General features: G+C 41.1%; 5 protein-coding genes across 9 annotated transcripts in view; 4 read left to right on the top strand and 1 right to left on the bottom strand.

The window, feature by feature from the left end:
• Positions 1-2,618, top strand: part of drg2 (developmentally regulated GTP binding protein 2) — a 5,585-nt gene extending 2,967 nt beyond the window's left edge. For all 3 annotated transcript variants that reach the window (XM_061700202.1, XM_061700201.1, XM_061700203.1), the window contains 7 exons: positions 258-348; positions 424-521; positions 610-686; positions 757-845; positions 920-978; positions 1,061-1,114; positions 2,269-2,618. In XM_061700202.1, the coding sequence (XP_061556186.1) occupies positions 258-348; positions 424-521; positions 610-686; positions 757-845; positions 920-978; positions 1,061-1,114; positions 2,269-2,355 (555 nt within the window). In that variant the 3' untranslated portion in view covers positions 2,356-2,618. The remainder of the gene's footprint in view (positions 1-257; positions 349-423; positions 522-609; positions 687-756; positions 846-919; positions 979-1,060; positions 1,115-2,268) is intronic.
• An 11,737-nt stretch (positions 2,619-14,355) lies between these two features.
• Positions 14,356-56,655, top strand: myo15aa (myosin XVAa). The gene is made up of 64 exons (XM_061700934.1): positions 14,356-16,212; positions 19,942-20,024; positions 20,201-20,264; positions 20,371-20,480; positions 20,580-20,654; positions 21,377-21,467; positions 21,858-21,961; positions 22,043-22,106; positions 22,188-22,301; positions 22,425-22,586; positions 23,583-23,696; positions 25,392-25,450; positions 25,688-25,811; positions 25,973-26,068; positions 26,170-26,301; positions 26,380-26,505; positions 28,032-28,109; positions 28,277-28,434; positions 28,507-28,552; positions 28,621-28,745; positions 29,679-29,796; positions 29,913-30,088; positions 30,511-30,595; positions 30,738-30,791; positions 30,867-30,948; positions 31,045-31,181; positions 31,928-32,023; positions 32,147-32,382; positions 32,472-32,662; positions 32,807-32,879; positions 33,139-33,330; positions 33,425-33,540; positions 33,988-34,082; positions 36,241-36,358; positions 38,094-38,158; positions 39,135-39,260; positions 39,358-39,409; positions 39,719-39,863; positions 39,950-40,025; positions 40,137-40,245; positions 40,618-40,733; positions 40,815-40,874; positions 41,033-41,108; positions 41,317-41,432; positions 41,592-41,710; positions 42,491-42,632; positions 43,135-43,246; positions 43,425-43,499; positions 44,617-44,819; positions 44,953-45,077; positions 45,155-45,218; positions 45,330-45,402; positions 45,479-45,552; positions 45,634-45,716; positions 45,802-45,932; positions 45,989-46,083; positions 46,168-46,245; positions 46,348-46,444; positions 46,760-46,920; positions 47,107-47,240; positions 51,228-51,361; positions 51,428-51,561; positions 54,526-54,666; positions 54,787-56,655. Exons 1-64 carry the CDS (start codon positions 14,356-14,358, stop codon positions 54,886-54,888), a joined length of 8,769 nt encoding a protein of 2,922 aa, XP_061556918.1. The 3' UTR covers positions 54,889-56,655.
• A 542-nt stretch (positions 56,656-57,197) lies between these two features.
• On the top strand, positions 57,198-93,799 carry llgl1 (LLGL scribble cell polarity complex component 1). Of its 3 annotated transcripts, none has more exons than XM_061701642.1 (24): positions 57,198-57,624; positions 63,223-63,320; positions 75,891-75,972; positions 76,057-76,217; positions 76,547-76,693; positions 79,320-79,482; positions 79,703-79,835; positions 80,510-80,564; positions 80,909-81,063; positions 81,184-81,404; positions 82,385-82,452; positions 82,908-83,085; positions 84,749-84,853; positions 85,574-85,866; positions 85,950-86,100; positions 86,193-86,331; positions 86,564-86,877; positions 87,635-87,826; positions 87,912-87,984; positions 88,081-88,195; positions 88,990-89,054; positions 89,815-89,950; positions 90,041-90,123; positions 92,631-93,799. In XM_061701642.1, exons 1-23 carry the CDS (start codon positions 57,544-57,546, stop codon positions 90,117-90,119), a joined length of 3,204 nt encoding a protein of 1,067 aa, XP_061557626.1. In that variant the 5' UTR covers positions 57,198-57,543; the 3' UTR covers positions 90,120-90,123; positions 92,631-93,799. The 3 variants fall into 3 exon arrangements, with proteins under 3 accessions (XP_061557626.1, XP_061557623.1, XP_061557625.1); XM_061701639.1 differs by having other exon boundaries at positions 57,199-57,624; positions 79,700-79,835; XM_061701641.1 differs by lacking the exon at positions 92,631-93,799 and adding an exon at positions 90,583-90,705 and having other exon boundaries at positions 57,199-57,624; positions 79,700-79,835.
• A 215-nt stretch (positions 93,800-94,014) lies between these two features.
• Positions 94,015-109,531, bottom strand: flii (FLII actin remodeling protein). Its single transcript, XM_061701638.1, has 31 exons — positions 109,438-109,531; positions 107,451-107,561; positions 106,560-106,631; positions 105,620-105,700; positions 105,141-105,388; positions 104,818-104,921; positions 104,473-104,648; positions 104,229-104,386; positions 104,047-104,131; positions 103,744-103,891; positions 103,409-103,539; positions 103,214-103,321; positions 103,018-103,122; positions 102,734-102,913; positions 102,204-102,286; positions 102,051-102,125; positions 101,819-101,902; positions 101,495-101,666; positions 101,299-101,406; positions 100,915-101,106; positions 99,436-99,534; positions 98,762-98,851; positions 98,551-98,690; positions 98,081-98,288; positions 97,836-97,990; positions 96,600-96,660; positions 96,397-96,525; positions 96,110-96,216; positions 95,209-95,314; positions 95,076-95,141; positions 94,015-95,004 (listed from the first exon to the last, which is right to left on the bottom strand). The coding sequence occupies exons 1-31, from the start codon at positions 109,498-109,500 to the stop codon at positions 94,870-94,872; spliced, it is 3,780 nt and encodes a 1,259-aa protein (XP_061557622.1). The 5' UTR covers positions 109,501-109,531; the 3' UTR covers positions 94,015-94,869.
• A 477-nt stretch (positions 109,532-110,008) lies between these two features.
• Positions 110,009-115,083, top strand: desi1a (desumoylating isopeptidase 1a). The gene is made up of 6 exons (XM_061700320.1): positions 110,009-110,169; positions 110,444-110,465; positions 110,696-110,765; positions 111,574-111,683; positions 112,037-112,159; positions 112,800-115,083. The coding sequence occupies exons 1-6, from the start codon at positions 110,079-110,081 to the stop codon at positions 112,888-112,890; spliced, it is 507 nt and encodes a 168-aa protein (XP_061556304.1). The 5' UTR covers positions 110,009-110,078; the 3' UTR covers positions 112,891-115,083.
• The last annotated feature ends 13,138 nt before the right edge of the window (positions 115,084-128,221 follow it).

Consider the following 128,221-nt stretch of genomic DNA (forward strand, 5'->3'; position numbering starts at 1 on the left):
TTCCACAAATTGAGTCACTATGGTAACAATGGAGCAGTCCACCCCCCACAATCCTTATGGCACCACCTGCATTTCGGTCATCCTCCGTTAACCATAAAGTAGCCGTCTAATTAATAGTTGGACCAACCGCCTGTTTTGGTCAAGCTCGGGATTGTATGACTTTGAGAGCATTTGGCTTTAGAGGTTCCACTCTTCTGCCTCCAAAAGGATAAATGTAATGTGTTACATATTATTTTTCCTCTCCTATGTCGCAACAGCAAAAGAAAGGCGGTGGCCTCTCCTACAACTCCACAGTACCTCTGACCCACTGCTCGGAGAAGCTCGTTCAGCTCATCCTTCATGAATATAGTATCCTTTTACAGGCAGGAAAGAAGGAAAGAAAGACTGTTTGATGCTCTTGTTTTCATTGACTGGCCGTCTCAGAAATCTTTAACGCAGAAGTCCTCTTCAGGGAGGACAGCACGCCAGACGAGTTCATTGATGTCATTGTTGGGAACAGAGTTTACATGCCTTGTCTATATGTAAGTTGTCTTTGGAAGGGTTGTTTTGAGTTGCTGTTTAATTTGTATGTTTTTCATGTACGCATATTGGTCTGTGCGAATCAACTAGGTGTACAATAAGGTGGATCAAATCTCTATCGAGGAGGTGGACCGCCTGGCTCGTAGACCTCACAGTGTTGTCATCAGGTCGGCCATTTAATTGCGTGCTATTGTGTGTGTTGATTCAGTGGGGAACTGACTGCTCTTCTTTTACTAGTTGTGGCATGAACCTCAACCTGGATTATCTTCTAGAGACGCTATGGGAATACTTGTCTTTGATTTGCATTTTTACCAAGAAAAGAGGAGGTATTTTATATACACATTGCACATGGCTTCGACTGGAAATGCGTTCTGCATTCATGTTTTTCTCACCCCATCAGAGCGCCCAGATTTCAGTGACGCCATCATCATGAGAAGAGGAGCAAGTGTAGAACATGTGGTCAGTAGATAGCCACATGTCATATGTACTAGTACAGTGTTTGGTTGACTTGAGGACAACATGTACGTATATTTGTTTGCAGTGCCATCGCATTCACAGAACCTTAGCAAGCCAGTTCAAGTATGCTCTGGTTTGGGTAAGTTTTTACACAGCTCCACAGTGTTTTTGACTGCAGGGGCGGGGTTTTGACCATATTCCCTTGATCCACTATGGGCAAAGTTAACAATCAATTATCGATTCTTGGTTGGTATTATTTTTTTTTAAGAGATAATCGCTCTCTGAATTCTCTTGAGTCTTGTTTTGATCCCACTGTGGTATCAACCTGATACAACAAATTAGTTGAGAGTAAATCAACAGCACCTCTGCACTCCCTTTTGCCTCCGTTGCATCTAGACAAGATTGAGTCCACACAAAAGCCGAAACTCTTAATCATTAATCTCTTAACAATCAATGTTTTCTAATAAAAGCTCCTTCTACAATATTTTACAGTAATACGATAATTAAACGGCTCCTTCTGGTGTGCGTGCCTTGGCCGTCATGGGGCAGCTATATATACGCATGGATGCAAACGAAGAAGACGGTCACAATTGTTCAATAAGCTGCAGTAATATTAGTTGTTTTTAGCAGAAGATCAAGAATATATGCTTGAGTATTTTTATATTGTCTCTCTACATGTGTTTGTATTCAAGTATCCGTTGTAAAAGGGTTATTACACTGTGACATCGATGCTAGTTTTGTCAACCCGTCTATGGTGCTTTGCATCGTGTGTTAGCTTTAAGATAGCGGACTTTTTTCAAGGGAAAGTTATGTGGATGTTTTAAGTACAAAACTTGTGATTGTCTTCGTTGTATGTTTAGCTTGACAGTAAATTTGAACTAGGAGTAGCAATAAACAGCTTGAAGCAAGCACTTGGCCTCTTTCTTTCGGAGGGAAGAATTGTTCACTCGCTACCAAACTGCTGTTTGATGTTATGAAGTTCGCTGCAACCATCTATGGCTCGTATCTCAAATTTTTGCTTGCAAGTCAAAGCAAAAAAAAAAAAAGGCCCTGTGACAGCTCATAGCTTGAAAAACTGCAAGTCGGATCACTCGTGAGTCGCGGTACCTCTATTAGTGTTGTGAAAGCCTGAATTCCAGCAAGCATATTTTAGATTATTATTTTTTTTTTTTGTAATTATTCTGAAGGGCACACTCATGTTAGATAATTGTATCACTTTAAATACTAATTAGATTTACTCCAAGAGTTGTATCAAACACGTGCACCATAATAAATGTTTGTACCTTTTTGTAGGGCACCAGCACAAAGTACAGTCCTCAGAGGGTGGGTCTGACGCATATCATGGAGCACGAGGATGTCATCCAGATCGTCAAGAAGTAAAGAGATCTTCAGTCATTTGGGACATTCTGTAAGAGCTGTCAGTGGCATTAAATTGGGTGGAAAAGTTGTACCTATACTCGCGTGCAACAGAAGTGCACCCACAAATCTCTTTGTATTACTTTTAACAAAAAAAACCCTACAAATGACAAAACGGATCAGAGTTTGGCAAAAGCTGATTCATTCATTTCTTTTTAATTAAATCGACGAATAGTTGATTGACAAAGCGAGTCATGATGAAAAAAAGAATAAAGTCCACATAACTTTAAAACCAAAAAGTCCTTGTTTGTTTGTGCTTTAAACATCTCACAAGGTCAGTGTTGACCAGCAGTTGCCTCCCTACATACTTGCTATCTCCTCTCTATGCAGCAGGTAAGGGTCTCTCACCTTTGAACCTTTCCCTCATGCCTCTCCCATCAGACTCTGTCCCAACCACCCAGCTGCTTGTCTTTTTTTCGTTTTTCTTAAACTCACAGCCAATGTACACACTTCTCAAACACACGCATGCCCAAGCACAATGACAACATTAAAAATTGAGGAGCATCTCTTGGATGAAGAGGAAGAGAAGAGGGGATACGCTTTGCCAAAGAGAGAGGGGCTTGTGGATTCTCCTCTGTCTTCTTTTAAGATATTAACTGAAGATGTCCTCATTATGTGTAGCTGTAGCCAGCCATGGACTGAGAGCTTTGAAATAACCCGAGTAGGAAGAGAGGAATGATGGAAGGATGACTGCCAAGGGGAAGAGAAGAAACTGGTACAGTGGACTGAGCGTGCATTGTGTGAGTGGAGCAGACACTTGATGCTAGTTGGTCACTGTGTGCGTGTGGTGTGTCCATGTACGCAGGCTCGAATTGTGCTCTTTCAGAAGCTTTCCCGTCACATGAACTTGTCTCGTCGTTTTAAAGTGGAAGGTGAATTTCAGGAAATACTTTATGGGTGCAAATGTTTAGCCTTTTAGAGCCTGTTCTGGTCAGTTAAAAACGAAGATAATGAAGGCATACACATTGCTCTTTTTGGGTAGTACCGGCTTGAGAAAACTATGGCTTGGGGGCCACACGAGGCCCATTCCATTCGTCAATCTGGCCCACTTAGCGGTCATATAATAGACTATTGCCAAAAGTATATAATTTTAAACGATATCCCATTATAAATCCATATTGTTTAATATGATGTTGGTCTACCCTTTGCAGCTCTAACGTCTTCAACTCTTGTGGGAAGGCTTTCAACAAGGTTTAAGAGAGAGTTTATGGGAATTTTTGCCCAACACAGTAGCATATTTATGAGGTCGTGCAGGCCAGTCAAGTTCATCCAAACCAAATTCTCTCATCCATGTCTTTATGGATCTTGCTTTGTGCACTGTGCACAGAAATGTTGGAAGAGGAAGGGGTAATCCTCAAATTGTTTGACTGTTCATAATCTCTTGGTATGCTGAATCAATGAGAGATCCTTTCACTGGAGCTCAGGGGTTAAATTCTCTGGGCAATTTCAACTTTGTGGGAACACTTTGGAGTTGCCCCCTTCCAGTTCCAACATCACTGTGCATCAGTGGACAAATCAAGTTTCAGAAAGACATGGATGAGAGTACTTATATACATTAATTGGTTGATTTATTTGGTACACCTATACGATGCCATACAAAAGCTGTAAATTATTATTTGATAACATTTTTACTGACAGGGTTTTATCTAACAGAGTATGCTTGTTGTTAATGTAGTTTGCCATGGTGTACCAAATTATATACAGCTCTCAGTATGATGCAGTGCAGTTCTACATCACTGAAAACTCCATCCATCCATTTTCTATTGTGCTTGTCTCCATTAGGGTAATGTGTGAGCTGAAGCCTGTTACAGCTGACTTTGGGAAAGAGTCTGAGTATACTGTGGACTTGTTGCCGGTCAATCACAGGGCACAAATAGGCAAACGACCATTCACGCTCACATTTAAACACTGCTGTACACCAGAGAAACCCACGCAAGAACGGGGAGAACATGCAAACTCCACAGCCTCAGCCAAGATTCAAGCCCAGAACCCCTCGACTGTGAGGCAGATGTGCTAAACAGTCGTTCACTGCGCTGCCCACTGCAAACTACAACCACCTAAATGAACATTGTTGAATTAATACCCCTATGACAGTGTCAATCAAGACAATTAGCATATCTCTGAAGGCAGATTTGTATTATTTTTATTTTATTTACTTATTTTTTAATACAACTCTTCTTATACTGAATCTTATTAGAGCGTGCAAATGTCCCTCCTGGTGTGGTGACAGAGTGTATATTATTAATGAAAGAGGTTGTTTGCAATACTGAATGTTCCAGACATGACATACGAGTAGATCTCACACAATGACAGAACATCCTGGTTTGTGTACTATGCAAGAAGAGCGCATTTTCATCACATCACTATTGACACACTGAAAATGTGGATGTTGTCTTTGCGCTTCAGCAGACATACAGCGACCTTCTAAACAAACACATTCATAGTCTGTGTTGTTTTTAGGCTGTTTCCTTACCTTTAGCTATACTATATACTATAGTAGGCTTAGTGGAGACAGAAAGGGTTTGTGTGTCGTGTGCATATGACATACATTTTAAACCAGGTGTTTACATACACTATATTAAAAGAAAAGTTTTTTCCACACTGTCTAACCTGAAATCACACTGATCTTTTCCTGTTTTAGGTCAATTAGGATTACCAAAATGATTTCTATTTGCTAAATGCCAGACTAATGAGGATTAAAAAAAAAAAAAAAAAAATGTTGTATTTGTTTTTTTTCAAAGTCAGAAGTCTACATTTGGTTTACATTAGAATTTGGTACCATTGTCTTTAAGCTGTATGACGTGGGGCCCAATGTTTTCGATAGCCTTCTACAAGATTCTCACAATAGTTGGCAGGAATCTTGGCCTATTACTCCTGACAGAACTGGTGTAACTGAGCCAAGTTTGTAGGCTGCCTTGCTCACACTTGACTTTTCAGGTCTGCCCATACATTTTCAATAGGATTGAAATCAGGGCTTTGCGGTGGCCACTCCAAAACACTGACTTTGTCATCCTTAACCTACACCTCCAATCTTATCACATTGATTCGACTCTAGGTTGGCTGACTCCCAACTTTAAGCTCTTTGAAGTCATTAGCCTAGTTTACATACCTATTGTGCCTTTTTCCCGCTGCACTGCGTCTGAATGTTTAGATGGTGTATGAAATAAAAACGGGAACACATATGCAGTACATTTTTGTATGGTATTAATTTAAGAACTGTTTTTGTGATGATGTGACTTAGATAATGCTCACATCACATTTTATGACCAAATTATGCTGAAATAAAGGGAAAATCCAAAGGGTTCACATACTCTTTCTTGCAGCTGTATGTGAATCATCCATCTACTGCTTTCTGTGTGTATATTGTCTTCCTTTGTTTGTTTGGCACAGCCCTTGACATCCCACCCTTATTGTGACGTGTGTGTGTGTGTGTGTGTGTGCGTGCGTGTGTGTGTGTGCGCGCGTGTGTGTGTGTGAGAGACATCTTTTTGCTTCAAACGTATGTGTGGTGCACTGATAAGCACCCACACACAAGCTCCTTACGACCTGTCAGGGGGGTTTCACTTCAGGCTTTGACATTGGTGACCTGTGTGGAATGATGATAGCATCCTGTGTGTGTGTGGTGTCCAACCTACAAACACACAATAGGTCTGTCTGGTTGTTTACCAAGGCTACACAAATGGATAAGTGATGCATGTTTACTAAGAAATGTAATATGGCACCACTCATGTATTGACTGGACAATAGAAGTAGTATGGCATTGGATACATTTTGCAAATATAAGGCATTTGTTCTATGAATGCTCATGTAATCCATTCAACTTTGTTCTGTGTGTGTGTGTGTGTTTAGTGAGCTATAAAACGTGAGCAAATGTACCAGAGAAGATCTCTGAGGTCTACACAGACAGCCAGTGTGTGGAACAGCAAATGTTTCAACGGATATTGGTGCACAATGACCAGTGACTGTGGCTCAATGTAAGCAGGAAGGTAAGTCAAGTGTACATATGTTTCGTCATTGTTCTTGATTTATCTGCATTCTTAAATCATAGCATAAAAGGATGAGAGATGGATGATTGGGTGGCTGGAAAGTCACACATTCGGTTTTATTCATCGGTCACATTTGTGATACATGGACACACACACAAAAGATGATAATATTTTGATGTTAATATGTGACATAATGTTAAACCTAAAATTAGGTGCAGTGTATATCCTTATATTTTTAGTTTCTGTTATTCGGGCTAGAAATGACAGAAGGAAGTGACAAAAGAGCCATTGACAAATATTTGTCATATTAATTATTTATAAATGTGGAAAACCATTCATATCCCGACAATTTTGAAGAAAAAGTCTTTTGCATCACTCCAAAGGACCCTGGAACCATCTCCAGAGCATTATAATCAACTGTAAATGTTTTACATTGTATTGTATTGAAAATGGATATTAATCATTTTTTACATGGACGTTTTTGTCCAAATGCAATGAAAATAATTATTGATATCTCTGTTATGCCACTTTCCCGTGTCATTTCCTGTCAAAATACAGCCAAGTAAAAATTCAGTTTCACTTAAAATTTGCACCTAACTGTAGATTCCAGGTTAGAAGCAAATTGGAAATCAATGAGCAAGTCCATGCCAAGTTCAACTTATTAACAAGTTTACCCAGTCTAATGAGTCTAATGATGATGATGATGATGATGGATACGTACATCTACATACATTATTGGTTAATAATGGTCACATTTATCTATTAGGTTTAAGAGCTAAGATAGACTAATTTATCTACTATCCATCCATATGTTTTCTATTATTTGGGTATTTGTTAGGGTGATTGGCAAATTACTTATTGACACTGCATTATGTTTGAAGTGGAAATTTTTTTAAAACCTTGGCTTGCACTCGAATTGCATTTGCATTATTTGAATATTTTTTTGTGTGTGAAATCTTACCAAGTTATTTTTTAACCTAACGAGTCTAGGGCAGCTCATGCTTTGAGTGCTTTGTTATCTGATCCACAGTTGGAAGTTCAAAAACAGCAGGTTGGGTTGAGTACCCCATTAAACACTTGGTGGAATCACCGTATCTTATTATGCGTCATCACTGAGGCATTTTTCTTCTTTAAAAACATATCGTTGAACTCATTTCGCAAGCAACACATGATGGTAAGTCTTTAGAATTGGGCGGCACGGTGACACATTGGTTAAGCAGGTCTGCATCCCGGTTTTGAAGTCCGGACTTGTGGCATTTACTCGTTCTCCACGTTCTTGAATGGGGTTTCTCCGGGTGTCACGCCTTCCTTCAACATTCCAAAAACATGCATGCATGGCTCATTAATGACTGTAAATTGTCCATAGGTGTGTATTTGTCGATATGTGTAGTACAGGGTGAACCCCGCCTCACGGCCAAAGTCAGATGAGAAAGCTGTATAGAAAATGGATGGAAGACATAATTATTATTATACATTTTTTGTGTGTGTGCTAAGATGCTTAGAGTTCTGCATAGCAAGAAGTGGCCAGACAAATGGGTGATTTGCATCTCTCTCTCTCTCTCTCTCTCTCTCTCTCTCTCTCTCTCTCTCTCTCTCTCTCTCTCTCTCTCTCTCTCTCTCTCTCTCTCTCTCTCTCTCTCTCTCTCTCTCTCTCTCTCTCTCTCTCTCTCTCTCTCTCTCTCTCTCTCTCTCTCTCTCTCTCTCTCTCTCTCTCTCTCTCTGTCTGTCTCTCTGTCTGTCTGTCTGTCTGTCTGTCTGTCTGTCTGTCTGTCTGTCTGTCTGTCTGTCTGTCTGTCTGTCTGTCTGTCTGTCTGTCTGTCTGTCTGTCTGTCTGTCTGTCTGTCTGTCTGTCTGTCTGTGTCTCTGTCTCTGTCTCTGTCTCTGTCTCTGTCTCTGTCTCTCTGTGTGTGTGTGTGACCCTGAGCAGGATAAGTGGCTGAATCACAAATGAATTTTATCTCTGTGTTTAAAACATTACCATAGGAAGAAAAAAAAAAATTAAACACACATCAGAAAGTAAGAGGGTGTACACTGGTTGGTACTCCAACAATTTCTGATGTTTTCATATTGAAAGGTGGAGGCCTGAATGCCTGTTACAGAAGTAAGGTCTTGTTAACAGCAGCAGGTGTCCGTCATTGTCCATCAGCATTATAGACTGGCAGCGAAGGTTAACACTTGAGTGGACCTTAAAGGCTCAGAAGAAACCCGAGTCCAATCTTCTCATGCTCTGACTCACCTTCTTTGTCTGTGAAGTTCCTCTCTCTTCTTTTGTCAATTAATCCTTCACTTTGTCACTCCATCTTTTAGTTTTGTCACTCCATCTTTCACTCTTGCCCCAAACTGATGAGTTTGGCTCTCAAACTAAACTTTGCATTTATTTATATTTGTAAATGTACTGAAATTGTGTTATGGCGCTTTGTTAATAGTTGGATAGATGACTCAGACTGTGTTTTTTAATTTTAAATTTTATTTTCTTTAGCAATTATTTGTGAAGGTTTAATTCTGTGCGTGCATGCCTGTGTGTTTATGTGGGCGTATATTACTCAGTTTTGGACAGACTATCATCAATTGGTTTTGTGGCTGAAAACCCAAAAGAAATTCAACTAAACTTTGGTTCAAACAAGAGTGAAAAACTTTGCAATGTGGATATGTCGGGATCATACAACCAGTGTTTTTGTGTATGTTAACAAAAAAATCTGGTCTAGTATGAAGGATTATTCAGACCTCTACAGAAAAAATAACAATAAAAAAACTAATAAAATGTAAGTGTCCACCATGAGTGTGTGTTTGGACTCACAAGACATATTGTGGTTGTTAAAATGTTATGAATGTTTCTTTTAACCTGTATCATGCGATTTTGAACAAAAAGTAAATCAACTAAATTAGTAGTATTACGGCACGGTGGACGACTGGTTAGAGCGTCAGCCTCACAGTTCTGAGGACCGGGGTTCAATCTCTGGCCCCGCCTGTGTGGAGTTTGCATGTTCTCCCCGTGCCTGTGTTGGTTTTCTCCGGGCACTCCGGTTTCCTCCCACATCCCAAAAACATGCATGAATTGGAGACTCTAAAATTGACCGTAGGTGTGAATGTGAATGGTTGTTTGTTTGTATGTGCCCTGCGATTGGCTGGCAACCAGTTCAGGGTCTACCCCGCCTCCTGCCCGATGATGGCTGGGATGGGCTCCAGCACGCCCGCGACCCTAGTGAGGAGAAGCGGCTCAGAAAGTGGATGGATGGATGGATATTCAGATGGATGGTATTACTAGATAAACTTACTTATATACAGTATTTACAAATCCTAATTACAAAGAAGTTGGGATGTTTTTGTCAAATGTAAATAAAAACAGAATACATTGATAGATGACCGTAATTGTGGCAAACCACTGCTTTCACTTATGCACACTTCAAATTAAACGCAAGGTAAGGATTTTTTTCATCCGTTTGATTAAAAATCTCAGGTGATTCAATTTGTTAAACATAACTGGCATTCTACTCACAGTATTCCATCAACTTGCTATTGTCAGATCAACAGAGCCAACACAAGCACACTGCCTGACACCACTGACTGTACCAACAAGATCTCTTTGTAAAGCTCTTTACCTTACCTGGGTGACTAGTGACCTTTGCTGCGTGCTTGTGTGCGTGCCTGCACTCTTTCATGGTCACTGCTCCTTGGGATATGTGATCCAGATTTTAAGATCCTATATTACTCTAGGTCGTCCCCTGACTGTTAGATCTCAGAAAACCTGTTAACTTGGTAGATAACATGAAGTATTTGAACCATGTGTCTAATTATTGTATTATTATCCAATAATCCTATCTAGTTGATATTTCGTATCCTTTAAGGGGCACTCAGCACACAGAAACTTTTAAATTTGAACCCTAAACCAGGAAATTCAACTCAAAGTTATAAATCCCGGACAACACTAGTTCAGCAACAGTAACTTACAACGTTGGTCCAAAGTATTACGTACACTGAGACTGTTTTCCCCTATTTTGCTCATTTACACATTCAGATAAGAAGCCCCCCCCAAAAAAAGTCCTGTGCGATACTTCGTATTTGTATTTTGCTTTACATTTCCCAGTCCCTGCTAAGTATGGTGATTCCCACACTATTGCTTCTACTACTACTGCTATCCTGGATTTTTACTTATATCAGCAGTAATTAGCCCTTTCTTTTTGTTCATTATCTACAGTGGGTACAGAAAGTATTCAGACCCCCTTAAATGTTTCACTCTTTGTTATATTGCAGCCATTTGCTAAAATCATTTAAGTTCATGTTCCCCCACATTAATGTACACACAGCATCCCAGATTGACAGGGGAAAAAAAACTGAATTTTTGAAATTTTTGCAGATTTATTAAAAAAAAAAAATAACTATCACACAGCCATACGTATTCAGACCCTTTGCGCAGTATTTAGTAGAAGCACCCTTTTGAGCTAATACAGCCATGAGTCTTTTTGGGAATGATGCAACAAGTTTTTCACACCTGGATTTGGGGATCATCTGCCATTCCTCCTTGCAGACCCTCTCCAGATCTGTCAGGTTGGATGGTGAACGTTGGTGGGCAGCCATTTTCAGGTCTTTCCAGAGATGATGAGTTGGGTTCATGTCAGGGCTCTGGCTGGGCCATTCAAAAACAGTCATGGAGTTGTTCTGAAGCCATTCCTTCGGTATTTTAGCTGTGTGCTTAGGGTCAGTCTTTTTTTTTAAGGTGAACCTTCGGCCCAGTCTGAGGTTCTGAGCACTCTGGAGAAGGTTTTCGTCCAGGATATCCCTGTACTTGGCTGCATTCATCTTTTCTTCGATTGCAACCAGTCTCTCTGTCCCTGCAGCTGAAAAACACACCCACAGCATGATGCTGCCACCACCATGCTTCACTCTTGGGACTGTATTGTACAGGTGATGAGCATTGCCTGGTTTTCTCCACACATGCCACTTAGAATTAAGGCCAACAATTTCTATCTTGGTCTCATCAGACCAGAGAATCTTATTCCTCACCATCTTGGAGTCCTTCGGGTGTTTTCTTTTTTACATTTTTTTAATTTTTTTATATAAAGCAAACTCCACACGGGCTTTCATGTGTCTTGCACTGAGGAGAGGCTTCCGTCGAGCTACTCTGCCATAAAGCCCCGACTGGTGGAGGGCTGCAGTGATGGTTGACTTTCTAGAACTTTCTCTCATCTTCCGACTGCATCTCTGGAGCTCAGCCACAGTGATCTTTGGGTTCTTCTTTACCTCTCTCACCAAGGCACTTCTCCCCCAATTGCTCAGTTTGGCCGAATGGCCAGCTCTAGGAAGGGTTCTGATCGTCCCAAACGTCTTCCATTTCAGGATTATGGAGGCCACTGTGGCCGTAGGAACCTTAAGTGCAGAAGAATTTTTTTTGTAACCTTGGCCAGATCTGTGCCTTGCCACAATTCTGTCTCTGAGCTCTTCAGGCAGTTCCTTTGACCTCATGATTCTCATTTGCTCTGACATGCACTGTGAGCTGTAAGGTCTTATATAGACAGGTGTGTGGCTTTCCTAATCAAGTCCAATCAGTATAATCAAACACAGCTGGTCTCCAATGAAGGTGTAGAACCATTTTAAGGAGGATCAGAAGAAATGGACAACACCCGAGTTAAATATATGAGTGTCACAGCAAAGGGTCTGAATACTTATGGCTGTGTGATATTTCAGTTTTTCTTTTTTAATAAATCAGCAGAAATTTCAACAATTATTTTTTCCCCCCTGTCAATATGGGGTGCTTTATGTAGATTAATGAGGAAAAAATGAACTTAAATTATTTTAAGAAATGGCTGCAATATGACAAAGAGTGAAATATTTAAGGGGGTCTGAAAACATTCCGTGCCCACTGTATATCTACCCTCCATCTGCTCTGTGCTATCTGGCTGTTAACCCCTGACACTTGCACACATGTATAGTATGTTGGTCAGCGAGGGTGCCAGGGTGGGAGGTGATGCTTTGTGTTATATTTAGAGTGGCCTGCGATGAATGTTTTATCCTTGCTCTGTAGGTAGAACACAGTGGCAGTCATCAAACATTCATATATGCCTCTGAGATGACCTCCTTGAATATCAGCTCATCATCAATGAATTAACATCCTGCCGTTTTCAATAAAACCTTGTAGTAAGGACCAACTATCACACGTAACCACGACGTTTTGGGGTAGGAGTCAGGCATGACTAGAAAAGGTTTTTATTTTTTATTACTATTATTATTATTTGTTTTCGCGGCACGGTGGCCGACTGGTTAGAGCGTCAGCCTCACAGTTCTGAGGACCCAGGTTCAATCCCCGGTCCCGCCTGTGTGGAGTTTGCATGTTCTCCCCGTGCCTGCATGGGTTTTCTCCGGGCACTCCGGTTTCCTCCCACATCCCAAAAACATGCATTAATTGGAGACTCTAAATTGCCCGTAGGTGTGAATGAGAGTGTGAATGGTTGTTTGTTTGTTTGTTTGTATGTGCCCTGCGATTGGCTGGCAACCAGTTCAGGGTGTACCCTGCCTCCTGCCCGATGACAGCTGGGATAGGCTCCAGCACGCCCGCAACCCTAGTGAGGAAAAGCGGCTCAGAAAATGGATGGATGGATTATTTGTTTTTTGTGATACGGCTCAAGCATGACTAGAAAACACTTTTATATTTGTAACTATGTCGAACCTTAATGGACGTGACTCTTGAGTATGTTGGCATTAGAGGAAATGTCAAAAATTGCTATATAGGATAATGAAGTAGGCTCAGAACTAATGGGGGATCGGTTGTCCAGATAGTGGTCTCACTTTCGTTTGGTCGAGTAGAAAATTGTTATGAATTAAAGGATTAAGTTAGATGGAGTGCATAATCAGCTAGCCTTAAACAAGCGGAAACCCCCATGCAAAGTGTGCAACATTGATGAGGGTCAACGTTTATGTAAAGAAAAGACACTAAGCAACAAGGAGTTTCTTCTCAATGTCCACCACTGGGACTACAGGTGTTTGTGTTTTGACTCTTTGTGGCTGTGCCTCTCAGACACAGTTTAGCAACAGCTCAGTCAGCCTGCATTATTCATCCACAAGCACAATGCAGATAGGGTTACCCTGAGACAGTATAGCAGGGACATTAAGGTGCCCTTTGCAGCAGGGGATACACGCCACACTCTCACAGAGATACTGTCAGAATGAGCATATGATGACATCAAATTAGGATGAAGTCGCAGTAACCAGAAGACCACAGGAGGTCACAAAGCTCTGACAGTGGGTGTGCAAACGCACACAAATGCTCACTCTCGGATAAAAAGGAACGCACCCTTGAGTGCCGAGATACACACCGGCACTTGACATCACTTCTCTTCGCTGACGGAACGTCCCGACAAAGATCGTGTGGCAGCCAAGATGAGGATTCACTGCAGGACTCATAGGACACAATGACAATGGGAGCCACACAAAGGACGACACCGACTCAGTCGCTGGGCCTTTTACTCTCTGTGTGACCCTGCGAATTTACTTACATGACTTACAAAGACAAACAAGGACCAGGAACCCATGTTTTCTTCTGGATGCTACATTTTTGAGGATTCAGGGAACCAAAGGCAAGAAATTTGTATGACAGGGAGAAGGACAATGGCTTCATAATTCATAATTGTACAGTTACATTTAAAGAGCAAACATTTTCATTATTTAAACATAACTGACTTCCAGATTAATCTTTCTTATTCTTTTAACAAACACAGAACATAATTAGTTTTGCTAAGGCTTGACAACATGTTTGAGTGAGTGTTGATGGTTAAGCAAAGTACATTTTTGGATCCAATACTGAAGGACCAAGTTTTTTTTGTTTTTGTTCAAAGCATTGACTGACTTTGAGAAGAGTTTACAGTGTGCAGGGATTCTGGAGTGAAACCTGAAGTAATCGAGAAAAACAAGAGATGAAGAGAGGAGGCTCTCATGACACCAATCAATTTAATCAAAGTGTAGCTACTTGTCTGTACTAGCCGACGTCATGCCATGCAAGAAAGCTGACGCAAAATCGGTTGCCAGGAAAGGCAAGTTGGAGGAGACAGGGAAGGGACTTAAGAACACTAAAAAGGTAGAAAAGGATGACAAGAAAAGAGCAAAGAAAGTGGAGGCAGCCAAGGGAAAGGGTAAAGACTGTGGGAAGAAAGGAAAGGGAAATAAACCTGTCAGTGAGTCAGAGGAAGAATCTGAGGAAGAAGAAGAGAAGTTGAGTGAGAAATCAGATAGTGATGAGAGTGAAGAAGTAGTGGTTGCTAAGGTGAAAGCTCCCCTTGATTTAAATAAAGGTAAAGCGGTTGTTAAAAATACATATAAAGTAACAGTTCTAAAGGCTTCTCAGCCTCCCCCGGGTGATTCACCTTCGTTGGATGATGAGGATGAGGAGCTAGACAAGGAGGAGCCACAAGTGACAAAAAGGATGGATGCAATCAACCTGAAAAATATGAGTGATGGCCAAATCAAGGGAGCATCTAAAGTCCTGATGGGCTTTGCTGCGGAGGGACAGAAAAACATAGTTGCAGGAAAGTTGCAGAAGACAGCTGACGCCAAGTGTCACCTCAAAGGGGCGTCTAAAGTTATCAGCGGCCTCACAGGAAAGGCCTCTCCATTTAGTCTCCACACCAAACAAAAGCAGCCAGAGAAACCCAAACCAAAGAGGAGTCTGAGAAGCACATCCACTCTTTTCATACCTCTCTCCAAGAAAAGGGAGAATCCAATTGCTTCTGGTAAACCTCTTGTAAGCACCACTAAAGTTTTGAATGGCCTTGGGCCTAAATCCACCTCTGAGGAGCAAAAGCCAGGTCCCTCGGGTTTCAAACTTTTAAAAGGACTTGGGCCTAAAGACACCTCTGTTGAGCAAAAGCCTAGTCTGTCGGGTTCCAACCTAGGCAATAAAAAAGAGAACAGTCCAGGCAATTCCACTCCTCCTCCTCCCCCCAAAAAGGCAGTAGACCTGTCCAGTTTAGGGGGGACGGAGAGTATAGCTACAGAGGCAAAGGGATTGGGAGCAAAGTTCAAAGGCATGTTTGGCAAAAAGAAAGTAGGATTAAGGTTCAAGACAAAAGGATGGATGCTAGCGAGGATAGCTGCTGCAACCAACTGGTTGATAGAAGGGTTGCCAAGTACCAAGGGTAGAGGTCAACTAGGGGCATGGGCACACCGTCAAGGACGAAAACGACTGTCATTTACAAACAGAGACAAATTGGGTAGACGTCCTAAATATTACAACCACGCCTCTGATTATGACGAGGAGGAGTATGAATCTGAGGACGATTACCACAATGGGCAGCCAGAGGACTTTGAATACTATGATGACGATAATGAGTGGGAAAATGAGTATGGTTACTATGATGATGATGGCAACTTTTATCCTGATGATGAGTATTATGACGATGGTGATGTGGATTACAACACTTACCCATATGACGAATATGAAGATAATGACAATGAAGAGGTGGAGTATTACTATGGTGATGATGGAAAGCTCTATGCTATTGTGCAAGAGCCATTTGGTTACTCCGACAATGCCATGGAAACTATTTACAACCCATATGAGTCTGAGATGTACGGAAATTCTTACTTTGATCATAATATGGGTGAAGACTTAGTGATCTCAGAGCAGTATGGTATGGCGAGTAATAGGTATGCTGCTCTCCCAGGCTTACCTGTGTATCAAGATTCAATGCAGGGATCTTTAGATGTTGCTGGAGTTCATATCCCTTACCAGCAGCCATACTATGTTGATGGTGGCCTGGCTCCAACAGAAACAGAACATCTATACAGACAGGAACAAATCCCTTTTGCTAATTCTAGTCCTGAGCAGTTCAGGGTCCCTAGGCCTCAGGTTAGATTATTTGGAAAGGAAAGACTGGATGTAGAAACCCTGCCACCACCTCCACCCCCTTCTACTCACATATTTACATCTCTATCACCTGGTTTTGAACTGAGGACTCAAAATGAGCAGTCCCATCCCACTTATATACCAGCACAGACCCACTTCCCAACTGCCAGTAACCACCAACGAGCCCCCATCATACCATATTCACCAACACCTGAGATAATTCAACATGAGCATATACGACTAACTCATCCTACTCACACTCCCCTGGCCACTTCCCCTCATCACTGGTCAGCATTTTCTCTACCACAGTTTCCCACTCAGGTTAATAAACATGCTTACCCACATGACCCATTCAAGTTCCAGATGGAACATATGTCATCAACAGTTCCACATATACAAACACAGAATATTTCATTAGTGCATCCACCACCATATCCCCTAATGTCCGCACCAAAACCAGTGCATGGAATGACCCCCCCTCGATTAGAGAGGTCAGGAATGTCACCAGATCCTATGGACTTTCAACCACACATCCAGCCAGACCACTTTCCCCCTCACTTACAAAGAAGAGACTTTACATACCAATCTCCAATGGCAAGCCAAAGGCCAATCTCTCCACAGAGACAACCAAGCCCTTCTGCATCTCCACAGTTCCATGGAAACGGTGTGTCAGTTATAGCCCAGCCACCTGTAACAGCTGTGAGGAGTGGAATTGGGCTTCAAAGGGTTCAGCCCCGATCCCCACTTCCAAATCCCATAACGTCACCAAGAGGATCTCTGAGAAAGAGAGAAGTCCAGCCCCCTGATCCAAGACTTTCTTTTCGACAACAATCTCATACTACTGGGTCTCCTCATCCCCCTCCCAGAGCACAAAGTAGACAACGAAGAATACAAGTGAGAAAATTTCCTTCTCTTCCTCCATCATCTTCACTAAGAGAGAGCCCACCTCTATCTGAGTGTGCTCACTCTCGCCATCAAACTTTTCAGCCTACCTCCATCTATCATCCTCCCTCTCCTTCCCACTCACGTAACACCAGCCAGCCCCTACCCAACCGCTCCTCTACTCGTAAGTTTAGAGGTGTTTCAGGAAGTCAAAATCATGGTCCCCAGGGGTCTGTGAAACCCTCTCCATCTAACGCCTACTCAAGAAGACGAAGTAGACATGGACTACCTGTTACTCAACCTGTAGCTCCATTCAGGTCCTCTATTCGCAGTGGCCGAGGCACTCCCTCTGGACAAAAGAATGGTGCAGTTGGAGTCCCTACGTTATCAAGGAAATGTTCTCATCCAAGGGACTCAAAACCTCAAGTGGGCTTCCAAAGACCTATTGGAAGGGGACAGCCACTAGTGCGTATGCCCAGAAATCAGTCCTCCCCTTCATTGAGACAATCATTCAGAACACCTCCTTCAAGGCCTCTAGTGTCTCGGCAGCCTTTATTAAAACAGGGTGGTTCTTTTTCTCCTCAACCATTAGGGAATGGGCTCCATAATGGATTGCAATCTCCCCAACCATTTCAGGAATCATCTACCTTACCCTGCCATTCAGCCTATCCTAAGAACCATGGATTATATCCACACTCCTCACTACCTCATAGGACCATGAGTCCCGAGAATGTAGGAGCAACATCTTTTCAACATCCAGTACCTTATCCGATACCACGACCCTCTCAGAATATGAACCATTTGAACTGCACAGCTACTGAGCCAGACACATCCTCATTTTTAACTAATTCTTCTCAAAACCTTAAAGGAATAGGTACCTCATTTCCCCCCTATCAACTTCCCTCTTCTCTACCTTATGCCACCCACCATGCACCCCAAACACTGCAGGAAATTTACCCCCACTCATCTGTTGGGGAGATTGTGGGTGAAGCCCAGAATGGCCAAGAGGTGAGTCAAAATACCCCTCTAGGTCCATCAAAATCTTTAATGCAGGACTCTCACTTGCACAGGGCCTCCTACACATCTCCCCTACAGCCCAATGTCAACCTGGATAACACCTTTCTCTCTCACACACATTCAGCAGTACCCCGTGCCCCATCGACCTCATCCCCCCCACATTTATCCTCTGTTCTGCATAATTCCCAGATATGCAACAAATCTTTTACCTCACCCCTTCAGTGTCATCCCTCTCCCATCGCTCATGCCTCTTCTGCTCAGCAGACGGTCAGCGTTAACTCTTCACTTCTCTCAAGACTTCAGACCAAACAAATCCAAGGATCCATGTTTAACCTCCCAGTTGACACCTTAACAATGCCCCCAAACACTGTAGAAACTCAATTTACCATTGTTGATGGAGTTGATGGAGCTGGTGGCGCAAATCACTTACCCTCTATTCACTCCAGTACTCTGCAGAGCCCAACTTTTCATCATCAACTACCTGGTGGCACCATTATTAACCAAAGTGAACCTGCTGAATCACCTCTTGGACAGTCCCTTTCTTCCCCAGTGTTGTCCTCTGCTTTACCTAACACCTGTTTGCAGCAAAGCACATATCACTTCACTTGTGGCACGCGAGGGACCAGTTCAAAGACCAAATTCACAACCATCCCTGCATCACCTATGCTTTCCTCTGCACTACTTAATCCCAAAGTTAAAAAATCTACTTACAAACTGCCCGAGGGTACTTCAGTTTTGAGAAACAAACCATCTGAGACTTTTACAACCTCTTCTCCCATGCTGTCTTCTGCACTTGCAAATGCTAATGCCCTAACGACCTCTTATCGACTGCCAAACTCTTCAATTAAAATTCAACCGAAGGAAGCGATGAAGAACCCTGAAAGTGCAACCCAAATGCTACCCAGTGCACTGATGAATTATAATCTTAATGAGGTACAGTCTCAGCTTCCAGAAGGATCATCACATAAAATTCAAGCTTCAACATCAATGTCCACTGGGCCTCTCCTCTCTGGTGCATTGCTGAACACCAGCATCCATGGTGCTTCATACAGACTCTCAAAACCATCACTACTGAGAGAGATTGCTTCCACAGGGGCTCCATCCGTTGACCTTTCCAGTGGTCTTTGTAACCCGAAGATCAGTCATCCTACCTACCATTTGCCAACTAATACTTTGATTGCCCAACACCAGTCCTCATCTACACATAAAACAGTTGACCTGTCCAGTGCTTTGTCAAAAAGCACTAAGATTCGCGATGCAAATTTACATCGATCTAACAGCAATATCATGCTTCGACTAGGTACCCCTCGTGTCCCACAGACCCGCTCATTAGATCTCTCCGGTGCCCTACAGAACCCAGTCCTTCAGGGGGTTTCTTATCACCTCCCTTCTACATGTGCTGTAGTGTCACCCCATGTCCATGATTCTGTTCCTGAAAAGCACTGGGCTCAAGGCCCCAGAGTTGAAGTTATGGGCTTGCAGCAAAATATGGATGTATGGGGTGCAGAGAAAGTCTTACCTCATGCGACAGTACAAAACCTCAATAAGTGGTCCATGTATGGAGAAGACAAGATAATTGACCACCAGCACTTGATGGCTCAGCAAAACATGGGGCATAAACCAGTGGTGTGTAATCTCAGCAGGGAAGGGGAACCTCAGGGACCATGGTTTGACAAGGTAAATGTTATTGACAGCTCATCCACTCTAAATATGTATTTGTGTACATTTAAGGTCTTTAAGAACAAAATGTGATGAGAATAAACAATCCTTTTACCGGTGTGTCCTTTATAAAAGCATGACTTTCTCCCCCTGTCTTTGTGATTGTTATTTCAGATGTACTCAATCAGAAGCCTGCCCACAGTAACTCACCGGGAGCAACGAGAGGAAGATGGCATTGAAGACATGACAGAGCTTGAGTAACAATTTCATACACAGTACTCAAAATTCCCCCAACTCAGCAATGAATAGACAAGGCAGAACACACTTAAATTGAGCACAAATAAACAAGAACAAAACAGAACAGTAGTTGGCTTGTTTTTTGCAATATATGTTATTGACATTATCCTTATCTTATTGTTTCTTCTTTCATTAGGGAGATGCAAGATGATGCTGTTCTTCTTAATCTAAAAACAAGGTTTGAACGGAATCTTATTTATGTAAGTGTCACATTCATTTATTTTGAGATGGCATGTTCCATTCAAAAGTTCCATAATTTATATGCTTGTATTAAGTGTCACTTTCGTCCCCCTCCCCACCTTTCAGACCTATATAGGCAGTATTCTGGTTTCTGTGAACCCTAATAAGATGTATAACATCTATGGGACAGACATGGAGTTGCAGTACAAGGGTCATGCCCTGGGCGAGAACCCTCCGTAAGTCACTGTCTCAACGGGTTCGCAAGTGGTTAGGAATCAACACATGAAATAGGTTATAGCATCTTCTTGCCAAAGTGACACTTCTTTCTTTTGCAGACATTTGTTTGCTATATCAAATGCTGCTTATACAAAAATGGTGGATGCCAAACATAATCAGGTCATAATTATCAGGTAATAGATTGACTGACTCTATACTCATCTCACAAATAAACAGTTTTAATGGCCCTTCGCAGTCATTGCTCAGATGTGCAAACCAAGATGTGTATGTATGACAGTTTTCAATCAGCCTGATTTTATTGCTGTACATTCCCTTTAATTCCTATTAATCCTCATTTATTAACATGGGAAGGTTGTAACTAAAGTCACGTTTACAATAGTGTCCTTATAGTGTATACCAGTGATTCCCAACCAGTGTCCCGTGGCAAACTAGTGTCCTGCGAGAAATTATCCGGTTTCACTTAATTTGTCTGAAAATAGTTATTCATTGCAAATATATCTTTGTTCATCTATCCATGCTAGGGATGTATAGTGACAGGGAGAACTATTTTAATGCTCTTCCACGAGATGACAGAAGGTACAATAAACCTGTGTTACCACCTGTGGCCATTCATACAACAATAAGTCTTACTGCAAGTATATCAGCTTTGTGTTCAATACACTGGCCCAGATTTGAGTCACTCAGTCACTAAGTTAGTGACTTACCAAATTTGTGAATAAATTGAGACAAGATCATCATTATCTTAGTATGCATACTTTTTGTGTCATTTTTATTTGGTGGTGTGCTGTGAGATTTTTTTCTAATGTAAAATGGGTGCCTTGTCGAGAGCACAGCTGGGGAAACACTGCCGTATATGGTGCTGAGCATGGCAGTTACTGGTTTTACTGTTTTTCAGTGGGGAGAGCGGGTCTGGGAAAACAGAGGCCACCAAACTTGTCCTTCGCTACCTTGTAGCTTTGCATCACACATGTGATCTTGCCCAACAGGTATGCATGTAAACTACTGTGACACGTGAAAGCACACACGCACGCACGCACACCCACACACACAAACCCGTTCATTAATCCTAACTTGAATGATGACTAATACCCTTGTATGTGTTTTTTTTCAACCTGGGCACAGATTGAGGTAGTACCGTATAAGGTTCCCTGCATGTTTTGTTCTACTGTATATATTATCAAACCCATCTTCACGTGCGCCATTACCATCAGAGTTGCTGTGTTTTGCTGTGGTGTGCTTAAATGTCCCCATATTTATATCCATTAATTATAATTAATGAAGCAGCTAAAGTTAAACTGTGGTGGTAAAATACTGCATTTTCACATCATCATCCAGTAGTGAGATGTTTAAATGCTGTGTGTTTGAATGGCTGCTAGATACTTGAGGCAGCTCCTCTGCTGGAGTCATTTGGAAATGCCAAAACTGTACGGAATGATAATTCCAGTCGCTTCGGGAAACACATGGAGGTTTTTATGGAGGAGTGAGTATAGCAGTTGTGCAAACATTCTTGGTCTTAGCACCCTGCAGCTCCCTTTTCAACTCTTCATTATTTCCTGCCTAGTGGTGTGATCAGTGGTGCCATAACTTCTCAGTATCTTCTGGAAAAGTCTCGTATCGTCTTCCAGGTGATGCATGCAAATACATCATCAGGTGACTTACTTTCATAGCTTATTGAAGGAGGTGTTTAAGGAAATCTTTCTTCTCAGGCCAAAGATGAGAGGAACTATCATATTTTCTATGAGATGCTGGCAGGTCTTCCTTCTCAGCAGAAGCAGACTTTCTATCTCCAGGAGGCTGAGACCTACTATTACCTCAACCAGGTGGGCCACACTTTGCTGCAATATCTGGCGATCTTTCTTAGGTTTCTATAAAATTTTAAAGGGGAAGGAAACCCAGTAGAGTATATCATTGGGTCATTTTGCGCTTTCTTGTTTCCCTCACAGGGAGGGGATTGTGGGATTACAGGAAAGGATGATGAAGAGGACTTCCAGCATCTGCTTGTTGCCATGGAGATCCTTCACTTCACCTCAGACGACCAGTCGGCCATTTTTAGAGTTTTGTCTTCCATACTGCACTTGGGCAACGTCTACTTTGAGAAATATCAGGTCATGTTTCCATGGAGATTTTCATACAACTGGATAATTATGATGTGATACAGACGGCTTGAAACCTAATTTGTGATTTTAAATGCAACAGAAAAAATACGCTCACTGGCCAAAATATTAGGTACACCTGCACCAGTGTCTAGTGAGATTCAATACAAGAACTGTAGCAAAGATTATGCCTTTTTAAAGACGTTTTGTTTTGATTGACACCGTCAGAGAGGTTTCCTTTTAAAATCCATCCAAACCATTAATACTTCACAAAAATGCAATTTAACAGGATGGAACTGTGCCACGTACATCATGGAGCAGTTCAGAATTATTCAATCTAATAATAAACAAAAAAAAAATGAAATACCTGAATAACACCAGAAATCCTGAATATTAGACGTATTAATGTGTACAGATAGCTACAGAGGTCTTTTGCTAGTCAAAGTTGGCTGCCTCAAATTTTGCTCTCTGACCAACCAATCAGATGACAGAAAAATGCTGATGTCATCAGGCACCAGCGCTCTGGCCTTGTGAAGACGAATTTGAAATCTGAGAAACGAACAGTCCCATATAGTTTACTGAGCTACATATTCGGAATGCGCTGGGCAGATTAGATTTACATGGCAACGCATAGAGGCTGAAATCTGATTGGACAAAAAAAAAAAAAACCTCAACATCCACATGGGAATAATAACACAATTTTATAGAACAAATATTAGAATTTAGTTTTTAAATGTAGGTCAGTGCTTCTGATAGTGTTTAGTGCACCAGAGGCCTTGCTGTCCACAATGGGCCACCACTGGGGTAAGTAATATAATACTAGACAGCTCTCAATATGAAACCACCACAATAAAAAGAAAATAAAAATAATAATTGATACGTCTCTAGCAGTGTCATTAAAAACAGATGTGCAGAATTTTGTAGATTGTGCGAGTGTACCCATTAAATGTCTGCTGAGTGTAAACTAGTCTTTGTAATAAGACTTGTTTCCCCTCTGCTGCACTGTAGGCTGACGGCCAGGAGGTGGCAACAGTGGTGAGCGCTCAAGAGATCAGGGTAGTAGCAGAACTGTTACAGATCTCTCCAGATGGCCTGCAGAAAGCCATCACTTACAAAGTCATGGTCAGTATTGAAACTTGTTTTCTTTGCATTTTCAACATCTCGTACAGGATGTATTCATGTTTGCCACACACCTGCAAGTTATGTCTTTTGATTTGACTGGATCTTATATTGTATTGTCACTGTTAGTATAAGGAAACTGGACTACATCAAAATCTTGCTGAAAGTTCTTATTTACATCATTGCATTGAGGTGTTGTGGGACATTTGCCTCTCGACGGCTCCATTAGATAAAAATAAAATAAAATAAATAAATAGTCGTGGCGGCGGCACGGTGGACGACTGGTTAGAGCGTCTGCCTCACAGTTCTGAGGACCGGGGTTCTGTGTGGAGTTCGCATTTTCACCCCGTGCCTGCGTGGGTTTTCTCCGGGCACTCCGGTTTCCTCCCACATCCCAAAAACATGCATAGTAGTTTAATTGACAACTCTAAATTGCCCGTAGGTGTGAATGTGAGTGCAAATGGTTGTTTGTTTATATGTGCCCTGCGATTGGCTGGAAACCAGTTTAGGCTGTACCCTGCCTCCTGCCCGATGATAGCTAGGATAGGCTTCAGCATTCCTGCGACCCGAGTGAGGCTAAGCGGATAAGAAAATGGATGCATGGATGGAAATAGTCATGGCGTAGTGCAGTCACGGTGGCTTAGCCCATTTCTCCTACTATACAACCTTGGTTTCATGGGTCAATAACACATTTGGGAGATTTTGTTATAGTCTGATGAAACCAAGGTTGAAGTATGTTTGGCACAAACATGACACTGCTCATACCCAATGAAGCATGATGGTGGCAGCTGCATGCTTTGGAGCTGTTTTTTCTTCAGGAAGTAGGGCCTTAGACAAGGTGGAAGAAATTATGATCACTTTAAAATATTAGTCAGCGTAACCACAAAACCTTCAGTCTTCTACTAGTAAGCAAAATAAATGTCAGGAAAAGCCTACTAGAACAGCCAAACTTTATGTGGGTTTAATCAGACGCATTTCAAATGGTTGCAGATGGATGCTGACTCCCATTTAACATGAATTTAAATATGATTTGTTGTTTCAGAGCACAGCCGCATCCCCAGTTATGAGGGTATGCACTATGCACACTTATTTCAGTTGTTTATTTTTACTTACCCTTTAAAAAAATAATGTCTTTCAATTGAGTTCTTATTTATTCATTAATCCACTGACCTTGTCTGCCTCTTGTAACTGAATCACTTTGTACAACAGAACTGTTGCACGTTAACTACTTGCTGATCAAGTAACTACAGATAGTCGCCCTGCAAATAACATTGATTAGTCAGCCCTATCACTTACATAAGATCTACTACTACTACTACAACACACACTTAGGTTGTAGTAACTATGGCTTGTTTACAGTAATGTGTTCTTTCTTTATTGGATTTGGTGAGTGATGCTAGTGGAACAAATGATAAATGCTGTCATAACTCTGTCATTGTTGTTTGTTAATCAATAGGATGCTTCAAAAACAGTTAAAGTGATACATCCTGTGCACTCAAGCATTTCATGTAATCTACAAATACTTTTTTGGGGAGGAAAAAAATAAAATTCTCTCCACCCTAATTTTGGATATTGGGATCAGTTACCTTTAATGCGGATGCTCAACCTGTTGACTCCTTTTCATCACATATACACTGCATACTGTACAGTACACTGTATGTATATACATAAATGACACATCCTCCTCTGTCTTCACAGGAGACGATGAGAGACAAGATATACACGCCGCTGACTGTGGAAAGCGCTGTAGATGCCAGGTGATACACAGTCATTTACCCAGCATGCTTTTCTTCCACTGTTACAGTAGTCCATCACATGACCATAAATGGCCATAATTAGAAGCAATGAGCTATTTAGTTTCTGGTAAACTCATATAATTCATTTAGGCACTAAAAACAAGTCATAAGAAGCCCCATATTCTGTCTGATTTGTTGTCTAAAATCATTTTTTAAATTTTCTTTTAACCTCCCTGACCACTCTATTCTGTTCTCTAGAGATGCGGTTGCCAAGATCTTGTACTCGCTGCTCTTTCACTGGTTAACAGAGAGGGTCAACGCTCAGGTGTATCCTCACCAACATACTCTTTCCATTTCCATCCTGGACATATATGGATTTGAGGTTAACTACTGTAATCTTCTCGTGTGAGCTTTTGTGTATAGGGAAGATATGCATCAACTTCCTAAAGCAGACATTTTAGATGACAAGTCATGAATGACCAGCTGTGACCATTCCGTGTGTGTGTGTGTGTGTGTGTGCGTGTGTGTGTGTGACAACAACAGGATTTGGCATACAACAGCTTCGAGCAGCTGTGCATTAATTATGCCAACGAGTACCTGCAGTTCTTCTTTAACAAGATCATTTTCCGGGAAGAACAGGTAAGTCGCTTGCAGACCGCAAACAACTCATTGGGTAATTGGAAGTGTTAATCCAAAATGTAGGCTATCTTGCACAGAACAGTTATGTGATTGTCATCTAGGAGGAGTACAGCAGGGAGCAAATTCCGTGGCAGGACATTCCATTTAATGACAACCAGCCCTGCATCGACCTCATTGCCGCCAAGCCTCATGGCATACTGAGAATCCTGGATGACCAGAGCTGTTTCCCACAGGTGAGCGAGAAGAAACGCTTATGCATATTTCTGCCAGACTTTTTTATTCTGCAAGTCCCTCTTCTGGTGTGTTCATAGGCGACAGATCACACCTTTCTCCAAAAGTGTCACTATCACCATGGCAACAACCCATTGTATGTGAAGCCAAAGATGCCCCTCCCTGAGTTCACTATCAAGCATTTTGCTGGACGTGTCACCTATCAGGTACATTGATCAGAATCAGTTTATAGACACACAATGACACTCAGTTTATTAGGTGCACTCAGTCTAATAAGATTAAGCACAATCAAAGAATCTGCCTAAAAACCATCTATCAGTTTTGATTGACACAGTCAGAAAGGTATTAACCCCTTAATTCCAATTGTGTACTTTTTTAGCTTTGTGTAATAATTATTATTGTACAGAGTGGTCCATAGTTTCTATACTTCTGTACTTATTATGTTCTATAGTTCATATACCCTAAAAAGATGTGTTTGATGATTTCAATATTTTTCCTATGAATGGAAACGTGTGTCCCATCCTGTTTATATGATATATTTTATTTCATTTTACATTGTCTATGTGTACTGTTAATATCTTTACTCTGACAATCTACACTATCCTTGGCAAGTTTCTGGAAACAGGATCTGTTCTTGACAAACCACGCAGTGGAAGTCTTGCTATTACAACCACAGACTTCAGGTTGTTGAAAATTATAATCTTCTGCTCGAAGCCTTTGAACAATGTGAAGCCAGTACGAGTAAAGCTTTATTGTTTACAGTTTGGCTATAGTTTAGTTATAGCTTTATAGTTTTGTTGATGCTAAGTTCCAGTGTAGCCCTCATGATAGACCTCCCCTGGCTTTGCGCGAACGCCTGCTCTAGCAGTGTGGTCTTTTCATCAGTGGTGGTAGCAGCAGGACTTCCGCTAAATGGTATGTCAGCAACAGATCATATTTCAAGAAACTTGCCATGGATAGCGAAAATTATACTTTGCACTGGAGCAGTGTAACGGCCATAAAGCTTCTCAAATTGGCACTGAATTGAAGTCGGGTCCAGAAAAACTAATTTTGCAACGCTGTTCCAATGTCAATTGGCGAGCGTCAGTGAAGGAATGATATACTTACAAAACATGCAAAGTTTATATTGACTTTTGGAGCACCTTGTATGCAATCACCTAATCACCAGTAAATATGTTTTACTGGATTCTACATACATCACCCTTTATAAAGGGTGATGTATGTAGAATCCTATATCTATCTGGTTAGATTCTAACTGGATTCAATTAGCTGTTTTACCATACCTGTGTACTGACAATAAATACATCTGAAATTGTATTATGCCAGTATATTACTTAAATTTTTATTGTATGTTATTTGATTGACAATTTATATCATTACAACATCATTATTTTTCTTGCTTATTGGTTGGGAAAAAAAAGACTAGGTTACCAAATATGATTCCTTCAATCCTCAATAATTGGTGACTAATGTGAAACACATTTTCTAATTAACACCTCGTTAAAGGTTAATTAAAAATGAACCTTATTACCTTTGAAAAGAGAGAATTTATAATGTAGTATTTTTGTATAAAAATTTTGTTAGTGCTGGAAATGGTCAGTGCCAGAATGTAAAATTAGGTTATGTACAATTTGAGATGCAGGAAGACCAGAGAAACATAAACAGTAATGGAGCACCCAGACCCAGTATTGACAGGTGACATGATGTTTTTTTTCTTATGTCAATTTTGCAGGTTTACAAATTCCTTGATAAAAACTACGACCAGGTTCGTCAAGATGTCCTGGACCTGTTCATTCAGAGCAGGAACAAGGTGAGTGGAGCATCATCAAATATATAACAGTGAGTTAAATTCTCAACAAACTGAACATGAATCAGATTTCCACCTGGTTGTGGATAATATTAGGTTGTGTTCACACACACAAAACAACATCTCATCTTGTTCATGGTCGCCCTTACCTCAACCTCTCTGTCTTTTAGATGGTGTCAAACCTCTTCCTGGCTCACGCAGAGTTCCTGGGGCAGCAGAGAGGAGGTCACGTGAGGAAGAGCAGCACAGTCACCAGGAAATACCAAGCATCCACCGTCAGCAGCAAGTTCCAACAGTCCCTCCTGGAGCTGGTGGACAAGATGGAGAGGTGAAATACACTGATGGATACAAAAAACAAACTTAAAGATTTCTCACTTATGTTACTTTTATTCTATTTCAGGTGCAATCCATTTTTTGTCCGCTGCATTAAGCCCAATAACATGAAGGTAAAGTTTTAAAAGAGCCTCCTGACAATCCCACAAATGTAGTCAGTAATCACATGTTGCCATGACAGCACGCAGGTGTGTTTGAGGTTGACCTGGTTAAAGGTCAACTGCGACACTCCGGCATTATGGAAACCATCAGGATCCGCAAAGAGGGATATCCTGTCAGGATGCCATTTTCTGTCTTCCTGTTCAGGTGAAACGCTCTATATGTTGATTTAGCCTTCAACTACAAAACATCAATCTGTATAGTTTAATCTCTGTAACAGTACACTTGTATAGGGCTGCACGGTGATCAAGTGGGTAGTAAGTGTGCCACACAGTTTAGAGGTTCGGAGTTTGAATTTCAGCACCCAGCCTTCCTGTGTGGAGCTTGCATTTTCTCGTCACCAGTTTCGCCCACATTCCCAAAAATATTTGTTGGGACATCCGCACACCGAGTGACGTGGCTGTACGAGACTTAACTGTTGTACAGTGTGCGGGGTTCTGCAACTAGTTTTCATTAGCGGCGGATCATTGGTAACTACCGGTAGCTTTACTGTGATTCCAAATTCCAATTGGAGATGACTGGCCTCAGAACATCACAGAGGTTATGGCCAGTCAAAAATGGCATGTTGTAACACAACAGAAATTACATTTCCGGGTAAATTTACAATTTCATATATACCTGTGGCCAAAAAGCAAAGTGTCAAGAGACTGTAGCCAAATTGCCAATGAATGGGCCGATCATTGCCAACAGCCTCCCAAATATCACACTGGCTCGTTTGTTCTCGCTGTTTCCTCTATTTGTATTATTTCAAAATAACAACAGCAACCAGGGCAATCTGCTTCTGCTATATGTGAAGCCTCAAAATGCTGTTTCCCTTCACAAAAACAGGGGTTGGAGTTTTTTTTTTCTTGGAGCGAGTTGGTATGCGTGTTGGTGTGTGGGTCTCCTCCAGCCTCTCGCCCAAAGTCAGCTAGGATAGGCTTCAGGTCATCTGTAATCATAGTGGAGACAAGCACTATAGAAAATCGATGGGAGTACAATTGCATAAACCAGTTTTTGACAAAGGGGCTTGAACTGAAAATCCATTCAAGCTTAGTTTGAATTTCATTGAATGTAATCGTTTGTGTTTGTCTGTCATAGATATAAGTCCCTGGTGGGAATTCAACAACTGCCATTAGCCACTGGAGACCACTGTGTGCTGCTGCTCAGTAAACTGTGCCCTCTCAGACCAGGAGACTACCATGTCGGGGTCACAAAGGTTTGCTCCTCCCTCTGGTGAAAGTAATCTTTTGATATTCTACGCAGATTATTACAAAGTACATGCAAAGGTATCAGTCATAATGTGCATCACATATACATTTGTGTGTGTTACAGTTGTTTGTGAAGGAGGCGGTCTACCAGCTGTTGGAGTGTAAGCGGGAGCGCTGTCGCCAGTTTGCTGCACTCACCCTGCAGCGTAACGCTCGCATGTACTTTGTCAGGAAACGCTACGTGGACCTCCGCAACATGATCATCAGGCTACAGGCGTATTGCAGAGGCTTTCTTACGAGGTGGGCCACAAAACTAAACCTAATCTCAAAACTACTGTGGTAGCATTAATAACATTTCATTCAGTGCTATTTATATGGTGCAAAATAATTATAACAAAAGTTATCTCAGGGCACCTGGTGAGGATGGGAGAGCCTAAACCAAAGAAGCGGTGGGGTGTGGGAATTATTTATATCACAAGAGCTGTAGTATCACCACTAAAATTGCTATTGCAGTCATAGTATATACAATGATGCAGTAATTGCAGCACGGTTGATGGTGGTTAGCACGTCTGCCTCACAGTTCTGAGGTCTGGGTTTGAATCTCGGCTCAGGCCTGGCCTCCCTGTGGATAAACGGTATAGAAAATGGATGGATTGATAATAATCTTGACAGTATTAGACTAATGAATTTGTTATTGCCCCTACATTTGTTTTATCTTTTAGACGGCACTATGTGAAAATGAGAGACAGCCTGGTTCGGTTCCAATCCCTCATCCACTGTCATATCAGCCAGAAACGATATGTCAAGGTACGCAAGTGCAGACTCACTGCATGTGATACCATCCGCAAGCAATAAAAACAAAATATTTGAAATCCAAATCTGTTGCCCTTCTTTTGCATCCTAATGTCTTCCACTTGACATGTTTTTGATTGTTGCGGTCTACCTGCAGATGAAGTTGATGGCCCAGAGGAAAGCTGAGGAGGAGAAGAAGAAGAAAGAAATGGTAATACCAAGCTCGCATTCCTCCGCACACTATTACACTTTATTCCATCGTAGATTAAAGTAAATCTTATACCAGGAGCTGATGAAAAGAGAGGTGGTAAATGTCACAAACTTGGTGATCCCTGCACAGCTTGGTACTCTACTGCAAGCAGCAGGAGGTTTGTATGCTGTCTGTACACATTACTAGCCGACATATATGCAAGGGCTTGGTGATTGATTTTTTTTTTCTGCCTCTTTTTTTTTTTCTCTGTCAGTCAGTGGTGAGTTGCACTCTGACTGCTTGGCCCTGCTTCAGGCTCCTCATATCCAAGAGTCCTCTTCCAATCAACTCACTCTGCCTCTGGACATCAACAACTACCCCTTCTATCGTTACGTGCTCAGCTTCTTCAGAGTAAGATCGTGTGCCAGCATAATGTTCAAATTAGCTTCAGTCTGTCTCGTCTGTCAATTCATCATTTACAGTGAACGTCTTGTGGCAACAAGTAAATGATCTTGTTGACTAAAACAAACTCAACTTGGATTGGTACCAAATTATTCATCTGTCATAGATACCTGCTTGCCTTTGCCTGAATTCCATAATCAAGATTAAGGCATTAGTTACTGCAATGTAACATCAATGAATCTGCACTAATGTTCATTGAATTAATGCCTCGACAACGCTCTCCCTTCAAAGTAATGTGGATATTTAATTTTTTGGTCACTCATAAACAAACAACGATGAAAACATAACATCTTGAGATATAACAATACTCACTTGTTAATATATGCACATTCTAACTCAAGCTGATATGTAATACCCTAACTGCTGTGAAATAAAGGCAAAATAATACTGTATATCCTTTAAAATTTCAAATGTGAATATTTTGCAGTAATTTAGAAATGTATTTACCACCTTTGATCCCAGAGAGAGTGCACGCACATGTACACACACACACACACACACACACTCATCTACACACACAGTTTTGTTGTTGGTTTTTTTTTTTTTTTTTTTTAGTTTTGATGGTTCAAACAATCTCAATTTCCATGTTTTGTCTGCAGCGGAATTTGAACTTTGACCCAAAATGTATGCAATGTAAAAATACCACAATGTCTGTTTGGAATTTTTATGCCACAATCAGTGTATCCTTGTGGTAGGAGCCCAAGTTTGGGATGTTGCTGACACCCCTGGAGGCACCTCTGACATGTATAGAGGAGGACCTGAAAGAAGAAGCACTGCAGCTTTTCAACATGGTAGGTGAACCTTTCTTTTACTGCTTGTATTTAAGTCAAATATGACACACACAAAAGAATATGTCACAAGATCTGCAATGCTGATTGATATATATTTTTTTGCCTTTATGTATTCTTCTTCAGGTGTTACGATTCATGGGGGACCCTCACCTGAACGGGGCACAGGAAAACATGTTTGGCAATTACATCATCCAAAGAGGTCTCTCATCTCCGGGGTTGCGGGATGAGATCTTGGCTCAGGTGGTCAACCAGGTGTGGCGAAATGTCAATGATGACAATGCAGAGAGAGGCTGGCTTCTGTTGCTTGCATGTGTCTGCAGCTTTGCTCCCTCACCGCAAATGGACAGATATCTACTCAAGTAAAAACACTGATTAGATTATCTACTACATGCATATATGCTAAAAATCATCAAATGTAAAGTGTTCAATTTGTAACTTCTCTCTTTAGGTTCGTTTCTGACCATGCTGCCATTGGTTGCCAAGCATTGCTACAACATAGTCTCATGCAAGCCGGTCAGAAGATGCAGCAGAGTTCAGGCCCCACCCTTGAGACCTCACGGACCTATCCGCTGACACTGCTGGAGTGGACGGCCAACAGGAAAAAAGCTAACATGGTGTTACATGTGCATTGTTTTGATGGTAAGAAGAAAATACTTTGGGCTGATGATGATGATGATTGTAATCAATTGATGGAGTTGTTATATTTAATTTAAACAATAGTCTAATGTAGTTTTGACTTTAAACCACTAACGAAATGATGTCAAATGATTCATGATGATGTAGGAGAGTCGTTCCTATGTCCCGTCCACTCCTGGACCAGCGGCGAGGATATATCGGGAGACATCCTCCGCCACAGGTCCTCATTCAAAGTTTTATCAATTTTAACAAAAGACATTGTTGTAAGTGGCCCTCCAATATATCCTCAAATAGTGGCTTCTGCTCTAACGGGCGCAATGCTTCAAATAAATGCTTGGTTGTGCCACCAAGCAGTGCAGTTAGGTTCATATCCTGTAGGTGCAGGCCTCATCTAAAATACATATCTCCTTTAAATACAATAAACACCCCAAGGCCGCTATCTGAGGAAATACAATATTTGCATTGTGGGGGTCTTGCAGAGGTGTGTCAGAATGGTGGAGAGGGAGTTCTATCCTGATGAAGGAGCACGGCCAGTGGGTGGAATTAGCGGGTCACGACTACGTGATGGACCAGATTGCAGACCTGGAGCTTCCAAATGACTTCCCAAAGCAGAAGAGCTACTTCATCATCAGTGCTGACAACCCCACTAGAGTCAGAGCCAACGCCAGCCTGTCAGTACACAAGGAACACTCCATTCACGACCTAATACAGTACTGTGAAGCTTTTTTTGCGCCAAGCAGATGTGTTCTTCTGTTTTTCTTCCAGAACATTATTTGGTAGTGGCTTTGACTCAGATGATGAATTTGTGCCTTCTCTTCCTCTAAGCGGAGACTGCAGACCAGCCTACAGCCTGTCTGATTCTGACGGTTACCACAGCCACGGTGCACACACATGCATCTTTCATTGATATATAGATTTCATTGTGTTTTCTCTTGACTATTTCGTTTTCTTGTAGCCATAATGTGTTTGCTTTAAACTGTAGCATTCAGTGAGGTTCCCAGAGGTGATGCTAATGCATAATAGTAAAGTCAAATGGGGCCTTTTGACTTCTTCTATTCCAGCATGCATTTCTTATCATCCTAGCTTTTCCTTTTGTTGTTGGTTGACAGCAAAAGTATGTGCACCTACAAAGTCAGATCCACAGTGTTAAAAATGTTAAAGATTTAAGTACTTGGGAGAGAGCAGACTTCCACTAAGGTGGAAAAATTGCCACATGAGAGAATAGATGCAGTAGTAGTCGTGCACCTAATACCTGTACCTAATGAAGTGGCCAGTGTGTGTATCACTACAATGGAATGATGCTGAGTGTCTTTCTCCTTTACTTGCAGTCGAGTCTGATGCCTTCAGTGATGGTCAGACTCAGAGAGGAATGGACCGCTATCTGGACAGCCTGTTCGAGCCCGTGCTGTCGGACAGCACAGTGGTGAGTGCACTGTTCATCGACAAAGGCAACTGGACAAATGTCACACATATCTGAACTGCAATGTTGATACGCATGGGAAATTCGGTGATGCTCATTTTCCAGCACTCTACAATTTTTTTTTTAATTAAAAGCCCTGAAGGATTCAAAAAGAAAGTCAAAGTAGTGCCATACTTCCTCTCCTATAGTTTATTCATGCATGGAGGAGAGTGCTGATGGATGAATCATGTCAGCCTCAGCTTCGGTTTAGTATGGAGGAGATAACATTAGGTTACAGAGTCACCTACCATCATTTACTGTAACATGGAACACGAAAATGCTGCACAATATATACTGTACGCGTGTTTTTTGGATTTTTTAGTTGTAGTTACTGTATATTTTAAATTATAAAAAACACAACACAAAAATACCATCCATCCATTTACTTCATACAATTTACTACAGCTGTATAAAGAATGCTGCCTCTATATGCTCACTTTCAGTGGTGGATTTTGATATGAGCGACATGGGAAGTCACCCACGCTGGCAATTTCCGAGAATTAATAAATTCCATCACGAGAAATGAATTGGGCGTTGACTAAAAATTCAAAGAATGAAGAAAACTGCAAGATGTTAGAGGAGTTGATATTAACATTAATCAGCATTGTGTCCCCTCCTCTAGTTGTGGGTTGGGTGAAATGACAAAAAAATACTTAAACTATTATTCTATAGAATAAAAAAAACATTGTTAACAATGTAAAATTGTTTCATGTACAGTTTTTTAAAAACTTTTCAATAGTTTTTTCCTGAACTATTGTTTTAGTTCTAATATTAGGATAAATCAATTAACCAATTTAAAAAATAAAGGGCTAAATTATGGAGGACCTTTGACAATATAAATGCTCAGGGCCATACTTTGACCAACCCTGCTTTTGATGGTATGATAGTTATTAATTAAGCAATATTTTATCGTAGTTTTAAATGATTTGGGTAATATTTATGTGAGCGTATTTACCATAATTTCTCGTGTATAATACGCACCCACTCAAAATTCTGGAAAACCCTTCTACCTATGTGTAATGCATTTTGCTTCTACCCATATGATCAAAACATGAAATATTATCTGTATTTTTTTTTTTTTTTTTTTTTTAAAGAATACATCTGACGTTAAGCACTTTATTTGAACACGTGATACTTTTTTTTTTTATTTACTTGCTTTTATTTTGAAATTCACAGCCCTACTTTTATTTCGTAAATTAGAAAACACACAGTTGTGCTCATATGTTTGATTACCCAGGCAGAATTTTGAAGATGGGTACAATTCTTTAAAGAAAACATGAAGGACCAGGCAAACCAGATTTCATTGTATTTTAATGGGATTCAAATTAAACGGTCAAGCATTATCATTAAACAAAACATAACCATAAAAAAATTAAAGATGGTTGTTGTTCAATCATCAGTCATATTTAAAAAAAACAATATTTCACAAATTCTGCCAGGGTATGTAAACAAATTCTGCCAGGGTATGTAAACTTATGTTCTTCTGTACTGTATATGTATTTCTGTACATATATGCGTACCCTTGTCATATTGGAATGAAAGTGTAGGCTAAAACTGTTTTATAACCACTAGGTGGCGGTGGCATATTAGAATGAAAGTGTACACGTTTATCATAACCTCTAGGTGGCGATGGCATTTTGGAATGAACGTCCACAGCTTTTTCATAGCCACTAGATGGCAGCATACATTGATTCAATGTGAAAGTTTTTTTCCATTTGCCCCTATACATATGTATAATGCGCACTATTGACTTTTGACATTTTTTGGGGGTAAATAATTGTGCATCATACACGAGAAATTACGGTAACTAGATTTTTTTTTATATATATACAGTATCTCTTGAAATTAATTTCATTAGATTCTGGAGCTGTCCCTAACATTGTGACTGGCGGCGAGTACGCAGTAAAATATTTCATGTGTCAGTGATGACGTGGGATTTTTGTTGGTGCAGCTCTTCCAGGGGCATATTTGGTTCCCCCACTGAGTAGTACAGTACAGTCCCCTCAGTAGCACCTGTTCATTTACTCTCTTTTAAACAGACCTTCATGTCTCATGAAGTGTACTTCATTTTTCTCTCTGTGCCTGTCCTACTTACTTTTCATTGTTTGTGGAAATGGAAAAGACTGGAAGTTTGGCAGCAAGGATTAAGGGAGGTGGAGGCATCTCAGGAGGTGAAAGAAGAGAGGGGGAGAGTCATCTGGTTCCAAGTAGATCGTATCCACCCGGAATACACCCTGGAGGTAAACATTCGAAAAAATTGCTTTTACATACCTTGGTATTTTTTTGTGTTGGTTTATTGATACTGTAATTGGCCAAACAATTGTATGTTGATATTTTTGCATGCTGTGTGTTCAACTTCATGCTTTTGCCAAATCAATTAATATGTAAATATAATTAGCCCTGCTTTTGTCTTGCAATCCACCTTCACATCACGCTCTTTTTGTTTTTGTTTTTTTGTCCAGTTCAATTATTCAGCTTTGTGGCCAAAATGCTTTGTCAGTGCAATGTATAGTACAATTTTAAAAGTATGGATGCTGTAAATACATTAATACTCAGATGGAACCTCAGGATTTAAGATTTTTTTTTAGACTGGAATAGCATCAGGTTTTGTATTCCTGCAATGGGGAAATTCAGATTAAAATTGGCCTATTGCATTTTTAACCTCAAAGAATCTTGAAATATAGCTAAAGTAATGACCAAGGTCTGTGGTAATACGGTTAGATGTGTGATTTTAGTCACATATTATTTAAGTTAAAGTGTCTTTGCGTTATTACATTGAGCCCATAAAGGGTGCTAACTGTACGCTTCATTAAATGTAGCGGGTGTAATGGGCACTGTTTCTTCTCATGGTTAATGCATTGACAACTATTCAGTGTAAGCACACATGGCTCATCTGATCTCCTTCACTCTCATTCCCTCTCGAGCTAAACGCTCATTTTGTTGCTGCCAACCTTGCTTTGTGTGTGTCTGTGCATGTGTGTGCATGTGTGTGTGTGTGTGTGTGCTCGTGTTTTCATTTCAGCAGTTGTTGTTTTTTTTAAATGATATTAGTATTTCTATATTATTTTCCATGCAACTTATTATCAGTTGCTCATACTATTAATGGACAATGTGGAGGACACGTGTATCTTTGGCATCTATTAAGATAAAGTATATTGATAATCCATATGTTACTGTGTATACAGTATGTATTGTGTATTATATTTACAGCACATTATTTTAGGATGAGTTGAATGAGTCTGTTGGAGAGAAAAATCTTTCTGCTGTTTCCAAAATCTGCCAAAAATGTCTGACCTTACTGTGGTTAAACATTATCATTTTATAGCCACATAATGTATTTTCCTTTTCCAGATGACCATACCAGTTATATTCCATTTAAAACTGAGACTGAGAAACGTTTCCTAACTTACATGTTCCTTGCTGCTCCTCAAGCTGTACCAGTGCTCCCAGTAGCGGGAGGGATGATGCCACCTGTCCCTGCTATGCCCATCCCCTCTCACCGCCATCACCATGAAAAACACCTGCAGCAAAAGCAACAGCAGCCTCAATACCACCAATACAATCGACCCCAGCCCCCTTCCCATCAACCGACTTCGTCCACTTCCACACACGTAACCCACACTCATTCATCCACTCATGCCCCATCTGTGGCCCCTTCAATGGTCCCCTCTGTGGCCCCTGGTCCTGTGAGTTCTACTGATGTTGCATCACATGGCACCGGTGTCCCAGGTTTGGGGTTGCCCCCACTTCTGCCCATGCCTGTAATTCCAGGCTTGCCTGTTTTAACAGGTGCGTCAGCTGCAACAATGGAGTGTTCTTCAGCATGTGTGGCCTCAGGGCGTGATGAAGAAAGATGTGTCTCACAGTATTACAGTATAGTGTGAAAAGTTATTCTACAGGGATTTTTATTTTTGCAGTGGTCAATTTATTCCCCTTGTACAGGAACATGAAGTATTTTATCTGGTTGTTCTTCAGGAACGGAGCAGGCCTTACTGACTCAACAGCAACAAGCCATTATCAACCAGCAAGCCATCATTCTGGTATATACAGCATAACATAATTGAAACATTCATTGTACTCAATACACTTTTGAACGCACCTCAAGAATATTTCAAAAGGTTCATGTTATCTTATTCTGAATTAGAAATGATAATTTGTACTTTTGTCTCCTCATGTCTTGAGTTTTGCAATTCTCTCCTCGCCTGTCTCAACAAACTGTCTCCATTTAGTTCAGAATGCTGCAGCTAGCTGTTTGTCTTGATCCCATAGGTTCCACCCCATCTCTCCTGTTCTGTCGCACTGGCTCCCTGTTAATTTTAGGATTCAGTACAAAATTTCAAGATACTTGGAGTTTTCAGGCTCCTCCATTGTTGGTGGATCTGGTGTTATTTTATTGTCCTGTTCGGTCCTGTTGCTCTCTCTCTCTCACACAAGATTAAAACCTAAACGTGACAGAGCCTAGCAGTCCGTTGCCCCCATTTTGCACTTCCATTTGAGCTATGAAGTGTCTCTTGTGTAGAATTTTTTAAAAAAGCAGTTAAACCCACACTTGTTTAAACAGACATTCCAGTAAGTGTTGATAGCTGATGGATAATTAATTGTTTTGATTATTTTAATATTATATTATTACTCTCTTACTCTGATGCGTTTTCCATCCATCCATTTACAAGCTAGCTTGGTCAGTGGCAACGTACTAAATGACACACATACCAAAGTCATCCCCAAAAAAATAACAGCAAACCATTTCTTGGTGGGAAAGCAGTTACACCAACAGAATTTATCACTTTATTATTCCTGGTCACGTCGGACGTTTGCATAGCCGCTTGCTGCTAGGTAAAATTCACAAGAGTCAGTCATAACCACCCATTTTCTTTCTGGTCTTATTTTTAATGGGATAGGTGAATGTACCTAAATTGTCTGAGCTCCTGTTTACACGTCAGTGTCATATTGAGCAGGCATTCACATCTTCATGTGTGCAAGCAAAGACTCACACGAAGGTCTCCGTGTGTTCTCCAGGCCCAGCAGATGACCATGCAGGCCATTGCAATCCAGCAGCAGATGATGTCCTCCTTCCCTGCCTCTCAGTCGCCGCCACTACATTATTACATGCACTCACCGCAACATTCTCGCACACCAAGCCCAGTAACCATACACACACCCGTCGTATACTTTGCTGTTCTGCAAGCATGCATTACAGACCAATGCCAACCCACTTATATGACCTTCTCAATCTCTGCAGACTCGAGAGCGAGAGGATTCACCACCAAGGTCCAGCTCTCAGCACAAAATGAGTATGTGTGTATGTCTCCTTTCCACAGCACATTTTGAGATCCCTACAGAGATTTTCAATCGGATTCAAGTCTAGGCTGGGCCACTCAAGGACATTCACAGAGTTCACCTGAAGCCATTCTTTTGATAGCTTGTACACAACAATACAGCAGTGCAGTAGAGCTTCAATTAATTTTGCTTGTTCACATGACATTTTGTGGAAATATCAGCATTAGTCAGTTTGAATAATGTGGAAAGCATATACAGTATATCTAAAATTAATTTAAACAAGTTGTCACCAAATTTTATGATTTTGAATCATTAATTTCCAGGTCCAACACGTGACCCCCCTCCAGAGGATGTGGTCCGTGCCAGTGTGAGTAACACCGAACGCATAGAGCCCAGCCATGATATCAAAGACATCATCAAACAGCACCAACCTGCCTGCATGACTCCCTCTGGCTCTTCCATCAGACGGTAACATACACACACGAAGCACACATTCAATGCACATGATTATATTGGTCAAATGATCACAATGACGTCTGGTTACATGTGTTCAGGAAAGATGAGGGAAAGGTTTTTATGAAGAAGCCAGACCCCCATGATGAAGCCATGGAGATCCTTAAAGACCAAATGGTCAATCCACCTCAACCAGTACACTACACACACGCAGACACATGTGCACACACATGCTCATATAACCTACATACGAATCTAAATTCAGTTTGACTGTTTTTTTTGTCTCAGACTCAGAAGAAGTCTCAGTCTTTTCATCACAAAGAGGAGAGAGGAGACACCAAAATAACCAAGCCTGTTGAACCAACTGACTCCAACATTGGCCACGCTCCTCCTTCAAGTGAGTTTTTCACATACTTCAATGAAAATGAGATTTGGCTCTCCACGAAAATTTAACATTGGCAAAAAGGTATATACTGTATATCATGGTTCACCTACTGTGGTTTTGTGAAACATATTAACATGCCTATCCCAGAAACGTCTGCCTTATCGAAGCGAAATCTGCAGTTTGTAGCGAAATCATTAAATATTTAATTTGTGTAACTTAGAACTTCTCTATTATATTAACAAGGAAGCTCTATTATTCATAAGTGATTTGAGACCCACCATTTTACAATGTGGACTACATACCATGAAATCTACAGTCCTGTACTATTTATATGACCGATTAATTGCATGAATGTTTGTGACTAATTTGTGTGTGTGCGTCCAGTTTGCAGAGAGTTGCCAGTCGAAAATGAGGTCATCCAGACTCAACTCCACAGCAGGACCAGCGATGAATATTACACCTACACCAATGTCCCTTGGAAACTTTACCTGAGGAAGGAGGTGCATTTCTGACGACCCTATTAATTGATCAGCAACAGTATGTTTTCATAAAATCATTTTATTTTAATCTTCCTCTTCAAGGTGTTTTATCCTAAAGAGAACCTCAATGATCCGCTGATGTTGGACCTGGTCTTCAGACAGGTTGTTTTAAGTATTCATTATATATTATAATTACAGTACATTGTTGACTTTTTTTTAATCAATAATTTGTGTTGTTTGCTACATACATTGCACTGTTGAGCAAGTGGTTTTACGAGATGTTTCATTTATTGTATGCTCATGTTCTCTGAGTACTGCAGGTGGTACATGACACATTCTCTGAGGCCTGCATTCGTATCACCCAAGAAGAGAGACAAAAGATGAAAACTCTTTTCGGTATGTACACCAACCAACCAACCCAAATCCTGATAGGACTTCATACATTTTAAACATTTCTACACACTCAGGAGTTTGGACTAACGTTCTTGCATCTAGAAATGTATCATACTGCTTATCCTGTATGACATGCAGCCATATAACACCTTGGACTGATAACCAATCAATCTCATTCTAGACTGAAAGTTACATACTGTTTTCCTTGCAGTTGAAAACCAGGTGGATCAGGTTGTAGGAACTCACAATGAGAATGTGAAGAAGAAGGTGGTTTCCATGGCAAGAGACTCATGGGAGATCTACTTCTCTCGCCTTTTCCCAGCCTCTGTGAGCTCTTGGCATTTGTTAGGTCCAACCATTCTGGATTAAAATAATAATATTTAATATTATTTAAATATTTAATCATCATTCCATTCTTTTTCATCGGGGATTTCTTTACCCTTAATATACTCAGCTGTCATTTTGTTATGATGTTCTGTGTTGCAGGGCAGTGTGGGGACGGGAGTGCAGGTGTTGTCTGTGTCACAAAAAGGCATTAAACTGCTTAAGTTGGTGAGGAGCAGTTCCACTGGCCCAGACTACTTCAGAGTACTGAGGCCTTACAGGTGCATCTTAAATAGGGTATAAAAAAAGATTACACCAAATGATAATAAAAAAATGTAATGAAAACAATAAATTAGATTATGAACAATGTATTGGGACGTCTGCTCATTACATATGCAGGAAGAAATGATTGAATATATGCACTCGGTTCTCCCTTTGCATTCTTGTAAGAAGAAAATAGCGTTCCCCGACTGTTCCCTTATACCAGTTGTTGGAAGCATGCAATTATTCAAAAGGTCTCGGTAAGTTGAACAGTTAAGGTCAATTGTGAGCCAACAGGGTGGAACTGTGTGCGACTGGTTAGCACATCCGCCTCACATTTCTGAAGACCCGGGTTCGAATCCGTGCAGTTTGCATGTTCTCCCCGTGCCTCTGTGGGTTTTCTCTGGATATTCCGGTTTCCTCCACATCCCAAAAACATGCATGGTAGGTTAATTGAAGACTCTAAATTGTCCATAGGTGTGAATGTGAGTGTGAACGGCTGTTTGTTTATATGTGCCCTGCGATTAGCTGGCAACCAGTTCAGGGTATACATTGCCTCCTGCCCACAGTTATCTGGGATAGGCTCCAGCATACCCGTGACCCTAGTGAGGATATGCGGTGTAGAAAATGGATGGATGGATGTGAGCCAACGGGTCTGCCTTTTCCCCAGATTTAATAATTTATTGATTAATGGGTGTGTCTCAATACTTTTTTTTTCCATAGAGTGTACCCATAAAGCCTAAAAATAATTACTTTTAAAGATGATAACATCCTCTTTCTTTATGTGGCTTCCTGTGCAGCTATTCGGACATCCTGTTCGTGTCCATTCCATCCAAAAACATGTTGGAGTTCAATCTGGTCAATGAGAAGCTGATTCTGTTTTCTGCTAGAGCCCACCAGGTCAAATGTATGATCGACTACTTCCTCACAGAGATTAAGAAGGTCAGAGAGCTTTTCTTTGAACACATATGTATTTTGGACAGACTTCTGCTCCCAATAGTGTAATAATAATTAATGTAATACCAATACAGTAATCCAACACTAGTCAAATCTGACTAGTCACAGATTAAAAAATTTTTTTTTTTTGAGAAACTTTCCTCCGTTACTGAAAAAAGTACCTATTCACTGTTTTTTTTTTTTTGTGCTCAGGCCAAAGCCATGTCTAGTATAAAAATTTTGCTTTGGCACCATTTTGTGGCCAAGGAACTATGTTAGCTTCATTTAGTCAGGCCTTAGCCTTTTCTTATTGAAAAAAGTTCTTTGCTGCCATCTTGTGGCACCTATATGTAATTACAAACCTTTTTTAATGGGTGTCACTTATTCACTTTTTATTTTTCTAGTTGTGGCAGGGATCGGCCCCTATCAATATGAACAATGAATAATGATGCATTGACAGAGCAATGCATCGATAACCTGTCAACATGCTTTGTTCCTGCTCTGCCAGGATTCGGAGTATATGGTGGCAGTGAGGAACTACATCAATGAGGACAGGATGCTGCTGAGCTTCCACAAAGGCGATATCATTAGACTACAGCACATGGAGGGCCTGGAGGCAGGTGAGATGCACACTTGCATTGTCACTCTGTAAACCACAGACAGTAGATGTTTACCGAACACTGTGCCTGGGCTTCATGTCATGTCATGTCATGTCATGTCTATCGTGTGTGTGTGTGTGTGTGTGTGTGTGTGTGTGTGTGTGTGTGTGTGTCTGTGTGCTCACGTGCATGTGTTTAGGCAAAGGTTATGGCTGCATTGTGAAGAAAAACGTGATGCTACTGGAAGAACTCAAGAGAGGCACCCCTGATTTTGGTGGGTTGAAAAAGGTTTTGCCTTCTTGTTGAATGCTTTTAATGACATATTATTAACAGTGGTAGCATAGTGCTTGCGTGGATTTTTTTATTTGTGTAGCATGTGTCTCTGTTTGTGAAACCCTCGCAGTGACGGGCCATGCATTTGGTACCTGGGCCTTCACTGGGGGACTTAATCCACTTCGCAATTAAAAAAACAATACCATACAAAAACGCAATAAACAGTAACATCATGCAGCTGTGCCATGTACGTTATCTGAAACAGTTCAGAATCAATGTTTACACTGCAACACTGCAAATTCCCAGAAAAACACGCTGCTGTGGTCAGTCCAAGTCATGCAAACGCTAACAGGCTTTCCAAGCGGCAAGCACACCGAGTGAGAGGATTTTATTTTATTTATTTGCTTTGTGTTTGAACGTGTTCTCCGTAAATTTGGTTCCTTTGTCGGTAAATATACTGTGGAATATTGCAAAGCATTTCCTCCTCCTGTGTATCATCCTTACTAAAAAATATCAATGACGTCATCAGCAACTAGTCGACGTCAGCTCGTATTTCATCGTATTAGTGTCCACTTGAAATACTCTGAAGTCGTGCAACCCCTAGTATCAATTTGTGCAGATAACTACAGATGTGTTTTGTTTTGCTCTGACCAACCAATCATGGGACGGAAAAATGCTGAGGTCACCGGGGGCAGTTTGCTGACCTTTTGAGGATGAATGTGAAATCTCACTTGTTGAGTAAACAGTTCCATTGCTAATACTTTAAGTTCAATAATAGTATTTTGAAGGACCTGGGCAAATTAGCTTGACATGGCAGTACATAGAGGCTGAAATGTGATTGTCCAAAATGTACTGGAATGAGTTTAGCCAAGGGAAATGCTACGAAATGAAGAGATTAGACTGTTGAGTGTAAATTAATACAATTTTATGGAACAAATGTTAGAATTTATGTTGTACATGTAGGTCAGTGCTTCTGATAGTGTTTAGGCCAGCAAATAATGCCTTGCAGGTCCTGACCTCCCACTGAACCTTTGATGTGCCTGTGTTTCCGGAACAGTATATGTATTTGACAAGAACCATATTAAAAATGGATTTATTGTGTGCGCTTGTGTGTACAGGCTGGCGATTCGGGGCGGTGTGTGGGATGTCTGGAGCGTTTCCCATTGAACATGTTCGACCTGTGGCTGCTCCAGACTTCCTGTTTCTCCCAACAGAGAGGGCGGAGCCTCGCGACAGACAAGGACGAGTCGCTGCCTCGGCTGCTGTTGCCGTTGCGATGGGCTCAGCGGTCGCGGCCCAAGAGCTTGACCGCTCAACGGAAGTATGAATTTGTTTAATCCTAGTACACCACAATCAAAACTGACCATTTTTATCGATGTAACGGCAGAACCTTTAATATTTTGTTTATGGAGTACCAGAGTGTAAGAATAACACAGTGCTTTTAATGGTGTCAGGTAGTGAAGGACACGTATGTGGAGAGCCCAGATGAGGAATTAGATGTTATGTCGCAATATGCCGGCCAGTACCACATGATTGAGTTTGCCAAGAGGTACTTCAGAGCGGCACAGAGAAACAGGAAGTAAGACGCCTTAGGATCAAACGCAGACACACATTTTGTTTCACACAAGGCCACTACTACCTGTATTGTATCCACAGTGATCCAAAAGCCAAAAGGGGGAGAGAGGGCAGGGATCCCGTCGATATGATCAAATTCTCTAAGGTACATTTATCTTTATAGTCTTCTGGCTTCATGTTTAAACTGCAATTTGATTTAATGCAGCTCAGCAGTTTTGTGATTACTTCTTTCCTATCTGTTTGTTAATCTTTCCAGTCTCCACTCCACGGGTCTCTGATTGACTTCTCAGACAGTGGAATGAACAAAGTGGCTTCTGACATCTCCTCAGGTGAGAGAACACTTACATCGGCAAGTTTAAGCTATCATCTTTGAATATAATAATTGTTTACAATGTTTACTGACAGCCATAATGAAGTTCATGGGAGACCTACCACTGAAAGGTCAGACTGAACAGGACCTTGTCAACATAATACTGAAGGTACAGTATTCAATGCAAACAATACCTTATTTTCTATAATATTTTCTAGTATCATTTTTCATCCTCGTGTGGTCATTTTAGTTAAGTGCTGATCATGGCCTGATTAAAGATGAAGCCTATTGCCAGGTGATGAAGCAAGTCACTGCCAACAACAGTTCCAAACCGTAAGATTCATGACAAACACACAAGGAACTCTGGGGTTCATGTTTACAGAATGGTGATTATGCCTGCTTGTGTTTCATTGTGTAGAGATAGTTGCCAGAGGGGATGGAGGCTGTTGTACATCCTGACTGCTTTCCATCGCTGTTCACATGTTATGAAGCCATTCCTCTTCAGCTTTCTACACGACGCCTGTGTCAGCATTGGTCTGCAGTACCAAGGTAAAATACTCTATCCATCCATCCATCCATTGATTTTGAGTGTTATTTGTTGGCAGGTATTGCTAAGGCATGTGAGCAGAATCTGAGGAAAACATTTCAGTATGGAGGGCGTGTACAGTACCCCAACAGCATGGAACTGAAAGCAATGATTGTTAGTGTCAAGAGCCTCTATTCTTCCCTAGTATGTTTAGTGTGTTTGTTTAACACAGCTTTCTGATCGGTTGTGTATGCGCAGGCAGGGCGGAGCTCCAAAAGACAACTGTTCCTGCTGCCAGGTGGGATGGAAAGGCACTTGAAAATCAAAACATGCTCTGTAAGTCTATGCTCAATAACAAGTGGATGCAGTGGCAAATTAGGTTTGACACAAATGTTTTGTGTGTCTCTATAATATATTGAACATGATCATTTGTGTCAGGTCGCTTTGGATGCCATTGAGGAGCTTTGTTGTGAAATGGACCTACACAGAGTGGAAGCTTTGGATGAATATGCTATCTTTTTGGTCACACACAAAGGTAATTAGGATCGCTCTTGTTACTGCACCACTCCCTTACATGTGATAATGACTAGTCACAGTATTATCACAGCAGTTTTGGGCTGAGACAATTTGCTGTGGAGTTTATATGTTCTCCCCTTGCTTGGGTGGGGGTACTGCATAGTTTAGTATCTTCCAAAAAAATAAATAATTCTGATGTTTATTAATATACTGTATATTATTACTTATCACAATCCTGCTTAATAATGTTTAGGGCAGGGCATGAACTGTATTGTTGCAAGTTGCTGTCTGACATAGAGTAAATGAATGCTAAAGTGTGTTTTTTGGACTACAGGTCAAAATGTTCGTCCTCTGATCAAGAGGGAATACATCTTGGATGTTGCTACAGAAGCAGAACCAATAGATGCCAATTACAGTCTTTGGTTTCGAAGAGTCATCTGGAGCCTTGCTTTGAAACTTGATAATGAACTCTATGTTACCATGCATTATAACCAGGTAAATAATTAGCTTGTGTTAGCTTGTTGTGTGGGTTTTCAGATTGGAATTAATGAAATGTGCAATATATGCCTTGTGTTAGTTCAGTTGGAATGCTATAACTATGAAATATGTTAATATTACATTTACTGAACTGGTATAATGAAGTGTAATAAATAATAAAATGTCCATCTGTGTCTGTGCCAGGTATTGCCAGATTACTTGAAGGCCTTTCTGAGTGTGGTCCCTCTCAGTAAGGCCACTGAACAGCATCTGCAACAGCTTGCCAGACTGGCTGCTCTACAGCACCGTGCCAAAGACGCTGTCTGTCTGCCCACTTTGTAAATACACACTGACAGCTACACTATCTTGGTCAATATATTCCTTAGTTAATTTGGGTAAATTTTCAAGTCTATACTGTATTTATTAGCAAAATCCTGGATAGACCCTCATTGAAAAAGAAAATAGTTTACAAAATTAAAATGAATTAAAATCAAATTTGCAGTTGTGCACAACTTTACCACATCACGCCAAAAACGGTTTTAATATTTCGATCGGCTCACGTAGCTGAAAATGTAAGCATAATATTGGAAACACCTTTCAGTATGCCGTAGTGCAGTACGACAACACTGTGAACTATCCATCCATTCATCCATCCATTTTCTACCACTTATCCGAGGTCGGGTCGCGGGAGCAGTAGCTTTAGCAGGGACGCTGTTAGATATATCTTAGTAGTTATCATCAATATTATGTCTTGTAGAACTCTCCTATTTTCGAATAAATGTAGGAGCGACGGGGGAGATTGTTTAGAGCGTGTTGAGAGGCTGTAACCTGAACAATCTCCCATGCGCCCTCCTCATGAGTAAAATGACCAACGTCTTCATTCCTTTTGTGTTTATTCATAATAATGTTTGGTGAGATAAATCCAACAGACGCCCAGACTTCCCTCTCCCCAGCCACTTCATCCAGCTCTTCCAGGGGGATCCCAAGGCGTTCCCAGGCCAGCCAAAGGATGTGGTCTTTCCAGCGTGTCCTGGGTCATCCCCGGGGTCTCCTCCCGGTGGGACGTGCCGGGAACACCTCAACAGGGAGGCGTCCAGGAGGCATCCGAATCAGATGCCCCAGCCACCTGAGCTGGCTCCTCTCGATGTGGAGGAGCAGCGGCTCTACTCTGAGATCCTCCCGGATCACCGAGCTTCTCACACTATCTTGTTCTTTCGGTCACGATCCACAGCTCGTGACCATAGGTGTGGGTAGGAACGTAGATCGACCAGTAAATCGAGAGCTTCGCCTTTCGGCTTAGCTCCTTCTTTACCACAACGGATCGATACAAAGTCCGCATCACTGCAGACGCTGCACCGATCCGCCTGTCGATCTCCCGTTACATTCTTCCCTCACTCGTGAACAAGACCCCAAGATACCTGAACTCCTCCACTTGGGGCAGGATCTCATCCCCGACCTTGAGAGGGCACGCCACCCTTTTACGACTGAGGACCATGGTCTCAGATTTGGAGGTGCTGATTCTCATCCCAGCCGTTTCACACTCAGCTGCGAACTGCTCCGGTGAGAGTTGGAGGTCACGGCTTGATGAAGCCAACAGAACCACATCATCTGCAAAAAGCAGAGATGCAATACTGAGGCCACCAAACCGGACCCCCTCTACGCCTCGGCTGCGCCTAGAAATTCTGTCCATAGAAGTTGACAAAGGGCAGCCTTGGCGGAGTCCAACCCTCACCGGAAACGAGTCCGACTTACTGCCGGATATGCGGACCGAACTCTGACTCCGGTCGTACAGGGACCGAACAGCCCGTATCAGGGGGTTTGGTACCCTATACTCCCGAAGCAACCCCCACAGGACCCCCCGAGGGACACGATCGAACGCCTTTTCCAAGTCCACAAAACACATGTAGACTGGTTGGGCGAACTCCCATCCACCCTCGAGGACCCTGCCAAGGGTGTAGACCTGGTCCACTGTTCCACGGCCAGGACGAAAACCACACTGCTGCTCCTGAATCTGAGATTCAACTTCCCGACGGACCCTCGAGCACCCCTGAATAGACCTTACCAGGGAGGCTGAGGAGTGTGATCCCCCTGTAGTTGGAACACACCCTCCGGTCCTCCTTCTTAAAAAGGGGGACCACCAACCCACTCTTCCAATCCAGAGGCACTGTCCCAGATGTTCACGTGATGTTGCAGAGGCGTGTTAACCAGGACAGCCCTACAACATCCATAGCCTTGACGAACTCCGGCCAAATCTCATTCACCCCCGGGGCCTTGCCACCGAGGAGCTTTTTAACCACCTCGGTGACCTCAACCCCAGAGATAGGAGAGCCCGCCTCAGAGAACCCAGACTCTGCTCCCTCATGGGAAGGCGTGACGGTGGAATTGAGGAGGTCTTCGAAGTATTCTCCCCACCGGCTCACAACGTCCCCAGTCGAGGTCAGCAGCACCACATCCCTACTATACACAGTGTTGATGGTGCACTGCTTCCTCCTCCTGAGACGCCGGATGGTGGACCATAATTTCCTCAAAGCCGTTCAGAAGTATTTATCCATGGCCTCACCGAACTCCTCCCATGCCCGAGTTTTTGCTTCAGCGACCAGGAAAGCTGCATTCTGCTTGGCCAGCCGGTACCCATCAGCTGCCTCAGGAGTCCCACAGGCCAAAAAGGCCCGATAGGACTCCTTCTTCAGCTTGACGGCATCCCTCACCGTTTGATGTCCACCAACGGGTTCGGGGATTGCCACCACGACAGGCACCGACCACCTTACGGCCACAGTTCCGGTCGGCCGCCTCAGCAATGGAGGCGCGGAACATGGTCCACTCGGACTCAATGTCCCCCGCCTACCCCGGAGCATGAGCAAAGTTCTGTCTGAGGTGGGATTTGAAACTCCTTCTGACAGGGGATTCCGCCAGACGTTCCCAGCAGAGTCTCACAATACGTTTGGGCCTGCCACGTCGGACCGGCATCTTCCCCCACCATCGGAGCCAACTCACCATCAGGTGGTGATCAGTTGACAGCTCCGTCCCTCTCTTCACCCAAGTGTCCAAGACATGCGGCCGCAAGTCCGATGACACGACCACAAAGTCGATCATCGAACTGCGACCTAGGGTGTCCTGGTGCCCAGTGCACGTGTGGACACCCTTATGCTTGACCATAGTGTTCATTATGGACAATCCGTGATGAGCACAGAAGTCCAAAAACAGTACACCGCTCGGGTTCTGATCGGGGGGGGGGGGGGGCGCTCCTCCCAATCACGCCCTTCCAGGTCTTTCTGTCATTGCCCACGTGAGCATTGAAGTCCCCCAGCAGAACGATGGAGTCCCCAGCGGAAGCGCTCTCCAGAACCCCCTCCAAGGACTCCAAAAAGGGTGGGTACTCTGAACTGCTGTTTGGTGCATAGGCACAAACAACAGTCAGGACCCGTCACCCCACCCGAAGGCGGGGGGAGGCTAACCTCTCCTCCACTGGGGTGAACCCCAACGTACAGGCGCCGAGCCGGGGAGCAATAAGTATACCCACACCTGCTCCAGAGTGGAAGAGAGTCCAACCCCTCTCGAGAGGACTGGTACCACAGCCCAAGCTGTGTGTGGAGGTGAGTCTGACTAGTCAGAACTCGTCTGAACTTCTCGACCTCACACACCAGCTCGGGCTCCTTTCCTGCCAGAGAGGTGACATTCCACGTCCCAAGAGCCAGCTTCTGTAGCCAGGGTTCGGATCGTCAAGATCCCCGCCTTCAGCCACTGCCCAGCTCGCACTGCACCCGACCCCTATGGCCCCTCCCACAGGTGGTGAGCCTATGGGAAAGGGGACCCACGTTACCCTTTCGGGCTGTGCCCGGCCGGGCCCCATGGTTGCAGGCCTGGCCAACAGGCGCTCGCCTTCGAGCCCCACCTCCAGGCCTGGCTCCGGGCAAGGGAAACCTGAGTCCATTTTTTGTCGTCATCATAAGGGGTCTCTGAGCAGTGCTTTGTCTGGTCCCTCACCTAGGACCTGTTTGTCATGGGTGACCCTGCCAGGGGTATAAAGCCCCAGGCAACTTAGCTCCTAGGATCATTGGGACACACAAACCCCTCCACCACAATAAGGTGACGGCTCAAGGAGGGGACTGCGAACTACTACCACAATAATTAATATTTTCAAATAGCTATTTGACATAAAAATAATCAAATAAAGTTATCTTAACATATTTTAATCATGTGCAATCCATGTATGTTTGAATTAAGTAAATTCAAAGGACTTTTTTTTCAGTGGAGCATGGACATTCCAAGTGTTGGAAATACTTCCAAAACACACATAGCTTCCATGTGTGTTTGTGTGTGTTCAGACGTGAGTTGCAGGAGTGTGTCCCCCCACAGTTCTACAGCAAACAGAATCCACAGCAGTGGCTCAATATGGCAACTCAACATATGCAACAAGTCCAGCCTCTAAACCCACATCAGGCCCGTGCACAATTCCTTGGTAAGATATCATGTCACAATAGCTTTGTAGTAGACAAGTAGTGAGAATTTATGTGCATTCCCTCAGGTCTGGTGAGTCCTTTTCCCATGTTCGGCTCATCCTTCTTCTACATCCAGAGTTCCAGCTCGGCCTCTATCAAGGCTCCATGCATCCTGGCGGTGAATCTTAATGGACTCCACTTTCTTGACAAAGACACTCACGTAGGCACACAAGCACACACACACACACACACACACACACACACACACACACACATACATACACCACAAAACCACAGCATCAGCAACATCAGAACAATGTTTCCTTCAACTTCCCTTTGTGAAGTATAGCTGAACCTCCAAATTCAAAAGTCCCGTAAGTAGCAACATTTGGAGGTCAGTGAGAGAAACACGTTTAGTGAAATTAAGTTTTGTGGGGAAAATATGCCTCAAAAGTCAAACAAAACTTCAAGTTCAAACATTCATCATTTGTTGTCACATGTGATGGCAGCAAATCTGGTAAGATATCCAGTGAGCAGCAAAGAACCTGTGTCCAACTCAAGGCCTGCGGGCCAGATCTGGCCCTCCATGTAATTTTATGTGGCTTGTGAAAGCTTGCTACAATTTTCCTACGAGTCATAAAATGATAATAACAAAATGCAGAGACAATTATTTAATATGTTGGCGTGATTGTTAGGGTTCCGAACATATTAGGTAAGGGACAAGACGGGTAACTGCCTTGTGCTCTAGCCACATGACTAGTCCATAAACAAACAGTGCACCACAGCTCGTGCCTGGAGGACAGTCTGACAGTCTGACTGCTAAGTACAATATGAAGAATATCATTAATAACAATAACACACTTACACAAATAAGCAGATGTTAACATAAATCCTGATTATATACTACAGAAAAAAAACAAGATGTAAATTAATTGCCCAAACCGGGCTCAATAAAACTGTCTGAATATAAATCGCCCAGACTCAGCTGGGATAGGCTCCAGCAGGCCTGCAACCCTAGTGAGGATAAGTGGTATGGAAAATGGATGGATGGATGGATAAATCAAAATATGTCCTTTGCAGCTTCCTCTATAACTCTAATAAACTCTTCTCACTTCACTGTCACTCATCGTCTGTGCCTTTTAATATGAATGACATCACAGACTGATGCCTTTGGGGATGTCATGAGGGTTTAGTGACAGTTAAATACCAACATTTGCTAGGAAGGAGATATGGAGTGTTGAAAACACACCATTTGAGAGTGAGCAACATGACTAATGTGGAGAATTACTGGTGTTGCTACATTGATAACTTCCTGTGCAATATAACTATATATACCCTAATATAAAGACAGTGATGCTAACAGAACTCATCTCGTATCATGTCACCCGTGGGAGAGAGAAGAAGAAATTGCTGTTCTAGACCACCTACAAGGAACGAGATTACATGACATTAACCTATCTCAGCTGTGTACGGAGCTCATTCCTCTTCGAGAGAAGCTAAAGGCTTCTGAGGAAAAGGACCATCTTCGTGAAAACAATTTACATGCAAGTTGCAAGATAATCCATGACCTCAGACATCAGCTTTATGAAAGTCGGATAAAGGAAAGGATGAGCATTGAGACTGCAGAGAAGACCATTGCGGACCTCCAGGCTTAGAAGACCCAGCTCCGGTTTCAGACGCACAAAATGAAAGGACAGCTGCTGACTCATGCTGCCAACCTTCTTTCCGCAGAGCAGCACGAGGAAATGGATACATTGGAGATGGAAGAGAAGCTCCAAGCTGTACAAACATGCATGAATTTCATTGTCAAGCTGAGGGAGCTACAGAGCACCAGGTCTGTTGGTCCTGTGACCACAGAGAGTGAACGAGCCTCTGACCAAATCCTGGTATCATCAAGTGAAGACACACGCAGTGGTCCTGATAGACCCACCTCAGAGCACACAAAGGACCCTTCAATTGAAGCCACCAAGAGGAACCATAGGAGGGGGGACTGGTTTTCCTTTTTTTCCCAACGAGTTCAGAGGGACCATTCATCAAGTCAACAAAACTGAAACAAACAAAAATTGTTACTTGCTGAAATAAATCAACATTTGTTGGAGGAAAATTCTCAGAGACAGACTATGAACCCTTTAAAATGACACTGTACCAAGATCAAGAGACCTACAGTAGATAAAAGGTTATGCAAATCAGGTAAACAATGGGTCGTCAATAAAAAAAATAAAAAAGGGCAAAAATATTGCACTTTTATAGCACCTTTTAGCTCACTCACTAAGATAACCTCATTCTTCCTTTCCCATTGACATTCACAAACAGGAAGGAAATTAGTATTCAGTACTGTATTTTACTTGAGGATACAACAACACTGCCGTCCAAAAGGGAGCAAGGTGATGTAACTAACCCGCTGCTGTCAACAAGACTAAAGTCCTACAAGGCACAATTATTTCTCAATACAGGCATAGCCAATGTTTTACATGTTTTGTTGATCAAAATTTTGATAGTCACAAGGATCCTTGGGTGCAGAAATTGTATTTGAATACATGTATACATGTAGAAAACCTAAAATGAAAAGTAATTTACATAAATATCTCTTACGCAGGATTGTGTAATAGATGTCACATGTTTATACTTGTGCCTTCATATGGCACTCACTTGATTACTCGGAAATCAATACCATGTTTAGCTATCAGTATGATATATTGCCATTCTACACCACTGCAAAGTCTAACCACAATAATGAACATATTGTTCAATAAATACCTCTCTGACAGTGTCAGACTGAGTAATAATATCTTTGTAAAGGAAGAATAATTTTTTTTGTAGACTCTCATCATTGTGCAAGTGGTCAGAAATTTGTGTTTGGTTGGTGTATACAGTATAATACTTCGACTCCTATAGCCATCTCCCTGTGTGTTTAACCATTCATACCCCAAAAAGCGGAACACATACTTTTTAAGTAGTGTACGGGTACCCTCTTAATTTTTAGTCCCAAAATTCTTAAAGTCCTTTTGGTTCATGTATTTTCTACCTTCCCTGTTATTAGGGATAATTTATAGCAATAGTTTATTGATAGTCCGGTTATAATAAACATCCAGTTTTTTTTTTTTTTTTTTTTACAAATGTGAGTCTGCTGTACATTTACAGTAGATGAATTCATGCATGTTATGCTTGTATTATGCTTGGTTAGGAGGCCATGGTGCGTTTCCCTTTAAAGGAGGTCCAGTCAACCCGCACCCAGAGACCAACATCAGGCTCAAGTTACCCATACGTTGAGATAATGATTGGAGATGTGCTCAACCAACGCATCACACAGCTTCAGCTAGAGCAGGTGTGTGTTTTCAGTGTATGATTGTCTGGTTGTCATTGTTTAGAATTGGTTGTATTGCTAGTTCCACTTACATTCTCTAAGTGATCTACATATAATGTATGTGTGGTACGTGTTTTCCAGAGTCTGGAGCTGTGTAGAGTGGTTGCCATGCACATGGAGAACATGCTGTCTGTCAGAGAAAAGAGACTCACGTTGCCTCCAAGTGAAATAACACTATTATAACATACAAACATTATAAAGGGCCACACATGTAAGGTGTAATTTTGTGAGAGGAACTGATTCTATCATTTCTTCTTGTGTGGACCAGCTAAAATATCCATCCAATAAAGGTGGGATGTCATGGGTAACTTATGCCATGCAAAGATAGAAAGACGAGATCAAACATGGGAAACCCATACACACGTATACACCATCCATTATTATTATTTTCATGCCCCTTCAATACATGGCATCTACCTCTGTTTTCTTAATGGACTATTTTTTTTTCTACTTCAATGGTAAAATGATACCATTCCAATTCAACTTTGATTAGCTTTACAAACATTTGCAATGGTGAAGAACTAATAAATATATGGAAACAATCACTTCAGCACGGACTAACCCTTATAATTGCTATTGTTTGGACCACTGCATCTAAAAAAATAGAATTTGTCAGGTTCAATGTTATTTAATCCCGTTAATACTGTAATTGCATTATTTTCTATTGACGAAACATTTGAGCGCTTCACACTTGAATCCATCCATCCATCTATTTTCTGTACCGCTTTATCCTCACAAGGGTCGCGGGGGTGCTGGAGCCTATCCCAGCCATCTTCGGGCGAGAGGTGGGGCACACCCTCAACTGGTTGCCAGCCAATCGCAGGGCACATATAAACAAACAACCATTCACATACACATTCACACCTAAGGGCAATTTAGGATCTTCTATCAACCTACCATGCATGTTTTTGGCATGTGGGAGGAAACCCACACAGGCACGGGGAGAACATGCAAACTCCACACAGGCGGGGCCGGGATTTGAACCCCGGTCCTCAGAACTGTGAGGCGGATGTGCTAACCAGTCACTCACCGTGCCACTCACACTTGAATATATATATATAAATATATATTGAGCGGTGGTCAAACCACCCCCGAGCATATATATATATATATATATATATATATATATAAAATGAAAAAACAGCCCCTGCACACCACACTACTACACATCAATGAGTCAAATGTCTGTAGTAAACATTGTGAATCAAAAGTGGAAGTGAGACAGTGTCAGGAAGGTTCTTGTCATAGATTGAACTCCTTTTGGTGCGTCCCTGTTGACACATAGTTGATTTTTTGGAAACTGGGATGAGTAGGACTTACTTTCAGAAGAACTGAATGGTTTGACTGGCCTTGATTACTGAGCGACTGAATTTAACTTGCTATAATATGCTCTTACAGTGAGTAAGGAGCTGTGCTGTGGTAGCTGCCAACTCTTGTTTTCCATTTGTCCTTGCAGAAATGAACGTGACGTGCATTCCAAGTGTACTTGAAAATAATTTTTGCTTTTAAAAAAATAGGAAGGATGCTGCTGACACTAAATTAATACTTTTTACTCCCTGCCATTACTTCAAAGGGAGAGACCATTTTAACATGCATATTTTGACAATATTTTCTGTAAAATGCAATTGTAAATACTTATTGTACAAAATAAATGCATGTGAATTCATTCAAGTTTGTAGCATGACTGAATAAAATGTGCAAACATGTTTATTTTATTGCCTGTCTAATGCCAAACAATCCCATTGATGGACACCTCTGCAAATGTTTAATTATTTTTATTTTTTTTACCCATTAAGGTTCTTGTAGTTATGCAAGTAAGCAAACCAAGCAACCAACTAAATAATAGGCATTCATAGCAAATGTAATAAAGAGAAATAGATGAACAACTTGTACTAGCATCCTATTTATAATGCTGTGAAAAAGTGTTTGGCCTCTTCCTGATTTCTATTTATTTTTTGCATTCATCACACTTCAAATTAATTTTAATGTCATGAAGACAGCCAACGCAAATACAAAATGTAGTTAAGTATTTGTAGACAATAAATATATTTCACTTTGACAGGTAATGCCTTGTTTAAGTTATTTCCTGATTCAAGAAATGTGGTGGTAATCAGGCCTGGCATCAGCCTGCGAAATGCAACTGCGGTGTTCAAAAACTGATTAATCATTAAACTCATGATTTAACAAAAGAAGGCATTTACTTTTTCACAGTAAGCCCAGAGAGGTTTGAATTCTCACCGTTAATAAATAACATTTTCGTTATAAATTGCATTTTGTCTTGACTTGGGTAAATATATTAAAATCGGTGTGAGTATCTGAAACATAAGTGTTATGAATATGCAACAAAAAAAAGAAGGTGGGGAAATTCTTCTCACTGAACGTTCAGATGTTGAGCTTGATTTAGTTATGATGACATGCCGTTTGCCCGCCATCTGATGGATGTCGAGGAGCTGTAAATCCTGCGCGGTGCGTCCTGTGCCACAAACCCAACACCCCAGGCTGTGCTATTGGCCGTGTGGGCGGCTCTGAGTAATTGCCCGCAGATTTCTTGGCTCCCATTGGTTACCAACAATGGGGTCCGTGTGAACCGAAAGAAGGGGGAGCGGTGGTCAAACCATCCCCGACCCAAGCCGAGCCAGAAAGACGAAAAAAGGAGGAGAATCGCAGCCCGCAGTAGCGTCGCAGCCTCGTAAGCCTCGCGCTCAGGCTGCATGGGTTAGCCGGCAAGCTAGTAAGCTAGTTTAGCTTGGTCCGACTACGCCGCCTGGGTGATACCTGCTCCGGTCAAGTCCAGCCCGTGCCTACGCCCTCACTTGTGCGCCACAGCCCGGCTTCAAGATGATGAAGTTTAGATTTCGTCGGCAGGGCACGGACCCGCAGAGGGAGAAGATAAAACAGGAGCTCTTCGCCTTCAACAAGGTAAAGTGACGGGACGAGACGCTGCCTCTCCAAACTACAGCTAATGTTCTTCGAGTCTCACTTGAATGGAGCACTATTCGAGTTGATCATTTTCGACGTCTTTCCTGGTTCTCGGGTTTTGCAAAACCAACAGGAACCGCCGCGGCTGTGCTGTGGCGCAAGCAGGGACGCTTTGTTGATAAACTTGTTTGCTGGCTTCAGTTGTTTGCTCGTCATGTTAATTGGCCAAAGGCCCGCGTCCCACATTTAACAACAGAACACAGGACTGATTTGAAGCTTTCCACCAATCGCGCTGATTAGGATTATCGTCATCATTGCAGATTAGCAAGATTAAAATTGTGTTGAATCTGTTGTGTGAGACATCAGTTTGTGTGTGTGAACATTGTGCCCTCTTTAAATCGGTGCCCCCCCAAAAAATGCTGTTTAGTTTACTGTTGTAATTTAAGACCTCTGGGGTTTGTGTGCACAAGTGTTTGAGTTCAGCCCATTTTGTCATCTCATCAACACTCGTTTAAAACACATTATTTCCAAAATCCAAATCAGTCTTTATTGCCATTTTATTTGTATCATAGTAAAATCAAAATGGAGTTTTCCCATGATCAAATAAAACAATATAATCAATTATGTGTAAACAGCTCCTAATAATAATGCATAACGTGCTGTCTCATTTTGCACCCTGTCGTAGGCTTGAGTCAGACTTCTTGGTTAGCGCCCAGATCTATTTAAGAGTTCATGTTCTTTGACTTTCTCCAATTTAAAGGGGAAATTTGCAGTGCTAAGAGTGCTAGCAAGATTTGAATTTCCACACTTAACTAATCCCTAATCCTTCTCCCTCTCCAAGTCTCTGACCAAAACCACGGCCCTCACTAACATATATGAGTGCAATTTCTCAAACGTGGCCGTTCAATAATTGCACGTGATTATGAAAATGCGTAGTTGTGATAAATAGTTACCGAGAACTCTTATCCCGCTTCAATTTGCCACCATAGTTTTAGCAAAGCTCCTGAAGCCCAAGGTAACAAACGGGTCAGTGTGAGGCTGCGCCTGGGATTGAGTGTGCCATGAGTGCACAGCAAATGATTGACACCTCGTCAATTCACACCTTCTCTCGCTGATTTTATTTATTTATTTATTTATTTTTCGTAATCCTCAGTCGCTTCTTGCTAATAATAGCAAGTAATAGTAGTGCAAATACGAGCAACTTGCAAGTACTCATTTACTACAGTCAGGTCACAGGTCATACTGACACTTTTAAGAAATATGACAAAAAGTGATTTAATAAAAGGAATGACTTGCTGCTCATTGTTTCTTTGTCAACCAGTCCCATTGGGGTGGGACACTAAAGAATATTGCAGCAGTCTGAGTTGTATTGATTGTCGTGCATATCATATTTCAGTTGCAGGTAATCTACTTTGTAAAAACAAACTGAAGATTGTGGAAGCCTTGAACCTCCCGTCGGTCTCGTAAAGTAGAGCACAAAGCACATCTGCCCAAATGTATTAACATTCAAATGCACAATTTAGTGCACACAGGGGACACGTTGACCAAGTAAACATCACTAGTATAGTTGAAATTGTGTAGTAGTTATTGGGTGTATCATTACAGTGAGGGTCATGCACTCGAAACTTTCTAATTTCCTTTTTCACTTGGGTGAAACCTGCAAGGTCAAACACATTTTGGGATGCCGATCAAATTTTGTTTAGATTTGAAATGCATGAAATTGAAAAAACTGGCATCATAAAATCTTTAGCAGCGCCTATAATGCAGTGTTTAACAATAACCTTTTGACCTTGTCTTCACACTCTTTAATGACAAATAAGCAGGTGCAGATATAATTCTTCAAGATTAACTGTCACACAATTGTAAAAAAACAAGTTAACCATTGATTTAGTGTCAAATATTACCACTAAAACATTATACCTTTTGTAATAAGTGAGTAATCTTTCATACACTTTAGATTTTGGCCAGTTTCCGAATTGTTTGACCCTGGAGGTGCTTGACTTTTGAAGTTCCACTGTAAGGTAAAGTATTTCAAATAACTATATTCTCTTTGGGCAGCGCGGTGGGAAGTGGTTGGCATGTCTGCCTCACAGTTCTGAGGTTTGCATTTTGAATCTCTGTTTGTGCTTCCTCACACTTTCTAAAGCATACATTTTAGGTTTATTGAGGAGTCTTAATTAAGCGGTCCGTAAAGTGTGAATGGTTGTTTGTCTATATGTGCCCTGCTATTGGCTGGTGATCAGTCTAGAGAGTACCAGGGCTCTTGACCAATGTCTGATGGGATAGGTTCCGGCTCACCTGCGACCCTAATGAACATGAGCTATAGAAGGTGGGTGGATGGCTGAATTTTCTTTTTAATTTGCTGTTTAATTGTCTGAGGGAAACCTTTGATGGTAATTCAAGTAAATGTTCAAAATAGTGATGGCATGCTAATTTAGTTAAATTGATTGCAACGCTAAACACATGGCATTGAATTGCACTACTTATTGGTTGCAACTAGTACTGCCACTGATGGATATTTTTAGAATAGATTATTCGTTCAATTATTTCCTTGTATTATTTTTTTTCCAATTGTTTATTAATAGATTAGTGTTGTTCATTTGGTATTGTTGAATGATTAAGCAATATCATATGAGAGGGAGTGATTGTGGTCATACTCACCAACCTTTTTCAAACTGAGAGCTACTTTTTGGGTACGGATTAATGCCAAGGGCTGCCAATTCAATAAATTCTTCTGAGGCTGCTTCAGATTTTAACTACGTTAATTGGGGGTTATTCATACTATGGCTGCAAATAACGATTATTTTCTCAATAGATTAAACTAACTATTTTCCATGAATTAAACATGATTCAGTTACTGGTTTTGTCCCTTAACATGCCAGAAAATAGGGAAAATGGTGATCATTGTTTTCCAAAGTAAAAGCAGATGTTTGCAAATGTCCTATTTTGATAATCAGTCTGCTTTCATGAAGGACTAGAAATCAGACAATATTTAATTTTGAGAAGCTTAGCTCAGAGGATTTGGATAATTTTAAGTTTAGCAATGGCTCTAAACGATTGATTATCAAATTAATTGTCAAATCAATTTATTGTTGCACCTCTAGCTGCTACCCTTTGCGCAACAGTGGTAGGAATTAACATTTTCCGCTGCTGTTCAAATCAATGTAATTTATTAGAAAACCATCTGTTACCCGTGACCCTAGTGAGGATAAGCGGTACAGAAAATGGATGGATTGAACAATCTGTTATTTTTACCCATATTTGGTCACTGAAAATTAACAATTAGTGAGGTCCATCAGTAGTTTAAAAAAACAAATCACATAACTCAACTACTCTGTTTTTATTTGGTCAGTCACTGATGCGTTTTCCACATTTTGCAGTTTAGTTGTCAGACGTGGCAGGTGTTGCAACAATATGGTGCTATTTCCAACTTATACAAATAGCATATCAATGAATTCAGTATCATTTGCAATTCTAAGGTCTTATAGTACTTAAGGTGTCTTGTTCAATTGTACATCATGTTCGTGGTTGGTTGCACTGTAAAAACAAACATGCTCACACATACTTTTTAAGGTCGGACACCAGCTGCCAAAACTTACACAGAGGTGGTCTCTCAACAGGAGTGTTACTACGCGCATGTGTTTGCACGTCTCAGACCCTTAAACATTTCAAGCTTCATGTTTTGCTTCCCTCCTTAAATCAAATCAATCCTCTCCAAACACTTGGTTACTGAGAAAGCCCTTCCTTTTAAACTCGATATAGACCTCTTCCTACAAAATGTTGTTTCTTCTTTGCACAGCTAAATGCTTTCCCGGCTGCTGTGTCAGAGGCCACAAGGAGCAACTTTGAATTTGTGTCGATCGTCTTCTTTTCCTTTGGGCTTGTCCTTTTAGGGGTTGCCACAGCGTGTCATCCTTTTCTATGTAAGCCTATCTCCTGCATCCTCCTTGAACACCAATTGCCCTCTTGTCTTCCCTTACGACATCCATCAACCTTCTCTTTGGTCTTCCTCTAGCTCTCTTGCCTGGCAGCTCCATCCTCATCATCCTTCTACCAATATACTCACTCTGTCTCCTCTGGACGTGTCCAAACCATGAAAGTCTGCTCTCTCTAACTTTGTCTCCAAAACATCGAACATTGGCTGTCTCTCTGATGAGCTCATTTCTAATTTTATCCAACCTGGTCACTCTGAGAGCGAACCTCAACATCTTCATTTCTGCCACCTCCAGCTCTGCTTCCTGTTGTCTCTCCAGTGCCACTGTCTCTAATCCGTACATCGTGGCTGGCCTCACCACTGTTTTATAAACTTTGCCCTTCATCCTAGCAGAGACTCTTCGGTCTCACAATAGACCTGACACCTTCCTCCACCCGTTCCAACCTGCTTGGACCCGTTTCTTCACTTCATGACCACACTCACCATTGTTCTGGGTGGTTGACCCCAAGTATTTTATGTCCTCCACCCTTGCTATCTCTTCGCAATGTACCCTCAGTCTTCCCCCACTGCCCCTCTCATTCATACACATATATTCTGTCTTACTTCGGCTAATCTTCATTCCTCTGCTTTCCAGTGCATGCCTCCATATATCTAACTGTTCCTCCACCTGCTCCCTGCTTTCACTGCAGATCACAATGTAATCTGCAAACATCATGGTCCAAGGGGATTCCAGTCTAACCTCATCTGTCAGCCTATACATCACCACTGCAAACAGGAAGGGGCTCAGCGCTGATCCCTGATGCAGTCCCACCTCTACCTTAAATTCGTCTGTCAGACCTACAGCACACCTCACCACTGTTCTGCTGCCCTTGTACATGTCCTGTATTAGTCTAATGTACTTCTTTGCCACTCCAGACTTCTGCATGCAGTACCTCTGGGTACTGGGTACTCTGTCATACGCTTTCTCTTGATCTACAAAGACACAATGTAGCTCCTTCTGACCTTCTCTGTACTTTTCCATCAACATCCTCAAGGCAAATAATGCATCTGTGGTACTCTTTCAAGGCATGAAACCATACTGTTGCTCGAGAATAGTCACTTCTGTCTTGAGTCTAGCCTCCACTGCTCTTTCCCATAACTTCATTGTGGCTCATCAACTTTATTCCTCTATAGTTCCCACAGCTCTGCACATCACCCTTGTTCTTAAAAATGGCCACCAGCACACTTTTCCTCCATTCCTCAGGAATCTTCTCACCTGCTAGAATTCTATTTAACAAGCTGGTTAAAAACTCCATACCCACCTCCTAAATGCTCATAAAAGAACCCTGACCAATTTTGATAATTCAGGAACTTTATTAAGTGGTCCCATTTAGATGCCTCATTCTGACCTGCATAACCACACGCAGACCTGGAAGAGTGTGTCTTAAGGGTGCAGACTCTCTGAATCTGTGGTGGAGACAATTTCTTGCCTTAAATTTAATGCATTAAGACTTCTCATTAACTAGACTGAAGGTTTGTTTGTGGACTGGTTGCCATGTCGGAAACAGTTGCTTTTTGGCCATCCACCTATGTTGTCAAATGTGTTGTTTGCTCACCATTTGGGGAAAGAGAATCATAAATCTGTGCATTCATTGTCTTCTTCTGTCTGGGTGTCACTTTCACAGACGGTGGAGCATGGATTCCCACATCAGCCCAGCGCATTGGCCTATGACCCAGAGCTGCAACTCATGGCTATCGGTACAAAGGCAGGAGCTGTCAAAGTGTATCCTTTCGCAAGGTTAAGTTGATGCATCCAACCAGTTCATGTGTGAGGTAGGAATTGGCTTCAAGTAAAATCCTATGAAAAGCTGTCAAGTACGCCTCTTACATGTATAGACTAAAATCTTTTTAAGTGTTGTTTTGTGTGATTTGAAGTGGTTTTCCTTAACACTGGCTGTGCTGAAGTGTTTCAATGCGTCTCTCATGTCTCTGCGTCCTCTGTTCGTGTTATGATGTGAGGTGTATCTAAGCAACATCAAGGCACAATGGATCAATGGATGTTTATTTTGATCTGACGCTTGAGTGTTTTATTAGAGTAAAATGGATACAAATCTGTTGTATCTGCAGCTTCTTGTAAATAATTTAGTAACACAATGTGGTGCTTTGTGTAAAGTTGCATTTACACTTAAACACGGCTATTTCAAGCTATACAAAAATGCAAATGTTTGAGTTTGTTTGTAATGGGAAAACTGATGGAATGCCACTTTTGACAAAGTACTTTTGACAAATATCTCTCTCTCTCTCTCTCTCTCTCTCTCTATTTATATATATATATATATAGATAGAGGGATAGATATAGAGATATATCTATCTATCTATCTATCTATCTATCTATCTATCGATCGGTTTGACCCCTGAAAATGGCACCTACGAAGAGACGCGCTTGCAAAGCACAGTTTAAATTGCAAGCTATTAGTTACGTGGAGGAACATGGGAATCGAGCAGCCGCAAGAGAATGCAAGTGGAGGAAGCAGGAAAACGAGCTTCGCCAAGTCAAGAAGAAGAAGGCGAGTTTCCGTGGGGAAAAACAGAAGAACAAAAGGGGAGGTGGCCTGAGTTGGAAGACCAACTCGAGCAATGGATTCATTAGCAAAGAACAGCCGGAAGAAGCGTCTCTACAGTCACCATTCGACTGAGTGGAATAACTCTGAGCTTGCCATCATTCCGGGAGGCTTGACGAACCGCTGGACATCCGTGTAAACAGGGTGTTCAAAGTGAAGTTGTGAGCGATGTGGGAGCCATGGATGACAGATGGCAAACACAGCTTTACTAAGACTAGGAGGCAGCTGTTGTTCGAGCTTTCGTAAAAGCCGGCATTATTTCTGAGGAGCCGCATGGCAACGAGACTGACTCCGACAATGACGAGAGGGAACCTGGCGTGTTTGATGGAGAACTTACCCGCCTGTTCATTTCGGATACAGAAGATGAGGACTTTGATGGATTTGTGGATGAGGATTGATTTTAAAAAAAATGAATAAATTGTTAAATATTTCAATAAAGTACAACCTAACTCAGTTTTGCTCCCGCTGCCTTTTAAAAAAACATTGTTTTAGCATGCGTGCATGCTACCGTGTTTTAAGCTAGTGTATGTTTTAACATGCCAGCGCCCAATAAAACGGTGCGCCTTATGTGTTAAATACAGAAATAGGCCTTGTAATACGGTGCACCTTATGGTCGTAAAATACAATAGTTGTCGGCGGCATCTAGGACATAGTCCTCCATTTTGATATCTTTTTGTGTACAATAATGATATCTTTTTGTGGACAGTAACGATTGAACATGACCTTCGTTTTGCTTTTGTTCATTTTCAGACCTGAGCGACTGCTTTCTAACTCTAATTCCTGAATACGACGCTGTAGTTGTTCAGCAACGTAGGAGAATAAAATGTCTGCAAAATGAAGATGCCTCAAATAAGCGCTGTTAATTTTTAGTCCTCCTTTTTCCCAATTGAGCTTTTTAAATATTTCTTCAAGGAGAGTTGTAAATTGCCTTACCCCTTTTCCTAGTTACTTATTCGCACTCTTTCATCATCAATTCGTATTGAACCTGAAGAATCGTTGTATATTGATTGTAGAATGTTTATAGGTCGGCTCTATCCCTTGATTTACTAGCGCCTGCAGTATTGAATTGGTGGTGACTAAGTCAAACGCTTTTTCATAGTCGATGAAGGCTACACACAGAGGCATTTCGTACTAGTGTCGTTCGATTTATTTGTTGAACTGTCTGTATGTGGTCCATTAGTATTAAAACCGGTACGAAACCCGCTTGTTCTATTGGCTGTGCTTCACTGAGTTTGATTCCAATTCGTTTGTCCAATATCTTTGCAAAGACTTTATAAATCGTTGAGAGCAGGCTTATTGGGCGATAATTTCTTAGGTCGATTTTTATCGCCTGATTTATGTAGCAAAATGATTTCTGCGTCTTTCCATGTCGCCGGTATTTCCATAGTCCAAGCAGCGTTGAAATAGTTTTACAAGGATCTTATTAAGTTCGTTCCGTCCTGCTTTAAGCATTTCAACAGAAATTTCATCCAGGCCACAAGCTTTTCCGGCCTTAACATCTTCAATTTTGCTGATAATGCTGCCCCTTTTCTTAATTTTTCCTCGCTTTTTCATTAAGTTGTGAGTAGCTTTAGATATTCTGGATGTTGTTGTCTGTCTCGTTGATGGCGATATTTTGTGTGCAGTTTGAACAATCCTGTTTCCAATTTCATTGTTGTGTGTTGACAGATCTGTGTCTTCCAGCGTTAGAAGAGCTTTAAAGCGATTAGCCAAACGTATTTTTAACACGTCGCTTCTTTCTTGAATTAAGTTTAATTTGGTAAGCTTGCTCTTTAGAAGTTCCTTTCATTCAAGTTGTCAGTTGAGTTGCACTTTGACCCAAACCATTCTATGGTCGCTTCCAATGTCAAATTTGTTTAGGGTGGTGCAATCCATAAATACCCCTTTCTTGTTGGACAGGAAGTAGTCTATGATGCTAGTGTTACCTTTTGGGGCTTGTCCATGTCCACTTTCTGTTCCATTTCTTGTTAAAGAAAGAATTGATAAAGTATAAGCCTTCTTGTTCAGCAAATTCTATTAAGCGTTCTCCTCTTTCGTCTCTTGATCCCATGCCGTAGGATCCAATTGATTTCTCGCCAGAGTTAAGGCCAATCCTGGCGTTAAAGTCACCCATAACTATTAGAAATGTGTGCTTTGATTGACTATAAATCCTTGTAAAATTCTTCCACCTCATGGTCGGTGTGGCTGATGGTCTGTGCATATATTTGTATCAATTGAAGTGAGTAACGCTTTCTAATGGAGATGGTACTTGTGGCGATTCGATCGGAAATACTTTTTTACGGTGGTAACGTAATTGCCGATGCTTTTATTAATAATGAAACCAACTCCACCATTGCGTTCGTTTCTGATTCACTGTAATAAAATAGATGGCCATTATCGAGAGTCAATATAGGTTAATCTTTCCGATGTATTTCACCAAGTCCAATTATATCCCATTTGATTGATTCTAGCTCATGTTGTAGCTTTTCTAATCAAGAATCGCCCTTTAGCGTTCGCACATTGAGCGTCCCAAAAATAAGATTTCATGCGTTATGTCTTTTTTGCTTTTTTCTTGCTACTTCTAAAGATTGTCCTTTGGTTTGACTTCAAATGTTTGTAGGAGTGACTACTCTGGTCTAGCATAGCCAAGTCCGTTGTCCGTAAGCAGCCATAATTAACCCGGTGATTCTTAACACCCTCTGCCGCCAAGCTTGTCTGCCCGCTCTTTGGCCTCTGGGAAATGAGGGCCATGTTTTTTTGTTGTACTGCCATGAAGAAGGAATTGGCCCGAATCTGCCACGCTGGTCTAATCCGTGTTGGCAGATTGCCCAAATTTAGTCCCGTAGTTTTGCCTACAGTTCAGCCCCTAAGCAAAGATGTGTTGGGCATTGAGTCATTTGGGCATATTATATTATCTATATTGGAAAACTGATGAGTGCTACTTTTGACAAAGTTTTATATATATATATATATATATATATATATATATATACAATTGGTCGCGACTGCAACAATTAAGGAAATTTGGGTCCCTGGGTGACAAAAGTTGAGAGCCGCTGCCTTATGTAACATGGACACCTGTGGGATATTGCTGTTGTAATGTGTGCTGACTAAACTGGTGGCTAGAACGATTAATATTTGATAAAAAAGGAAAACAAACAACATAATCATCCCATATGCAATTTCACTCATGGAATTTGAGAATTCTGTAAATTCATTGCTTTGGTTGCGGCCAAGGGGATTCTAGCACCCGACCAAATTCCTTCCTTGCGACATAACATATGTGTTTATCTTTGTGTGGTGGCGAACACTGGCACAATTACCATGGGGGTTTTGTGGTTAATACATACTCATTTATGTCTACTATTTGCTGTATACCATGTTCTTCTTTGCCCGGTTGTTTTCAAGCTGTAGAATTTTAGTGGATCATCAACCGAGAGGGACAAGTCTGATGTAGTGTTTTGTGTTGTATACCAGTAGTTTCTTTGCGTGGTTCTTGTTGGTCTTGCGTATTTCTAATTTTGTGAGTGTTGGAGCTGCAGCAAAGAAGCGGCAAATAACAGGATTCATCAACATACCAATGTCTCTGCGTAGCAACTGTACGGTTGTTTGGCCAATATGCACTCATTTATCATTGTGTGGGAAGATGTTTGTTTGTGTGTGCATTAGACAGGAGAATCAGCTCTTTGAAATGCAGCTCTTAGAGTCAGAGGGAGGAGGGGGAGTTATTGAGACAGGCTGGTGGTACCAGGCAATTGGAGAGAGAGAGTGATGGAATGAGAAATGGTGGAATGGAGCTATGCAGATAAATAGTGGCAATATACTGTAGAAAAGCTGTATGAGAGTGACAGATGGGATGGGAAAATAACTCCAGCACTCTTTCGAAATGACTGATACAGCATATCCCAGAGAAGTCTTCCTCATTGTTTAAGAGTCCCAGCTGCTGCTGGAATTTCTGGAAAGTCATCACCGTCTGCAAAGCATACAAAGTCGAGGAAATTTGCACCCGCAGGGAATCTGGAATAAACTTGAAAATTAGTCATTTTGATGCAGTATCCACAGAGCTGGTCAGCAATTGCTAGGATCCACCTGCAGACCCCAATGACATTTATGTAAACAGTTGTTTTCATTTTTGACACTGCATAATTACAGCCTACTGAAGACTTCATACATTTTAAGTAAATACAAGTTAAACGCCCAAAGATAAAAAAAAATATTTCTCTTGTAGTATTTGATCACATTATACTATTCAAGTCAAAACGAGCGACTGTCGAGTGGATACCAGCACTTCTAATAATTGTGGTGTAGGTACTAGTACGTATTGTATTTTGGGCAGCCTTGATTTGCACTAATTTCGGTAAATTGTACCTATTGTCATCCAATAATTTAATGTAGCGTCATGCCCTCTACAGTTTCCGGCATGCTGGTAGAGTGCCAGTTTGTCCAGATTTAAAACAATATAAACAATCTGTTTCAAATTATAGAAATGGGTATGATCTCTTACAGGGTGAAACTGGGATATTTTTTAGCCTTTATTAAAAACAAACAAACAAAAAAAACATAGTGAAAACATGTTAAGCTATTTTTAAAGCATCAAAATACACTTTTTTTTTTTGTTTTTTTAATCTTTAATCATGGATGTGTGTAATGACTTGTCACATACAGTGCCTTGAAAAAGTATTGGCCTCCTTCTCAAATGATTATATTTTTTGTATAGTTTCCCCACTTTAATGATTGTTTAAGTCAATTCTTGATTGAACAGGTCTGGAGGTAATCAGGCTTGGGTGTGATCAGTGAAAATTAACCAAAAATTGTGATTAGCCACAATTAATTCACGATTTAACAATGGGCGGGGGTAATTCCGTTTTCACACAGGGCCAGGTAACATTGCATAGTCCCCCCCCCCTTAACAAATTAAATCACCATTTAAAGACATCATTTTAAGTTCGCTTGGGTGATATTTGTCTATTTACATTTGTTTTATAATCTTAAACATTAAAGTGGGGAAACTATGCAAAAACATAATTTTATACTTTTTCACGGCGCTTTATGTGACTCAAACAGTTCACTTTACGTTTGTGTTTCACAAGTGTAATAAGACGTTACTGGAAACTACTGTTAATATTAACACGTTGAAGCAATAAAACACTGCATTGAATGTGAGTCCTTTTAAGTAACTTCTGGTCCAACATCTATTCTCCTTCGTGTAACAGCTTTGTTGAAATACAAATAGCCACAAGCGTAAGAAAAAGTGAAACATACTTTGATGCTTTGAACTTGGTTCTAGTGAGGTAGGCTGAGGTTTGGCTCGATATGCTGATGTTTGGGTTGTGCAATTGACAATTTTTACGACTACATAAGTTCCACTGGAAAAGCATTGTCATGCAGAAATGTTTAATGTGCATCTTTGTAGGTGTAGTGTAGAGGACAAAATGTCAGATGACGCAATGCATGTCTTAAATCACCAGTCTACCGTAGAATTTGTGCAGCAACTTGAGATAAAAGCACACACTTAATCAACCATCTCAAATAAAAATATGGCAAGGAGCATGCACCCATTACGCCATAGTAACAAATCAATCGTGAGCTTTTGGCTGGATCACACATCCCTGAACCTGGCTGTGTTTACACTTGAATTTAGTTTACGAACAGCTTTATTTATTTTGTATACATGTGTGTACATTCCCTAATAATATCAGACTCTTTGACATGAGTTTGACCTGGAGGCCACTGCTAGCATGGTTGTTCTACAGTAGACACTTGCACTATACAGTATTGCCTGTTGTGTGGGGCAGACACCTGGGGAAAGTGCTGCGTGTCTGTCAAAAAGTTGACAGTGGGGATATGTCCCCAGTGAAACATTACAATATTTGTTGTTGTTAACTTGCCATTTCTTCCCTCTTTCTTCCTCTCTTCCCTCATGCACACTCCCTCTCCTTGTGTTTACAAAGGCAGAGTCATATTACGGCTTAAAGTTTCTGCTTCAACCACAGTCTGGGCCTCGGAGAAGAGAGTGGGACAATGCATGTGTATTTTTATATAATATGTGTGTGTGTGTGTGTGTGTGTGTGTGTGTGTCGAGAGAGAGATAATGTGTGGGGGTGGCGGGGCAATGCTGAGGACTCCCGTCTCCTGTTGTGGAATGTGTGCCCTGGGTTAACCGTCTCTGTGTGTGTGTGTGTGTGTGTGTGTGTGTGTGTGTCATGTGAGTAAGAGCTTTGTTGCTCAGTCGCGTCTTAATAAAGAGAGCTTTTGAATTGGTTTCCAGGACAACCAGTCCAGTTGCCTGGGTTGAAGTGCTCTGATCGGAGGACTTTAAAAATCTGCATCTCAGCACATCAGATGAGTGTTTGGCTTACCTCAAAAAAATAGGACTGCTTGAGGTTATATAAGTGTAGCAAAGTTTAACTGTACTGGACCTTCTGTTCTGTATGTGCTAAAACACACCAAAACTTTGTGACTGCACACTTCTGGTATTGGTGACTAACATCCTGAGGACGAGCTAATATTTATACACACACACAGGCACACACACACACTCAAAGGTAATTTCATAGACAAAAGTCCAAAAACATGGGCGTTGGGACACTGCTTGCTAGTTAAATTAAGATAAGATTGCCATCATTTCAAAATGTCTTCAAACTTGTATTTTTTTTTTTTATTTTTATTTTTTAAATAAAATGCAAATACCACTCTTCATACTGACATGTTACTCAAGATAAATCAGAGAGTGCAGATCTCTAATGAGTGTATGGTTCTGAGATCTTGTTTACTTGATTCCCAACAGAATTAAGAAACTGGATCAAACTCAACATCCTGTTAGCTATTTAATCCTATATAAGCAACCTCATCCGATAAGATTTGACCTGAGATAAAAGGACATGAACATTTTCCATATTAAATTTTAAAACGATAAGCCATCGGGATGAAATTTGCAGCTTTAGATCACACAGACTCATAGCAATGGTACAGCTTGGATTTGACAAACATTTCTTTATTTTTTTAATTTATTTTATTTTATTTTTTAAGCATACAGATTAGCAGGGAATCCAGGTTTAAAAAAAAAAAAAAAAAAAAAAGAGCCTTTGCTAATAAGCACATAGGCTTGATGCCAAAGGTGACCTAGCCAAACTAACCTTTTATATATTTTAAGTCTTTTATTGGCTGCTCGTTAATGACAGTTTTTGGGCTTTTAAAAAGCTGTCCAATTTGCTTCAAGTCAGAAGCACATTCTTTCATTCATCTGCACACATACTGATGAATTGACGCGCGTCCCCATTTTTTTATTTTATTTTTTATTTTATTTTTACCTCATGTACCGAGTCCAACAGAGAGGTTGTTGAGATTGTTAAACAGCAATGCAAACTGGATAAAATAATTTTAAAAAATCCAGAGTCCATAAGGATGCTGGTGAGGTGTCTTTAAAAGACTGAACGTTTAGGTTTTATGTTTTCAAATCATGGTTTTATATGATGCCGTATTCATGACAGAAAAACATGGCATTTTCTGGGGTATTGCAAATGATTGGGTGCCTTTATTGTGAAATATCCAGAACGCTTGAGGCTTCTCTTCTTGATTTCAAAGCCAAGTATATCAGTTGCACTTTTGGAAAGTGGGCCACATCGATTCCCAGTCGGGGCAAAGGATGCAAATTTAGATGTAGATTGTGTCTCTAGTGGGTGGGTGGAGTTGCTTTGCTTGTTTTTAGTGGAGACAGTCATTCAGCAGATGTCTAAAAAGTTTGCTGTGAGGAAGTTGTTCACTGTTTTCAATTCAACTATGAATTTAAACACTGTTGACCTCTGACCTTTTTTACATTGGAGTGTCTTTGTATGTATCTGTGGTCATCTTTTTACAAAAATCCTGCATCATCCTTCCGTCCTCACATCCATATCGTGTGTGTGTGTGTGTGTGTGTGTGTGTGTGTGTGTGTGTGTCAAGGGGTGCGCTGCCTGTTGTGTGCGCATGGAGGACAATGCCTTCTGTTTGTCTGTATTCAGACCGTGAAATCGCTTTATCCTTGCTAACACTCTTTCTGCATCACTGGCCAAGTGTGTGTATGTATGTATGTATGTGTATGCCAGAGAGAGAGTTTCAGTGATTGGAAGTTACTGTAGACTGCCATTGTTAACATTTCGGGACAAGCCTTATCAATGAACACATTGTGCCATTCAACAGGTTAGCCACAATGAACAAAATACAGGAGACATCTCCCATTCTCGTATGTTTTATTTTTTTACGTTTTCTTGTGAAACTCCGCCTTCTGCGCACATTTTTGCTTACAGTTTCAGTAAGAAGGTTATTTTCTCCTCTGAGGATTCTTTCTAATTACTGCATTGCTGATATTTCCAAATTGTCACGTACTATTGGGTTTGATTGCTTTGTGCGTGTTCGTCTTTTGTTTGAAGCCTCTGATATTCTTGGCAAAGCTTGCTGATATTTTGTGGCGGCTCCTTTCATGTGTCAGTTTTCTCTTGGAAGCACTCTTTTTATGTGGTGTGTTTTACATAACGACATTCATCAAAAGTATAAGTTTGATGCAGTAACTGTCAATCACCCATTAAAGGGAACAATAGTGTCATCAACCCTACCATTGAACCGCTATATTTTCATAACTAAATATGAAGGCAGACTTGGCTGCAGTTTTTATGCTCCCCAGAAGACCAATATTTCTGAGTCCTATTTAAACCACAAATAACTCACATGGATATAGGTTGAACACATGAATTCTCCTCAAATCTTGTTTTAATAGTCAATCTAGAGATTCACATCTGAGAGAATCTGAATCTCTGGAATTATATATAGTAATGAGGATAAAGGATGGGCATAATAATGCATTCATTGATTTGATAATTGAGAATTCGGTTCATTATATGGAATTGACTGTTGAGTAGGAAATGGAGACAAGGTGGAGTGCACAACGCGACTGTGGCACTGTTGATTTTGTCTCACCTTTTTTATGGTCTAAAGAAGAGCAAAACATGTCTGCTATGGGAAGTTGATCTCCATCCACATAGATGGTTACTGTGTGCCTGTTGGTAAATGCTCTCTTTGCAGTTTACATTGCACCTTTTTTAATTTTTTTTATTTTTATAAATTGTCAACTTGTAGCAGATTGATTGCACTGAGCAATTAGGACAGATTCGTCTCCTAATTTGATGTCTACGCGACTGCTAAATTATAATAATAAATAGATTGCTGCTTCTTTGGTCTTCATCACATTTTTCCTCTTTGTCATCACTGGTATCCTTGTGTGGTGTGATCATAAAAAAACAAAAAGTAAAACACTTGCATGTTAGGCAACTTTGAGGCATATTCAACCCCCCCCTCCCAAAAATGCTGGGTGTTTTCTCTACAACCTTTCGGTTTTCCAAATGTTACACTGCTTTTGGCCACACAAGAATAATACAGTATTATTACGTTACAGTTCTTGTATTGGAGCTCATAAGATTGTGCAGGTGTATCTAATGTTATGGGCAGTTTATTTGAATGACTCTGTATGGAGTCATTGAAATACACTATATAATGAGAAAATTAAATACTAGGATGGCTTATTTCAGTCGGATAAAGATGGCTCTTTTCTTCACACGAAAAGCCTCATTCAATGAAACACTAGTTTTTAATTTCTACAATGCTACTGGCTGTTTACACCCACTTTTCCTCTTTGTGTGGGTGGGGGGGGGGGGTCTCATAAAGCACCCAGCCTTATTTCTCTTCTTGTCAAGATCCTAGAAGTCAGTGTAAATTGTAGGTATGTTGTCAGTGTGTGTATTTGAAGAATTTATACATACCAGTGAGAGCGTTTTATTATGCATGTATGTTATGTATGATCTTACTTACAGGACAATTGATGACTTGTAATATGGCCAATGCACAGGTCATTTTTGGGGAAGGAAGTTAACTGAAACATTTAAACACATACACACAATGCAGTAATGGTAAATGAGGCTTCATCTATGACATCATCAGTAATGCCAGGAAGTATCTGGAGAGTGTGACATGTCAACCACTTGTGGTCATTACACTTCAGCTGTGTGTGCGTGCGTGCGTGCGTGTGCGTGTGTGTGTGTGTGTGTGTGTGTGTGCGCGCACGCCTTTTTATTCAACAACTTGTGCTGTGACATATTCATTTGACACCAATGGCCTGCTTCCTTTTAGAAGTGCTGCTGACCAGAATGGTGTCAGTGTCTGACTTAGTCACCAACCTTTTTTTTGTTTAAATGAGAGCCTCTTCTGGTGTACTGATAATACAAAGGACTACCTACCAGTTTGATGCATGCTTCTGAAACATCTGAAAACAAATTTGCTCAAATTATCTTTGGTTATATAGTTTTAATAATTAATTTTATTCATCAAAATTAACAATGATCATGTTAATGAATTCTTACAATAAGTCTAAACTATTTAATCATCAGCAACACTTCCTTTATATACACCTGCAAATGTTTACATTTTCAAATGATCTATTTTACAACATTCCTAGGAAAGCACAATGTCTCATTGGTCTATCTTTATCACAGCAGAAACAATGGTTTTACCTTGCCTTGTAGTATTGAGGCTCCATTCTTTTGACAGGCAAATGTTTTACCTGTGCTATTTAAACTGAACTCATGTGCGTGTCCCCCTACACCTCTAGCTATTTGAGATGTGTGTTGCTGCAGCAACTAAAAACAGGTGACAGGAAGTGACAACACTCAGGAATGCTTGCATAACACATTTTAGGCCTCCAGCATAAGTGGAAATGAAGAGATTCAGTATTGATGTACTGTATGTAAGAATGAGGAACACATTTTCAGGAAATTGGATTTATGACATGCTGTTTTGGTCCAGCAAGATAACTTGTCATACATCAAGTTCTTCTATTTAATTTCAAGACTGTTCTGCTTTTATGAGCAAAGGTTTTATTTTTTAATACAGTACATATATTCCCAAAGCTGCAAAATAAGTCAAGAAAATACGTATTGCTACCTTTACCCTGACTGATAGAACCTTGTGACATGTTCACTAGAACACACCAGCTGCAGACCATACGTGACATTTGTGGAGCTTGCAGGGGTACGCAGGACAAATACAACTGAGTGGTATTGTGAAATCACAATTATGAGAATGACTAAGATCTTTCAGCTAATGACTGAGCCCATAATACTATATTGAAAACATATATGGAAAAATATTGAAAAATGATATCTTTAATACAAATAAAACAAACTGAAGCTGATTCTGGCAGCATTACAAAGCCCCAAAGTGCACTGTAATGTCAATGCCAAGATAACGAAAGGGCTAACATTTTTGTTTTGTTTTCCAATCCACATGGCTGCAGGCATAAAAGTATCTAATCTACATAAATTCCAAGTGTTTATGTGAAGCTTTTATCAGGCTGGTGCCAATTCCATGTTGACATTTAACAATGTTGTTTACATGGCATCACTTTTTTTTCTCTCAGTTGTGCTTAATTCACCCAACGAAAATTGCTCTTGATTACATGTGCACGGTGGTGTTATTTTGGACATTTGCGTCAGCTGGTGTTGTAAATTGCTATGAGCTTTCTTTGGCGCGCCATTGACCTCTCTACTATTACATTTAACGAGTATGTTTCATTGGCTTCACAGCTCACTAATTATCTCTTTTCACTGTCTTCATAGTGGCCCCCCCCAGTCACATACAGTGATAGTGGACAGATATGTATTATTAAAGAAATGTATGCTTTTTTTGAAAACCGGTATTTGGATATGCTTTCTTAACTTTATGCCCAGTTATGGGGCGCCTGGTGTGGAGTTCACAGGACTACACAAGGACACTACCGCTGTTATACAAATCCACTTCCTGCAAGGACAGGTAAAAACAAAGCCAGTCTTCTTCGTGTCATCTTAAATAATACTGATACGGGTGTATTAATTTGTGGTGTTATGTCTGTCACAGGGCCGCCTGTTGTCACTTCTAGATGACAATACCATTCACTTGTGGGAGCTGACTACCACAGCCCCCAGGCAGGTAGGAGGGGTTAGGAGAGAGTGTGTGGTCATTCTACAGGAATTGGGCAGCTACAGCCTTCCAGGAAGACCAGGCATTGAGAGCTGCAGGTACTGATGAGACTGTTTTATTTGCTTTATTTGTACTGTTTGAGCGTTTTGTCACCGTCAGAATTTTCATGATGGTAATGCAATAGGTTCTAATCAGGGCGGTGTAAATGTTTTGTAATCAAAATAAGAATGTTAAATTTACCTTTTTTATGGTCACGAGGCTTACGAACTAACTCCTTTGCCCTATTGGTATACTTCATAATCATTAGGGTGCTGACACTTTTTGTCATAAAGAAGCGATAAAGACCAGAAACAGTTAAATCCCCTCATGTTGTGACGACAACGGGTCTACACTCAGTCTTCATCTTGCCTCTCCTTTTTACCCCCAGTACCACACGAGTGACTGTTCTCCTCCTGCTGAGGTCATGTGACCTGCTCTGCATAGGAACAGAGGGAGGGGGCGTGTTCTTCCTGGATTTGCCCAATCTGACACTTAAAGACAGCCAAACATTGCTCCAGGATCGAGTCACACAGAGGTGAGACTGTCGCAAACGTGACTTCATTGATCGTAAAGTTAAAGAAACAAATGAGAAATTGTCAAAAGGGTGGTACTTATCAGTATCATTCGCAACCCTAAGCAGAACAGGTGTCTGAAAAATTGAAGGCACAGTCTGCTTTGTATTTTGGGTATGTGTAATAATGTATCCAATGCTGCAGCATCAGTCTTTTTTTTCTTATAAAAAATATCCGTATGAATTTATGATTTATCAGAGTTGTTTTTGAAGGTGAAATAATGCACATAATCACACAGTGAATTCATCCAACTTGGTTACAAGGTTGCTATATTACAAATTGTGACAAAACACGCGCGCACAGAATTTTCTAGGCATGTACAGCCACAGTGTCTAGTGGCCCTGGATCCTACTAGATCGGCCCCTACATCGTCTCCACATTCACATTCAAAAACACTGACATTTTTTCACTCGCTTGTTAATTTATATTTCATATCAAGCAAACTCTTCTTGGAATGATTTCTCCAGTCTTGTCAGAGCACCACTCAGTTTCAACACTAAAATAAATAATACAAGCATGCACAAGCCTAATGTAATGACATTGGCCATATTCCTTTTTTTTTTTTTTTTTTTTTTTTTTTATATATAAATATGCTGTGGGACAAAATAATGGAGCCTTGCGCTGGGGTTTAGACATCCTTGTGTATACCCTTTGGTTGTCACAGTAGTTGCAACTATAGTATTGTTTTTTTCTTCCATGTGAGGTAACGACAGTTATTTTTATGTCAGCATATGTTGTTGCACTGGCAATGTTTCACAGTGCTTCTGTGTCGTTTGAGTGTCTGATTGGTTCAGCAAACCCCTCATTAAGCAGCCTTGTAGAAGGAAGTGGGCAGGACAGAGGCCTAATGAGGACCCCGATAAGGATGTGTGTCTTTGTGTGTGTGAGTGTAAAGGATGGGAGGTTTTACACAGTGAGGCTTTGTACCAGCTGCCAACACGTAATGTTCCGGTTGGGGAAGTGTTTCAGCTGAATATACAACACACACACACACAGGCTCATCTCTGAGTCCCTGTAGCAGGATGCTGGATTCCCTAAAAATACTTATAAAGACAATGGAATTTGTGTTATGGAAGTTTCTGCCTTTTTGCTTCCGGAGATGATCTTCCTTGTTGAACCCTACCAATGCGGCTAGATGTCTGTGTCCCTGCGTGCGTGCGTGCGTGTGTGAGTGAGTGAGTGAGACAGTCACAGAGAGAGAGGCATGCAGGCTTTGGTTTCTTTTTTACTTGGTTGTTACCCAGCAAAGAGCTAAGAGAGCTACAGTGTTTTCTTATCTATTCCCAAATTGTTTTGATTGAAGTCGTCTGTCCTCCTCCACTATCCAACCACTGTTTCCTCCCACTCTTTTCCCTGTCCTATGCTGAGGGAATCCTCCATCTCGAGGGTGTGTCCTGTTGAACATTCCTCTGACAGGAATGTCTCTTTGGCGAAGTCCAGCAGTTTAGATCCTACTTATTATCGACCTCACTGGTGTTGTTGGAGGAGCAACCTCAGCTCGAGTTCATGCAAGAGCTCTAAAATGTGCATTAAATTTTACAGTAATGCTTTTTGTTTGTTTTAGTGCAAAAAGTGTACCATTTGGTTTTTATTCATGACTATCAAATATCAGCGTTCACAGATTATTAAAGAGAATGGAATGAATGCGATTGGCTGGTGTACCCTGCTTCTCACCCTAAGATAGCTGGGATAGGTTCCAGTACGCCCGTGACCCTTGTGAGGATAAGCGGTACAGAAAATGGATGGATGGAACAAAATGGCCTCAAAGTTCAGAATTTTATTTGGGTGCAAATTAACATAGGCAGACATAGCAAAGCATTCATATTTGAGGGTATATTATTAGATGTGGGCGACATAATGGATGAGTGGTTAGCACATCCATCTCACTGTTTTGAGGTCATTGGGGGTTCAAATCTGAGCTCTGGCTTTTCTTTTTTTTGGAGTTTACATGTTCTCCCTGTGCTTGCATGGGTTTTCTGCAGGTACTTTGGCTTCCTCCCACGTTTCTTAGGTTAATTGAAGACTAAGTTGTCCGTAGGTGTAAATGTGAGTGGGAATGGTTGTTTGTCTATACATGCCCTGCAATTGGCTGCCGACCAATTGATGGTCTACGCCGCCTCTTGCCGAAAATCAGCAAGAATAGGCCCTCGCTTATCGGCGACACTAATGAGGATAAGCGGTACAGAAAATTTATGGATTTTTACATGTGACCGTAATACAACGTAGTATTATGAATATCTTTCTCGGTTCAGTGGTAATTACCACATTACTGGTAACCTTTTATTGCTCAGTGACTGTGTTTTTTATGTCTTGATGTCTGAATTCCTGTCAATTGACTTGTCTGTTGTCATACTAGAGCGGCTCCAACTCCCGGAGATAAATTCCTTGTGTGTTTTTGACATACTTGGCAAATAAAAATGATTCTGATCGCCACTAATATATCATATAAGCTGTTACTTAGCATCATGGGATCTGTAATCTTTAGATAATGTCAATTTGTTTTGACTTATAAATATTTAGCTTTTACGACTAAAAATTACAGATAACGAATGGTATGTTGCTGTTAAACAAGATATTTAATGTTTTCAGCCTGCCAGAAGACTACAGATGTGGGAAATCATTAGGGCCTGTGGAATCGCTCCAGGAGCACCCTCGGCAAGCAGGGCAGATTCTAATTGGCTACAGCCGAGGCCTGGTGGTCTTGTGGGATGTGAGCAGCCGTCAGATACACCAGTTCTTCCTTGGCAAGCAGGTACCAGAGCAAACTCAGCAAGTGCTCAGTGGTGTTCCTTTTCTTTTCTTTACAATAATATTTCCCAGAATTGTATAAAACAAGATCTAAGTCGCTTAATTGACAGTAAACATTCTAGTCTGTTATGGGGAGCGCATACAAGTTGTAGAAATATTAACCCTAGTTAATTTGTATATACTGTAGATATGCTAATGCCGTTCATGTAAACCCTCTATAGCAGCTGGAGAGCCTGGTGTGGGAATGTTCGGGAAACTTATTTGTCAGTTCCCATAGCGATGGTGGCTACTCGGTGTGGACTGTTGCCGACGGCAACGCCAACAATCAGCAGCCGGTGTCCTCTACCATCCCATATGGTGAGAAATGCTCACGTGTCTGTGTTTACCAGCTGGAATATGTTTGAGCCATGTGTTCAGTGCATAGTTGGCTGAATGGACAAAATGCTCCCATTTGAATGTATTAGGGTGATTACAGCACAGTGACATATGGTTCTGGCAGGGCTCGTTTCATACATGTAACATCATCTGTGTCTAGAGTTTGACTGAGCGAGAAAGTTTAAACTTATTATTTAAACAGTTTTTTTTTTCTTTCTGCAATAGCTAATTTGACTAGTGATTTGCTTTGTTTGGTTGCATCACTGGGTTGAAGTTCACATTATAACCTAAAGTTGGCAAGTCAAATTGTTGCAAAACTCAACCAATCAATCTTTTTTCCTTACATCCAAATATTGCATCACAAAGCGCTTTCCACAGTAATGTCAAGGTCAATACACGGGAGACATGGGACACAGCAAGCAGCATGGCTGATAAAACAGTCAGGAAATGTCATTCAGTAAAACACTAAAAGCAAGGTGAAACTGATTTGAACAAAGGAAATAAAGCGTAAGAGCCATAAAAATAGTATACGGGTAAATAAAAACGAATTCTTTGAACTATGTACACCGTAATAATGTCAAAGTACTTACTGAGGGCTTCCATCAGTTTCTCAGTAAAACATTGAGAGGTTTTCTTTTGTGTGGTTATCTTTTCAGGTCCTTTTCCCTGCAAAGCTATCAACAAAATCTTATGGAGGACAACAGAGACGGGGTGAGTAATTTGTCAAAGTGGTGCAGATTGTTTTTTTTTAATTTATAAATTTTCATTTGGAATCCATGGTCCAATTATTGAACTGTTACCTCATGTCCCTGGCAGAAAATGGTGCAATTTATATAGCATTGTAAGCAAGGTGTGAATGACAAATAATACATATAAAAATAACTTGAAAGATTGTACATCTAAGTTCTGAATAAATTATAATTTACATAAACAAGGGAGAACAATTATCATTAATTAGATTGCATACGTTGCCAAGATAAGGTTCTTAACCCCAACTGCTTTCTAAGATGACATCGCATAATCATAATCGCATGCCTTTGTGTTTGCTTCTGTAGCTCACCAGTGTTGTTGTACAGTGGAGGGATGCCCAGAGCCAGTTATGGCGACCGGCACTGTCTGACCATTCAGCAGGACAAAGACCACGTCACCCTGGACTTCACTTCCAGGGTCATTGACTTCTTTACAGTCCACAATGTTGAGCAACAGAAAGGTCAGGGGGCTACCAAACATTAAAATGGACAAGCTTTGTATTTACCGACTTTGACTGAACATTCTGAATGCTCATGTTTGGTGTTAGTCAATATGGTGTTACAGTCTCATCTCCTTCTAGAATTTGATGACCCATCAGCACTGGTGGTCTTGCTAGAAGAGGAGCTGGTTGTGATTGACCTCCAGACTCCTGGTTGGCCCTCTATGCCCACTCCGTACCTGGCTCCTCTCCACTCCTCAGCCATCACATGCTCGTGCCACATAACCAGCGTTCCTCCCAAACTCTGGGAAAGGCTGGTCAACGCTGGCAAAGCGCAGCAGGGCCACGGACACACACCCAGGGTGAGAATACATGATTTACTTCAATAAGATGCATCGTTTTATCAATTATCAAAGGGTAAATATGCCCTCACAAATGGAACTGAATTTATCATGATGCAACACTTTGATTTCAGTTAGCTCATATTAAGCAGTGTGCAAGGTTCTATAGTAGCTAATTAGCCCTACAGTGAATGGAATACTCAATTACTTTTTTTTAAAATTATCATTGATTTTGTTATGTTTTATTGTATTGGCCATACAGTATTGTTGAATCTCCTAGAAGTTGGTCACAGAAAAGAATGGGGTGATGGGTCTAGTTGAGGCTAAGTGTGTAAATTGGTTTATTGGTGAATTTAGCAATATTCTATTACGGGAAATCCAAGATGCACATAAGTATCTTAACCTCTGAACTTTTAACACAAAGCCACTCATGCATTTAGTTGTACTGTAAAAGTAATCTTATACCCGCTACACACAAATCTGCATGTACATGCACAGACTTCCTGACATTATATTTTGCTATAAAGTAGCATTTTGAAGCTTAGCTGTGAGGTGTTTTAAATCCAAAAGCACAAGTAATGTGTAATTACCTCAGTGAATGAATTTTAGGATGTTGTAATTATTATGATAATGACTCAGTTTAATCTTGCAGTGATGTTCAGCCAGCTATTAGTGAACAAGAAGATATTGTCAGTTAAAAGCTTTGCAAAGACTTTGTAGCTTTGATCAGGCTCTCCTAATTCAAAGTCTACTTTCTGGGCAAAGATACACGCTAAGAGAGCAAAGCCGACTAAAGCTTTGTCTGCTGTATCCACACACGTGTTCATATGGTCATGTCTGTGAGTCAGAGCCTATACACTGTGATCTGTTGTCACAATACAGTGTAATTTTGAATATGATGTATTAATTATAAGCAGTAAAGAAAATAGATGGATGTATTAATTGTTTCTGTGCTCCTTTTTCAAACTGGGAATTCTAATTTATTGTTTTTGTTTGTGAAGAGCTGGCCCATATGTGGAGGGGAAAACCTGGCCCCTCCCCCTAAACAACAAGAGCTGCTTTTGACAGGGTACCTACCTGCACGCACACACAGACATGCACAGATTTTCAAATCATAAACTACATCATGATGAATTTGTTTTTAAATTTCTCACTTTGAGCGTTTAGGATATTTATTCCAAAACATTTGCAAACTGAATTTTTCCTGCACTGCCATGGCAACCATTAAAGAGCACGCTTTAATAACAGACATGTTTGGCAGAAGCAGTATTGGATGGGAGCTAAGGAAGTGAGACATCTGGGCTCATTAGAATTTGGGGAGATGCGACAATTCAAACACAAATAAGAGGCACATTTAAAGGTTTCAGAGAAGCTTGGACACTAAAAATCACTTTCAAACTTGAGCACTATCATACCAAAGTTTTCAGTGTTGGAACTCTGCAGAACCGCTTGATTTAGGACACAGACTGGCACACCGAAGTGTGTCTTGCCACAATATTTCTTCACACAATGTGTGTTTTACAGACATGAGGATGGCACCGTGCGTTTCTGGGACGCGTCCGGGATTGCTCTCACACCGCTGTATAAACTGAGCACGGCCAACGTCTTCCACACAGATTGCGACCCCTGCGACGAGCCTCAGGACCCTAGTGATGACCCAGACATGCAGCAGCAAGAGGAGGAATGGCCTCCCTTCAGGAAGGTGAGAACGGAACATATGAGAATGGAAGAGTAAGCGAGAGTTAATGTCTTTCCTCATCATCGGGAGTAATGTGAGAATCAAAACAGTTCGAGTCACATGCACACACGCGCACTCAGTGGCCTAATTTCTCCTCAGATTGGTTTCATGTGTGGTTTTCAGACAGACTCACCACATTTTTCCCGTTATTAGAACATGATTCTAAAGGGAAGACATGCTCTCGAATGTCTGTATTGGGTGCAAATGTGCTTTTCCAACAGCAGGAGGGATGTGGAGTGGCTTGGTGTTGATAGGAAATGAAGATGGAAGCACTTGATGAATATTTAAATGGTGTGGTTGGACATCATTATCAGTGTTTGTGTAGATTTCAGTTAAACTGTCAAGGGACCTTTATCCTGACCAGATTATGGCCTATCTGCAATGCATTTGATTTTCTGTGTCTTAATATACAGGTACATTTCAATAAATTAGATTAGTGTTAAAATTTTAAGTCAATTAGGTAGCTCATTTCAAAAAGTGAAACTCATATTATAGTGGTGGACTACACACTCTCCGATTGAACCCATCCATCCATCCATTTTCTGAGCCGCTTCTCCTCACGAGGGTCGCGGGCGTGCTGGAGCCTATCCCAGCTGTCATCGGGCAGGAGGCGGGGTACACCCTGAACTGGTTGCCAGCCAATCGCAGGGCACATAGAAACAAACAACCATTCGCACTCACAGTCATGCCTATGGGCAATTTAGAGTCTCCAATTAATGCATGTTTTTGGGATGTGGGAGGAAACCGGAGTGCCCGGGGAAAACCCACGCAGGCACGGGGAGAACATGCAAAACTCCACACAGGCGGGGACGGGGTTTGAACCCCGCACCTCAGAACTGTGAGGCTGACGCTCTAACCAGTCGCCCACCGTGCTGCCTCCGATTGAACCATTTCATGATTTCTTTAAAAATATATTTGTAGTTTACAGCAAACAAAAAACCCAAATTCACCATCTCTAGAAATTAAAATGTTACGTATAAAACGATAAAGAAACATTGGAAATTATTTTCAATGTAGAAACTAGGGAAGTATTTTCCCAATTGTGTGAGTACTGAAATAAATGGACTTCTATTTTATTGTGATGTACCTGTGCAACACCTGCCTGGTGTCTTTTCATATTCCTTTTACTTCCCACGCACTCGCCTACATGCAGACACACACTCTTATCTGCTGTATCCTGTGGTAACAGAGCTGCATGTTCAGGAATGGGGCCCTCTTATGGGATGAGAAAATCTTTTCCTTTTTTTCCTCCCCTCAGTAATGAAAAACAGACCCATCACCCCATTCTTTTCTGTGACCAACTTCTAGGAGATTCTATTGGAATTCAGTATGTGAGAGAGAGATTAATGCATGTTTTCCTGAGTATGTATGAATTTGAAGAGAGCATTGTTTGTTGGGGGTTGGGAGGGGTCACTATTTCCTAAAACTGCTGAGGTTAAAGATTATCTAATTGTATGTACATTCCAGCTGGCTCCTCCTGTCTGGCACTTGTTTCTGCCCTCAGTCCTGCCTGCTACTGACACACACACACACACACACACACACAAACACAAACATATGTGTATGTCTGAATAATTGTATTGCATTGCAATGGTTTCCCCAATAAAGTGTCTGTCTGTCTGTGTAGGTGGGCTGTTTTGATCCTTACAGTGACGACCCCCGTCTGGGCATCCAGAAGATCAGCCTATGCAAGTATAGCAACAAGTTGCTGGTGGCAGGCACAGCTGGGCAGGTAAAGTTAGTGGACCATTGAAACGCACGCTCACCTTTGTGTGCAATATTAATGTAACTATGTTAAGCTTGCAACATTTGATAAGTGATACGTGTACAATATGTATGCACATCTGTAAATGACCAAATTCCATAGTTGGTGCGCCTAATATTAGTGCTTTCTTTACTTTTTACCTTTAACTAGACCGCTGACATTTGATCGTATTGATCGTCTTGCACTTTTACTTTGCACCTTGCTGCTCTAACATTTGAAGTGCTTTACTGTGTCTGTATTGACCCCACGATGGTATATCTTTCTTCCATCATTTCTATTATTTCATTTATCGTGTCACTTAAAACACAGATATGATCATATAACGTATCATGAAAAATTTGAGGATACCATTGGGATGTTGTATGTTTATAGTAGTAAAATGCAATGAACTTAATGTGTTTATCAGCTAATGGATCATCAGGGTTTAGTGGTTTTAGGATTTATTTTTTTGGGGTCCTGAGTGTAACAGTAGTTCTGTGTGAAACTTGACAGAGTGATATTCCTTGATACAACTTTGTGTTATCCTTGGGTTGGGTCCAAACAGCTTTGCTGCTCTGTTTCGTTGTCTGTGATCGGTTTGACTTCGTTTTATTGTTGTTATTATTTTTTTTATTGTCACATTTGCTTGATATCCAGCAGACCCTCGTATTAACTGAGCGAGCCCTGCGTGTTTTCCATCTCCCTCAGGTGATCGTGTTGGGTCTGAGCGACGAGTGCTCGGACCACACAGTGGACGTCTCCGTGGTGGATCTGCTGCAGGACAGGGAGGGCTTCACGTGGAAAGGCCACGACCGACTGGAGCCGCGCCTCAAACCCGCTCCTTTCCCAGCAGGCTTTCAGCCGCAGGTGCTGGTGCAGTGCATGCCGCCAGCCTCGGTCACAGCTGTGGCGCTGCACGCCGAGTGGAACCTCATTGCTTTCGGGACCAGTCATGGCTTTGGCCTCTTTGACTACCACAGGAGAAATGCCGTCTTGGCGAGGTATTACAGCATGCCTATTGGGTCTAAACAAATTATATTTCGGCTATATTGGTCTAACTCCTCCTCCTATGTATTCCCTCAAGATGCACCTTACACCCTAATGACTCCCTGGCTATGGAGGGTCCTCTGTCAAGAGTCAAGTCCTTGAAAAAGTCCTTAAGGCAGAGCTTCAGACGTATCCGCAAGAGTCGAGTGTCTGGGAAGAAACGCACCATCACCGCACCCACCAGCAAGGTATGCGCTTGTTTTTCGTGGAACGGTGAGACTAATGATTGCCTGAATGTATTTCTATGTTTTGTGACTTTGTGCATGTGTGTTCTGTAAAGGTCCAAGAGGCCAACGCTGCCCTTGCTGAGCATGAGGAAATGGCTCCCATCCAGCGAAGGATTGAACCTCGATCAGCAGACGACTCGTTGTCGGGAGTTGTTCGATGTCTTTGCTTTGCCGACACCTTTCTGCGTGATGGTGTGTTAACTTGCTCTTTGGTATTATTAAGATGTTTGCCTTTTTCAAATTGTAAAATGTAGTACAGTGTAAACTGTACTACATAAAAAATTTAAATTAACCTGTGTAGCAACCTGGGGTTCACTGTTACTTAGCATTTGTTGAGTGGTTATGGAATGTCCCGCAATAAACTGGGGTTCACTGTAACTGAAACAAGTGTTGCAGCTTTTTAATGGCACCGACTGTGTACCAGGCACACACCACGGACCCACGCTGTGGGCAGGCACCAACTCAGGCAGCGTGTACGCCTACGCTCTGGAGGTACCCGGCGTGGGCTCGGGACGCGGTTCCGAGCGGGGGGTCGCGGGTGAGACCGCCGCTTGTGTGGAGGCAGTGTTGGGCAAAGAGATACAGCTGATGCACAGAGCACCCGTGGTGTCCATCTGCGTGCTGGATGGACGCGCCAAACCTCTACCTGACCCTTATGAAGCCTCACAGGACCTCGCCAGCGCTCCCGATATGTCCAATCCTCACTCTGTGCTCATCGCCTCAGAGGAACAACTCAAGGTAACATCTGAATACAGTACAGTGGTGCCTTGTCTTACAAGTTTAATTTTCTCTGTGAATACCCTCATAACTCCAAATACTGAAATCACCTTTCATGATTGTAATTGAATGAAAATGCCATTAATCCATTCCAGCACCCCAAAAAATATTCGCAATGTTTTTACTAAGGTAAAAACACTTTACATTATTGTACTTTATAAAACCATACAGTAATATAATTTAATAGAATGTAACGAATTAATTGTGCATCATCATTATTCAGTGGGCTTTTTGCTGCTCATTCTGCTGTATGCGCCTTAGCCACCAGGGGGCCATATAATACAGACACTGCATGTCGATTTGATGATGAAACAGAAGAAGATAGTCTCAGCTAAGCTGCCATAATGGTCATTTTTCACAGAGCATAAATATATATGCCTGTGAGCATTGTTGTATGCTCTCTGAATTGCTTCCGCTTGGGTTTAAATATAAGTTGTTTAAAGGTTCATAATTACTGCAGTATCGGTGCTGGCTTTGTTAGTTTGTATATGTCGTTGTGTGTCAGCATTAAGATAGCGGACTTAAGTAAGTTAATGTTATTTGGCTTTAATACACAACCTGTATTTTTCTTTTGTTTGTTTAGATTAGTAAATTTCAACTGGGAGTGGCAATAAACCGCTTGAAGCAAGCCCTCGGCATTTTTTACTGTGCGCCAAAGTGCTGCTGTTTGTAGTGACGTTCAATGCCAACACAATTGTGTGGATTTCTTTCTCTCTAGGTGTTCTCTCTCCCTAAAGTAAGCGCCAAGACGAAGTTCAAGCTCACGGCTCACGAGGGCTGCCGGGTGAGGAAGGTTGCCCTGGTGAGCTTCAGCTCCACGGCTCAGGAAGACTACAGCGAGCACACGCTGGTGTGTCTCACCAACATGGGCGACATGCACCTCTTCAACATACCTGGCCTCAGACCACAGGTTGCTTGACAGTTATTCCTTGTTTATGGAAACTGTTATTCTTCCCTACAGTCGCGTAATGTCGTTACCACACCGTTGTTTTTAGGTGCGTTATGACTGCATCCGTAAAGAGGACATCAGTGGAATTGCATCATGTGTCTTCACAAGAAATGGACAAGGTGAGGCGCAAATAACACTTTGTCATGTGTCTTTAAAATGCTAGATAATACAGTAGTTGTCAACATTCCAAGTGTGTCTAATTATTGTTTGTGCAGGATTCTACTTGATCTCCCCCTCAGAATATGAGAGGTTCTCCTTGTCTGCGAAGGTCTTCACTGAACCACTCTGTTCTGTCACACTGGCGCGACTCTCACAACCCACACTGGCCAGGTAACACATGGTTAAAGCAAGTTACATTGTGTCCTACTAAAGCCCCCACCTCTGTGATTGTTTAAAAAAAAAAAAAAAAGCGTACAATCTCATTCACCCCTAAGGACACTTTAGAGTACATACTTACATTGTCGCCATTTTTGTTTCAGTGAAGGATCTATGGAAACAAAAAAAACCCCTGCTTCTCTGCTTGTTTTGTTTATTTGTTATTTGGCCAAAGAGGGGGTGAACTTGTAACTGAGTACCGTGTCCTTTTCCTGGTCAATGGTGCACTTTGTGCTGTATCAAGTGGAAAAAAAATTTTCAAGGACAACTTCCATTAAACCAAATACTGTAGATCAGTGAGTGATTCCTGACCGCAGTGCTTAGAGATCATCAAGTGTGCTGCTGGAAATTACCCAATTTAACTTAATTAGTCTGAAAATTTCAATTTATTTACAGTAAAAAAACCTAGTTTTTATTCATCTTTGCTAGTAACATATACAGTGACAGGCAGCACAATTAAATTCTCTTCCACGAGATGGCAGAAGGTTAGTTTAACCTGTGTAGCCACCTGTTACCATTCATACTGTATTAAATGACATTGTTGCCTAAACCTCGCATACTACAGCATGTCAACATTAGCACGTCCACGTGCCAAATCTGTTGGGTCCCGGGATCTCTCACATTGGACGCTATTTTGGAAAGGTCTTCCACAGTTGAGCGCCACCTTCGGGGTGCTAGTGAAACTGAGGAATTAACATGAAACGCTCAATCGCTGGCAAAGTAAAGCGTGTGTTCACGTGTCTCCTCAGCGATGGCACGACGGCGCTGCCGCAGGCCAACGGAACACACAAGAATCAGATGGGACAGGCTGAAGGTAACACGCACACATTTCTCTGCCTTGGTTTCTTTCTTTCTTTGTCTCTACTTCCTCGTTTCTTCTCCCTCTTCCCTGATGTTGCCCTCTTAAGCTCCATCTAAGCAGGGGTCCCCTCTGGTCTCCATGGTGACCATTCAGCATGCCCCAAATGGCTCTCTCGCTCGGCTCCTCCGCCTCCTGCTAGGAAAGAGACCCTTTTGGAGGCCACTGTCATAATTTTTGTTGATTTTAGACACAAATGGCTATCCATGCTAGCAACAGAACCCCATTGTCTACTTTTGGAAAACTGTCCACAATAAATACATCAACACAGTGCCAAGGAGTATTTGGACCGGGATGAAAAGAAAATGACTGTAAAATTACTTTAAACTTGTTTTTCTCATATTACAACTTTATTCTTGTTAAATAATGATATTTTTTTATACTAAAGACGAGTCTCTGTCAATGACCATTTTCTTTTCTTTTTTTTTTGGTAATATTACAACTTATTCCTTCAATAATAGTTCATTTTCACAAAATTATAACTTTTTTCTGAGAGTAATAGGACTTCATTCGGGTTGAATTACAACTTATTCATATTTCAACATTGTCATTAAATTGTCATTAATCTCCTTTTCAGTGTGGCCGTCATCGTCCGTTGTAGCATTGGGATGTTGTTTCTGCCTTTTAGAATGCTTGGAATATTCAGCAGCTCGAACAGGAAGCAAATGTCGTCGACTCAAAGCTTCATCGCGATGTTCTGACTTGTCCCTTGCAGGACGAGCTGAGGAGCCCCCCAGCTCCCTGTCCTCTCCCGTCTCAGACACGCCCCTGGACTCCCCTCTTAGCTGTGCTGACACCACTCTAGAATCGACCGGGGAGCTCACTGTGGAAGACGTCAGAGACTTCCTCACGTAGGCGCACGTTCAAAAACGCGACTGGTCTTTATTGACATTGTTCCTAAAAGCAACTTCACAATAAGTGTTTTATCGTTTGCTGTGCAGCACCGTGGACGAGGAGGAGAACAACCTGAAAAACATCCAAGAGGAGGAAGGACGCCCTGCTGGCATCCTCATCAATTAAACGGGTGACGACCGGTTAACACATGGCACCGCTTGATACCGGGTTTGACCAAGTATAGCCCATTTAAATTATTGGGAGTTATTGGGAGTTCTGTCATATTTGTTGCATTCATTTTCCCAACATTGGTTAATTAAAATGTATTTATTTTTCTAAACGCATTATTAAGTAATTGTCAAATTGATTTATTGTAAATGGTCAAATATGAAGCTCTAGCTTTAGCCTCTAATAGCGTAATTGTCATTTTAAAGGTCATTTCTGAACAGATTTTGAAAGCAAGAAAAAAACAAGAATTCAACAAACCAGAAAAGTCCAATTGCCTTGATTCAACCTTTGCTGATTATGGTGACCGGGAGGTTGACTATCTACAAAGACATTAAGAACAAAAACACAATTTTTACCAAGCACTATTAGGCTAACAATATTCGAAAATAAAATAAGAAAATCTTTTTAATGATGTCCACAGGGGTGAAGCAGCGCACAGCACATTGTAAAAGGAAAATAAAACAGGTAGTTCTACTAACTAACATCTATATCGCTTCACTAATAGTGCTAGTAGCATGCAGATGTCAACAAGTGCATAGTTTTACCTCACTAGTAACTTTTTTTTTCTTTTTTTTTTTTTCTACTGGTGCGGAAATATCGTACAGTAATAGCAAACCTTTTAAGCAGTTATTCAACATCCTTGATAACCCAAATTAAGGTGAATCTACTCGCACGCTCTTTGTCCTCACGAGTAAGACAATTCAGTGCACTGGTAGAGTGAACGCGTGTGCACGAGTAAAACAACTGTCTTACTAGTAACGTGTTTTCCACAAGTGCCTTGCAGTACTGCATGTCATTTCTGTTTAGTAGTAAAACGAGTAGGCCACACTAGAACAAGTTATCTGTGCACTGTATTAGTACTACTAGTGAAGTGCTAGATGTTCACTAGTAAAATATTATCACTAGTAATAGTAGCGCATAGTTTGGCCTCTCTAGTAAAATGTAGTTCTACGAGTGCACACTAGTGCGCAGAAATGTCATACAGTAGTGGAAAAAAGTAGTCATTCTACTAACTAGTGTGCCGTTGTTGTTTTACCCCTGTGCTGAATTCTCTTACTAGCGGGGACAAAGAGTGTACTAGTACATGAACCTTAAAGACCCCCAAAACGTTTGTTTCTAAATACATTCAATATGTTTGAAGATAAGTGCAAAGTGCTGAATTGTTGAGATGGTTTCACACTCTATTTCGCCTTCTAAAGTCTCCTGATTTTGTGGGCGGTGCTAAAAAGAAGCCTCGTGACGGTCACGAGGATGGCACTCCCCGACACCAAGCGCATTTATTCCATGCCGGGGTCATTTGGCAGAATAGCTTTTCCTTACTCATAAATAAGTTTACTCAGTTCTACTAGTACAGCGTGCAGTTGGCCATCAAATTATGCCCACAACTTGAAAAAAAAAAATCTTCCCTGAAGTGTAATGCGTTTTATGTATGTCATTTGGCCTATGTGTCTTGCCGTCTGTCACCACGAGTTGGGTTGCGAGGAATCCGAACCGGATGAGTTCCGCAGCCAATTGCCAGCCCCGACGCAGTTAGAGTTGTTGCCGGAGGTCCAGTAAAACAGCACTACGGCCTTCAGCCTCACAGTTGTCCAACCGCACGTCGCGGGAGGGGGAACATTTAGCCACGGGTACCGGTACGTGTTGCACGCGTACCGCCTAAGGGTGCGCCATAGGCGGCCACAGAAGCCCGTTGTCCCCGCTGAATGTCAATGGAGGGAGAATCTTCCTGGTGGCGCGGCTTGTGGTCTTTATGCCAGCTCAGAGGCTGCTTCTCTACAGCCCGTGAGAAGCCCGTGGGAGGCGGGATTGTCAGACGTCTCAGTGACATACCCACAGCGTCTGGAAGCTTAAAGAAGATTTCAAATCTTGACCATTTTGAAGTGTAATTTCTCATACTTTGCAATTTTATTTTATTATTTCTTTAATTCATTCATTCGTTGTCCAGCTTGTTAACAAGTCTTTTCTGGGATGTGTCAAATTTCCTAGACATTTTTTTGCTCTGTTTTGGGGTCCTTTGAGATGGATATCAAGGAGATTGAATAACGTTTTGCCTAAACTGTGTGGCATTTCTGCACAATAGAACTACTACTACATGTCACTCGTGAGGCAAAACTGCACTAATTGACATCTGCATGTTGAGTGCTATATAAGTTCACGAGTAGAATTTTTGTGCTTGAGCGGCTTTCCGTACTACCACTGGGTCCGCTTTCACTATCACTATGTCCACTTCTACTTCTTAGTGTTACAACTTGTCACTGTACTAAAATTCTGACTTCGAATACAATACAATACAATACTTACGTGAAGTACCTCAATACCGATGAAGCCATACCATGGCAAAACCCTAAAACGTCAAGTACAAGCAGTTACTACGACTACTACCACCACCTCATCCACTACTGCTACAATGTATTTACTGGAAACAGATGTGACAAGTTGCAAGGTCTCATATTTCCTCCATTTTTGCAGGGAGAGGCTCAGGTGCTCTTTGGATGGACTTGATTTCAGTGCTGGACCACAAACATCTCATCACCCCATCTCAAGCCCACTGTGAAACCCTCCCACCCATTCGCTCGGGCTGCAGTCTGGACTCCTCTGAGCCTGAAATCCTAAAGGGAGGACTAAAACCACTCACCGATCCCCCTCCCCCACTGTCATCCTCTCCATGTAACATAGGACCATTAACTGCTCACTGTTAGGCGTCATTCCAGAGGTTTGGCATGACGTGCGTGTCAATTTCCCGTAGTGGAGGCGACGGATGCTTAAAAGTTGCATCACTACCACTGACAATACGGTACAGGGTGGAAGAAAGCCTGTTATGGAAGTTTGTGCAGCTGGTTTAAGAAGGTTTTTGTTATTGTGAAGATGGACGCCCAATGTTCTTTTTTTGATGGCTTTCGGACAAAGTGGAAGTTTGACGCTGGTTCTGTGATTGAGATTTTTGGACACCATTTAGACATTGAAACTTTGGCAGTGTGTTCATACCCCCACTGTACACTGACATGGTTATGACAAGTAGCCTGACTTAAAAACATCCTTTTGTTTCACGTTTTTAGCTTCTCATTCTACAGCAGATGTTTTGTGGTGCCCTTTGGGAAGTGTGGCAAGTAAGGTAAAGTGGGCTTGAATGCAAAGTGTGCGCTACTGTGCGAGTGTTAAGAATGCACCCATTTGGCTTGCATTGTGGGTTATGTATGCTGGCAGCAGAGCTTGAATTACCAGTATTTTCCCCCCCTCAAACTTTTACTGTGTAAAAACAAATCTATGTATGCATACGATGTCTTTATCTAGGTTAACGTATGACATGAGTCACATGTTTGAGCCTAAAAAAAAAAAAAAAAAAGCTTCCAGCATCTTTTAATCACAAGATTGACAAGCCTAAATAAAAAGGGACCTCACTACTAACTTATCTCACTCAAGTAGAAATTCTGCCAACTCTCCCTTTTTAATTGTAACTAGTTTTGATGTGTTTACGACTGACGAATCAGTAACCCTTCCATGCTACAGCGGGCACACTTTTTTTAATTCCAGTTTTTTTTTTGGGTCATTCTGTTTTGTGATTGGTATTTTAATAGCATTTAGCATTAGCATTTCAGCTGATGGATTGTGAATGTTAATAAAATGTACTCTCTAATTGACATTGTTTTATTTTTGACAAGGAAATTTTTTTTGCTTTAGATCCTAGTTTGTAATAGTTGGTCAGAATCAATAGAGATCTTGTTTGTAACAATCTTTCACTTTCAGAATTGAATGTGATTCAGTGTTGTTATAGAAGACCTTAAATTAGAGCCTGGCTACTTAAACACAACATACGGTAGTAAAGTGACAAGAATGATTAGACAGAGATGAGTGATGAGATTTTATTTTTTATAATATAAAATACATAAATAAAGCATCTGCAGGTGGCATCAGGAGCGTGTGGGACTCATACACAATTGTATATTTAGAGCTGTCATACAATATGAGCTTCCATTTAAAATATCTGTAGATTTTAAACCCGTAAAATCTTTCGTGGTGGTTTTCGCTTGCAAAGCGCCATGAAAGCAACTTTCGTCCGAGTGAATAAGAAGAGGTTCTAATGATTGCACACTGGATCACCCAAAAGGATCTCATGATGTGTGCATGGCATGCTGGCTAAAATAAGGAATGAGGGGTGCAGCATTACCATCGATCAGTGTACGGTATACAGTATCAAGTACGTAGAAAAAACATTCCACAGAAAAGCCCATTTAAAATTCTCCACGGAAAAATTATGAGCTTCAGATGAGCTGTGCAAAATGGCACCAAGCATTTACAGCATAAGTGTCATCCAAACATTCTCAGCAGTAGGCAGATGTGCTGCAAATAATCTGTTAAAAATCACATAACAGAAGACTAGTCTATGGAAGGGCCATTAGCATATTTATTCCATGTACTAGGATTCAAACAACTTGGCATGTTCTGACCTAGTAAAGCCGCGTTGTTTCCCAGATGGCATTCATCTCAATAGACCAGAATGCCGTCTTTTATCAGATCGAATAAAATGCTGTAAGCAGGCACAATTTCTTGGCAAATTACTTTTTGATTGTTTGTTGTTCTAACATTAATTGATATACTATTAGTGGTATAGCCGTACATGATATTTTTGTTTGTAACCCCAACTTGTAATATTGATCAGCTGAAAAGGTTTGGGACACGCTGCAATAGAGGAAGTTGGCAGCTTGAAAGTTTACGCTGGGGGAGTTTTGAAAGCCCCCCAGGCATGGAAGCAGCGTGTGAAGCAGTGCGGCTCGTTTCCCTTGCGCACTAGTCGCAGTTTTCTGGGTTGCTGGGTGTCTTTGGAACGCATGTGCTGGATGTACACCTGCAAAGATGCACAAAGGAGGGTTGGTGGTACAAAATCCACCATGACAAAAACAATGACTTTTTACTGACCTGACAGGCTTTGAGACTCAGTTTGATCTCCACCTGGCTCGTCTGAGTACCGACCCACATGTACACCTGTAGGTGACAAGACACCAAGGTTAGACTTTACCCAAAGAACAGCATTTAACCAATTGCTCCCTACCTCTTGGCCGTTATCCAGCAACATGATGTCGTCGTCAGCCAAGTCGTCTTGGCAGAAGTCAGAGCACTTCTCCGACACTGAGAAATAACCCTTCTCATTGGAACACCTGAAAAGTAGAGGACAACGTTTTCAAGTGCCACCTCTATTATTTTATTGAACCGCAATGAAACGGGTGAAAGGAAGGACAGACTGGATGAAGGAAAATACGGTAAAATGATACACTGACAGATCTTTGTATGTTGAAGGAGATCAAAGTTTAATCTGGGTTGTTACCAGAAGTTATGTAGTGTCATTACTGCAAGTGTAGGCTTTTATTCTGTTCAGTGGCTATTAAAAAGCTCAAGCTAACAAACGACGCCAGTGTGGTTTGGCAACTGGTATTTTTACAGTTGCAAAAGCGACATACATGTCAGTTATCACACTTTGCGGTGGATTTTATTTTTTTCCAAAATCAAATACGGTTTGTGGTATAATTTCTTGTTCAATTATTTTCCAAGAAAGCATAAAACAATGTCAGGGAAAGCCTACTAGAACATCTAAACTTTCATTTAATCAGAGGCACTTAAATGGCGGCAGGTGTTTTAATTTTGTGATTGAATGAAGAGGGTGTGTACACTTGTGCAAACATTATCTCCGTTGCTTATTTTTACTTCTCACTTGATACCCATAAATGCAATTTTTGCTGCGAAAGATGTAACCTGGCATTTCGATTGGCCGAAAACATCTGTGCTGTTGTGACGCCATTCACTTACAATTCGACATTTGGAGTCACAGCCAAACTAGTCGCAGAGGGCTAGCAACTAGTCCTGAAGACTAGTTGCGGAAACCCGCACACCGCACGACTGAATTGTGCAGCATCGTTCGGCCGCGTCATGCAGTGAGCTGCTGGCTTTAAACTCACCTGAAGAGACGAGCATATTTCATGTAATCCGCATCCTCGTCGTACGGCTTCTGAACACCGATGCCGACCCAGAAGAAATTCTCTGGTTCCTCCCCCTCGTTGATCACCTACGAGAGCAAACAAGGCATGGGTGTACTTTCAAAAACACAAATTCATCCATCCTTCCACAAAAAGGTTTTAAATGTTTGTGTTGTAAGGCTACACAATGAGAGCCTCTTTATCCATTTTAGGTTAGACATGGGTTTTGTGTATTCCAATGAAGGGCCACAATGTTGCTGTTGTGGTACCTGTTTGCTGTAGGTGTCATCAAACATGCTGTTCATGATGTCTTCGGCCAGCTTAGCCTCGTCCGGGTCGGCGGCTCGGCCCACCCAAGTGTAAACGATGCCCTGGTTGTCTGTGCTCTCGAAGGGGACCTGCGCACCACATGGACGCTTCGTTAGTGTTTGCACTCTTCGGTGGATTGGATCGAGGACGAAACAACACTCACTTTGAGAATGAAGCAGAACTCAGAGTTGAGATTGCTGGAGTCTGTTCCGATCTGGATGGTTCTGAGGGAAAGATGCAACATGTTAGTTTTGACATTTCGCAGTTGTAATCCAGGTTATTTTCTGTATTACCCCATACCTGTCTGAAATATGTAATTTAAAGATGGTACCTAAATGCGTTTTCTATTGCCCGCAAGGCAGTCAAACATTTGTGTGCGTTACCTATGCTAAAACTGTGTCAAACTGTTAAAAACAGAGCTAGTCTAGAGAGAGGAAGTGCAGGTGATGAGAGCATTTTCAGGAGGAACTCTGGCGGGTGCTCCTAACTGTTGAATTATCCTGGGGTGTTAGCTAACCAACGCTACCTTATTGGCATCAGAGTTTGTCTGAAGTAGTTCAACTGTGGCTTGGAGGTCTTATTCACAGCAAATCCCCACATATTTGTGATTCGGCATTCTCCAATTCTCCTATTTTTTTAGCTGGGGACATCCATCCATCCATTTTCTGAGCCGCTTCTCCTCACTTGGGTCGCGGGCGTGCTGGAGCCTATCCCAGCTGTCATCGGTCAAGAGGCGGGGTACACCCTGAACTGGTTGCCAGCCAATCGCAGGGCACATAGAAACAAACAACCATTCGCACTCACAGTCATGCCTACGGGCAATTTAGAGTCTCCAATTAATGCATGTTTTTTGGGATGTGGGAGGAAACCGTAGTGCCCGGAGAAAACCCACGCAGGCACGGGGAGAACATGCAAACTCCACACAGGCGGGACCGGGGATTGAACCCGGGTCCTCAGAACTGTGAGGCTGACGCTCTAACCAGTCGGCCACCGTGCCGCCAGCTGGGGACATATCCTCGGTTATTTGGAAAAAAAAAGAAAAATACAATAAATACCTTGGTCTAATGTTCTAATATTGCTTTGGTGACATCTTATGGCCTAGGAACAATTTCAAAGCTAGGGGAGGAGCTTCATTTAGTCAAGATCGAATGGGGGGGGAAAGTGCTTTGCTGCCATCTTGTGGCATCTATAGGCAACTACAAACCTTTTAGGGTGGGTGTCAATTACTCAGTTTTGTTGAACTGTAGGGTTCTTCGTCTAAGATATCTGACACAAGCCTCAGCTCGAGATGGTGCAGATACTTTACCGAGGATCGGGAGCACAGTTTTTTCTTATAAAATGAAGGTTCCACTCACAGGTGACACAGAGGACATCAGAGTGCAGCGTTGTTGGACGTTACCTGGTGCAAAGTGCACTCCCGTTGGTGCGGACGTGGTAGAGGGAGGGCTGTGCTGAGTCAGTCTTCTGTTTCCTCTTCCCTTTGTGGATGATGAACTTCCTTTTGAAATGGGACAAGAACTTGAGGTTCTCCTGCTGCTGGGTCATACGGACCACCTGAATGAAGGAGAACATGGAGCATACGATTCATACGTTCAATATTTAGAAGGCGTCATTCTTCATGTGTGTGCAGACTGCTCATGTTACCTTAAGTTTTCCCGGGAAGAGGCTCTCAAACTTCTTCTGCAGAGAGAAGGTGAAGGTGAGCCAGCCCATGTTGGAGGCTTGTCGGCCCTGCCAGAAGTACACTACGCACTGGAAGTCTTCCTCCGGCTGTTTGTCCTCCTCATCCTGTCTGCCTTTGTCTTCGCCTTCTTTCTTCTCGTCGTCCTCGTACTCCACAGGCACCCAGTATCTGCCAAAGCACGGTGAGATGGTTTTACACAACTCTTGGCCACCAGTAGGAAGTTTAACACCAGAGATTAATAGGGCACACCAGTTAAGTGTTGAAAGCAGTTGCCGATGTCACAAACAAGACACTGGTGCATCTAATTATCTGAATGCAGGAAGCAGCTGAATAAATGCCAGCTCTACTGTTCACACCTCTGATTTGCCAATTTTGTGGAACGGTTGTGTGAAGGTGCTATTGAGACAGACACACACACACACACACACACCTGCAGAGGAAGACGTAGCAATCCTGAGTGAAAAAGTGACCAAACTCCTCCTCTGGAAGACGAGCAAACTTTTTGCCCTCCAGCACAAATCCTTCCATGCCATCCAGGTCCTCGTTCCACTCTTCCATCAGCTGCTCTGCCTGCACACAGCACGGACAGATGGATCAGTGGAGACCGCCTGTTTGTGGCCCGGTCAGGAAATGCGTGTTACCTCTGTGAGAGGCATGGCCGGTTGCCTAGGAAGGAAAAGTGCTGTGAGGTCGGCTTTCATCTGGTCCTTCTGCTCGGTGTCTTTTTTCACCTGACAGAGAGAAGAGACGAACGCCTCGTGAACAAAAGCAAACATTTTCAATAAGAAAAATCTGTCCTGTCATTAGGGGTGGGTAAAAGTATCAATTCATCAATGTTTTGCAATACATTATCAATAAAGAGCTGACAAGTGTTTACTTTTGTCATCCATACACACACAACTTATAGTGCATTTTTTAAAATTATAATTTAAGGGGAAATAAGTTATTCAAGTTTACATGCACACCCTTTCGGTGTTTATACACAACTGTCATGTTTTTTTTTTTTTTTTACTTTTGTACTCATTATGCACAAGTATATATTTTTTTATTTTCAGATGTTTTATTGCTTAAAAATGTGCCGTGACATATGACATAGTTTTGATGCCATGTAAACGTCAAAATTGTTGTCAAAATTAACTATTACTTTATAAATCAACAATATTATTTTGTAATAATTTTTACTTCTTACTAAATCAATAGAGTATTGAAATCAATATCGATATTGACTCGAATTGCAACCAAAAGTATCTCAAGCAAATCCCATCGTGAGCTTCTTACCAATGCCCAGCCCTACTTGTCATGTCTTATCACTGACCTTTCCCTGTAGGTTATAATTCTGTTGCACCGTCTCCGCAGCTCTGGTGTAGTCCACCTTCAGAACGTCGTCCCAGTTCTTGAACTTGGACTTAAACACCTGACAAACAGGAGGAGAGCGTTTCAAAGGTCAGTTATTAACTTAATGTCCTGGATAAATGACTTCCATAATTTAATAAATCACTGAGCGTCCTCACTTTACATTTCGAGGTTACAAATTACCTTGCGCAGCGGCATAAGAATACACACTCACAAAGCACAAAACTCCACATTCAGTGAGCGGGGGCGGCATATTTACGATTCTGATTGTTTTCTATGTATGTGTTTTTCACACAGATCCATCCATCCATCCATCCATCCATTTTCTGAGCCGCTTCTCCTCACTAGGGTCGCGGGCTTATTTAAACTAAATGTAATGTTTTGATCCATCCATCCATTTTCTACCGCTTATCCGAGGTCGGGTCACGGTGGCAGTAGCTTTAGCAGGGACGCCCAGACTTCCCTCTCCCCACCCACTTCATCCAGCTTTTCTGAGGGGATCCCGAGGCGTTCCCACGCCAGCCGAAAGACGTAGTCTCTCCAGCATATCCTGGGTCGTCACCGGAGTCTCCTCCCGGTGGGACGTGCCCGGAACACCTCACCAGGGAGGCTTGGCTCCAGAGGGGGGCCCCGGTGACCCGGGTCCGGGCAAGGGAAACTTAGATCCAATTGTTTCTTTCTTCATAGGGGTTCGCACAGCTATTTACTTTTATTATGACTTTGCTACTGCGTCAATGATAGACTATGGTATGTTCCGACACAAATTTGTGTTATGTCGCCACCATAGAAACAAACTCCGCTGTGAACAGAGGACCCACTGTACTTGTTACAATTTTGCCATCTCTGTATTCTCTGTTACTGTCATCAAAACAGCTGCAGTATTCTAATGTGTGACTTTTACCTTAAAACTAAACTTAACTTTAAAAATAAAAAAATAAAACCTGTGTGTACTTATGTACACCCAATGCGAATTCAAAACGATAACTGGAGGACAACCATTGCAGCTGATTGACATCAATCAGAGGTCAATTTGCCCATCTATTCTGTGCAGTGATTGCATTATCAGTGACCGCTGGCCATGCAGGACGGTGAGACTTAAACAAAAAAGACACAGGCAACACAGGAGCGAAAGAAGTTATTGGTTTTCCCAGGTCCTAAAGAATGTAGAGAAAAAGAACTGATTGCAAGGGGTGTAATATAAACATGTATTATATACACTTAAACTTAGTTACAGCAAAAAGTGAGAATTTATGTACAGTAATCAAGTTACTCCCAACCTTTACCTAAGCATTGTAAGTTACCTAAGCATTGTTTTACCTTGGTTGAAGTGTCTGTGCCAAAATGTCTTACCAAGGCTGTAAGACTGCCTCACTATCTTCAACAAGTAAGACCAATAGTACGAGTCAGGTTAAGTTTATGGCGCAATATTAGGAAGCGTTACCTGGCATTCGGTGCCCTCAAGGTTTCGGGTGACACTTGCGTGTTTGGGCCGGTGTAACATGGAGCAAATCTCCTGACCCAGTTTCAAGGCTGCAGCTCGGACGAGTCGGGGAGACTTCCTCCCGATCCAGATGAACACGTCAGACCAGCAGTCCAGAATGTACACGCACTTGGTGTCCAGCAACGACTGCAGCTGAGGGAGGCGGTGAAAATAGGAGATGATGAGTGTTGGGTGGATGGAATTAGGTCACATGGAAACTGGGCATTTGATTAGGAAAGCAAGTGTGATCAGAGTACAGTTCAAAAATTTACTTTTTGACTTTGTACGGATCATTTGGGATTAGTTGTGAGCCTGTTCTAGCTAATCTGAACTGGATTAACATACCAGTCTGAGCTCTGGCAGTGTGTCCAGTTTGATCTTGTGGTCTTTATGCTCAACAGACAGCTTGTAGTTAATCTGTGGAAGCTCGAGGTAGCCAAGACCCAAACCCACCTACACGACAACACATCAACAATACTTTGTTCTGAGTACTTTCATTCTGGGGATTGATTTGCTACACTAATCCAAATGTTTGGTTTACCTTGTATAGTTTGGTTCTGATGGCTGTGAAGTCATCTGGAACGTGTTTCTTGATCTCCTCCGGTTGTCCTCCCAGAAACTCCCAGAAATTTGGAGGCTCTTGGTTCTGCCTTAGAGTTGTGATCTCTGCCTTCCCCTTACGCTCGTTATTATTGATCTTCTCTGCAAATAACCTGGAAAGGGGAAAACAATGAGCATGCTGGGCTATGTGCCACTAATGATTTAATACATCATTAAAACAGATTTAAACTCGCAATTAACTCCTGGGCTTCTAGAATAGATAGTGTGCCAAACTGAATAACTAACTCCACTATTATCCCCTGACCTGGCCTTTGTGGTGCCACTCAGCGTAGCGTTGGCTCCTCTCCAGATAAAGATTTCCAGTCCAGTGTCTAATAAGAACACATAGCTGCCGAACAGAGATGAAAAACTATTATACATATAAAGTACCAGTAATATAACACAAACAGACCCATGGCAGTTATTTGCACTTTACTTTAAAATTCAAGTAAAGTGCAAATAAGTAAAAGAAAAAAAGAGAACTGAGAGAGCATCACCGTGGATCAAGAGAGCAAGACTTCACAGGTACAGACTCGAGTTGGATGTTTTTCTTTCCATAAACTCTGTATAGCCTGATAAAAGACACAAATATTGGTTTTTAGCACAGGGAGAGGCTCAAATAAATTATAGACAGTTAGCGTGTCACCTACCTGGCAGGATAGTGTGTATCCTCCACCGTGTAGAATCCACTGGCAGTGCCTCCCTCGATGTACGAGATCTCATTGTTAAACACCTGAACATGAGATAATAACTGTCATTTAAACCAGCAGGTAAAAGGTCATCAGGTTTGACAGGCTGTACAGAAAGTCATAACAAAAACAACATGTGAACGTTGACATATATGTGTACAGTGGACCCCGGCCGGCTATTCGCGGGGGACATGGACCGGGCCAAACTGCAAATAGCAAAAATGCGCAGATGACCCCCATTATAATTTTTATTTAATTTAAATTCTTTTTGGAGGGGTTTAAAAAAATACATGTAAATATATATTTTTTGGTTTTATTTTTTTAAAGCCCCAGAAATTCTTGAACAAGCAGGGATAAACCACTAAAAAGACTAAAAAATTGTTTTTTTTTTTTTTAAATCAACAAATAGGTGAATCTGCAGGTGCCGAATTGCAATTATGCGGGGGTCGACTATACATAGTTGCATGCACTAAGAAGCTGCTTTTACATACTTCACTGAACTCCTCGCTCTCATCTCCCATCTCTTCCCTTATTGTCCTGCACTCCGCTCCAAGGAAATTCCTGAGGTTGACAGCATGGATGGCGGAGCCAGCCTTTTTGTCGAGCGTGGCTTCCTGGCCAATCCAGTAGTAGATCTGCCAGGTCAACGCACCATTGTCATCCAAAAACGTCTACAACCAAGAGAGTGAGAGAGAACTTTAAGCCAAGTCTGAACTGCATACTGACTACTCCATGTCAGTGATGGCTGGGGCTGGCTGGCTGCCTGCCTGGTCACCTTGAGGACAATGTAGCAGTCGGCCTCGTAAAATTTCCCATGGAACGTTTCATCTACTTGCATGGGAACAAAATTCTCTATCTGCCACACGCTCACACCTGGGACCTGTAGTGAGGAGGGGACATGCTTACTGTGCATTTGTGACACACAAAGAGGAGAAATAATAGTGGGTTTGTTTTAAGGGAGAGAACATTACCTGCCCTGCGGCATCCATAAAGAACTCTGAGTAGTCCAGTTGAGGCTTTTCCAGACTCTTATCCCAGCGCCGGACCTTTAAATCTCCATATTTCAAATCTCCATCTTCCTGCAAAATGTTGACAAGGTAATCAAATCTTGCTCTTTGAAAAGGACTTCTCATTTCATTTTGAGATGTTTGGCTGTTTTTCCTTACCTCCAGGTTCTTCTTTTCTTGTGCGACATCACTCATGCCCTTCAGCACCTGCTTGGCCTGATCGTCCTGGGAACAATCTTTCCTCCTCCTTAGCCTCATTTTCCTCGCCAGGGGATCTTTGGGGCTGGCCCCTGCACACACAAGTGCAAACAAATCCATGTGGTGGGACAATTTAAAACATAACAAGGCACGTTGGAAGAGTACATGTATGCTTTTGGCTTTTCAATGATGTCTTGTAAAATAAGCATAGTTTAAGACAAGGTAGCGACAAGGACAGTCACCACTGGGATTAATGGAAATAGTTAACTAAAACACATTCATGTGTACACACACACCTCCTCCAGCAGCGGCTAGAGTGGCAGGTGAGGCTCCAGCCAGTCGTAGCTGGTTTTGCAGGGAGAAGTCAATGTTGTACCACTCGGCACCCCGATCAACTGGTTTCGGAGGCATGACCAGGTTGGGGTTCTCGCGCACATCCAGTATCTAGAAAGATGAACATAAACATATATGTATATAATATTTGTTCATAAAATTCAAACAATTTGCAGCAGTGTGACGACAATGTAAATTATTGGGATTTAGTAAAATAGTCCGCATGAAGGCGCCTTGAATACTGCTCTCGGGCCTTTGTCTTTTACCTCCAAGTCAGTCAAGTAATGGACAGCCTCTGGCAGCGTCACAAGGCGGTTTTTGTTCAGGACGAGCTTCTTCAGCTTGCCACACCTACACAGCAAAAAAGATACACATGATGATAAAGTGATGTGTGGAGTGTAATCCTATCCCAAAGCATTCTATACACTGTATAATCTCTTACGCTCACCTACAGAGTCCCTCAGGGATGAGTTCCAGGTTGTTGTTAGCCGCCATGAACTCTGTGAGATTGGATAATTTGCCCATGCCAGGTGGAACTCCGTCAAAGTCCAGTTTGTTGGAGTTCATGTAGAGCTTTTTCAATTTGGACAGTTTACAGATAGCCGACTAGAAAGAGATACAGTGAGTTTTTAACTGTTATTTCAATTATCAGAATGTCACATGGAGTAAACAAACAAAAAAAACCTCCTTACAGGCAATGAGGTGAGCATGTTGCGGCTAAGGTTCAGTGTTTCGAGTTGGGTCCACTGGTCGATGCAGAGCGACAGTTCAGATATCTGATTGCTACTCAAGTTGAGTCTCTTCAAACTGCCCAGTGAATAGAGGCACTCTGGTACCCGAGTCAGGTCATTACAAGACAGGTCAATATCTGTAGGGAGGGAGAGGGAGAACAAAGTGTGATATCTATAACAGTTGAGAACACCTAAAACAGGGTGGTGTAGTCCTTCAGCTATCAAACTTTTCTAGCCCACAAAAACTTTGTCATTGGGAAAAAAACAAAACAAAAACAATACTGTGGGCACAAGTGTGTGTGTTACCTGCTAAATTCATCAGACACTCCAAGCTTGTGGGCATATTGCTCTGTGTTCTCTGGGTGTTCCTCAGGTGGAGAGTTTGTAATGCCACCATGGCAGGCAGCTGGCTGCTTACAAAAATGGAGAAGCAAAAAACAACCCCATCCCAAAAGAAAAAATAAATTAAAAAAACAATTTAAAAAATCACATATAAACATAAATAGAGCAGTAATCTTTCTGTTTTTAAGATGAGTAGACTTCAGGGCACTAAAGGGTCACAGTTCGGTGATCGGCTGTTCCTTTTTAATCATAAAATAACTAAAATGACAGAAGTCAAGCCTTCTTACCGCAACTGTGCATGCATCAGCGGGTTGTTGTTGAGGATGAGAGTCTGCAAATGAACAAGACGTCTCATCTGGGGTGGCAGGCTGTCCAGCTTGTTGTCACTCAAGTCGAGATACAGCAGGTCTGTCAGGTTGATGAACAGCTGGTTGGGGATTGAGTCGATGCCATTGTGGCTCAGGTTGAGCACCAGCATGTTCCTGCTGTTCTCCAGGTCTCTGGGGACCTCAGTCAGCTGGTTGTAGCTCAGGTCCTATGAGTCATGAAAATAAATGTATGGTGGATTCCAGCCTCAAAATCTTGTTTCCCGATAAAAACAAAAAGGTCGCAGTATTTCCATTACAGCGAGATGGTATGTGTGCGAGGGTCAATCGCCAGGTGTGCAGGTTTGAGTTGCCGACTGTAATTTTATTTGTGATGATCTAGTTTAGTTGCGTCGCTCGGTGTTCAGTGATCCTAACATAAAAGTAGAAAACTGTGTTACCAGCACAGAGAGGTCATCAAGCTGAAAGATGTCATCTGGGACTCCTGAGTTTTTTAGATTGTTGGCACGGGCAACCACAGCCTGAACAAAAAGCAAAACACTTTTAATCTACATTAAATAACAAGTTGCCATACATTAAATAAAGTGACGGTAGTAAGGCAGGAAAACACTAAACTAAAGTTCAATGTCACAGAGGACAAATATGTAATTTAGAATGTGAAGAGAATTTTCAGAAAAAATATGCTTCAATCGCACAAAAGTCAGAGGTCAAACCGCATCATGCATGAAGTGCACTGAAATTTCAGCAAATTGAGTATGTGATCATTCAAAAGATGAATTCCACAAAAGTGTTTTGCAGTCATCGGATTTTTGTGTAGGAAGAATGTGATGATGTGTGTGATGAACTGCTAATGGAAAAGCTGTACACTCACCTCTGTTCTGGCAATCGGTTAACATTACAAATAAAAAAAACAAAACGTAATGTGTGGAGCCCAGTCAGCTGAATGAAGATACTATGTGGCAAGAAAAAGCAATAATTCTCCCTCCTCACATTTGTTACTGTGCCTGTAGCTTGTTAAGGGTGAGTACACTATTAAGTTTTAGTCTACAGAGGTTAACTTCTTGTCTTATTGTACTTATATGGCAGTTGAAGAAGTATGATGCACTCAGTGTCCCTGATGTATTATCAAGTTATAGATGTGTACAGTATTGATTATTTGTACATTATATTCTACTGTGGTTAACACATTTCTACACTAGTATGCCCATTGAATGGTACAATGCTACTTATTGCCGGCACAATTAATAAAGGTTGTATATTGGCCATTGTTGAACCCTGGAATAGATTATAACCACACAAAATTGTTTCCAGTGCCCCAAAACCGACTTGGTTTGACCTCAGAGCTTCCACTGTATATTGTGTTATGTACATGTTAATTACCCTCAGGTTTGGCAAACTGGAGAGGTCCCCATGTAAGGTAGTCAAACTATTGTGGCTCACTGAAAGATGCTCCTAAGAAAGTAATAAAAACACAAAAGTATGTCATGCAATGATTTCAAACAAAACACCACACTGATTATTTAAGTTAATATGTTTTTTTTGCACAAATTTTAATCCTTCAAAGGGAAATTCAATATGCACTCTGCTGTATGTTTTTGTTGCAGACCGCACTCATGCGGGCATTCAAGGAGATGTCAGAGCGATGTGACACGCAAATGGTGACTGTGCCCCTCAGCTGAGATGGAGCATCTCTCCAAAAAACAGTTGCATTTTCTTTTCACCATAGTGCGACTCAAAGCTTTACCTTGTAGAAGTCACTCCAAATGCTAGGATACTAATATTCTTTGTACCACCTACTCTCCATATTACAGTAAAATTGCGTGACCACAGGCAGTTGCTCAACACAGTGACTGCCCTCTGCGTAAACAAGCTAATCTCATTAACCTATTAATTGAAAAATCAAACAAGTTAGCTTTGATCACAGTAATCCCATCAAATATGGATCGTTTAAACAGAAATGGATGTTACTCAGATGACGTTTGCACAAAGAAATCCACTGATGCAATCTTTTCTTGTTAACCAAATTCGTTTCCAAACAAATGTATTTGGAGCAACACCGTTACGCAATGAGACGTGACACATGACTGACTGCATGGTAGTGTCAGAGTGGGGAGGGGGGGGAAAAAAAAAAAAAAAGATTTAATGATAAGTAGGTCTTTCATTATAATTACTGTACTGTACAAATATTTGTACTGCGGATGAAAAATACCTTCACAACCTATGCAATAAACAGTTTCCATGCTAAGAAGTAAACAGCAATGTAGTTCTCACCAGCTTCTGCAGAGAGGAGAGCTCCTCTGGGAGGTAACAAAGTCCTGTCCTGTTCAATTTGAGCCATCGCAGGCTGCTCATGCATTTGACATGCTCAGGGAAATAGCCTCCCTGAAAGGTACAGAAAATAGATGATGAAATATTGACGAAACCCTTGAAGACATATTAATGAGGTTTGTTTACCTGACAACAAATATGTAAACGTGGTCTAAATTCATCAATTTACTAGCTGAATTTGAACCTGATGTCAAACAACACATGTACAGCACTTGACACATTTATGAGACCACCACCCAATGTAAGATTTATGCCATAAACAGAATTAGTAACTACAAAAAACATTTAATGTTTCTGCAATGGTTAGTACAACTAAAAAGTTATTTCAACTATCCATCCATCCATCTTCTGAGCCGCTTCTCCTCACTAGGGTCGCGGGCTTATTTAAACTAAATGTAATGTTTTGATCCATCCATCCATTTTCTACCGCTTATCCGAGGTCGGGTCACGGTGGCAGTAGCTTTAGCAGGGACGGCAGTAGCTTTAGCAGGGACGCCCAGACTTCCCTCTCCCCAGCCACTTCATCCAGCTCTCCCGGGGGGATCCCGAGGCGTTCCCAGGCCAGCTAACGTCTCTCCAGCGTGTCCTGGGTCGTCCCCGGGGTCTCCTCCCGGTGGGACGTGCACAGAACACCTCACCAGGGAGGCGTCCGGGAGGCATCCGAATCAGAAGCCCCACCCACCTCATCTGGCTCCTCTCGATGTGGAGGAGCAGCGGCTCTACTCTGAGATCCTCCCGGATGACCAAGCTTCTCACCCTATCTCTAAGGGACAGACCGGACACCCCACGGAGGAAACTCATTTCTTGTTGTTTCGGTCACGAGCTGTGGGTCGTGACGGAATCATAGCTGAGGGTAGGAACATAGATCGACCGGTAAATCGAGAGCTTCGCCTTTCGGCTTAGCTCCTTCTTTACCACAACGGACCGATACAAAGTCTGCATCACTGCAGACACTGCACCGATCCGCCTGTCGATCTCCCATTCCTTTTCCGACTGAGGACCATGGTCTCAGATTTGGAGGTGCTGATTCTCATCTCATGTTTTGATTATGATGCTAAATTACTGTACAGCTATTTACTTGCATTCCTGCTGAGAAAAAAAAGTTTGAAGCTAGATTAATTTCTATCACAAGAGAGCCATCCCAAATGAGGCGATTAAAAAGGTAAATTCCTGATCCCTGTACAACTACCATCAAAATGGTAAAACCTCGAAAGCACACTGAAATTGAATCCGTCTGCATTAAAGCACTTCCTGATACTTGGTCTCTTCTCATTTTCATGACTTTCGCGGATGTCCATTACTTCTGCAAAGCACTGTACACTGATGCAAGAAAACAAGAGATCATATCGCTTCACTGGCATATTACTTAGTTATATTTAAGTTGAATATGGCAGTACAGCACCAGGCACCTTAATAAATGTTTAAGTACTGTACATTCATTGTTATGGAACAAGATACTTTTATTACAGGGAGTTAATTCCAAAAAGTGTAGTTAACATTGTGATTACACATATGTCTCAAGGCAGCTGTCAGCACTGCCAAATTATGAAAACATGGTCAAGAATTCCTTTCCACAAATAAACCATTTCAATGTTCTTCGTTGATTTTGATTTTGTGACCAAGTTTGCCTTTTTTGTTAGCGAATGGAAACTAACAGCATTGCTCAACAACAACAACAACAACACACTACGGTTAATCAGGTAAGAATCACATTTTGTGCATATTTGGGTCACGATGTTTCGCGTGCCGTTTGACTGTACTAGCTCATGTCAAATATCTGTCAACTGGCTAACGCCCAGCTAGCGTGAAGCTAAACTAGTGTTTAGGTCTTCAATTGTTTGGCGTTCCGTTCACCTGCACCGTATTTCGCCAATTTTCTGAACAATCAGATACCCACATTAATTCGGCGAATAGGGTTTCAAATTCTTACTTTAAAGTCGTTCCCACTGAGGTCTACCCCCCGTATAAAGGGAAGCACTCCGGTGGCAGCCATTTCTGATGAGTGATCTCATCAGCTGCTCAGCCGTCGCCAGGCTATTTTGGGAACATACTTTTCTTTGTCATATAGAAAGGCGGAAACTCGGCGTCATTTGCTCATTAGCGCCCCCTTCCATGGCTCAAATAATTCTAAGCAGAGAAGCGCCTCCCAGTGGTCGCCTGAATCCACCGCAGAGGCTCAATCGTGTACCACTTCCCCATTCGGCGTGCTACAGTAAAAAGGGAAATAAAGAATTAAATTTAATGTTATAATTTTAATAATAACAGTTCAGTTTTGGTAACGATTCGGTACCAACACTTTACGTCAAAAAATATCCGACTCTTCATAAATTGTCATGTCATTTACCACTCAACATAAATACCGGAAATAAATGTTGTTTTTCAAAATAAATTTACAGATTTCGAGTTGTATTTGTGCCTTTTAGTGGTTAAAACCTTTATTCTGAATGCATTGACTCGGAAGTGTATGTTTTACAATGACATCATATTTAAAGGCCCTCCCAGTCAGCTGTGACTCGAAAGGTTTCATTCGTAGACATCTACCGCTGAAAAACTATTCTAGGAGGTTCCACTATGGACAAGAATTCTACAAGATATAATGTACAGTTATATATTTATGATTTATCAAGGGGAATGGCACGCAGCCTCAGTCCTATCATGCTGGGTGAGTACAGAGCATCAAATGAGATATTGCCCCTGGCCACACTAGCATCATACAATCTGCTTTCTGCTCCCACTAACCTGTGTTTATTTTTAAAATATAGTTCTCAACGTCGAATGACATGTGTAAATAATGTGTCAAATGTGATGCCCGTTCCTATCTCGAAAGATATATTTTGTTTGGGTTTAAATGCACAAATTCTACAAATCAAATGTTTTGTTTTTAATATTTTCCTGCCACCTTCAACCTCAAAACGCATTTTCTTTGGTTTTAACAGGAAAGCAACTGGATGGCATATGGTATGAAACCAAATCCTGTTCATCTTAACGCATGGTTACTTAAAACGCTTAGTCATTTCAAGTTTGCCTGTCAGCTGGAGTTTTGCTTGGCAAATGAGATTATCACCCTTTTGTAGCACATGATGTTAAACCAACCTCTGGTGGGGTTATTGTGGGTTCTAGAAAAATGATAAAACTCATGAAAAATTATTCCAGCCCATTCTGGAATAGTTGATGTTTTTCTTCTCTAGGCACACCGCCATAGTGGCGTATGGGGATGAGTTCTTTTTTGGAGGAGAAGGAATCTCCACCTGTTCACCTGTAAGTCATTTTTACTGTATGATGTTTTACATTTAGAATATTAGCTAATTATTCCTTACACAGTCAATAAAAGTTAAGGACTTTTTGTATGTCAGACAGTTTTTGCTATCATTTTACTACTAAAGTAAATAACCTTTCGATCAGTTTGTTGTTCATTTAAAGGTCCCCCCTTCCATCACATTTAAAAAAAATAATTTTTCGTAATCTTTGTCCTTTAATCGGGTTTGCAAAATAATTTGGGTTGAAAATGCCCACAAACCATACCAGGTCACAGACTCATTTTGACCTACATTATGCATAAAACACTAGGAAAAAAATATATTTTGATGGAAGGGAACCTTGCCAGTCAAAACACTCCTCCTTAGTGACTTTAAAAAAAATATATATATATATATAGTTTACACTACTGTTCAAAGTTCTGTGATGAAGATAAATAAGCCTAAACAAACAAATTATATCAGATACACAAATACATAAAAGATGATTAAATAGAAAAAATATTCAAAGTGGCAACTATATTCTGTTACAAATTCAATGAAAATGTTTAGATGTTGGAAAACAACAACACAACAGTAAAAACGCAGCATAATGTTCAACCAGGCTAGTGCAGAAAGACAGATTTAATTGCTATTTTTCAATCCAGTGCTCATAATAGTCATGTTTCATTCAGTACATTTTTCACATATTGTTACTATGACATTGCCCCTGTGGTTTAGTTTTTGTAATTTTACAAGTGATCAGATTGTTTCAGATCTGGTCCAATGAAAGGTTGGCTAGTTTTTCAGTATTCTTGATGTGCGTTTTCCAGGGCGGAACAATGCTGGGACCTCCAGACACAGTTGTGGAACTCGGTGAGACCGAAGTCTCAGAGGAGATCTTCATGGAATATCTCTCGTCCTTGGGAGAAAGCACTTACAGGTGTCCTTTAAAACATCTTCACACAATTTATATTTATTTTCCACACAAAAATCCAAATAGCTTATTGAGACTTTAGCCTTCAAGGTCAACGATAATTAGTAATTTAACTTTAAAATGAATTTTTTTTTTTTTGTGTGTGTTCAGTAGTATGTATGTATGTATGCGTACTTTGACAACTTAATAAATAATGTGCTTTTTCTCAAGTTTTTTGTTGAACAACACTTTAGTAAAATAGCTTCTCCCTACCGGTGTTTTAACAATGACAGAACAATAAATCTGGTATAGGATTTATTATTGCCACAGGACCTTCTCAGTAGCAGTTGTCTGAAGCGTCCTCTCTCGTGTTTTTCCAGAGGTGACAGGTATCGACTGTTTGAGCACAATTGCAATACGTTCACCAACGAGGTCGCTCAGTTCCTAACAGGCATGCCCATCCCCTCCTACATCACTGACCTCCCGTCCGAAGTCCTCGCCACGTGAGTTTAAACCCGCCCGCCCACTCGTATTACTGTCTGAGATTTCTTATGCTTATCCTTTATTTAATCAGGTAGAAAGTCTCATTTGAGACTAGAATCTCTCGAGAGACTTGGCCAAGAGGGCCTTGTTGTACTACTCTTAAAAAAAAAACAACAACAAAAAAAACCACGAACTGATGAAGACCAATCTTTTTATAGCCTTCATATGATCAGTCAGGGAGGAAAGTTTGTTTGTGGAAGCAAAGAAAAAGGCGTGACTTGTTGCTTCTGTTATCATGCAAGCTGTAAGAGATGCTTTGTAACTGTATCGTAACCTTTACAGTGTTTGTAAGCAAACATACAATATGAATACATTTTGAAGTTCTTTTAAGGGTTTTCTGTCGCATTCATTAACTTCTACGAAAGAAGTCACCGCTTTATTCAGATCTGCAAATGTTGGGTGATGTGTTTTAATTTAGCCCATAAAAACTTATTTTTTTATTTATTTTCAAGATAAAGGTCTTCTGTAAACATATGGCACGTGAATGAGGTTTACCGTATATGCATTTAATAAGCTTACTGAACACTTAAATCCCTACTTATTCATTAGTTGTACAAGGACTCCGTTGACGGCACCAATCTAATCTGCTTTCATCTCCAGACCGTTTGGCCAGATATTGCGGCCCATTCTGGACTCCATCCACATCGCCCCCCCTGGCGGCAACATCATCAACGGAGGGAGAAACATCTAAATTGAAGGAGCAATGCACTCATAGGCTCACTTCCATTGGAGTCAGGCAGCTAAGAGTCAGCAACACAAATTTCTTTTCACTTCTTCTTGCCCCCTTCAACAAGTATAGCCAGTTATTACTGAACTCTGGAATTAAGACCTGGTGCCATACGTCTTTGGAAAATAAGGCAATACTAAGCCTTCAAGTGAGAGGCAGCAATATAGATCGAGTTAACTTGTCACTTACCAAAACATTAGGTACACCTGCACAATCTAGTGAGATCCAATACAAGAGTTGTATTAAACAATCTGCACTCATGTTTAGTGTCACTGTGAGAAAGGTATGAATTTAACAATATTTTTATTATTGTGCTTGTAGTTTGTAGAACTGCACTGCATCATACCAAGAAGTGTTTTGTAATATTTAAGGTGTGTCAGAAAAGCTCCAGGCGGGGTGTCACAAAAGGTATATGTTAAATCCAAACTACAGACTGCAAGTTTTCTCCTTGGAGTCTCACGCACTTTTGCAGCCTTCTAAGCCACGCCTTTATGCACTCCTGGAAGGCTTCTTCTGGGATCCTCTGCAGCTCCGTTGCCACGGTGTCCATGTCTTTAAAACGGTCGCCTCGATGATCCCCTTGAACTTGGGAGGTTGCCCCACTACAGCGATGTTCTTCTTGGCCAGGAACTGTCGAATGCTCAGGGCATTGTGAGCCGGCGCATTGTCATGCTGAAGCAGCCATGAGTTTTTCCTGCCGGAACTCTCTTCTCGCGCACTGAACGAAGCAGACCCCACAGGATCTCCTTGTCGACGTGCAAGTTGATCGTCTGGCCCACATTGAAGGGGGAAACTCAATTGAGTTTGAAATATTTCTTTTGTGACACCAGTCCTAGAACCTTTCTGACAAACCTTGTATTTACAGTACTTTTATGGATATCCGTAAGTTGTGTAGGTGTGCCTAAGACGACCAATCATACATCCTGATATTTTACCATTAAAAACCATATAACTGCGCGTTTTGAATGACTTCCATTTTATAGCTGTGATTGAGCCACATACATGCAGCTTCAGAAGAACCTTTTGCACAGTGGTGTACCAAGGTAGATTAGCGCTTTATACAATTTGGACCGAAGTACAACATTGTTGAAGCAACATAATTCATACGGTGTCAGTTGTGAGACTTCTGCTGCTGACTTCAATGGAACAAATTTATTTCAGAGACATCTTTAATATATCTTTAATATATTGTTTTAGGAACACAACTTTAAAATCTTGAGTCCATTTTATTATACAACCTTTCTTTAGGTAATTTTCCATCACAGATCCTTTTGTACAGTTTGATTCAACCCAATATTTGCCGCCTTCTCACCTTGCGCTATCATTCCTTTTGTTACACAGTTCTTTACAATGTAAGCGTATAGTTGAGTTGACGCGGCAGCCACTGCAGTTTTGGAACACACCCTGAAACTAAACAACCTCTTATGGTGCAGCATTTAGTTTTAAATATCTAATAACGTCATCAAAACCCCTCTTTATACACCAGAGGGTGTGTGCGTGCGTGCGAGTGCGAGTGTGGTGCTCCAATTCTGTGCCTTCATTTCCCTCTGTTTTGCTGAAGAACTTGACATGCCTGATAACATTTATTCTTAGACGTGCTAGGTGAGTGTAAAAGCTTTGGAGGTGTTGGGGGAGCTCGAACTGTAGGCTTCTAAATACACATCGGTAGAAACCAACTGAAAACAGCAACATTCTCAGCCTATAATCCCAGTGCCCAGTCATCTCTAATGCCACCAGAATGAACACTTACTTCATTCTCATTTGTGGAGAACGGATGGATGACGTAAATTATGAGGCGAGTATGAGGTCACATGACACTGTGTGAGTAAAGAAAAACAAGACTGATTCAACCAGCATTCTGTAAGAACTTCAAGAAACACGTTACCTTTGCAGCCAGTCGTCAACGTATTGCAGCCATTACCTGTTTTTTCCTTTCAAAATGTTATATTCTGAAATGCTCTTATGATACCCAATTAACTGACATGTTAACCTGACCACTGAAATGTGTTATACGTCTTGTTTTGGCGCTTTATGTCATTGTAAGAAATCCTCTTATCCTTTTAAAACACAACAGATATTTATAGATATTGCAAATTGTTGCTATCGTTTGTGTGATTGTTTTTGTTACTTGACCGACGCATAAAGCCATTGACGATACCTTGAGAGTCACTGGTGTTATTTTGGGCAAAAAAATCTGATTTGGTAACTTCATGGATGGACTGCACACACCACTACAATGCAATAGAACCATGTGAGTTGTAATGATGTACAGTGAACCTTACATATTTGCAAATCCCTCTATTTGCTTATTTTATTGGGATCCTGTCCTACAGTATTTGCAGCAAAAAACCCCAAAACAAAACCTTACCTCTGTTTTTGTTAGTTTTACCGTGGCGACATCTTTTAGCATCTTACACGTATTTGAGAGAGTGCCATAAACATTTTTGAAATGGAGGTAGTTTGAAGGTGGAGGCACTGTACTGTGATGAGCATGATTAAATATTCCTGCAGTTCTTCGAGCAACCACAAAGAGACAGTGTTTCTCTCTCTTGTTTTGGAGTTTAAATGCAGTTTTCTCCAATGCTGGATGGAGTGTGGTTGCATTGTGTGGTCTGTGATTTAAAACGAGTCACTCTGTCGCAGGTCACGCAGCCACTGTGCCTGCTCCACCAATCCTATTTGACTGAACTGAAGGTAAAGGCTTCCCCGTGTTGTGCAAACAGATGTGCAGCAGACGCGGTTAACTGATCTCTGATCTTGCTCCCCTTTGAGACCGAGTGCGTAGATAATGAATGCATACAGACAGACGTCGGATCTTGATCTTTGCAGGTGAGCTGCTGAATCAGCTCAGCACAATTTAAAACGTCCAGATGGTGTTTGAAAAAGCTTTTATTTTGTTTTTGTTTATTTATTTATTTTCCCCCTCCATTTCAATGGTGGTTAGAGCGTCTGCCTCACAGTTCTGAGGTCCGGGGTTCAATCACTGACCCCGCCTGTGTGGAGTTTGCATGTTCTCCCCGTGCCTGCGTGGGTTTTCTCCGGGCACTCCGGTTTCCTCCCACATCCCAAAAACATGCATGGTAGGTTAATTGAAGACTCTAAATTGCCTTTAGGTGTGAACGTGGGTGCGAATGGTTGTTTGTTTGTATGTGCCCTGCGATTGGCTGGCAACCAGTTCAGGGTGTACCCCGCCTCCTGCCCGATGACAGCTGGGATAGGCTCCAGCACGCCCGCGACCCTCGTGAGGAGAAGCAGCTCAGAAAATGGATGGATGGATGGATGCATTTCAATGTTATAGGGTACATGACTTGTAAAACAAGTGCACTTTTTTTGCACTTGAGTAAAAATAAAGTACAGACTCTGAAATGCATTTAAGTACAAAAGTAAAACTAATGACTGTTATTTATATAAAATATTTGTCGTCATCCATGGAGGTTGAATAAAATAACAAACTTTTTTAATTAAAAAACTTTTTTTTTTTGACAAAGTAAGGACTAGGTTTTCAAATGTAGGGAGTAAAAGTAAAAAGCAGCTAGAAAAAAGTAATACTCATGTACAGCTACCTGAAAAAAAAAAATGCTTTGTGCAGTATTTGTACTTTGTTATTCCCGCCACTGTGCTTTAGCCTTACAGGTTTATTGTATTATTGCTCACATCACAACCATTGGATGTCATTGTTACATCTTGAGTTGAGGTATGTTAAATTTGAGGGTTAAAATGTACTCCACATTTAACAAAGCACTGGTTGGTGAATGAGATACAAATTTTTATAAATTCAAATTGCAGACCTCGACAAAATGCTAAACATACACTGCAGGTTTGAGCAAAAATAAAAACAGATGTAAAAAAAGAACGCTTATTGTTCACACCTCTATTCTTTTTACAAATATTTCCCAAAAATGCTAATGAGAAGATCTCAACAGAAAATGAAGCCAGTAATCTTGCCTTTTCTTCAAATGACAGTCTTTACTAGTTATTTCCATACTGTCTGTCAGGGCTGCCATCTCGCAAGTGTGCAATACATTGTGAGTTGATTGATTATATTGGACTGTTTACATGTAAATGAAGTGGAAATGGGTGCAAATTGTATGTCATTGAGCATTCCATACCAGCTGGAACCAGAGTGTATCTGTATACTGTAAAAGCCACCTTTGGACGAATATATAAGTCATCCTTTTGTACACCAACATAACACTAGCCCAACATGTTCAATGCTTTGCTCAGGGACACCTTAACAGTGCTTATTAACTCATCTGTTATGTCTCCAGAAACTGATCCTACTGCCATGCTATACAATAGTAAAAAATACAATAGAGGGTTTCTTCTACAGTATAGCGATATATAGTAGTTTCAATGCAAAGTCCTTATGAACCCCCTTGAGACATAAATGTCACATCAATTCATTCGATGGTGTAATTTCAATAAAGGCTTAAAACATCCCCATCATGGCGACCAGAAAATGAAGAAGTCGTCATCCTATAATAGAAATATTTTTATAAGAAATAAAGGACAAATTCACTCGTAGTGGTGAGCTCCGTTAACATAATAGATAAACCTTTGACGATTCCTGACATACGCGTAATGGAGAGGGTTTGCTGATGAATTTGTTCATGTAATTTTATTTGTGTGTGTAATTTATATGTTACTGTTACTATATGTTACAGTAACATAACATACTTTGTTATGTTACTGTATTGCTCATAATTTATAGAGCAACCAGACTGTGTTATAGTAATTTCTGTTTCGGTTACGACGGTAAATATTTAACTTTTCCTTCCGTCACATCACTGGTACTCTTCTCTAATGGTTTTACCAAGAACACACACACAAAAAACAAAATAAAAGTAAAACAGACTAGTGGAGTCAACCCTTTAGATGCTAATATCCCGCATGACCTCATGTTTGACATTTGAGGCACATTTTTGTTGAGCTCCGAATTTTACTTTGGAGGTTCCACTGTATTCATTAGTGATACTTTCTTACATCAATTTAAATTTGACAATCACAAGTAACCATCTTTTTCTGCTTCTGTAATCCACACAAAATGCCCTCCTTTAAGGTCAGGGAAGGTCTTTTTTTTTTTTTTTTCTTTCATTCGCTCTCCCTTGGGTGAACTACTTCGCAAGGACTTAATGCTTCAATTAGCGTTTGACATGCATAATTAAGAGTTTCATGTACTGTTTTCGAAGGTTACCCTCAGCTTGAATTAATATGCACTATGCAGTTCACGGAAACAAAATGTGTCTTACTCAGTTCAAAGTTCAGTTTGTACCATGCAAATACAAATAACAAGAAATGTTGAAAATATAGAAACATATATTGCTTTGCTGTCAATGCATATAATGAAGCTCAGTGTCATGTTGAAATGTAATGTTTTTAGACTGATGATTATTCTTGTCCAGTCATGCTTGCTCAGACACTGTGGGTGTCACTTGAAATGAGTCAAATAGTTGAAAACTATAAACACGATATTCATCCCTGCACCCTGTAACTCTGCATCCTCCCTCCCCTCCAGTTTGACTTATTCCACTTATTTCTGTTTCTTGTCTCTCAAGCATCTCTTAACTCAATTCAATTGGCCATGTGTTCATTTCCTCGAGCATGCTTACCTTCGTTGCATCCTTCCTTGTCTTTTCTTTCATTTGGACCTGCTTCCCTTTCTCTCATATGTGGATCCCTCTCATCCCTCCTGCCTGACTTGTTCCAGATTACCCAGAGACCTTTTGCTTGACTGCACTGTTGCTGCGCTTCCCAGGCTTCGTCACTTCCTTTCTCTCTTTTGCCATCTCAACCCAGACTTTTCCACCTCTATCACTTGTCATCAACCATTTTCCTCTTGAGTCATAATGCCACAAAGCCTATTGTCATATTTCTTCTGAAGATAGTATTGAGGACTCCTCCAAGCAAAAGTTGTTGTTTGACGTTTTCCCCTCACACTTTGTAGTTTTAACACGACAGTAAATTGTGAAATGCTTCCCGTAATCCTGAACGAGGTGAGTGCTTAAGTGATCGTTACACAATGTGCCATGAGCTGCATCCTGGGATCGTATCATTCCTAACTCAAAGTCAAAGTCATAGTCGTACTTCATTTCATTTTGGTAACTTCTTTTTCATTGAGTCCAGCTCCTGTCTAAACATGTCCGCCAACCTGCTGGGTACAGCCAACCACCTGGCCAGGGTCACCCATTTGGAATCACTTCATATCAGCAGCTGCTGTGAGCTCCTTATCTCTGTCAAGCCACTGCCATGACCTTGCATATTAAATACATAGATGCATAAATACAGGGAGAAATGTGAACTGTCCTCGAGACCTTCTGCCGCATCACTCGGCATTCACTCTTATTTGCTAGAATGCCCTTGGCTCGGCCCATCTGGACGCTGCTGGTGAGGGTGCATGTGTGCATCTGCCTGCCTGTGCGTATTTGTGCGTGTGCGTGAGAGGATTTCTATTTATTTATTTATTTTGTGTTTATATCCGTGGAAACCCACACTGCTACGCTATGCTGCCTGCTCTGTTTAAGCTCATCAAGCGAGCTCCATAAGCTGCATGTTTAGTATAATCACCCCCACAAAGTGGACAGCATGTCTTTTATATTACTTGCATATTTGTAATTAAAAAGTACATTATTGCAACATACACATTTCAGTGGCAATGCTGCATTAAAGGAGACAATATTATGTAATATTAGCACATCCATCCATCCATCCATCCATCCATCCATTCCATTCTGAGCCGCTTCTCCTCACTAGGGTTGCGGGCGTGCTGGAGCCCATCCCAGCTATCATCGGGCAGGAGGCGGGGTACACCCTGAACTGGTTGCCAGCCAATCGCAGGGCACATACAAACAAACAACCATCCACACTCACATTCACACCTACGGGCAATTTGGAGTTGTCAATTAACCTACCACACATATTTTTGGGATGTGGGAGGAAACCGGAGTGCCCGGAGAAAACCCACGCAGGCATGGGGAGAACATGCAAACTCCACACAGGCGGGGTCAGGGATTGAACCCCAGTCCTTAGAACTGTGAGGCAGACGCTCTAACCAGTCGGCCGCCGCAATATTAGCACAAGTTATAAAATGTCTCTGACATTGTTTGCTCAAAATACACAAATGATAAATAATTACAGCACACTTAACATCCACTTGCGACAGTTAGGGATGGCAGGATTCTGTCTCATGTTAATGCAGGGAACACCTTTCATTACCATGACAACCTGGGGCGAATCTAGGGCTAGGCGAGGGCTACCCAGTGTTGCCAGCTTAGCAACTTTAGCACTTTAGAATTTTTTCCGACCTAGTTAACAACTATACTTCAAAAAGTGACTAGCTTTGACACTCCCCCCAGAGCAGGAGATGCTCACCGCTCTGCGCAATTGTATTTTCACTCATGGAGGCAACATTTCACCACGTCTTGCTTACAGACATATTTTCGGACCTAGGCAGCTAACAAAAGATTTACTTAATCAACTCCAGAGATCCCAATAATGCTGTAAAAGCAAATAGTAATTCCTGTATATATAAAAAAGAGCAATAATACTGTATTCAAACAGAAATGTAATATTTAAAAAGCATGTCAGAGTGTAAGAGAGGCCATATACGAGGAAAACTACAGTTCCACCTTCATTAATAGTTGGTGCCCTGCCATTTGTTTTTATACAAAACCGCCAAGGGTTCATATACGGAACTAATCACGAGTTGTGTCTACCTATAGTTCCCTTGGGAATTGGGCCTGCATCCCAATGTTATCCCTCATTAGTGTGCACTGTAGTACCAGAGCTGTTGTGCTGCCTTAGGGCCTGTAAGCAGTGAGCAAAGGAGGTTGAGAGGTGAAAAGGAAACATTGAGGTGAGGTTGAGGAAAATTGCATAAGAATGTGGAAAAATGCCCGATCTTGTCGTGTCCTAAGTGGACAAAAAAACATCACAATTACATGGCAGCCGATTGCTGACCGTAACAGCCCGTGGCGACAAAAGACGCTTGCATGTCATTGTTTTCAACTAAACTAAGGCATCACATGTAAGGCAGCTTCAGCCCTGCTGGTAGGCTATAGAGGCTGTTTTGATTCAAACTGTGATATATACTCAAATTAGAACAAGCCTGGAAGCTTTAACTTCCTTCATAGCAGCAGAACCATTCCATTTTGTCTTATTCCTCTTAACCCACTGGATGGCATGAGCTCAGGTTAGTGTTTACGCCCAACATGCATGGAATATCTTGGGTTGCTCTGAACATGAAATCTTCTTAAAATACATCACAGGCACGCACAAATCCCAACTTTATTCACTTTAGATTATTAGAAATAAAGATTCTGGTATTACAGCTTTTACAGTAAACAGTCTCATTAATTTTAATTTTAACATTATTAACCAACTCAATATCCTGTTTTGCACATTGTGCAGTTCATACAGAACAGAGAAGTGCAACAGCCCAGGCGTGAAATAGCTATATGTACTACAACCTATTGTGGCCTATTGATAACGTTAACATGACGAGGTCAGCATTTTTTTTTTTTTTTTTTGAATACGCATTTTTTTTACTATACATACAAAAATATGCATTTTTGTATGTATAGTAGCATTGCCTTCATACCTTCAACGAGGTCAAATGCAATTACAGTGTTGCCTCATTCACTAACACAAATGGTTAATTCACACATTATAATGATTACTGAAAATAATTTTCATTAAATTTTATTATTATCATTAACTCATTTGTATAAAATATGCATAAAAGAAAAATTTAATTATTAGCAGCGGCACGGTGTATGACTGTTTAGCATATCTGCCTCACAGTTCTGGGGACCGGGGTTCAAATCCGGGCCTCGACTGTGTGGAGTTTGCGTGTTCTCCCCGTGCCTGTGTGGGTTTTCTACGGGTATGCCGGTTTCCTCCCACATCCCCAAAACATGCGTGGTATGTTGATTGAAGACTCTAAATAGCCCGTAGGTGTGAATGTTAGTGCGAATGGTTGTTTGTTTCTATGTGCCCTGCGATTGGCTGACAACCAGTTCAGGGTGTACCCCGCTTCTCGCAGATAGCTGGGAGAGGCTCCAGCACGCCCGGGACCCTTGTGAAGAGAAGCGGTACAGAAAATGGATAGATGGATAAATTATTAGCATTGCTACTAATACTGCTACTACAGATTTAGTTTGTAAGGCGCAGATCATGTACATAAAATTAATTTTTCATCTGTTTATTAATTCTTATGTATATATTCCAAACAACATTTGTCATGTTTTAATTAGTGTATTCAAAAATACAATAGCACAGTCCTCCAGAATGGACATTTATAATACATTTAAATCAGTTAAAAATGAAAAGCTACAAACTGGGTTAGTCTTAGACAGCTGCAGATGAAGCTATTGTTAGAAAGACATGGAGGGTTTGAACCATCTGGCAGTGCTCATGAATATCATGAATACTGGACCTGCGTCCCACTTATTAATGTGAGCTGAAAAAGATAATTTTCGTTATTTTCGCAGGATGAGCTGCTAATTGTAAGAGACTTTGTTGATGCTTCGATGGATTGTATTATCCTCGAAGTGTTTTCATGGAGTTATTTACTGCGTCCATCTGCTAACACTTCTATTGAAATAGAAAAATGTACATGTTGCACATGATGTGATGACACCTAAAACGTATAACGGGAAATCTTAATTAGCAGGAGGCTTAAGATGTTTGACTGCTGCTACAGGATTTTCTAATATAGTATAATGTTTTTAAGGGGTTCCCCCCCCCCCCCCCCCCCCAAATATCTAAAAAAATAAAATAAAAAAAGAATTAGTAAGGATAAGGGGTATAGAAAATGAATGGATTTGTCTAAAAACATGACAAAACTTTAAAAAATGGTTTGATTTGGCCTGAAAAACGTTGATGTTATTGTGGGCAAGCTAGCTGACTGTCCGAAGTGAATTTGAGTCTAATTGCTAATATACAGTCGTTTAAGTTACCTCATCCAGCACAACTGAGTTTTCAGGCCCCGGGCAGATTAACTTCAAATGGCAGCACATTGAGGCTGGAATCTGATTGGATAAATAAAATAAATAAGAATAAGATAATGATCTAATTTCACATACAGTGGTAGCAGTGCCAACAAAATAGAATAGACTATTGAGAATAAATTAATACAAGTTCATGGAACAAATATTAGAATTGAGGTGGTAAATATACTGTAGGTCAGTTCTTTTGATAATGTTTAGACCAGCAGAGAACACTACTACTATTACTACTACTACTACTAGAGACACCATTTTGTCTCTACAGCTGAGCTTAATGAGTTCCATTTTGTAACAATATTTTATAAGATCCAGTAGTTTCTTTTACAGATGTGGCGTTGCATTTCAATTAAAAAAAAAAAAAAGTCGCCTAACAGATAATTTGGGCGTTTTCATCAAGAACCTACTGCTCAGATTTGATTGACACTGATTGCTACATTGAAACAGAATATTATTATCTTGCTAAAGGGATTTTATGTGACACATCTCATTAGATTGTGCAGGTGTACCTAATTTTGTGGTGACTGAATGAGTCTTGTAGCGCGATTATACGTTGTTCCTGAATGGGTGCTTCTCATTCAGCAATCGCAAAGACAGTTGGCTTGTATTGGTTTCATATGAAGTAAAGGGAAAGGCCGGCCAACCAACCGACTGAAAAGATGAGTGCAATAATTACATTCTGCAGGTGCCAAATGTCAGCGATGTGAAGTGCGCCTGATTAAAAAGTATCCCCCGCATGAGGAATCTGAACTTTGCTGCTTTGTAAGTTCTCTCGAATAAAAGAGACGGAATGGAATTGAAATGGTGTGTACAGTGTACAGTAATTGAACCTTTGTCTTCAGCAAGTGTAGAATAATCAGTTACCCTGGTAACGGGTTTGTTTAGGATCTTTTTCATGTATCATTTCACTTAAAATGTTTTCTGACAGTAGCTTCTATGAAATTTTGGGTAAATGTGAACTAAGATATATGAGATTCATGTGATTCATTCAAGTGGGAAAAGTGATAGCTGTAGTGTAAGAAGGAGAAGATGCTGCGCATGGACACATTTGTATTTGTCCTTTGCTGTCTGATAAGCTGGTGCAAAAATAGTATTAAAGATATTTGCTCTTCGCAGAAGCAGAGCGCAGACAACACTAACAACTAGTCTAACAACAGTCACCATAATATCCTATTTATTATTGGTATGTGTGTAGGCTCCTAAAGTTGATTTATGATCACCTCCAGTGGAGCTTCATTAGAATGATTGCATTTAAGTATGAAGAATTAGTCAGGCGGCTCCAATCAGCAGTATGAAAACAGATAAATGGTGCTAAGTGACTGGAACATTTGCACAGCCTGCAGCTGTGAGACACCATGGTATGGGTTTAACTTGTTAAAGTTTATATGTTACAACTTCAGATACCCAGTGGTGTTTTATATATATATATATATATATATAAATATATATTTATACGACGAATAAATATACAACGAATAAATATATATTTATACGACGAATAAATATATTTATTTATATATAAATAGTAGGGCATCAATACAGGGGATAAAAGTGCAGAACATTTCTCTTAGAAGTTAAGCTAAAGATTTTTTTTAAATATTGGAAGTTTTATTCAAATTTATGGGCAATTAACTGGAAACCCGGGGTAATTTATAGAGGCATAGTTTGTACTGCATGATATATATATTTTTTTAATCATAATTGTACTTAACCGCTTCCAGGAAAATTACTATACTCTATTTAAAAATCAAATTTCTTTTTATCATCCATTTTCCTTACATAATTTTTATAAATTGCATAACCAACACAAATTACTGAAAGTTTTAGTAAGTGTAGCCGCAGAATTGCTCTGATTTTCTTTTTTTGGGGGGAGTGTGTGTGGGGGGGGGGGTTGACATTTCATGTTTACACAACCGCATTTTGTGTGTGTAGAATTTGTAGGGAATAATCATGTGTACTCCTAAAACCAATTGAAATAAAATGGCATTCACCAGCCATGCTGATTATGCTATTTCATTCACAACCCAAAATGCAAAGAAAGGACGGCATGATCTGATATGAACATGGACTGTATTTTACAGAAGTCATACCCAAAATATTGATGTTATATGAAACATGTTTATTATTATTTACAATCAAATCACTGCTATTTAAGAAAAAAAAGTAGCGAGCTTTTTTCCTACCACTGCTCGATCTGATGGGAGACTGACCTCCAATATTTGCTCCAAATCGTGAGTCTAACAGCATAAACACCTGAGTAAACTTAATGTCACTTAACTTAATGTCACAATATCAATAAAAAATTACCAATGAAAATCACGTTTTTTATTTGTCTGTTTAGATTTTCAGTCATCCAGGTGATAATCCACAAAGGTTGAATCTGTGCACCTGGACTCTTCTTGTTTGTTGAATTTTTATTTCTTGTTTTCTAAAAACATTCCAAAATGAATTGGGTAATAAGAATGAACTCTGAAGATCATTTGAGTCCTTGTGTTTGCATAAAATAAAAGAATGAAATTGTTCTCCAGGCCAGTTGTTCTCACTTTTAACACAAAGTACTGTATTACCTAAGTAAACAACAACAACAACAAAACACTTCTGCTGACCAAGTACCACCATCGTGACCAACATTAAAATACAGCAGCATAGTAGCCCTAAGTGTTAATAATTAAAAAAAAAACGACAGAGGTTTTGTTCCCAAAAAGTAATTTTAAAATTATTCCAAGACTGTGACAATATGCACAGTGTGAACATTAACATTGCATTTACTGTAAATATAGGAAAATAACTGTACTTGTAATGATTCAATTTAAATGTACTGCACATTAAAGTAAAATAAAAATTGTACATAAAGAACTACTTAAAAAATGCAAATCTGTTGAACTGAAAAGTTAAATACTGAACTGTACTTGGGAATTAATTCTTTCGCATACCACTAAAGAGAGCCTGTGTACCGCTCGTGGTACTCGTACATCACTTTGAGAATAACTGCTCTAAGCTATCAAATAATGTACAAGTAGTAGACCAAAAAGTACATGGAAAAAACTAATGCAGGAATGCATGGTCAGCTAAAAGCTAATACATTGGTGTATAGTGGAAACCCTTCCAGCTGATTGATAGCTTTGGATTCGGAGGTCGGTCCGGGTCACCGCCCAACATTACAGAACAGGCGGCCTGATACCTGCAAACTGACTGACTAATTTACTGGATAACTTACTAACTTTGCTTTCCAAGAGTTCGTGTATAAGAGTGCGCGCGCGCACACACACACACACACACTAATTACGGATGTGTCCAATAATGGATTTCCGTAAATGTAATTAATTTTGTGCAGTACATCTTGGCTGTACCTATATATCAACTTTATGTGCTGTCTGCTGTCCAGCTCTCTACTGTTGATCATTTCCCTTGAAAGCAGATGTATTGATCGTCCCTTGTCTTCCTTTTATGAAGTAATCAGGACTGCTTGTATCTTTTTTTTCTCATTAACATCTTTGTTATTCTAGACAGAGAATTGTAATTTCCACTGAGTGAATTAATTGAAATGTTCTTTTTTTGAAAGAAAGGTCAAACTGCATATATAGCTGAACCCCTAAGGTACAAAACAATCTGTTCTAGGTCAAGGTCAAACTTTCACCCTCGTAACCGAGTAAATGGACTGGATATTATTTTAACATATATACTGTGATAATAACATAAAACAAATAAAACCCATGATGATGGATGGGAGGTTTTCTGAAGGGTTTTTAACATTCCTAACTGCTACTGAAAGTGTAAAAATAAGCCAATCGCTGTCGAATAAACCTTAAAAAAAGAATAAACTGTGAGCTCATTAGAACCCTGATGTGTGAAAATCTCTCAGCATGTCTCTCTGCCTCTCTGTCTTCATGAAAATGAATGTCAAGGAGTTTGCTAGAACCCCAAACCTAAAGATCATATTAAGCCAGTATTAATATTAATATTAAGCCTGAAAGAGGTAATTTTCTGGATTAAGGCACAATAACTGATGAATCAAGGAGAAAGGGAATCGTGCATGTGAAGTGTTAGTTGATGAGTTACTTCTAAATATCAAGCCTGGTAGTCAAGTTGAAAAATATTTTAAAAAAATAATAATAATACATTTTCAAAATCAAACATTTCCAATCACTTGAACCACCTTTCCCACCCTAGCTACTTCACTCTAACTGTCTCTTAAAGGTCCCATATTTTACCATACCAACTTTTTGTAGTATTTGGGATGTAATAGTCATGATAGTGCCTCAGTAAATATGAATTTAAATCATCCATTTTCTCCTGAAAGGCCCGAATTCAGGTCATTTGAATTTTTCGAGCTAATCTATGTCACTATTAAAGCTCTCTGCCTTCCTCTCCACTCCCAAGCCAGCACTGTGAACACAACAAATGTGTGCTCTCACAAGTGGGTCTTCTACATGGAGGAAACCAATCAGAGGCAAGGGGGCCGTCTTAGCCAAATATGGGCAAAGCAGATACAAATGTGGGTCAAACAGCTGTCAGTGGGACATTTTCTGGACACTGGTTTGACAAAACCAAGGTGTTTTTTCAAATGAAATTGACACTTTGAAAACTAAGTCCATGTAGGAGAGTCACTCTATGGAGGTCTATATAGCCAAAATATGGAACCGTTAATAAAATTACGCTTTGGAACACATGGAAAAAAAATCCAGATGATGTGACGTGGGATACATCTTGGTTGTTCACCACCATGCATTTCATGTCATCATGTTACATACGACATACTGTATATGTATGTCGTATCCTTCAGGTTGAAGTCGGAAAGTAAAAGCAGAATAGTAATTTCTTACTGATGCTTTATACCCATACCGGTCTGTGGGACATTTGGTACTGGGCTGCACAGAGAGACTGAACAAAAATCAGGTGCGGTTACCCGTATCTCATGTCAAACTGCTTGTCTCAGCCACATCACACGTTATTAAAGTAAGCCCACAAGCATGCTTCCTTTTCCCACATCCAATCTTTGTGAAGCTGGATTTTCTGCAATGATGCCGACCAAAACAAAATTAAAGTGGACACCGGACAACAGTAATTAAGGACCACAATGGGTGTCACTGTCTCCCATTACCCCAAGATGGTACGGGCAAGCTGAAGAGAAACAAGCCCATGGCTCCCGACTAAATAAAACAGCTACATTCAGCATAATCGTGAGTTGTACTTTTTATAATTTGTGTTTATTTGTTTCCATGCAGGCCCAATAAAATATTACTTTACATGAAAACTCTCTCGCAAAAAACAATGAGGATCACTGCTTTATGCCA

Source organism: Phycodurus eques, chromosome 16 (genome assembly GCF_024500275.1).
Source record: "Phycodurus eques isolate BA_2022a chromosome 16, UOR_Pequ_1.1, whole genome shotgun sequence".
NCBI lineage: Eukaryota > Metazoa > Chordata > Actinopteri > Syngnathiformes > Syngnathidae > Phycodurus > Phycodurus eques.

Bases quoted from the DNA above. Each gene is read 5' to 3' on its own strand.
- myo15aa (XM_061700934.1), top strand. From the start codon at position 14,356: ATGCCATGCAAGAAAGCTGACGCAAAATCGGTTGCCAGGAAAGGCAAG. The intron at 32,663-32,806 runs GTAAGAAGAAAA...ATGATGATGTAG, and splicing joins ACATGTGCATTGTTTTGATG to GAGAGTCGTTCCTATGTCCC. The intron at 41,109-41,316 runs GTATGTACACCA...TTTTCCTTGCAG, and splicing joins AAAGATGAAAACTCTTTTCG to TTGAAAACCAGGTGGATCAG.
- llgl1 (XM_061701639.1), top strand. From the start codon at position 57,544: ATGATGAAGTTTAGATTTCGTCGGCAGGGCACGGACCCGCAGAGGGAG. The intron at 75,973-76,056 runs GTAAAAACAAAG...TGTCTGTCACAG, and splicing joins TCCACTTCCTGCAAGGACAG to GGCCGCCTGTTGTCACTTCT. The intron at 86,332-86,563 runs GTGTGTTAACTT...ACTGTGTACCAG, and splicing joins CGACACCTTTCTGCGTGATG to GCACACACCACGGACCCACG.
- flii (XM_061701638.1), bottom strand. From the start codon at position 109,500: ATGGCTGCCACCGGAGTGCTTCCCTTTATACGGGGGGTAGACCTCAGT. The intron at 96,526-96,599 runs GTGAGTGTTGTT...TGTGGTGCGCAG, and splicing joins AGTTCTGCTTCATTCTCAAA to GTCCCCTTCGAGAGCACAGA. The intron at 96,217-96,396 runs GTACCACAACAG...TTGCTCTCGTAG, and splicing joins ATGACACCTACAGCAAACAG to GTGATCAACGAGGGGGAGGA.
- desi1a (XM_061700320.1), top strand. From the start codon at position 110,079: ATGGACAAGAATTCTACAAGATATAATGTACAGTTATATATTTATGAT. The intron at 110,170-110,443 runs GTGAGTACAGAG...TGGTTTTAACAG, and splicing joins CCTCAGTCCTATCATGCTGG to GAAAGCAACTGGATGGCATA. The intron at 110,466-110,695 runs GTATGAAACCAA...TTTCTTCTCTAG, and splicing joins AAGCAACTGGATGGCATATG to GCACACCGCCATAGTGGCGT.